The sequence below is a fragment of the Necator americanus genome, chromosome IV, assembly GCF_031761385.1.
Source record: "Necator americanus strain Aroian chromosome IV, whole genome shotgun sequence".
In the NCBI taxonomy this organism is placed as follows: Eukaryota; Metazoa; Nematoda; class Chromadorea; order Rhabditida; family Ancylostomatidae; genus Necator; species Necator americanus.
The window spans coordinates 3782664-3914489 of NC_087374.1; the positions used below are offsets into that span (position 1 = coordinate 3782664).

A 131826-nucleotide genomic window follows, 5' to 3' on the forward strand; every position below is an offset into this window, starting at 1 on the left:
CATTGATTCCATATCTAGTCAGGGGAAAAATCCTGGAATTTTATTGAAATCGCTATGATGCCTATTTGGCGACTGTATCTAGTCGGTGCTTTGTGACAGATCGCCTGGAACAGTTCATGGAGGTCATTTTGTGGTTGTTGCTTCTCTTGATAGCTGCATATTGCATGGCGAATGTTGTGGACCTGTCTTTTCTTAATATTTCCGTAGATTTTCTTAATTATGCTTCTTAACTGTTAAATTCATTGGTGGTGCTAGGGTTATGGATGAGATACTGGTTTGCCCGTGCTCCATTGCTTTTCTCTCAATATCTCCAGAAGAGAAGCTGTACGGACTTCTTCGAGGAGGCGGATTCTCGTTCTTTCCTCTCTCTTGGATGCCTCTGCGCAATAGTAGCAAGACAGAAGTTCGTTTACTTGCAGAGTAGGCAAGTTTTCCTGTTACGTACGAAGATGTACTTCCTTTTTCGTTCCGCCAAAAAGAGTGACAGTGATGTTCCCTGTCAGTAATGCCGGCAAAAAACTAACTGTACTTTAATCACGACTGTAAACCGTCAAACACAATAATACGATCTGATGAATAACACTGTTGGCCTTCATAGCTTCTCTCCGTATTTTCAGTGACACAGGTACACTTCAGTGAGTTGACTACAGACTTGACTAGTAACATTTCTACATGTATGTTACATGGTGGAACACTAAGATTTACATAATTTTTCTTACATTTATTTACAAAAATGCATTCCCTCTCTCTTACCGGACACGCAAGCGTGTTCCCCAATCACTTCTTAGGGACAACAAGCAAATCTAAGTTGTAAACTGTGTAGCAAACTTTTTTTGCACGCTGAAGATGGCCTGATTTTATCACGCTCAAATTCAGTGATAACATCGCTTTTCTCTGAATGTCTTGGGTGTTGTGTTCGCTTAGGAAGAAATCCACAATCGATCCTAGATGTGCAAAGACTCTTTGAAAATTGTGGGACACTCATGAGTCTTGTGTTCTTCATCAGCTCCTGCTCATTGATATGCTTTAGACTACTACGTCGACACATAAGTTAATAGTTCTGTAGAATTTTTATCTTGTGTCTAAGGCAAGAAATGAGAACAAGTGTTGGAGAGGAGTCTGTTCAGATAACAGCTTCAAATTTTTCGTTCAGAGCTCTCCTGGAATTTGAAGTTGAAAGCGGTTCCTCATGGAAGTTTGGAAAAATCGGTACCATAGATGCGATAAGGAGGAGCCGGACCCTCACTTGATTAGTCTAGCTTACGGGGCGCAGTTCAAGTCAGGATCCCTTTGCTAACCGTCTAAAAGTGAAAGAAGTTGGAATATGGGCTCTGACTATCGCATAGTCGGTCCGGATCCGGATTTATCCGTCCAGATTGGGACCATGTGTAGAAATCATTTGGAAATGTGCACTGTGGATCGATGGGTCTCCTTTATAGCAGTTGAAGATTTATCCGTCCGGATTTCTGCTTTACTCTCATAATCTCTTGAGGATAACTCCACATGCGTGCGCTCTGGCCGTTCGCCTTGTTTTTGCGTACAGCAGGATTTCTGTCCTTGCTGTTTGGTTCCTTTTAACGTTGGCTTTTGTGGGGTGCGCTGTTTCCGCTTTGTGCAGTTTTGGTCTTCGAATTGAAACCATTCTTTGAAAAAAAAGTGTAAGATATTTGTGCTGTTATTTTAATCGAAACCTCGGTGCCTCTCTTGCCTTCAGTACTTTCATCAATGTTTTTGAATCACCATTCCTATGGTTTGTCAATTATTATATTATTATACTTCATTATGCAATTATTATACTTGTTTTTTTTTTTCTGAGGAGGAAAAACTAGAAGTGCATAATATGGTGATCTGTTTCAGTATCCATGATCGGTTGTGAGTCTCACCTGTGCCACAATTAACGTCAGACAAATACACTTTCATAATGTTATTTATGAATCCTACGTCTACTTTGGGGAGGGGGCAGTGGGTGACGTTCGAGGTTTGAAGATAACGTCAACAATTGAAGATAAGCGAATCGTAGAGCAGAAGATGTTTGATGCATTTCATGGTTTATCCTAAAACAAAACAGTTTTATCACAGTATCGTTGAAATTGAAATAATAGTTCCCCACATAGGTATTTATTTGAAGTTGTGAGGGAGCAGGTAATGGAGATTACTGTCAAAAAGATCTTTGAGAGGATGTTATGTCATATGTAACATTCGCCCCGTGTGATATTTCATGTAATGTAGCATGCCAACTGTAATATATAATGAAACAATGTGTGCTTATAATAAGTACAGTTGCGTTGAACATCCTCAAGGTCGAGGTGTTGACGTGACAGGTGTTACGTCCTCGATGAGGGACCAAGGCGATCAGTGGTTCCATAGACAGCCTCGGGTCAACGTGCATCTCCATCAAGGGCGCAACCCGTCGCGTCGATATAGCACTTCTGATGCGGTGTATATATCAAAGACAGCGTATCACGAAATTGACGGGATTGGATCTCTCCTCGAATAGATAGGTGCAAGGATGTAGTTCACGAGTAGGAATGTTGGTAACTTTCAATTTTTCTCTCTACTGTTCTTTCTTTTTATTCCCATAGACTTTTGGAGAGATGAAAGGAGTAGTCCTTCTGACTCTAAAGATGACCAAGTAAAAGTGATTTGGGTAAATGGGCAGGAAATTCAATATTGTTTCTCGATTGAAATATTACTGGTGATTTTCGGGGCAAATATAGACAATCGCTGGATTATTCGTCTATTTAAGGAACCTGGGAGTGCTGAATTAGTGTCATCGTCTTTTAGATTCTATGTTTCAACTTAAAAGCACCCTACCTCATTGAAACTGACAATGTTGGAATCTCTAAGAGATTAGATTGGGATAAGAGTGTAGCTAACGAATATGAGCACAATCACGATGAATTCACTCCAGGAGTCCAGAATAAGACGCATGAGACATCCTAGTGTGAATCAATCTTCTCAATTATGTCCATCTATCCGCGGAGACATCGTCAATCCCGTGATAAGCTGCCCTTTGACTTACTTGACTTTATCGACGGGCTGACATTATCGCGCGACGCGATTCCTCTCATTTTCACCGAGGTGTGTCGTCTCTGAGAATAACTCTGCACAACCTTCCCGATCTTCACCAAGAGCTTACACAGGACCGATCCATTTGTTTCTGAGTTGTCTTTAATGTAACGTACACTGGAAGCCCGCAACATATTTCTATAGCCGAATTCGCTCGCCTGTTGTAAAAGAACATAGAAATTTAACCCGAGCTATTTGACAAACCATCGCATTATATCTCTCCATATTCAAAAAAATCGATACAACTAGAAACAATCTTAGAGTGACAATCCAACACCAGCACGTACGAAAAGTATCTACAGGGAACGCACGTACCTGTGTGACAATTTCTTCACCTTCTTGTGCCATAAAACACAAAGAAGGCAAACAAGCAAGTTTTTTATGCTTGTAGATTTTGGAAATAATATATAGCTTTCATAGTTGGTTGTTGGGATCTATGCAGGAAATTAGGCAACAAACACGATTATCAAAGTGTTGGAACTGTCTTTCTGTTCTTTTCTTACAAATAAGATTAAATATAAGTCGAACGTTTTTCATAATCAATCATCATTAAAAATTAATCTCTTTAATAGTACGAAAACGCGGCTGGGATTTGGGAAAATACTGGAGATTCAGTGGAATGTATCTTGGTGCTGTTCAGTTAACAAGGGTTAGTGAAGGCGGCAAACTCTAAGGATACGTTGTGACAGGCGACGGTGACGCGGGTTTCTCATGAAACACATCGATCTTAAATTGAGCGTTTCACTTTAAAATAGTGTAAGACATCTCTGTTACTGTTTCAGTTAAGGTTGTCTATTTTCGATGTTTCAAACAGATGTTTCGCTTTGTCATCGTGCTTCCATTGTTGTAACAATTGATTTTGCACCAATCCTCAAAAATAGTTTACTTTCTTCAAAAAAATCTCCCAAACCGTAATATAGTGGGGTCAGTACGCGAAAAAAAACTCGGCGGCTGCGCTCTCGGGAATGCGATGCAACACTAACTGCACCGAGCTTCGTGTCGCTTTGACCCTACTATATGAGGGTGTGGTTTCGTCTATGTCCTTGATTAGCTGCCACCAACCCATGCTATATTAACAATACAGAAATTTCCTGGGATTTTCTTTCGTCTCAAGTCATTTAAAGAAGCTGATGGACCCAAATCTGAAGAAATGAGTAATTTCTAGACAAAAGACTATCAGTTTTGCTCTACTGCTGAGATTTGTAGCCCAAACTAGTAGGTAAAATTGCATCACCTGAGTATATCGTATGTCAAACTTCGAAATGGATGTCCACTCAATTAATAACGGGAGCACCGAACTGGTTATTTCAAACAAATTAATTGATTTGATTGTTGTTTGAGACATACGACAGGTTCTTTGCTGATGCTACTGTTAATTGCTACTGCTGTTACCAACCGGAAGTGACCGGGATGCTGCTCTTAAAAAGTCTCAGCAAAAAAGTAATGTCGTCTGCACAAGCTTTTCTCGTAATTCGCGATATGGCAGCACAAGTGCGCTGTGAGAATCTGCGTTTGCGTCATAGGTGCGATAGGCAGGAGACAGACCCTCACCAGGTGAAGAGGGTCTAGCTCATGGGATGAAGCTCAAGTGATGATGATCCCTTTGCCAATCGTCCAGAAGTGATGGTAAGGGGTTCTTTTGCCAACCGCCCAAAGGTGAGGAGGTCTCTCCTCCAAGCGTCCAAAAGTGAAGGGGTCCCTCCTCCAACCGTCCAAAAGTGAATGGGGTCCCTTTGCCAACCATCCAAAAGTGGAGAGGGTCGGAGCATCGGGTCCGACTATCGCATTTATGGCTTGCGTAATACTCATTTTTACTCACATCCTGAACCTTTTTTTTTTTTTTTGAACGAATGCCAAGATTCTTTGGTGCATAATAACACCAAGCCATGAAACTCAGTTATTTTTACTCTTTTATTAATAATATAGCAAACAGTGATTACGCAAATGGCTAGTCTCAAGAACTATTTACTTTCGGTGGTATTCGGAGCAGTTTCGCCGGTAATCGTCTACTTACACTTCCTGTTCCTTAGGCGCCAATTGATGTTCTAAATGTACATAAATAAATCTGAGTTTTTATAGTTCCTATGTGTTTGGCGATCGTTCTGTTGTTTCAAGAAAAAAAAAAGAAAAGATTAGAATCACTTAATAATCGCATGAATGGAAATGACAGCAGTTAGCGGATGATTGTTTTTGATTTAGAAATATTGATCGCTCGTTGCCATTTCTTGGTGTCTATCCTTATACTAAGGACTTATACTGTACTGCATAAGAACTTCATCTTATCATTTTTAATTGTTTGATCACCTCCTAGAACATCTCCTACAGAGTGACAAGTAAACATCGGTACGCAGTTGTTCAGTGTACTCCACTCGAAAATATCGATTAGAACGGAATTGTGTTACCTTCGATGCTTTGTTGTGAGCCTCTCTGTGATGCTATCAAACTGGGTATCTTTCGTGCTTTAGATCAACAAATTTTCAATATTGCAATGGTACTGTAACCGCAAGTGGTTGCGTTCACGATTGGGTAATATCCAGTCGTAGCTGTTTTTGCTGGAGCCAATCAGGTTCGGAGTTGTTCGAGGGTCCCATCAAGGGACTTCGAGCGCAACAGCTTACATAACTACACCAGATTCCCGTTACTTCTTCTCTGTTTGTAATAACTATAGGCTTGTTGCATTTTTGTTGTGGAAACTACTAGGGTAAATTCTGGTAATATCCAGTCGTAACTGTTTTTGTCAGCTTTGGACTTCGTCTATGTTCCATTGAGAAAAGAGATACAAAAGCCTATTAATCTCAAAGATCACTTTGGTAGAAAGAGTATAATTAGTGAAGCTATTCAAGTTGAACTCTACGTTGCATTGTATGTAATAAAGGACAAGGACCAGCGGTAGGTATTGACGCAGACGACAGCAACATATCCGCTCACATGTTTTGCATGCTCAAAATTCTGATGCGTCAAAAGCGTCTTATAGGGGACAGCTGATTGCGTACTGTATAGGCTACAGTCTTTTTGATCGAATTGATAGAGCTCAATTGGCTGTGTAAATGCCCCAGTTCTCCTAAATCTTCCTCTTTACTGTATCTGCGTCAAAATTTCTGTTCTGCTTCGACTATCCAACACGTTCCTGCGGCGCAGCCCAGCTACATAGTTTCGATAGGCATGTATAATATAATAGAATATTCGAATTTCTGGGCATTTGAATGATCATCAATGAGCTCGAAGGAAGTTCTGAGGTCGGCTTTGACATTACAATCAAAGTCGGATGTTTTCAAGTTTGTGACCGCGATGCATCTGCCGCAACCCACGCTGTTTGTCTACTTGACAAAATCTCTTTTCAAACTTTTGCACCGATCCAAATGCACATACTGCAATCACCAGGTTGAGGACCTTCGGAGGAGACTGGAACCATTGTCTGGGTGAAAAATCCACGATCTATTTGCTGTGTTTCGTTGTCGTGTGTCGTTTTAGTCTCTTCCTCAACTTCTCTATCTGGCTCGGAGCTTATCAGCGCAACAATAAAAGCCGTTATAAACGACTGCGGCCACGAAAAAATCTCATGTTTCACTAAAAAGCATCTTTACCATTTAACTTGGAACGTAGTTGTTTGTGTCTGTGAAGTCATAAACGGAAACCTTCATAAGAGAAATTTGACTTTTACTTGTTTTAATTTCTTTTTAAAAGAAGTTACAAATGTAATATGAAAACTAAGTAATTCAAGGCTCTGATGCTGGCATGGAAATTTTAATAACTTCCAGATCCCTTATTCTCTATGGGTGTGGCACACGATATGATAATATTGTCTACATGTAAATTGTTTACCTTGTTTAGCTAAGTAAGTTGCAAGGTTAGGACATTATTTTAGGACGACTATCGTTTTCCAGACGTTTCGACTTGTTCGCTTGTCTTCTTTTCAAAACGTTATCTCCATCCAGATAATTCTTGACATTGCCTCATATTCGAGACCTCGAGTGCATTCTAGACGAGAATAAACAAACTCTGTACCCTCTGTTCAAGCGAGAGAGTCCGCAAATGATTGTTGTAGAGGGCAAGAAGATTTTGCTCGAGATCTGTACTTTGTGTATCTCTGTGCGCTACATCTGTATGGATATGTATATGTATACTCCACTCCTGTACGTTAATTCTTTGCTTTCTTAACACAGATATCAAACTTTTCCTGACTTCTTATTGCTCTTTTATAGGAAAAAATGATCTCAGAACACAACAAGAAATCTCACTTCACTTTTTCATTTTTCCTTCGTTTCTATTTGTTTTGTTTCCGGCATATGCAGCGAAAGTTCACTACTTTCGACTCTTTACTTTGTTCATATGCATACAAGGATTCTTTAATGGATTCGCTTTTTTGCAGGTAAAATGGGATTGGTCAGTCAACTAGCCGAGTCCTCCAAGACTAATCCCTTCTCTTGCCCTGTAAGGACAGCTAAATGTAGTAGCGCCGTTGCCGACGATGGTGGGCCTTTCGTTTTATTTTATCATGTACCTAATGTGTGAAATAAATTCGTCGACTTCAATCATTTTATGTGGTTTGTCGGTTTCTTCCATAAGAGGTATTTTTTTGATCAAAGATTTTTTGGAGTGCAATGTACTTATGTTCTCCAGTTTGCACGCGCTGCAACAGCGAAGCGTCATTGTTATTAATGCTTCACGCATTTCAAAACCACTTTAAGTATGACAGCAACTGTTTACTTAAATGGTAATGCCCTAGAGTACTGGCAAATTCACAACGTGCGGTCAAATCAACCTGGTTCATGGTGCAATATAACGTAGGGGGAGGAGGCTGAACCGCAGTTGGTAGGGGGTTCTGCTGCAACTGCACGGTCGACGGTTCCGGTTCGAAATCACCCTGGACTCAACCAAGCCTCTTACCTCTTTGGGGTTGATTGGACTAAGCTTCTTTGGGAGGATGCGAACACTGATCTGATACACCATTAGCCCCCGCAATTCATCATAAACCTCTGGTGATTTCGAACGAACTCTGGGATGCGTAGGCGCATTTTAGGCTGACTAAGGTTCTGTTCTTTTACACTTTATGACGTAAGAAGTTGCGTTTGAAGTGATGCAGTTCTTGAGCGCTCGCACGTGACTTCTAACGCATCATTACAGAGGAGAGTGTTTGGCTTCTAGCACGGTGATGGGGTTGAGCCAGTGTGTCACCGCGCATTAGCTGCAGGTCTGTCCGCAGGATGAGGTGACGCAGCTCAGAGATGGCGAATTTCTGAGCGCAATGTATCACTTCCTGGAAGTATCCCTATATGAAACAGCTTCTAAGTCGATACTAGAGGATTCAGTCTTACTTTGAAATTTGCATATTCAACAAAAAAGGGATTTTTCCAAGTCAGTGTCCTGAAGGAAAAGGGAGGAAATTCGGACAGGTTTTCTTTCTTCTTTCGACTTCGCAAGTATCGATCACTTGTTTTAAATGGTGAAATTTCGTTTAAACGAGTCGTTTATTTTGCACGGATTTTGGTGAACCATGTGTGTTTGATGGTTTATTATTTTAAAAAAACTAAAATATATTTTCCTTCTGTAGTCCGTTCAATTTAATTTGATTGAAATTTGATTTTCGAACTCATTCAATGTATTTCATGATGGGTCACCAAACTGTAGTTACTTTAGTTAGTACAGTTTTCACTAGTCATCTCTAGTTTGAGTGGGATATATACATTTTTTACATCTAGCTATCGAATATCTAGATAAGGTGGTAGTCAAATTGAAAAAGTTGTGATTGAGTTGGCAACTACAAATTGAAACTTCTCAAAAAAAAAATCGCAAGACTATTTGAAGCATAATCGCTACTTTGAGATCCTCGGATCATTTCCAGACAGTCAAAAAAACGGAGAGTTTATGAGTTCTTGAAACTTTATTCCGCGTAGGAATTTCGCGCGAAGTTATATAAATCTAAAACTGCGTTTCCAGCGGAAATGGTCATTACTCGTCTATGACCAAAAGGAGTTTTTTTTTTTTAATAGAATATTTGCACGTGAGCATTCTCCTATGTGTTTAATTGATTGGTAGTAAATTTCGGCAATAGGGTTGCCATTTTCTGACTGCCTTTTATTGAATTTTGCAGTCGAAGCGGCGTATCTGAATAAAATAAAATGCAGAAAAAATCCTCTATTGTAAACTCTTCACTAATTGAAGTATTTTCTGGGCTTTTTTAGGAAAATCACTGGGAAAATTGTACTCTTTCCATTGTTTGAAATTGATTTGTCGTAGCTTCATGTTTTGAATTTTTCATCGATTTTGTAGGTGCACTAAAAGTTGTGCTACTGTAGCTAGTTCGAATTTGAGCTTTGTTCACTTGCTTGTCGCAATCATGCGGATATTTCGGTATCCAGGGGAAATTCGCCTCTCCTACGATGTTGCTGTACCTTTTTTTTGGAATCGCGACTTATCTCACTCCCCCAAACTTTGACCGTGGTTTTCGCAGCTGCTCGTTGTTAACTCGGTCATATACGTGGAGGACGTGGCGGACTTGGTCGGCGCGCAGAGAAACGAGAGTGGCTGAGCAGACGAGAGACAGAAGAGATGCGAGGAACGTGGCGGTCCATTCTCGTGCTTCTATGAGTCCCCTTATCTGAAAACCACCCAGAACCTTTTCAATCATAGTTGAGCGTGTTTAGAATGACATCCGATACACAAGAGAAGTTAATGCCATATTTCGTTCGGGCCCGCGTCCCCTTATATCGTGGTGGTCTGAATGGGTGTATTGTTATCATTGCGACATGGGTTATTCTCTATTTGTGGGGGGTTACTCAGCTAGTAGACGGGATTCTCGACTGGCTTTCTTATGGCAGTTCATCTGCCGTTGTACGAATTGCTGTGGCAGTCGTAACTACGACTGTTTCCACTGCAACAGGTTTGTTTGCTCTGGTTAACAATTTTTTGAAGACAGCTACTAAACCAGATATTTTAGCTGATGCTGTGGAGTTTGGAACGCTAAAGTATTATTCACTCTGCGCCTTTGGTGGAGTACTGTCGTGCGGCATCACCCATACCGCTATTGTCCCACTTGATCTTGTGAAGTGTCGTATACAAGTAAGAGATTACTAATTCTTTTCACACTTCGAATGCACCAATCAGTTCTCTATGGCAACTTTTGTGAATTGAGCAATTATTAGATAGAAGAGGGCTAACAAGAGGCGCATATTTGCGTATCCGAATTACTGCGAAGTTATATTTTAAGTTTTTGACTGATTGCGATACTGGAAAGTAGTATTATCACTTGTTTTGCTTCTAATCGTATTGTTCTTGATGTTGATTTTCGGTATATCTTCACGTTGGAAGAAAAGACATTTAGAATATGTTCTTATCCTTCCCTTATTATGATATCCCAGTTGATTCTGATTGATCCTTTTGTGAAACAGTGGAAAGAGATCTAAATTTAGAAAAAAGAAAATGGGAAATATGTACAGCAGTTTCGGTAAGAGCTACATCATTGTGCGACGTTGTTAGATGATAAATAGAACAGATAGAAGCTGATAGCTAAGTTATTTTTCGGTGATTCACATAGGTCGTTTGCAAAGTTTTGAGCTCCATCACTTTTTCCATGAAATTTATTCAGGCTAGAGAGTTCTTCGAGAAGATAATCCATTTTCGAAACAAGTGTTGCGCATGCAGTGAACATTATCAATTCTGCGCAATGAATCTAAAGAAGACTGAAAATAGACTAAAAAAAGACACTTTGGAGGAACTATCTTTCACACAGCGATAAATGGTGAAGTGCTGTAGGTCTTTTGCCTACGATGGATACTCTCTCCTTCGTTCCCCGACCTTGAACGCTTCCGAAATGATAAGCCAATTTTTTTTTCGATGAATTTAGTAATTGAATTAGTTCAATACTTCTGAGATTATAATGTAACCACAGAGTAGTGTATAGGAGTCCGACCTAACCGTGGATATCCTTCAGCTCGTGCAACTCGTAGTATTCCACGTTTCGCTTTGACTTACTTAGAGTAATTTTATGCTGTACAACGCTGTTATCTTAGTTTTCTGAGATCCCTTCAAATTCGGCACCAACTAAGCCTGAAATCATTTGAGATATTCCCTTAGACGAATCTTCAGTAAAATCCACTTGATTCAATACGACATTTTTGCGACCATAGCGATACATGTATTGCACAGGTGTAAGACCAGGCTTCTGAGGGAACTTACCTCATCTGTGAACTGCGACCGTTCGAAATTCACAGAATGTTAATATTCATACAGAGACTGTATTCATCATAGCCATTCAAAAGTATAGGTGCTGTGGTATTGATTTGTTTGGGTGTTTAGTCCACCATTTTTCCTTCTGTACCTTTCCCAAATCGTCAATTTGTCAGGTCAATCCGGAGAAATACAAGGGAATCGTTACTGGTTTCCGTACTACAATTGCGGAAGAAGGTGGTCGAGCTCTTGCAAAAGGATGGGCTCCCACCGCTATCGGCTATTCCCTGCAAGGACTGGGAAAGTTTGGATTCTACGAAGTTTTCAAGAATATCTACTCAGAAATGCTTGGACCTGTGAGTAGCTTGTCTTTTATTACATGTAATACCGTATTATTTTTTTTTATCTGGTGATTCTTGTTAATTTCCCCGCCGTTAAGTTTAGCAACACATATTATGTTTCAGGAGAATGCGTACATTTACCGCACTTCCCTATACCTTGCAGCATCTGCGTCTGCAGAGTTCTTCGCTGACATTATGTTAGCTCCCATGGAGGCCACAAAAGTGCGAGTACAGACTTCCCCCGGTGCTCCACCAACCCTTCGTGGTTGTGCTCCTATGATTTACAGATCTGAAGGATTGATGGGCTTCTACAAGGTAACTTTTTCACTTCTTTTTTAACCAACTGGAAGCATACTTTCTACGCCATTACAGGGTATCGTGCCTCTATGGTTGCGTCAAATTCCTTACACTATGATGAAGTTCGCTTGCTTCGAACGAACAGTAGAGATGTTGTACAAGTACGTTGTACCGAAACCACGTTCAGAATGTTCAAAACCAGAACAACTTGTGGTCACTTTCGTAGCTGGTTACATAGCTGGTAAATTTTAATCCTTTCATCATTTCATTAATACATAATGAACAAGTTTTTGAGTTAAACTCTCTTCACGTTCAGGTGTGTTCTGTGCAATAGTCTCACATCCCGCTGACACCGTAGTGTCGAAGCTAAATCAAGACGCTGGCTCAGGAATTGGAGGAATCATCAAGAAACTCGGCTTTGCTGGTTTATGGAAGGGATTGTTCCCCCGTATTATTATGATCGGTACACTAACAGCCGCACAATGGTTCATATATGACTCCGTGAAGGTAGCTTTGCACCTTCCCCGCCCACCACCACCAACTATGCCCGAATCTCTTAGATTGAAACTTGAGGCTGCGAAAGCACATTAAGTAGGAAGTTGTTCATGTTGACATTTCATAAAGTTTGAAGTCGTACTGGGCTAGATTTGTGAGTTCGTGTGATAGTTATCTCGTGTCGATATTTGTCAAGGTTTTCATCGTTCGGTTGGATGCAATAGCACGAATTTTCCTTCAGAACATAAATGTTAGCCGACTACCTACGTCCTGTTACTTATCGGTTAGCAATTGGAAGAGCACAGCAGTTCAGGTGATTACACAGCATTCAGATTTTAAATTTAATAACTCAAACCCCGAGAACGATCACTTATTGATTTTTCTTATTGTTTATGACAAGTGCACAGATTTGTTGTGTGACATTATTGGACGATAGCTGTCAAATGATGCCATTTACGAAGCTCATGTAGTCGGGTCGAAACGACCTGCGAGGTTAAAAAGAGGAGCTAGCGGTTGTGATAGAAATGGGACTGATAGTCGCCTCTACAGTACGATTACTGCAAAAGAGGGTCCCGCCTAGCTTGCAACCGTTGACTACACAGCACCGCTTCGAGCGCAACCACCTACAAAATTGCACAATGGTTCAGGTCGTTTTAACTTGACTATACTGCGGTACCAACGGATTCGAAAATTGCAGTTGTTACAAGTGAAGAGCATGCGGATAGGATTGTCCACGATGACTGGGTGAAGTCAGATTATATTAGCTGAATAATAAGACGAGTATGACAAAACAAGTGATAACATCTAATTTATTGTAACGCTATTTACTGTGGAGTAGTCGATAGTTCTCCTTTTCCTTATCACTTAGCGAAAGACGTAAACGGAATGACTGAAGAGAGTGAAGAGTAGCGATTTGTTGAATGTTGGAGACACTGAGCACTTTACGTACAAATACGTCATTACTCAACAGAATTTTCAAGGAAATTGATTTCATGTAATGACTGGTTGTACTGACGTATAGATAATAAGTTCTTAATATTCGAATACGATAAGTCGATAGTCGATAGACAGATAACAACGGTATGACCTATAGCCGTTGCTGCGAGCTTATTTTCCTACTGATTTCTAGGAAGTCAATTTTCGTGGGGGCTGGTGTAGCGCTGTGGGTAAGAGGTTCACTGTGACTTCGCGATCTTACGAAGGTTCGAAACCGCACCGGTGCCATCCGAGCATTTCATCCTTCCAGGATCTGTAAGTTGGAACCACACTCATCTGGGAGGATAAAAAAAAAAAACTCTGATTTGTTACATCGGCTTTACACCACACTACATATAGACTTTCTTAGCTTTACAGTATGTAACGTCCTGTTCTAATCTGTCCCGAAGTCAAAATGATTGTCGCAGTCGTATCTCAAGTATCACAGTGTTCCTGAGAAATTGTGTAGTGGATTGCAGCACTATTTACTGATAAAAAAGTTTAGACAATAGTTTGCTCTTTTCTCATCACTCAGCAAAAGTTTCAAGGAGAAAATCGTGTAATTATTGATTAAAGACTAATTTGCATAACTTTTTGGTTAGACGAACAACCTTCAGCAGCATAGTAGTAGTATTCCTCATAGGTTCCGTCATCCGGCTCAAATTGAGTTCTGCATGTTTGAAAGAAAAACTTGTTAAGATTCATTGTAAACACAAAAATTGTTCGGACTGTGTGCACATTAGGTGGGATTGTCGACAGAAAAAAATCACAAAATGAAACAGCTGTAAAAAAGCGAATAACAAATTTGGACAGATAGATTTGGCTACGACAAAAAGAAAAAAAACGAGAGGGGATGGACTGAAGTAAATGGACAAATCCGAGGTAGTATTGGCAGTATTGAATCTCAATTATGCGGAAAGTCACCGGGATTTCTGAGGGAAGGATCCGAGAGCGCCAAATGAATCGTGGACGACGTTTGTCAATTACCCTGCTCCAGATCAAATGGTGGTGTTTGCCCTTTAAAGTAATGTCGCGAATTTGTAATCAAGCAAATAAATAGGACATTACCTTCAATTAATTAGATGGTCCCGTTCTTTTGGCGTACAACTATAGATTTGGATTTCTATTTCTATTTCGATGTTATGAAGTTTAAGGACGTATCTCACATTTCTAAACGACAGCATCTAATCAATATCGACCCGACCCAAATAGTAATTAACACCACCCTCAATAAGAGTACTCAAGACATCCTCAAGTACAATGAACTCAAAACGACGTGATTTATTACCCAATTTGCATTGGTGGTAATTGCTTAATTGCGTTAATTTTAATTGGCATCGTTTGTCGTCACAGCCAGCCAGCGAAGGTTCCAACTAGAGCGAGCGAAACCAACACGCAAATGCACCGTGGGTCGGGTCGTCTTTGACCCAAGTTCAGGGAATGAACCCGTGTTGCATAGCTTCGAAGTTAGTGACCTGCAAATCTAGATAGGACCAACATTTCATGCCACTTGACTATAGTCGGGTCACAGCGATATGAATGACGGGTAGTTCCGGTCCGGCCTTTGCGTATGCGCTCGAAATGGCGTAATGGAGGCAGCAGTTGGAACCGAGGTGGGACCGTTGCAAACTGCAGCGATGGGCGATGCCAGCAAAAGTTCCACTACAGTCCTAACCGTAACGCTTTATCGCACCGCTTCGAGAGATGCCGCGTACGCAATTGCGTACGTGCTTCATGTCGTTTTAACCCTACTATACCTAGGTACGCTTTTAAATACATCGCTGTGATATAGCAGTGATTTTGTACTTAATTTTAAATCATTTGCTAGCGCTAAGGATGCAAAATCCATCCATTTCCTAGTGGAGACGTTAACAATTTGCGGCGTTTGGTTGTTGGTCACTCGGACTTTACCTGGATCGTTCTCAGTATCTTATTTTATTCCCTCGCATTTTTGGACCAATTCGGAGCGCATCCATACAGAAATACTGGCTTTGAGACGACCTCCTCTTCCCCACTGCATCTTAACAAAATATGATAGATTTAGTCCATACTATTTACACAGTAACTTCAGTCATAATAGAATTGCACATCATAAAGTGTTCAATCACTGATGATCCTAAGACTTTCAGAAATTAAGTAAAGCGATACAAACTCTAACGAATCAATCATTCATTACTTACCAGCAGGTGCGCAGTTCTCAACTGCCTCCAATTGACCCCCAGCGTTCTAATGCAAGGCAGCCAGTGGCCAGCATGAAGTTCAGTGCAGTTGCGTAAGCAGCTGCGCTCGAAGCGGCGCGGTGAAACTAGAGGTTGGAATCGAGGTAGAACCATCGCGAACTGCAGCGACGGATGCTCGCGAACTACAGCGATGGCTGGTCCCAGCAAAGGCTCCAGAGCGTTCCTAACTGCTACGCTCAACCGCGCCGCTTTGAGTGCAGTCGCTTACGCAACTGCACCGGTCTTCATGTCGTTTTGACCCTACCATACGTCAATTTCCTACTTCGATAGAGATCTCGCTGCACTTTTTTTTGGATTTCTTTGAGTGGATTTTTGATCTTTTTGTACATCGTCTTCTACCAATAAACTTATCACACAAAACAGGCGAACAAACTATTATTGTTTCTGCCGAAGCCTAAATAGAAAATAAAATCAATTAATCAGTGATCAATTAAGCAAAGTAATTCGGCTCAAAGCTTAGAATTCTTGGGATTTGCATTATTCCCAACAGTGTCCTTATCCTCCTCATACAACGGGGTTTGCTAAAATAAATGTTAAAAAAAAACTTTACAAGGGGTATTGACGATTTTTTTAGTTTCTTTATATTAACGTTGCGAACATTATATTACGTATCTTCAGAAACAGTCATCAATCATGAACTTTACAACTCCACAAATCCTTATCTATTCTTATTGTCCACTTCATTACAATAAGTTTTTTTTTTTTGAGAATATCAAATGAAGTGTAGATATAGTGAGCTTGGAAGAGTATCTGCGAAGAATTCCATGTTCAGCGCATCCATTTCAATCATGGATACTTGTGCTCATTTTCTCCGCAATCTATTTTTTGTTTGAAACTCTGACTAAAACATTTGTTCCATAACTTACCGTTTTTGTGAAGGGAATTAGATGAATTCACGTACTACAATATCTTTTTAGTTCTGGGTGCGATTATGATGGCACATGCAAAAAATTGTCAAATTGTGAAGAAAAAGGTCCACCAACTGCATCAACGTATTCTCGAAAGTTTTTTTTGACACTTTTTATGCCCATACCATCATTATCGCTGCTAGAACTAAGAAGATATTGTAGTACGTGAGTACGAAAAAGTGACTGTTAAGTGAAAAAGAGTGGAAAAAAAAGTGAAGAAGTGATAGTGACCCCACACTTTTTCCCTACTTTATCGACAGGGTGGGGCATAATGATTTCCCACAGTTCAAAGCACTTTAAAAGGTGAAAAGAATCTAGATAGAAAAAAAGAACTATATCTGAAAAGTATATGAAATGTCATTTCGTTTATTGAGTGTCAAAAATTATAGCTGACAGATGGCGGCCGCAGTTGTCAATACATTGCTGAACACATTCCCGGAAGGTCTTCATCACTTCTCGTTACAGCTCAGGCGGAATGGCGTTGATTTTTTGCCGGAGCCTGTCCTTTAAAGTCCAAATTCAAAGGGGTTAAGGACAATGTTTGAAACATTTTTCCGTAGGTGTTTCTAAGGGAAAAAGTCACATGGGCTTGGATCTGGTGACGGTGCTGCCCAATCTTCCTTTGGAGAGATTTAACGTCCCCCTTAGAGGAATCAAGCGCCCGGGAAATATTTAGCTTAACATTCTTAGCGAACGTTGGCACCGTCTTGTTGAAACCAGACATGTTCGGAATCCAAATCGGCTGGATTGGAGCGCAGAAAGTTCTCCGACATTTCAGCGCAACGGTCACCAGCTAGTTACCGTTTCACCAAGAAACCTTCCTTGAAAAAGTACGGACCGATCACACCAAACTTTCTGAAACTCAATAAGTAAAATGGTATTTCATGTACTTTTCAGTGATTTATTCAGTTTTTTTTTTCTTGTTTGAGTTCTATTCATTTTCTTAAAAGTGCTTTTTAATGTATCAAATCATCATGTGCCCTGTACTGTCTATATGTTTGTCGTGCTGGAATTTCTAAAGAAAGAAAAAGATCTTTTGCCTGCACCACCGAGGTCGATGGGTCGGGTGTAGCGGAGTCGGTAGGAAATTCTGCTGTCCGCACGATCGATCGGTGGTTCGAATCCGCCCTAGTGCTCACCAAGCCTTTCATTCTTGCGGAAAGTCGGTACCAGTCTTGCCTGGGAGGATGAAAACACACGTGACACATTGCCTAGCCCCCGCTATTCATTGTACAGGCCGATCACACGTTTCGTAAACCTGAAGCGATCCTGAATTGAAGTAAATGCGTTGCTGCAACCTTAGTAGATTGATTAACTCCATACAGCTTATCCTTCATCTTTTATGGAGGTCGGTATTCCTTTGTATACATACTGTACCTGGTAGACAAGCGTTACAGCTCCATCTTTGGATTGCGGGAATAAATGAGGAAAATTTTGCGTGCAAACGCAGTTGACATTATAGATCACGATCATGGTGGATCGTCTACCTTGTGGACATCATTGCCGGCTTAGCTCTCTTCTTATATGTTGATTGTGATAAAGCTTATGACGACTTTTGGCGACATGCAGACGAACTTGTCGCCGGACTCGATAGGGTTTGTACTTCGCTTTCGTTTTTATTTATTAATGCGGATTTATTAACCTTTATTATTAAAGTGTGGTTGAAAAGAGGGGAAGGGGGGGGGGGGGGGGGGCACTCAACACTGTTCTTATTTCTCTATCTTCCTTTTTTTTCTTACGTGCTACATGTGGCACATCCTCTAAGACTAATACTTAAGTTCTAGTGCCTCGACTGACTTAGTTATTCACTTCCAGAAATAAGAGCTCTGTTGAATGCCCCTTCCCAACTACATTTTACCTGATTTATTCTTGGATATGGGAGATTTTGAGCCGCTATAGTTTTTTTCTTCTATTTTCTTCAATTACAGCTTATAACATGGCTTACAAATAATCCAGCTGGTCTGAAATTAAATGAACCTGTCAATACAGCACTTGCGAGTTTTTTCCAGTATCACGTACATCTATGGAAAAGTGAGTGATATAGTAATTTTCACAATGGCTACGAATTTTTCTTTCTTTGTTTAAATCTATGCACTATAAGTGGAAACAAAGGGTTGAGCTGGCGAAAACATCTGTCAGGACTTTGTGCGTCGTTCATTTCCGATCTACTTTTACTGTATGCAGTATATTTTTACTGTATATTCTTCATATATGTCGTGACAACATTGTTCTCAAGCTGAACTATAGGTTTTGTATAAAATTCTTCTGTCCTATTGAATACTCTTTTGAAAAATTAGATAGGGGAAACCTTTACGCGAATAAGTGAGAAGAATCCGCTTCGAATTTTTCCATTTATACGGAGCAATCTTGCCGAGTAGTTAGCGATTTATCTAAGGTTCTGCGTACGTGACTACTTTTTGTATTTTCAGCATTTATGCTCTTTTCACGTTACCGTATCATATGGGAAGTGTTTTATGCCTCTTCCTGTATCGGTTTATCAGTTTGCTGTGCGTTGTTCGTGGATTTCATCACGCTCCTGACGATTCATATCGTCTGCTTCGATGTCTATGCTTCACGGTGGGTTGTTTAAGTTTAAATTTTCGATTTCCATTGTGCTATGCTACCTTACTACTCAATCCTCATGCTTTGTTCGCTTATGTACTCTTTTTTTTCTCCTGGTCCCTTGATGATTGTTTCTTTTAACTTCCACATGTGAACCTGTGGATTTTTCTCATTGCAATGTAGTATCACTAGTATGTGTATGTTTACATAACGATGTTGAATGATCGATAAGATTAGATAGTGAGTGTAAGACGTGATGGGATTCTGTCTACTGTGTAGTTCGCGGTCATTCCTATCAATTTTTGAACCTCTGCGGTTGTGTGTTCCTGGCACGAAGTTGCTGTCCACATATTTTCACTTTTACTGTTGTATTTACCCTACTGTCCCAAACTACCTGCACCCGGTCGATTGTTTCTCGTAGCTTCTTATGGACGAGAAAGATGAAACTACGAGTTTACTCTCAGCAACTCAGTCTACTGTTTACGGTACCGCTGCAGCAGCAGCGGATACTGTTCTAGATCCTGTGGAACCAGTAACACTCTCATGGAAAAGTATACGGTGGGTATCTCCAACTTTATTTCATTAAATTTCGTTTGTTTAAAATTAAATAGTTGATCAGGAAAAAATCTATTGTAGATGAGGGTGACGTTCCCTATTTACGTAAATAAACCAGTGGCACCTTGTTTATGTTAAAAAAAAAGTTATTTTCAGCGTTTCTGTTACGAAAGGAGGCAGACAGTTATTACATGGTGTCACCGGATTAGCTCGACCTGGCGAGTTGTTGGCGCTTATGGGAGCGAGGTGAACTCTTGTTTGACCTTTCTTTGATAATCACAGCACACTTTCTGCTCCATTTTCACCTACGGTACTGACATAACTTTTCCCGGATTGTAGTTCATATGACTTTTTGCCAGAACCTTTGTTTTGTCCAGAATAGTCATTACATGCAAAAATTCGCGCTTTCTTTTGTTTTCAATCAAATTCGCTTGCAGAAGTCCCGTTAGTGAAGATGCTAAGTGGGAAGAAAACGTATTTTTATTATTGTTATTATTACCGGTACTATTATTAGCATTTTATTATGCCCATGTTCGTTTTTCCCTTAAAAAAAAAACTAACAAAATGAGTAATCACAAGAAGCACAACTGGAGGTAATTTTGAATTGCAAGTGGAAAAAGGTAGCAAATCGATTTACTCCGGTTTCTGGAATTCACTTAGATGGATATCAAGCAAACAAACGGGTTGTTATTGCATTCATGACTCACCCCAGTAGGCTTTTTCCGGTTACAAAGAATTTCCATATTATGCGCACTTAGTACTATACAGAAATGAAAAGTAGTTTATTGTCTGCATTTGTCTAAAATGTATGTGTGGGTGAAGTTTGGTCCAAAGTGGTTCGATGGGTTCGATTGAAAGAGGATCGAGATATGTGTGATGCTCTCGAGCGTTGACGTACGTAACGTAACGTATCGTAACCTAACGCACATACCGACAATAGCCTTTGTTATATGATATAAGATTGTGCAGCCTGAGGACATATGATATTAGCACCCTGCTCATTAACTAACCTTTGACAGTTAGCGACAGCGTGCAGTTGAGGTTAAAGGCAGTGTATCACGAAAAAGTTGGGGTCTCTTTAGGCAAATATAAAGTTTGGAGTGTAGATTACGAGTACGAGCGTGTCCTCATTCAATTCCCCTCAATCGTCATTAAAAACTGCGTGGGAAACGGCGTTTGTTACTGCGAGGTACGTTAGAACGCGCCTAATTTAACAAGTGCGTGCCCTCAGCGGCTTATTCATTAGTTTTACTTGAATAGGGTACCTGAGGAGGCCTCATTGATTTGATTCACTGATCGCTCGCTCGTGACTGCACCACGTTCACAAGGATGAAGCGTTTTCACGTATTTCGTAGGAATAAACGCTGCTTAGCACGCCGCTTTTCAGGGCGATTAAGGAAAATTGGGAGAGAGGGAAATTCGGTGCTTGTAATCTACAACCTGAGCTCTATATCTGCCCACAGAGACTTCAATATCGTCAGTTTTGTGATGCGCTGCCGTTAAGTCCATCATTCGAAGCCATTTATCTCCGGTAGCAATCCATCTACGTCTACCGCAAGAGCCCAGATGTACTATGAGGACCCCGCGTTAACTCCGCCAGTGATTTTCCCTCAAATTTCCATTTCGAAGCCATTTCGCACATCTTCTTGTTCAAACTCTATGTAACACATTACAAGCATTGTTTAGCTATCTGTTTGAGCAATTCTTACAAATCTCGAACGCAATACCATTGATTTGTGCGGTGGCCAGAGTTTAGAAGGACCTCATTTTTTAATTGTAAAGGTACTGTAGCTAATAGTTTTATACTTTAGTGGAGCTGGCAAAACAACATTGCTTAACACTCTTCTATCACGGAATCTCAGAGGACTAACAATCGATGGTACTGTAGCAGTGAACGGAAATGTGGTAAGTGAAAAATCAGGTTTGGAGCGCTCTTTTCCAAGCAATTTTCCGGATCCAGATTGGACGTGAAATAACAGCGATCTCTGGCTACGCTCAACAGGAGGAGATGTTTGTGGGCACATTAACCGTTCGCGAATACTTGATGATCCAGGTGATGCGCTACACCTCTGTTTCAGATGCTCCACCGCGCTGATCGACTATTTTTAGGCTCGTCTGAGAACGAATCTGGTTGCTGAAAAACGAGAAAAACGTGTGAATGTTGTGCTTTCACAGCTTGGTCTCACAAAATGTCAGAATACCAGAATTGGAGTAGCCGGTGTCCTGAAGGGAATTTCTGGTATCGTGCTCAATGCTCGCATTTGTTTATTATTTCATGACTTATATTATTATTATTATTATTATTATTATTATTTTACTTGCTATTATCACGTCTATTATATTACAAACATTATATTACATTAATTTAATTGTTTATACTGTATTTATTATTTTATTATTATTTATTACAAGTCGAAATCATGCTGAACATCTTTAAAAAAGTTGGTAGTTCCTCAATGTGGTAGTATTACTTCATTTGACATTTGTCGATGACACCTCCCAAAATCTTTCTGCGTATAATACTGCCACTACGCTGCGTCTTGAACATGTTCACAAGAAGATGAACAACATGAAAGTCGAATTTCTAACAATATAGTTGCATATATTAAATGTATTATTTGGAGGGGCAATCAGGTCTAAAAGTGTAGCGAAATTTTGTGAAAATTTTATTATTGTAGCGTTACTCTCACTAAGATTGTTCTCCAGAAATTCTCCGGAATCGTGAAAACGATCATAGTATTGTGAATTAAATGACCTGTAGTGGAATCGCTATGACAGTGTTTGTGTTGCAAAAGTTTTACGATCACGTGATCGTTGTACTTCCAAGCGCAGACGTTCGACGTGACGTGCAGACTTTAATGGATGAAAAGTTGCATTTGTGTAGTTTACTTTACATTTTTTAAAATTATTTTTCTATTCTTATTTTTAGGATTTTCAATGGATTGCAGCAAATGTCGGTAAATTAATGGGTAGATCTTAATTGAAAAAAAAAAGAATTTAAATTAAATTTATGGCTCCCTAGTTCATATACTTACATATTTTGGTGCTCATCACATTTTTTTTTACGTGAAACTTCAGCAGACAGCCGTCGATCACTCTTCCTTAAAATCTCTTTTTTCCTTATTACTCTTTTTATAACTAGAAGAATGGATATGTAGAGTTTTGTAAAAAAATTCTCCCAACTGAATTTTCTTCTTTAAGGAGGAGAGGCACGACGGCTTACCTTTGCATGCGAAATCTTGTCGAATCCAGCATTGTTGTTCTGTGATGAGCCAACTACCGGACTCGATTCGTTTATGGCCGAGAATGTGGTACAAGTGCTCTCAAAATTGGCGAAAAACGGGAGGTTAGTTACGAGTTAAGACTTAAAAGTTAGATTCCAACTGTATTTGATTCGCTGTAGGACGGTTGTCTGTACTATCCATCAACCAGCTTCGCAACTCTATCTAATGTTTGACAAAGTCATGTTTCTTGGTAAGAGCTCCCACTTCTTGTACATCGTTTCGAGAACATCTCAGCGTCGGTTCTGTTCAGCCGGCGGTCGAACCGCATTTCTCGGCACACCGCGAGACTGTATTAAATTCTTCGAAGAATGTGATGCACCATGTCCGCATAACTACAACCCGGCTGATCTAATCATCCATACTCTAGCCGTAGTGCCTCATGAGGAGGAGATTTCCCGACAGCGTATCGCTGAAATTTGTGATACGTATGAAAACGGGTAAGGTTACAATAAGATCTTTATTTTATTTTTGTTTTTTTTTTTGCTTTTTTCTTCAAAAAAAATTCTTTATGGTTACTGCATTTAAGGGAACATGGGTTTGCTGTACGCGAGGCTGTGCTTAGACTGCCCGTTACCGAGGTCCCACATGGTCGTCGTAGGCTCGATTTTTTCACGCAGGTTGCAGCACTTCTTCATAGGTGCGTCCACTCGACCTCTATCAGTGTATTCTTTTACGCAAGAATTCTAATGATGATCTGTTCAGATACTCCCTGGATAATATGAGAAATCCGTCGTTGGCTAGGGCAAAACTGCTACAGAAGTTCGTCATGGGTCTTTTCATAGGATTGCTTTATCTCAGGGTTAGTCATGCTTAGCACATCAATGAAAATATCGATTGATTCTACCCATTTCGAGTGAACAGTAAACAACAGAGTAACTCTATTCGAAATTTTATGGACAAATTTTATGGATATTAGCTCGTCATTTATCGCGGGCCGATGCGGTTCCACTATGTACGCATGAAACCTCAAAACAACCACGTAGGGGTCCAGATTTCACCAATAAAAAAATTCGAACACGTATTTCTCCTGTTAGGACCAGGTGTAGCGCAGTCGGTAGGAGGGCCTGTTGTGATTGCACGATAGATTGATGGTTCGATACCGCCCCGGTGCCAACTAAGTCTTTCATCGCTCCGAGGTCGATAAAATGGTACCAAATGTGACTGCGGGGAGGAAAACACTGATTTGATAAATCGTTTGGTCCCACTCATCCTAAATCATTTTATAGGTCAACATGTATTTATCCTTACAACCTCAACGACACCTAACTGCAGTCAAACGCGTTGGCGCACCCCGAGCGTCTGAGACTTTATCTTTTTATTTTCGCTGTTACTGAAGGATTCACGGGCCTCGTTTCTTCCTAGGCTCCTATCACATTTTTGATAAACAAGAAAAATGTTATTGATACGCTTTAAAAATACGTAGATACTAATAATTACTGTACCCATGACAGGGTACAAGCATGTTTTGAATGAAAAGCAACCCTAGATCCGTCACTTGTTAAAAAACACTAAAATAGGCCGGAATAATCCTTCAATATTTTGCTTTGATGGATTTTTTCTTTGTTTACACTTCTTTGTTTCGATATCGTTTATGTAGAAATGATTGTTATGTTCTTGTTTGTCTTTTTAAATATTGAATTCAAATTTTTAAAGTATATTTTTTAAAAATATTTTCTTTTATAGACCCCTCTAACGTTTGTTGGAATTGGGAACATCAACGGTGCACTTTTCTACATTGTCGCTGAACTAACATACTCGACATTGTTTGGAATCCTTACTTGTTTACCAGGCGATTATCCGCTTGTCGTAAGAGAATACCATGATGGAATTTACTATATATTTAGGTTAACGGTTTCTTTTTTTACGTATGGTTCTAAGATCCCGAAAACTGTGGTAATTTCAGCTACTATTTGGCTAGAATCCTCTCTTACGTACCGCTATTCAGTCTTGACGGATTGTTAATGTTGTACGTTTGCTACTGGATGGTTGGATTCTCCAGTTCGGTCATTCAGGTATAGGATTTAAGTATGTTTTTTAATAGAAGACGTGAAAGTGTTGAAAAATGTCCTTTCGCAGGTGGTTTTCGCCACGGTCATCGCATTCCTCATCGAACAATCTTCATCTGCTTTTGGTGTGATGCTGTCATGCATCTCTCCATCCTATCCAGTATATTATCGTTTTCTTTTCTTCTTTTTCTTTCTTGGACTCCAGATCTACGCTGCTCCGATACTGTCTGCTGGGCTTTCAGGTGGCAGTCTCTCTGGCAGGTCCCCTCCTTACTCTGTTGTCTCTTACTGGTGGTTTCTATGCAAACGTTGGCTCCCTACCTCCATATGTCGCATGGATTCAGTACTTGAGTTGGTTCAGGTATAACTGATGAATTTTGAACCTCTCTACTCCCTAATACCGGTTTCTGTTTTCTGTTCACACTGTTTACAATCTTTCAGATATGGCTTTGAGGCACTCGCAATTAATCAGTGGAACAACGTAAACAATGCGAATTCTACTTTTTGGAACGATCAGGTGTAGTATTTAAGATTTCTACCCATGTAATTATATTAGGACATCGCAGCGAAGTTTTCCTACAAGGTTCAAACTACAAAGAGTTGCGTACACGGCTGCGCTTGAAACTGTGCGGTTAGAAGCGGTTGGAATCGAGACGGGACTCATGCTAGCACTAGCCATCGCTGAAGTTCGCGATGGTCCCACTCTACTCCATCCGCTGTCCCATTCGCACCGTTTTGAGCGCAGCCGCTTACGCAAGTGCGCCGAACTTCATGTTGTTTTGACCCGACTATAGTTTAGTCACTGAGATTGACATTCTTCTAAATCCATTCTGTGGTTGGTTTTGACTAAAGTTTTCCCGAAAACTAAGGTTAAGTTTTTTTTCAGATACGAGACGACGTGCTGTCGAGGTTTTCGTTCAAGGCGGATCGTTTTGCGCTCGATCAGTTGCTTATGGTTGCATTCATCCTCGCATTCTACGCTATCGGTTACTTCGGACTTTGGATTCGCGTCTACCTGTCGCGATAAACCTCAAACCCCCCACAAACCCCTTTTTACATCGAAACATAGTCTCTACTTAGGACATTCTTACAATATATCATCGTTTATTAAATTAGAAAATAATCCAAGAAAGTTTTCTAAAGATCTCGCTCAGATTTTTGCCTACATGTGCTCAAATGAATAAAAATTTTCTCTTCTTACTGTGTATGTGTGTATATGTGTTAAAATATGTTCTTCCTTTCTGCTCCACTCATCTCTCGGCGAGTTAATTAACGAAGCAAGTTGTTTATTCAAGGGAAAACACCAAATGGAAACTGTTTTTTTTTAGCGAAAAAATGAAAAGGAGATCTATCTCTTAATCCAGGAAACTTGACTTCTACGTTAACTCGCTGATGGATGAGGGGAAAAAGAGAGTAGCTATGACGACGACTGAAAACGACTATTACAGGCTGGCGAAAGTATCGTGGTCCAGCTTGATTTCTTTATGGCGTGTTTTTCGTGGTCGAAAATGGAACCCATTGCGATGTCGTACTGATACGGTATGTCGTTACTCTCCCGTAGAATTGCGTATGCGGAGGAATTCCTCCTTTTCATGATAGTGTTATGGTAGGGTAAAGACGTAAGACCATAAGTTCGGTGCAGTCATGTAGGCGGCTGCGCTCGAAGCGATGCGGCGGACGTAGCGGTAAGGGTCGAGAGGGGACCCTCGCTAGCACCACTTATCGTTGCAGTTCGCGATGGGTGCCGCGCCGATTTTAACCGCTTCCAGAGCTGCCACAAACGTCACTGCACCGAGCGTCATGTCGTTGTGACCTGACTATACTTTTCTATATGTGATTTAAATGATTTCTAGGGCCTATTAATTAATTAGGTTGTTTTATTTTTGAATTACTCTCAGATTATTTGTCAGAGAGTGGAAGGAATGCGAGGAGTGTTAGTGTTGTAGAGCAGAGGTCACTGCAATGCTCCTTCAAAATTTCTGACTTCTAACAGGAGGAGGCCACAGGAGGAGGCCACATCACTTAAAGGAAGGAGCTTTCTTGGTGATAATAGAATCAGCGCTAAATGCCTATTTTTACGGTGTTTTCCCCTATTTTGACTGCCTCACTGTTTGTTCGCCCATCGTTTGCTTACGATTAGCACACCTTCCCCTTCCCGTCAACATATTTCTTATTTTATTTATTTAATTTTATTTTCCTTTTGAGACTATTTTGCTGCCCAATTTTAGGCTAAAAGATGCAATATTTTGTGCCGAATTGATGATAGTAATTAAAATTAGTGATCAATACTAGTAGTTAATTAACTTCGTGAAATTAGAAAGTTAGAACCGGAGCGCAGTATGTTGATACGGGAAAATGCGACTTCATTGAAATGTAGGAGCAGGTCTTCCATTTGGAAAGTCCCTATTAATTTTGAGCTATTACCGACAAATCCTTGAACTTCCTTCTAAACGTTTTCCTTTCCTTATATGTTCACTAGAGCAAGAAGGAACAAGTTCATCTGCTCTACCAAATTCCGCAACTAATCCTAAGATCGCTCCATGTGAGCACCGTTTGCTCAGAACCCGTAAACATTCTTCGGAGGGAAATCTCTCATTGTACTAAAAACCACGACAAAAATGACGTCAATTTTTTTAAACCTCACTATCGCTTTAATCCTCTACGAAAGGAACTAGAGAACTGTCATATCGCTGGGCGAAATACACTAAATGCATTGACTTATGTAGTTAATTTAAATATTAATTATTATTTATTATTAACTAATTGATATTATAGGTGTAAGATTACTAATTGAAATGTCTTCCTTGTTAGATAAAGAATAAAATCCATGTGGTAGAAGAAGTGAGTAGAAATTCATGCGAGAACCTAATGTATGAAGAAAAAGAGCAAAAAGTCACTAATACGAGAAAAATACACAGGTGAGACTCGAAAAAAATTCTTAATTTGTGATTTTTGTTACTTATCTGTTGAACAATATGGGAATGAAATCATTCTTTTAAAACTATCTGTGAAGTGATTTTAACATATTTTAGACGCTAAAATATCTCACAAAAAATTTAATAATATATAAAATATAAAGTAATATGTAAAATATGAAACAAGTGTAATGTATAAAATATCTTTATCTTTGTCCTCGTTGATGATTTTCGGTATCCCTTTAGATATCTGCACTTCAGGAGCTAAAGAATAAAATTTGGAATTACGAAGAAAGCAAATCTAGCAAAATCAGCCTTTTCCATAGAAAAATATTGATGAGATGAAATAATTTTGAAATTTCAAAACAAAAATTTTGTCAATGGAAAATTTACGAGGTGCATGAGGAACAACTTTGAAGCTTTTCATGTCAACTTACGATTTTCTTTTACGTTTTCTCTCTTATCCTGTATTATCATTCTCTTTTATTATTCTCTATTATAACCAGGATTCTCTTTCATTACCAGGTTTGCTTGGATACGAGGCAACAGTTTATCGCCACATTACTTTTTACTATATTACTGTTTCTGCTGCCCACGGTCATCGTTTATTTCGTCGTCTTCAAAGCGGTACTTCCATTTTCATTCGTTTATTTATATCTTCATTATTATTGTTATATTCACTTTATTTATTTATTTATTTATTTAGTTCCATATTGATTATTGTTGTGTATTCGCGTGCTTATTTATTTATTTATTTATTTACATCTTTATTATTACTGTTATATTCACATATTTACTTATTCACATCTTGATTATTATTGTATATTCGGATATTTATGTAGTTATTTATTTTTATCTTGATTATTACTGCTATATTAGCGTTATTTATATCTTGATTATTATTGTTGTATTCACATATTTGCTTATTTATTTACTTCTTGATTATTATTTATATATTCGCAAATTTATTTCTCTATTTATTTATATCTTGATTATTACTGTTGTTATTTATTCATTTATAGCTAGATTATTATTGTCATATTCAAATATTTATCTAATTGTTTATTTATTTATTTATTTGTCAGATTCATATTCATTTTATATTCATATTTATCATACTATATTCATGTCTTGATTGATATTCTCTTGATTTACATCGATTTCAGTTGCGACTATCCGTGTTGGCGATCCAGAAGGTGCTCACCGTGCTGGCACTCCACCATCAATACACAATTCCTTGGATGGATCATACGTTCGCGTCAATCCAGTAATAAATTCTTGTACATAGGCGTTTGTGGTGTGTCGAAAGCATGTGAAGTCAGCAAATATAGTGTATAGTGTTGAGGCGTCGAGGTGACGAGACATGGATGGGACAAGGACGAGAATCCTTGTGTTGAGTCAGCTCATCTTGTCGTCCATTCGTTCGTCCGTTCGTTCGTCACATGCACCGTATCGTTGCTCTCAAAACATCTCATACGATCCAAGTGCGAGCGCGAGCTGATGACATCATCACGACACGGATTCATGGATCGGCCCGCACTCCTGCCATCTTTGCGCATCAGCTGTTGTCCTGCGATGTGTCTGTCTGTCTAAACAATTGAACCACCGATGTTTACGCCCACGAAAATAACATATGTGACTACGAAAAAGTACTAAAAGTGCAACAGTAGAAATAGGTCCTTATGTGGCTCCGTTTTTTCGCTGCTACTGCTGCTGCTCCCGGCTACTGCTCCTGTCCTCCGCCGAACGAATAGTTATAAGGTCCGATAGTGTTTGTTTGTTGAAGAAACTCGATTTATCTCCAGCCATGCAGTGTCAGCTGTTCATTCGTTAACGTGTTGCGAGTCTCCCCGTCCTGCTCAGACCGTTCAATCCGTCACAATTCTTATTTTTCGTACACTTTGCTAATCCCACTCCAGTCCATTGACTTTTTCTGTTCGGGAACCTAAACGGAAACATCTTAACTGTTGATTGTCTTTTTTTTTAAATAATTATTGACCCCTGATCTGTCAAACGGGATTTTTTCTGTACCTCGTTGGTGTTCCTGTTCTGTTTTTTTTTTAAATTAAAATTTAATTTAATTAAAATTATCTGCGTCTTCGTGAATAAATTCACAATGAGGAAACTTCGTAATTATATGATGAAAACTTCCTCTCGAAAAATGGACTGGTCTTAAATCAGATTTTACGTCCTCTCTTCGGGATCTGATAGTTAGTGGTTTTACTTTGCTAAGTGGAAGAGATTCGTGAATCCTGGTCCACTTCACCTCTTCCTTCATCCACAATTTCCTACCAAACAACTGTTAGGAACAGCTTATCGATCCTTTCCTCACGCTAATGTGATATCCGATCTCGATCTTTCTCCGATCCCTTTAAATGTGCTTGTATATATTTTTATTTATTTATTTATTTATTTATCTTTCATGCTCATCGATCATGCTAGTATCTTTCCGAAAACATCGTAATTCACTGGCAACAGAATACCACTCAACAATAGGAATGCGCTATTTGCAGTTTTTTTTATTATTACTTATTTCTCTTATTAGTATTATTCATTTGTACGCCTACGAGATTTTTAGATGGAGCCATAATAAAAAAAATTAATGAATTAAACATAAACAGGAATATGCCGAGATTCAAGACACCAGAACGTTTGAACAGTTATTTCCAGGTTTTCTCTTTTTTGAGGAAATCCAAAATACCATTTTTACTATAACTGCATTCAGAAAGCTATTAAGACAAGAGTGACTAGAGTTAGTTGCGGATAAAAAACCCTGCGTAGCTACCAAAGTAAAATAATGGTATAAAAATAATGAAAAATACAAAAATATTCTGAAATATATATCATTGCCATAGAGGCAAGAAAGGATTTGCTGTTTTCGGGGGTAAATCCAAGCACGATGAAGACATCTTGGAGATGAAACATAACGGTTTTATTGATCGAATCCTCGGAGAGGATTGTAAGAACCTTAATTAGCTGCTTTTTCTATCAAAATATCAAATTTTCACCCACTTGACAGAATTTGCTATTACTAATCCGAAAGGAGTATCCATGAAAGTGTCCGTATCGAATTCTTTTTATTAGGTTCCCGTTTTCTTCCCTTACATCCCAGGTACCTTTATTATGTTTCGATGTTATGACGGATTTTATCCTCATATACGTCTCTACTTCTCATTTTAACATCAACTCTCTTTCATATCCAACTTTTTTCCCACTTTTTCTCCTTTTTTTTGTTTTCTCTCCCCACAATCCACAGGCAATGAAGTTGTGAGTAAGCAAGCTCGTGGCGTGAAGCTTTGCGTGGGTGTGGTCAAGAATTCCGACACACATGTTTACAAATGTGGTGACCAATGTCATTGACACAGATTTGAATCACTGCACAAAGAGCGCTGCAGCGTCCAGCCAGCGCTGTTTACGGCGACGATCCAAGCACGCGTGAAAAGCACACGCATAGACGCATCGCTGGTTACTTGATCCTCAGGATGCCTCGGGGTGTGTGTGTGTGACTCTGTGTGGCCTCCGTCGATCTTTATCGTCACTTAACAGAGGCAGATGTTAGGAGTTGGAACGCATCGTAATCAATCATGTGGTGCTGCTTTCACTGAGGAGGCCCACCTGGCCGCTTGGCACCAACAATCCAATATTTTCAGGAAACAAAATGCTTTTTTCACATTATAGCCGGGGATTCGGCACGAAAACGTTTAAAGGCATCACTCCACGAATCTGGAGTGCTACGGATTTCCGGCGGAGTATTCATTTACGGGATCGTAGATTATTGAGAGAAGGGTGATTCTCTTCATTTTTGCCGTAAAAAGACGGCCCGGAAGATACGGCTTCGAGCGTTCCGGCGCGCTATTTTCTACAACGAGTTCGATTGGAGCGCGCCAGCCTTGTGCTGCGCCGCATCTTCCTGGCCGTTTTTTTACGGCAGTTAGGAAGAAATGGACGGAATCACACCCCTCTCCATAATCTACGATCCCGTATACGAATACTCCATCTGAAATCCGTACCACCTCAGATTCGTGGGGTGATGCCTTTAAAACACACAAGATAGGCTCGAAAATAATTTGTCCTGAACCTTTTAAGAATGTACACAGTTCTGATCTTACTTTCGCCATCACTATCGTGATCATCGGGACCCATTATTCAGCTTCTTTCCTTTTTTTCTGCTACTTTCACATTAAAAAAAGGATAAAGGATAAAGTCACTGGCGTATCAATCCACTCGGGATGCGCCAACGCGTTTTACTGGAATTCATAATCGTTGAGGTTTTGGAACGCGTATTGGCCTTTCCAATGAATTGGCGGGTGTGGCGCAGTCGGTTAGAAGTCCGCTGTAGCCACAGGGTCGAGGGTTCGAAACCGCCCTCGCGCAAACCAAGCCTTTCATCTCTCCGGGGTCGATAAATTGGTACCAGACTTGTCTGGGAGGATAAATTTTCACATTATTATCAGGAAAATATGCTGTTCGTCCACCAAACAATGTGTTAAGAAGATAATTCTGCTGTAGAAAACTTGGCGAAATTCCAATGGAATCTGTTCTTTCTGCTTTCTTTTCTATGGGACGTATGGGTGTTTTTAAATGAATAAATAAATAAAAACCATTTCAAATAGATAAATTAACATTTACTGAGTAGGCTAAGAATATGTACTAATAAGTTTTCAAGGATTCCGAACAATCGAACACTGTTGTCTTGTTGTAATCGAATCCAGCAGAGCAGTCGAGAAGTCACAGCTTGTTCTTCGAATTTTTTTTGAAGGGTAAACCTGGAATTTCTGCTTGAAACAAAGGAGCTGAGTGTTATCGAGTTATTCGGAGTTCCTCTCCAGTATTATCCGATAATTCCGATATTTCGTAGACTTAATTTACTGCTATTTTTTTAATTGCTATGAAAAACTTATTATTTTTGCCTCATCATAGGTACAGATAACTCCTAACTGATAACGTAAGCTTCCGTGTCAACTTGTCACCGCTTTGAGAATTCAACTCCCTTAAATCCCTAAAATAAAGGAGTAATAAGAAAATTAAACGGATTGAATAAAACTTTTAGAATGATAAAGAGAATAAATTGCGGTTTCCTCTTTGAAACTCTAGAAGATTTAAGTTTCCTAAGATTCAGAAGTTTGCAATTCCAATTTTTGAATATGTACGTCCATGGGTCTTGGAGGAACCCCTTTAGAGACACCCGTTTGGCACTTTTTTTTATTAATCGAAAGAGAAAGCCCCAAGGGCAACTTCTCGTGTGCGTTGTCGGGGAACTTAAAAGCAGAGGATTTCTAGTTCCTTTTGTGTTGTGACTTTTTACTTTGTTACTGATCTTACTATACTGATCTAGAGTGGAAGAATAAAAGAATAAATATAAGAATAAATATAATAAAAAATAAAATAATAGAATATAAGAAGAATAGAATAGTAGATTTTAGTATAAACCTTGGAGAGAAGAGTACCACTATGTCGTGTACTATACCAGAAACATGGTATTTTGATCTAATGATTGAAAATAGTGAAGTAGATAGAATTTAAAAATAAGTCTATAATATATTCTAGAGTTGAAAAAATTAAGAAATAGTGATCTACACTCTTCTGGTCAAGATTGATCTCGCGTAAAATCAAATCAATCAGTCAAAATGAAAGGTGAAAGCGCGACGAGGACACGAAAGAAGAACATCGCATGTGGCTGCGTCCCCAGAGTCACCTTATTGTTTATACATGTTTGTTTAGCAGCTTGTTCCCTATTTTACTATTTTAAACAAGGATAATTTCATACGTTGCATTACGTCATGCGTTAACAGAGGACAGACGAAAAAAAAAAGATAAGAATATAGAATTACTCCTAGAATGACGTGGAACTACGCCATGCATCGTCATTTCGTTCCATCAAGTATTCCTCATTTACTCTGAATAGAAAAAGACTGAAACCATTATCGCAGTGGACCGCGCTGTCACCGCGTGAGTCGTGGAAATAAGGATAAGGAGAAGTAAAGGATGACTAAAGGATAACTAAGGATAGTTGGTTAAAGGAATCACCCCACGAATCTGAGGTGGTGCAGATTTCAGGTGGAGTACTCCTATACGGGATCGGAGACTATGGAGAGGGGGGCGATTCCGTCCATTTCTTCGCGCCGCACAGGGTTGGCGCTCTCCAGTCGAACTCCCTGTAGAAAATAGTGCGCCAAAACGCCTGAAGCCGTATCTTCCGGGTCGTTTTTTACGGCAATTAGGAAGAAATGGACGGAATTACCCCCCCCCCCCCTTCTCCATAGTCTCCCATCCCGTATACGAATACTTCCCCAGAAATCCGTACCACCTCAGATTCGTGGGGTGCTGCCTTTAAGAAGCAACCTTAATCATGCACAATTACAAAAAATCTAAAATTTCTTGGAAAAAAAGAAAAAAGAAGAAGAAAAAGAGACCCGAGAAGACGAGGAATTAAAAAAAAACACGAAAAACGACTCGAGGAGCTTCGACGGCGCCACCGTCCTATTGACCATCGTCCACCATCGTCCCATCTATCGTAAGTTGCATAAACGTAGAGTATTAGAGCGTCCATCTCTGCCAAAGATGTTCTGTGTCAGGACGGCACAACACATTTGTGGATGACTTTAAATGGAATGGATTGACTCGGCACGGATTGATTGGAGTGTGTCAATTTCTCATTTGTTTGGTCAGCCGGGATTGGCATGATCTATAGTCGTCGTATCAAAACGATCTGAGCCTCGATACAGGGTGTAGACGGCTGCTCGTGATTTCGCTGTTAAGCTCCTGGTTCGAATCCAACTGGGACCACCAGAGATTATTTGGAGTGTAGGAATAAGTGGATGGTCCAACCACTTCTCCAACCGCTTCAAGCGCATCCTCCTACGCAACTGCACCAGGCTTCGGATTTTTTTTTTGACCCGACTGTAGCAAAGTGTAACATTGGGATACGATGACCTCTTCGATTTCGTGTGTCCAGCTTTGTTCTACCACAAATTCCATGCTATGAAAAATATTAAATGCAAAGAAATTTTATTTTGAGTGTTCCCAGATGCAGACAGAAGACATTTCTGGAATAGAATTCTAAAAATCCGCGGCAACGAATCAACGAATCGATAATTATAAGTAATCGGGGCTTCATTTCCTTCAAAACCACGCTTGGTCCTCAATCACTAGAAAGAGAATATCAAACTAGAAGATAGAAAAGGGACGTAGGGGTGTTTAATTCTATTTTATTTTATTTTATCTTGTTTTATTTACTAAATTACTTAATTACTATCATTTATTTACTATTATTATGCTATTAAAATATAAATAATATTCTACCATTAATATATTAATATATAATAATATTTTACTTATATTCATCCTATTTTATTTTACCGTCGCTCGTTTATATGCATCTAGTTGGGTTAATAAAAATTTCAGTTAAAAACATAAATAATTTATAGGAATGAGCATCGCATCCAAGTCTCGATTCATATTTTTGATCTCCTCTTCACTGCTCGCTGTGATTGCGGTAGCAATAATCGCTAGCTGCTTGTTCTCCGTTAGTTTCCGTTACATCACCGATCATGAACACCTCAAGGGTACACGATATTACGGATTGATACGGTATTGTTTCGAGTCTGAATTCGGTTCCTACGGTTCAGGTGAGAGGATTTATTATTATTATTACTATTCTTATTGTTATTATTATTATTATTATTATTATTATTATTATTATTATTATTATTATTATTATTATTATTATTATTATTATTATTATTATTATTATTATTATTATTATTATTATTATTATTATTATTATTACTCCTATTACTCCTATTACTCCTCTTATTATTATTATTATTATTATTATTATTATTATTATTATTATTATTATTATTACTCCTATTACTCCTATTACTCCTATTACTCCTATTACTCCTCTAATTATTATTATTGTTATTATTATTATTATTATTATTATTATTATTATTATTATTATTACTCCTATTACTCCTATTATTATTACTATTACTATTACTATTACTATTACTATTACTATTACTATTACTATTACTATTACTATTACTATTACTACTATTATTACTATTATTATTATTATTATTATTATTATTATTATTATTATTATTATTATTATTATTATTATTATTGCCATTAATAGAGGAAGCAGCTGTTTTATATTCTAGACGACTCCAATGCTGACGTGTGCTACCTGAGGACAGCGGCACCTAAACATGCAACTAAAATAGAGTACAAGACGCAATATGGAGGTAAGCATCCACATTTGAAGCGAATTAAATTTACCTGTTGTATGAAAGGACAAAGTAGTGTATGTCGTCAATCAATCCGCTTGGGATCCACCAACGCGTTCACTTCGATTCAGAATCGTTAGAGATTTACGAATGTGTAACTGGATTATGTAACGCAGAGAATAACTGATGTATCAAAACAGTGTTTTTATCCTCCCAGACAGTTCTGGCACCAATTTATCGATTGAACGGTTTCGAACGCTTGGTCGGCCCTGGGCCGAGTTCGAACCATCGATCAACTGTGCTGATGTAACGGAACCTCTTACAAATTGCGCTACACCTGCCCAATCTGTTGAATTTCTATCGATTTCTAATTAATTTCTATGTTTATTTTTAAAATTCTATCGTGGAGGTGGTAGGTTTCATACAATAACGATTCATTGATGTAGCAGTAGAGAGTTCTAATTACTCCGAGGTACACATGGATTTACTAATACTGAGCGCTCTCCACTGAGCTTACTGTGTTGACTTTGGCTTGACCCGCTTGGCTTCGGCGGAGAATCCCGTTCGTACCTCATCCGTCAGCGTAGAACGACAATCGAAAGGACGATGCCGCCGACAAGCGCAGTCACGGTAAGAGGTTCTGCTGTGACTGCACGATCAATCATTGGTTCGAAATCGCTCCGGTGCCAACCAAGCCTTTCATCTCTACGGCGTCGATAAATTGGTACCAAATTTGTCTAGGAGGATAAAAAACTATAAATTGTAAGGCTCACACACTTTCGTGGATCTCAAACGATTCTGAATTGAAGTCGAACGCATAGGCGTATTCCCATAGGGATTGATCAACGTCGTACACTTCAACGTTTTACTTTTAAAGGCATCACAACACGAATCTGAGGTGGTACGGATCTCAGGTGGAGTATTCGTATACGGGATAGTAGATTATGAAGAGGAGGGTGATTCCGTCCATTTCCTCCTAATTGCCGTAAAAAAAACGGCCCGGAAGATGCGGCGCATGCACAAGGCTGGCGCGCTCCAGTCGAACTCCCTGTAGAAAATAGTGCGTCAGAACGCTTGAAGCCGTATCTTTCGGGCCATTTTTTTACGGCAATTAGGAAGAAATGGACGGAATCACCCTCATCTCCATAATCTGCTATCTCTTATAAGAATACTTCACCTGAAATCCGTACCACCTCAGATTCGTTGAGTGATGCCTTTAACCATGATTCGAACCGCTTCATAGTTGTAGTCCTAGCAAAAATTTTCACGTCACACATTTTTCACATTTTATTATTCATCTCACGTCATTTTACCTCCACCTATTGTGCTTGCATGGAAATTGATGAGATTTTACATATTGTATAGTCGGGTCAAAACGACATTAAACACGGATCGTTGCGCAAGCGGCTGCGCTCAAAGCGGAGCGGTGGAGCGTACCAGTTGGGATCGTATAAGGATCCACGCTACCGCCACACACCTGTGCTGTTCGCCACGGTCCCACCTCGATTCCAACCGCTGTCTCCACCGCACCGCTTCCGAGCGCGGCCGCTTGCGCAACGGTCCGTGTTTCATGTCGTTTTGACCCAACTATATATCAAGGATGTGCCCTTAGTAATAGTATTCAATTATCAGAAAACAAAATGTGCTAAGTTTTATCGTTACTCGTGATTCGAATATTCGAATACGCCATTCTGCTCATTTCAACATTTGAAAAGTGTATCGGAATAATTCGAACGAGTACTACAGACACGTAAAATACGGTACCGCTGGTACTATCGTGATCAGTGGGATCGTGTCATCGAAGGAAATCCCTCCCTCATGCGAGTTATCCACGATCAATTGCATGGAGATTAGGCGTGCCTAATATGAAGCATGTTGCGGACATAGTGAATCCAACTAGTCCGTTTCCAGAAGCACTTCTCACTGCCCTCTCTTGTCCACACACTATTTTTAGGGAAAGGAGGGGAGTTAATCTTTCCTTCTCAACATAATTGCATGTTGTGCCGTAATGTACGTCAAAACAAATTCGTGAGCTTCATCTCCGTATAATTTGCCGCAAGGTGTGAAATGCGGTGTTGAGATGGATCTTAAGATCCGGCAAATATTATACTTTGTTGTGGACACTTCAGAGATTAAAGGCATCATCCCACGAATCTCGGGTGGTGCGGATTTCAGATGGAGTCGTAGAGTGTGGAGAGTGAGAGGGAAGAGTGATTCCGTCCATTTCTTCCCAACTGCCGTAAAAAAACGGCCCGTAAGATGCGGCGCGTGCACAATGTTGACGCGCTCCAATCGAACTCGTTATGTAAAATAGCGCGCCGGAACGCTCGAAGTCATATCTTCCGAACCGTTTTTTACGGCAGTTAGGAAGAAATGGACAGAATCCATAATTCTCTCCATAATCTACGACTCCGTATAGGCATAACCCACCTGAAATCCACACCACACCAGGTTCGTGGAGTGATGCCTTTAAGATCACGATTGCACATGCGAGCTGCTTCGTTTCAACAACTACGGGAAGGTTCTCCTTTGCTGTATCTGGGATTCGCAGGGAATGCGGTGGTGGTGGAAGCTGTTGCACGACACATCCGACGACAACAAGTCTCCAAGGAAAGCGTTTGGTTTTCGCTTCTTCCAATAAAAGTATAATCGTATGCACGAGCGCCACATAGATTTTCATTAATAATACAATTATAACCAATGATGAAATTCTATGACTTCCGACAGAAGGCAGGGTGTCATATCAGAAATGCCGCAGATAAACTGTGAAACGTATGGATACTAGTGTGCAGCGAGTATCGAACCATTAATGAGGAATCGAAGTCGAACCGTAGAATTACATAATTTTTCTTCGCAAAAAGAACTCTGCGCAGTCGCAATTTTTTGAAAATAATAAATGTGATTGTAAATTGAGTTTAATTTACATCCTTGATGGTTCTGTTCGTTCTCAGGCTACTTTTAACAAGACTGATTACACTTCTGCATAGTGTTAATGTCCACCATCATTGTCTAATCGATCAGATAGTTAATTTTCGTGTACCAGTACTGTTCCTATCTTCTCCGAACATAACGATTTACAATGTTTATAGTCGGATCAATACGACATGAATCACGTGTGTAGTTGTGGTGCATTTGCGTACGAGCTCGAAACGGCGCGGTGGAGGCAGCAGTTGGAATCGCGTTGGGACCGTCGCAAACTGCAGCGATAGGTGGTGCCAGCAAAGGTTCCACCACGCTCTTAGCCGCTACGCCCTGGCGAAGCTCCTCGAGAGAGGCCGCGTACGCAATTACGTATGTGCTTCATGTCGTTTTGACCTTACTATATGTTATCATGTGCCTCCCTCCTTGACAAATCATATGGCGTGGCGTCCGCTTGCCTGCAGGGACTTGTTGCTTTTGCATGCATCCCCAATAACCCTGCACATTTTTTGCTTTTCGCCTTATTTTTAATAAATTTAGGGTGTCCCACTATTTACGCAAGATTTGAATTAAATAGAGAACACGGTTTTCTCAACTGCAATTTTTTAAAAATCGAAACACAAAGTACAGAGTAGGGTTGTGTATAGAGTAGCATCCACAACATGCCACTGTTTGGTGCGGATTTTGGGCTGGAGCTGTCATCGGATCATACTTTTTTTTGAAAATGAGGTCTGTCCAGCAGTTACTGTTACTGCTGCTCGATGTCGCGACCTGATAACCCGTTTCCTAACGCCTAAATTGGATGAAATTAATGTAGAGGACATGCGATTTGAACAAGATGGTGCGACATGTCATACAGACCGTAAAACAACCCAATTTCTTCATGAGAGATTTCCTGGTCGTGTACTCTCTCGCTTCGGTGATGGTGAGAATGAGTATGTTCCAGCAAAGCCGCGGAGGTCATTTGCCCGATGTTCTATTTCATACATAACCCTATCTTTATCAAAGGCCTGAAAATGGTTCGAGATATTTGATCCCAATAAACTCCTCCCCTCTCCTTGCGATGCCTCGATATCGTTCTAAGTACGCTACGCAAGAACTCCAAAAAGGAAAACAAACTCCTCGACTAGAGGAGCTGGTGAACCACCAGCTGGTTTTTACAGATTGTCAGCCACGGCGAATGAGATCTACGTACTGTGCAACAACCTTAAGTATAGTTGGGTCAAAACGACATGATGCAGGGACAGTTGCGCAAGCGGGTGCGCTTGAAGCGGTGCGGTGGAGACAGCGGTTGGAATCGAGGTGGGACCATGGCGAACTGCAGAGATGAGTGGCAGTAGCGAAGATCCTTACACGATCCTAACAGCTACGCTCCACCGCGCCACTTCGAGAGCAGCCGCTTGCGTGTCTGTGCTCGAAGCGACGCGGCGGAGCGGTCTGTCCGTGCTTCATGTCGTTTTGACCCAACTATGCTGGTGTCTGGATAATGTTAAGGAACTGCATGTGGGACGATCTTATAGCTTACAGAGTGTTACGAACGGCAAAAGATCATCGGTAATTAATAAGCACTCATTTCTGTTATTCATAGATGGATTCTTGACGGAAATCCAGAATGCTTCCAATGCCTTCCTAGCAGATATTTCTTTCTCGTAGGTTAATATCTGTCACATGTACTTTATGTTTCAGTTCAAAAAATTGAGAAAAACTGTATTTAGTTCAAATCTTGCGTAAATTTTAGAACACCCTATATTATCCACTGAACCACTCATTGCTTTTATTAGGTTCGAAACTTTCTTATCGTGTGCCATCCTCACGTGTACAAGTACAGAGGAACATAATTTTCCAGATGTTCTTCCCGTGTTTGCAGACAAAAAGTTGCAATTTTCAGAATTCGAGTTGGCAACATTAATTCTACTGTCATGTGCGATAGCAGCTAGTCTGTTGGCCGTATGCTTTGCCATTTGTACTATATTCACCCCTTTTGGAGCGCTCGCTCATTGCGTTATGTTATTAGTAGCGAGTAAGTTGACTGCTAGATAAGCCTTTTCCTTTCTTTGCATTTTCCTCCTTTTTTTCCTTTCATTTTTCAACAATACATGACTGAATCACCTCAATGTTCAGCAATATGCTCAGTATCCGCTTTCATTGTCTACACTTATTTCAATGAGCTCAAGGATAACCAGAACGAAACTGTGAACGGAAACATCATTCGGGTGAGCTATTCAGAATTTGAGTGGGTGTTACAGCACAGTGCAGCATACGGATATCTAAACAACAGGAAGATCCGTGATTTTGTCCATGAGATAACGTATTCTTAGGCTCTTAGGAGAAAGGGACAAACCCTCGGGACCTCCATCCACTCACTAATGATGCTCTTATTCACAGTCGAACAGTGTTCTAGCCTATATGTATACCTTTCTTGTTGGGAAAATTGTGCTAATTAAACCTCAATTACACCTAATTCTTCGTTAATGACAACATTTCAGTATCACTTTGGCTGGGCCTACTATTGGAGCGGTGGTGCCGCCGCCTGTCTCTTCGTTTCATTTGTCAGCAGCCTCTTCGCTTCCGCTTGTGTATTGGTGCATAAGCAACAAAAGGACAAAATTGACACCGTAGTCTTATGATTTAAATAAGTGACACTGAAGGTGTTCCTGAACCTTCACTCAGTCCCAGCTCTTTCACTTTGTACACCTCTTTCATATCATAAGAGTAGATCGACCACAAGAAGTTTACACGCTAGCCGCCATCCTTTCACAACCAAACATTCCGAGTGATTATAATACTTTCACAATAATACAATTTCAAACATACTTTGATGTTACTCACTGGCATACCTACTGGAAACAGTACCTTTTATGTACATTATCCAAATTTGGCTGAAGATTTTTCAACGAACATTGTTAGTGACATTATGAAATGAATGATAGTAATTATGGAAAAGATAGTGTAGAGAAACCCGAGACAGTACCGAAAACAAACATGCCCCCAAAACTGCAAGCCTGAAAACAACATCTCCAGAGAAAAAATGACTAGCAGCAGTCACAATTCACAACAAGTTCCTCAATACACAACAACAAGCACTATTTACTCTCTAGTTAGTTTTCTTTGCATCGTCAATCTTCTTCTTTTCTGAGTCCTTCTCAGCCTTATCAGTCAAATGCTCCTCGCTGTAGTTCCACAGCTCCTGGAACACAGTTCTTACAAATGGTATTCGCTGACTTAAGGAAAGTATCTTCTTTTCAGTTAGGACTTAATGTTAAGAAAAAACCAGAACATAGACTTCAGGCGGTGTTATCCTAGAAGGTAGTTTTCATCTAAAAATGCTAACAATAACATGGAGGTCAGAGTTGTGATAATTTTCTGAATTATTACAAGCAAAGAGCGGGCGATTTAAAGGCTAGAAAAATCTTCTATGTATTCTACGTATTTAACTGTTCTCGGATATCAGTCTCTGCTGCGACTGAATACTAAATGCAATTTACTGAATATAAGTACAGTTTAGATAAAGTTTTTATATGTGGAAAGCGCAAACTTGAATAAAACGACTTGCACTGAAAAGTTTAACAAATATGAGGTGTAACTGATTTTGTGATAGAGAGAACCAAGGGAGGAAGGGGAAAAGAAGAAAGAACGAGAGAGAAAGCCAAAAGTAACCCCATCCCTTTCGTGAGGTGACCAGAGTATTTCCTCACTCACAACAGTTGTTGAGACTAACACCTAATGTCACAGAACAACAAAGCAATACGTACTCCGATGAAGAGAGCGTAGCACGTACTAGTTTTTGTAAGTCTCAAGAACAGCTGTAGGTGAGGGAACATTCAGGTCACCTCACAAAAAGCCTCGAGTTACTTCTGTCCTTCTCTCTCGTTCTGGTTTCCTTTTCTCACCTTCTTTCCTTCGTTCTCTCTACCACAAAATCAGTTATACTGGTATTTGTTAGCCTTTTCATCTCTCATTCATTGCACTTTTTAAAAATAAACTCTGTTTAAAATGTCCTCGTATTCAGCCACGTGGTGGGATAACGTGTTATTTGTTAATATTTGCTAAGCTTTCGACCGTCAACCGTATTATTCATAGTAGTTTCTACATGAAAAAAAAATTTCTAAGCTGCACTCGTATTCAGCCACGCGGCGGCATAACGTAGTTCTCGCTACATCGCTTCTCATGAGTGATTACAACTTCTAGAAAATGCACCAACCTTTACCTCTCCAGTGCACGCAGCAAGCAACAATGGCACTATGAGGCAACACGGTACTAGATATAGCAATGCCGGCTGAGCGGCCTAAAAATGTTTTCCGCGTTAGGAAGAATGTTGATAAATATGCACCATGTATAGGAGACTGACCTTAAAATGATGCATGACAAGCATAGTAATAAGAAGACCAATTGCGTATGCAACGATAGTAATCATGAAGAAATACCTGAACGAAAAGAACTAATCAAAAACTTAAGACAAATATTTCACAGATATTCTACATCTTAAATTTTCCAATCTTGATTGATTTGATTTACTCACCGCCCCTTTTGTTGTTTCTTAGTATCCTTCTCTGTTATCCTTAGATCGAATCTTCTTAGTAGTGCAATAAATACTCCTGGTATCACTATATCACCGAGACCTGGAATGAGATAAGTGCTACTAATGCAGGAAAAGATTTAAGATGAATAAGGACTCCAAACGTGTTCAACCGGGTGACAACAATGAATGCACCGCAACACACAACCTCTCCCTTCTCCCCTTCCCAATGAAAGGCGCATCGCTCCCCTTCTGTTGAACATATTCGGTGACAGTTATCTCTTCTGAGAGACATTAGTAGCTTACCTAACATGCTGTGCTTGCTAGCTGCTTGCCATCCGTGCCTTAGAAGATCTTGAGGAAACTGTAGAAGAATGGGCGCATCGATACCCTTAGCGACCGAAGTCATCACGTCCGTTGCAAACACCCAGAAAATATCATAGATGAACAGACCTGCGAGAAGAAGAGATCCGGCCTGAAATATTCTTTTTTGATGAAATTGAAATGCTCTCGAAGCTTCAATACTACAAAAAGACATCAACAAATAAAGAAAGAAAAGTGCAATGAACCTTAAAGCTACTTAAATGAAGATTTTCTATGCCATAAATAGAAAAAGCGATTCCAATAATGTTATTAGTAATCCAATGGCGTCTATAAATATGCGCAGCTCCAACTAGTAAACAGAATGAAATTGCCACTATATCGTGAGTATCCACTTCAATCTTGAATGTATAGTCCTGAAACAAAAAGTACAAAAATAAATGCCCAGAACTGAGACGTATGAAAAGAAGAAAACCATCCACTTTATTTCGTATATTTTCTACAAAAATAACTTATAGACGGTGTCCACACTATAGAGGGCTATTTTGTTCTTAGATACGCTATTTTCCGAATTGTTTCTCTAGAGTCGCTGCAAAAAAAAGGAGATAATGTACTTGGTTTAACTATAGTCGGGTCAAAACGACATAAATCACGAGTGTGGTTGCGGTGTATTTTCGTACGTCCTCGAAACGGCGCGGTGGATGGAGCAGTTGGAACCGAGGGAAGACCGTCGCCAACAACAGGGATGGATGGTGCCAGCAAGGGCTTCACCACGCTCGAAGCCTAAGCTCACAATGCCTCGAGAGAAGCTGCGTACGCAATTGCGTATGTGTTTCATGCCGTTTTGACCCTATATGCTCAATTACAAAAACAGTGCATCTCGGCAACATTACTTATCAGACTCGACAAATACTTCAAACATCAGCTTTTTTGATACGCAGAAGCCCCAACAAGAGAGGTTGGTAACACTCAAAGGTTGCTGCGGCTTTATAGTGAACTAAGCCAGAACTAGCAACGGGAACAGGATTCACGTGGGAAATTTCAAAGTTATTTTCGCTGATTGAAAAGAATTGGCTAGAGAAAATCATGCGGAAAATGAATGAGCATACATAGTCGCTCTTCTTCGCATCTTCGATGTCTCCTTGATCCATCTCTTTCTTTCCCTGCTTAAGAGACAATAGATAAGGTAGGTTGAGACGAGGCCTGCGATTTCCAATTGGAAGCCGTGAAAGAACAAATGAGAATAGTGGTTTAAGAATAGCAGCAAGCGCAACACAACCTGAATGTTTATTATTACAAATAACTGGGAAATATTATAAAAGGATAATAAAAATACCTTCATAGCAAAGTAGCACTAGTATAAACTTCATAGCGTGGTCTTTAGTTAGTGTGGGTACATATTCCAAATACGGTCTTACGTTCTCAGGTACTCGTTGTTCTATTCTGAAATACTTTTTCTTACCATCAGGTAGTATCTAAGAATTGGACATCCACTGAAATAAGCATGAAATATCCAAGCATTTTTCGCAGACAAGAGAAGGAAAAGCAGTTTGAAAGCGGTGTTCGGAAGAATTTTCGAGGTTGGGCAGAAATGTCACGGGTGAAAATGCGCAAAGTATCCTCCGTCATAAACTCAAGAAATTCAAGAGATTAGAAGAACTCGGATGAAAATACGTTCAATAATAGTAAAATTGCCTTTTGCAGCTCTACAGGATGGGAATATCTGTCGTGGAGCAATAGAATCTCTTGATAACCTGTCCGCAAATGCTCAAGGGTAACGGGAAATTTCGAATTTCTTGAGAGCACCTGAGTCATTTTATCCGAGGTGTTTTCGTCGTCGTGCGGATCGATCACTCTGAGTGCTCCTGATGTTGCAAACTGCTTTCCTGTGGTGAAAAAAAAAACGCGCGTTTCCACCGTGACATTTGTACAATAGGTTCAGGCCTCTACGCAAAAGTAAAGTGATCCCACCTCGAAAACTTCCCCCACCATTCTCTTCACCGAAAAAAAAAGACATAAAAGGGTGAACAAAGAGGGACACTAACAAATTTGATAGTACCTCGAAAAAAGAGATGGACCTTCAGTCTTTGCAAGTGTTTTGTTGACCATTGCAGAGTAAGCGTCAGGCAGGTAGGTAGCTCCTACTCCCATTAGCCACTCCCGACCATTTGGCCTGCAGGATTAATACCGTATTGAAAGGGAACGAAAAATAGTAAGAAGTAGTACAATGAAAGTAGAAAATTATTACTTGAAGAACAGATAGAGTGAGAAAAGAACCAGAGACGCCATGAAAGGGAATTTTTTTGCCTCAGAGAGAGAAATTGAAGCCTAAATCTAAGTAATTTAATTACTGCTATAAGGTAAGGCGAAAAAACTGACAATTATCACTAGTGTCAAAACAAACCTCTAGGAGTCTTTTTTTGCTCATTTGCCATTTGACGAAATTAGCTGATCGAATGCCACCAACAATTATGCAAAGCAGAGACATCGCATACAGCGAACACGAAGACATTGCCTGAAGAAACGCTAGTTACAACCTTACAAGAAATACACTTTTTGTTCCAATTTTTTTAATTTCTAAAAGTAAAATCTGTTGCTAGGCTTTCCTGAAGCTCTAGGTCAAATTTAGACTACCATCGGAATACTTTTGAGCTTCGATACATCGACCTGGCTAATTCCGTGTTACACTATTTAAAAGACAAATCTTCCTCTGACACTGCACATCTTTCTACTATTCAACAGAAAAAAAACTTGTGTGAACCTCTAGTATAAACCTACAAGTACCATTTTCTGCAAATTTTCAGAGTTTTACCATTAGCACTGAAACAACCGACATGAACTTCTGGAATAAGCTCCACATTTTCAAAAAAAATGCACTGAAGGGATATTCCGCGACAATAAAACTCGTATGAGAATCGCAACTGGCCATATAAAGAATACGTCAATTCCAATTTCCATTATTCCACACATAGACTTCTGCTACAGAACACCCTAACAATACACTTTCAATGTTTTCGTACACTTGGCTGAGACTAAAGTGGAAACAAAAGCAGGGAATCTCAACAGAACAACCAGAAGTGGGGCAGATTGGACAAGGGAAAGAACAAGGTAATATAAATACCATGGCTACGGAAAGGAGGCGGACATTGACCAGGTTTTTCAGTCGACAGGACCATTAATCAAAAAGACGATGGTGTCGATGTCCTCAAACGCTCCTTTTTTTTCTTTTTAATAATGCTAATTATTTTTCGTTGTTGTAACAGTGCTGTTTTTCACCGTTTTCTTCTCTGTGTACCAGCTATCAAATAAATCTTTGTTAGATTTGTATACCTATTTTTCTTATTTTTTTACTGTTTTGTTGTTGTTCCAATTTGTATGGATTCGATCTTTTATGTAATTTTGAATAGACATTCTTTGTAGTAATAGTCGCAGGAAAAGTATTTAATTTGTAAGAAAGAAAAGGAAAAGTAGGAAAAGTATGTGATTTGTAAGTTCAGTATGTAATTATTAGATTCCAATGGTTGTTTACTCTGATCCTGCTCAATCGTTTGCTTACGATCTCACTATGAGAAACTGAAAGAAGACAACGTCCTGGCAGCAAGCAAACTATTAAAGCAACGAAGGAACTTGCAACGACTACGACGAACCCTGTACAAGCAGTTTATACGAGAAAAAAGTAGAACTACAACTCTCTTATGAGCTAATATCTTTGGGAATACGCCTTGAGCAAAAGGAAAAATTAAACGGATTAGAAAGATTTTCTTGACACTTGATCTTATTAATGGATTATTGCACAAAAAAAAAAGAACGAAGAACTATCAATAACAAAAAAAAAGGCTCCCAGGATCTTGTTTTCTTCAAGAGCACCAATCGAGTTCCCGCTCGATCGTTTCGAACGCAATGACTTCCTTGAAAGCACCACAAGTCAGGTCACTTTTTTTCGACGTTAGATTAATCGTTCCATCGACGAGAGGAGGGTTTTCTCGAGCAAAATTTTCACATTTTCTTTTCGCACATTTCCTGGTGACACAGTACGTTCGTTGGCTACTGTACACCAAAAACCTAGCCTAGCCATACTTCTAAAACCCCGAGGGGGTCCGTAATGGATCCCGGATTATCGACAAGAAACAGTCCAAAATAGAAAGTGTTGTGGGATTCAACAAATAGAAAAATGTGGATGATTTGATTTTCTAAAATCCTCATAGTTTACTCAGTTAATATCGTCGGGAGTAGTTAGTTCTCTCAAGTTAACACTCCCACATTCCATCCATTTACCTCAACTTTTACGCGGCCTCCCTTTTGTAACATAATAAGTGTGACAAAAAACCCAAATGCATAATACGTACGTAAAGTAAATATTTAGCGTAAAAACTATATCTCGACCAACATCTTCCAACTAACTGCACAATTTCAATTTCAAGGACCAACACATCTACAAGTCCCAATTCAAAACGTTGTCACCTCGTTATAGATTTTCAAAAATAGCTGCGGCAATCACAGATGAAGAACATTGAAAGAGTTTCGAAAGATTTCAAATAATACGGCATCATAACTTCCGGGAATACACCGAGCTTTACATACCTGTTCCTCAAACGTAAACGTTATGTTAGCGGTCGTGTTCGGAACACCACCTGCCTGATCCGCCATTGTAACCCCAAATTTGGTCGATAACTATCTGGAACGTTCTAGATAAGCATAGATGAAGACCTTGGAAGTGCAAATACGAACAACATTAGTAGCGTAGCTGACCAGGCGCGGACACGTGTAAAACCTGTGAACTTGAGCTCCGCCCCTGCACTATGATTGGCTTTTATTGCCACGGATCTTGTCTCAATTGGCCACCTCGAAGAGGGCTCGTCAAAACGCGTTGAAGAACTGTGCACCTTTTGCAGTCGTTAAAGTGAGCGTGAAAATCGAGGAGACGCAGACATGGCGGGCGAGCTGCCAGGCGAATGGGCGGGGCGGGGCGTGTCACTAATCTACGTCGCCCAGCGCGCGTACGTTAATTCTTGTATCCGAGCGGGCTCTTGGTCGGTCGAGCTATGCGGAGTCGTCTGGTTCTTATTGCACTTCTGGTGCTTTTCACCACTGTTGGTACGTTAATTCATAGAGATTCAGTGACAGTTCTCTCGTTTCAGCAGTACTTCCATCACAAACAACACGCTAATGCATCCATTGAATTGTAACATGATGTTCGTTGTGCAAGCTGTTTTCTTTCCCGCATATTCCACCACTCTGATTTCAGCATTCTACCCATCTCATGTAAGCGCTGAAGATGATGTTGAAACTCCTGAAAAAGACAGCAAAAAATCGTCAGATGACTCCGATGCTCAGCGGTAATATATTTGTTTTATTTTACCAAAATTTCTAGAGAAGATTCATGTTTTGTTCCTACATGTCCATCTAAGAAACGAGCTGATGTTTTGTCACTGTTATCGTATTTTGGGGACATTCTGGTTGGGGTTGGGATCTGTTGGTATACCTATATAAGGTAAAGTGCTAGTAGGGCTAGAGGTATTGATTAGTCGTCTCGTCTCAGCATTTCTTCCTATCAAATTACTTGTTTACATAATAGAAAAAATAACTAAGGTAGAAGAATCTTCGTTTCTAGTACCTGGTGAGAATGACCATATTTTTAGTTAGTTTATTACAATAGTTTAATAACACATTGAGTACATACTAAGCAATATAAGGACTTCCCAAAATTCTACTACTTCTAGGGGCTTTTACCTGTTTACTCTCTGTCAAACTCTCCCTGTTTGTGTTATTTGCCTCTCTTTCTTATCTCAAAACCTGTACTTGTACACTGGTTCTGTTTTCGGTCTACGTACTTTATTTATACAGATAATGTTGCCAACCTCTTTTTCAACGAAATCCATCGAACAGAAATGGCATGCAATTATGTTGGGATAAATTGGTCGTGAAAAACGCAGAGAGTAAATTTAGCGTAGAAAATTCATCATTTTAACTCCAGACACGCGATTTTTGGAAGTACAAGAGCACGTTGCAGTTCAGAGAGAGTTCACACACACTATTTACATTGGTTTGGAATTTGTTGACAGCTAACAAAGAATTTAATCTCTTTTGTGGCATAGCAAAATTTCTATACCGTCACACATAAGGTGCAATCAAAATTTGGATATAGTTCAAATAAAGTGGTTATCTAGGGCAGTGATCACGAATACATCACTTTTTCACACAACGGTAGCTTTTGCGTTTAGTGTTTTAACTGTAGAAGCCGTCCCTTTCTAGAATGAACCCATTCCGTTTTGAAAGTCTTAATTTCATATGAATTGATGCTATTCTCACTTTTTTTTATGATTTTGAAAGGAACAAATTGACTTCATACACCATCCACTAACGTTAAGTAGAAAAAGTTGAGTGGGGTCAAGGTCAACTTCCTTTGCGAGAGAACCTTATAAGAACTACAACCCAGCATGTGAACGGATACGATAATGACCAGTGGAATTCTTTTTTTCTTTATGGCCAAAAAAGATTCTGTATAGCAGTTTATGCTAGAGCGGGCTATGGTATTTCGGGATTTATAATTGATCAGACTTACATACATGAATAGCTTCACTATCATTATTACTGGTAATACGATGAGTCAATTCTAAATAATGAATAGTACAGTTGTTAGATGCGTGTAGTTCAGTTGCTTTCATAATGAATCTCGTGATCTTTCCATTACAAAGTCCAACTAGAGATCTGCGTTTGAAGCTGCGGCACTAAATAGGTTGAGTCAATTTCCGTCGACTTGTGAGTGTGCTTATTTGCTGTGCCAGGTCGTATGAGGTCGTTTGGTCAACGTTCACTGTTTGGTTAGTACAACCCATCAGAGTCCCCTCCCACCTCGCTTAGGTTTGTAAGCAGTGATGCCGAATTGAAATAAAAGAACTCATTGGAAATGAATAAGATATTAAAGTTACACGTTATTATAAAAGATGATATGGGGTATTTTCGGCCATTCTAGCATGACCAATTTGAAGAAATTTAATATGGAGTAATCACTGGCTTTATTATATTATGTGGATTCAAAGGAACTATATTGCATATGAAGCCATCATTTACATTTTAAAAAAGCATGACATTTTCTAGCTTGTGCTTTCTAGACGATGCACGATTTTTTCCATGACTATACGCATATAAAATGGTTTTTATCGGCGGTGTAAAACATACTGTATCGGAATGAGCCGCTGTAGACTTCGTGAAAGCATGCATTACTCCTCTGTAAAGAGCAGAACAGGCTCTTTTCCTTTTATTTTCATAGTCTTCATTCTGTTTTCATGCAATATTTGAGCCAGTAGGATTAAAGAGCCTATAAGATTTTGGTTTGTAAGGATTGAATTCCTGTTCCTGCAAATGCACTTGTTCAATTGTCGCAAGTCCAATTTCTACAAACTGAAATCCGAAGGAGCTATTGAATTTAAGAAAAAAGTTTTTTTTCTCAGTATTACGACAATGAAGGATTCTAATCGTGCACAAGTTCTTGAAAAAGGTCAGAAATTAAATTCCTAAAAAAAATATTTCAGAGAAGCCCTAAAAGCAATAGAAACCACAATACTAATGGAAAAGAACATTTACAAAGCTATTAGATCCTACCTGAGCAACATTTTATGAAAATAAAAAATGAGGAAAAAGCAATAGGAAAAACGTTTTACACCGAGTGTACATGTATTTTTGTGCTTCATAGATACTGTACTCAACTACAAGTGGACGGCCGAAAATATGTTGCGTCGTGACTTTCCGCACGGTCCAAGCCAAATTCTTTTGGAAACATTGAGAAGAGTTTCTTAAATGATATTTTACGAAGTTCTCCGGCACATTCAAAGTTTAGCAAAACTAGTTTATTACTTAGAAACTTAGAAAGTCCGAAGAGACAGAGACAGGTGTTATCGTCTGGTGTATAATTAAATGTAGGTTTATGCCCAAAAACGCTGTTCTAACATTATTACTTTTAGTGATGGTGATACAATCAAGATTGATGGTCTTTCTCCTGCACAAGTAAAGGAAATGCGAGCGAAAGCAGAGAAACACGAATTCCAGGCTGAAGTTGGTTTGCACTCAAAACAATTCATTTCTTCTTACAGCATTTGAAGAACATTTTCTAGCCCATGGTTTTTGAAGGCGCAGAAGAAATAACTAATCATGACATGGGATTTGAGCATTACCATGCTTGCCAATAACTCTGTTCTCAGGTCAATCGAATGATGAAGCTGATAATCAATTCATTGTATCGTAACAAAGAAATTTTCCTTCGTGAATTGATCTCCAATGCTGCTGACGCCCTAGACAAGATTCGACTGGTCTCTCTAACTGATCCTAGTGCACTTCAAGCCAACGAGGACCTAAGCGTGAGAATCAAGGTAACGTTCATTCATTAGTTGTCGGACATTCAAAAATCATTCGAAATGACCGCTTAATCAGGCTGATCGCGAGAACAAACTACTTCATATAACAGACTCTGGAATAGGAATGACAAAAGATGAGCTTTTGAATAATCTTGGTACAATTGCTCGTTCTGGTACCGCAGAATTCCTATCGAAGCTAATGGACACCTCAACCTCCGCTGAGGTTCAGCAGGTGACGATCTTATGATCACTTCATTTTTCTCTTTCTTCTCAAATGAACAACTTCTATCTCAGGATCTGATTGGACAATTTGGAGTTGGTTTTTACTCCGCATTCCTTGTTGCTGATCGAGTGGTCGTCACTTCAAAAAGCAATGATGGCGAACAGTACATTTGGGAATCGGACTCCGGCAGTTTCTCCATTATAAAGGATCCTCGTGGACCGACCCTAAAACGTGGAACTCAGATAACATTGCACATGAAAGAAGAAGCTTTGGATTTCTTGGAGCCCGATACCCTGAAAAACCTTGTTCACAAGTACTCTCAATTCATCAATTTCAATATCTACCTTTGGCAGTCGAAGACTGAGATGGTTGATGAGCCAGTCGAAGAACAACCCAAAGAAGCTAAAGAGGATGGTACCGTAGAGGAGGAGAAAGAAGAGCAAAAGACTAAAAAGGTGGAGAAAACCACATGGGATTGGGAGCGTGTCAACAACGTGAAACCGATATGGATGAGGAAACCGAGCCAGGTTGAGCCTGAGGAGTACGATGAATTCTACAAGAGCATCACGAAAGATTCCGAGAAGCCACTCACGCATGTCCACTTTACCGCTGAGGGAGAAGTATCATTCCGTTCCATCCTGTATGTGCCAAAGAAGTCGCCGAGTGATTTGTTCCAGAATTACGGCAAAGTTGTAGAGAACATCAAGTTGTACGTGCGACGAGTTTTCATCACTGACGATTTCGCCGATATGCTCCCCAAGTACCTCGCATTTATCCGTGGTATCGTGGACTCTGATGATCTTCCTCTAAACGTTTCTCGTGAAAATCTTCAGCAGCATAAGCTTTTGAAAGTTATCAAGAAGAAACTTGTACGAAAAGTCTTGGATATGCTTAAAAAGCTTGAAGGACAGGAATTCGATGACTTCTGGAAAGAATTTAGCACCAATATCAAACTTGGTATCATGGAAGATCCCAGCAACCGTATTCGTCTCGCCAAACTATTGAGGTTTGTCATTGAGTTGAGCAATGCTAGATTTGCTGAGGATCATCTCACACTTCTTTTAGGTTCTCTTCTTCTGCTGACAAAGAGAAGCTTACTTCCCTCGCAGACTATGTGGAGCGGATGAAAGATAAACAAGATAAGATCTATTATATGGCTGGAATGTCTCGCAAAGAGGTGGAAACCTCTCCATTCGTGGAACGTCTCATTGCTAAAGGATATGAGGTAAGATTTTTGAGTAGATTTATTCGGTAGGTTTATGTTGGACTGTTCAGTTTGCGGATTTTTGATCCATATCGCTGCAACAGCAAAATGTTGAAAGCAATCAATTTCAAGTCTGAAAGCAAAAAAAAAAGAAATCATAAACGCATAAGAGACAGCAGTCAGCTAAAATTTAAGGTCTAGAGTTAATTAGGTATAATTCCAGGTCCTTTACTTGACTGAGGCTGTCGACGAGTATTGTATCCAGGCAATGCCAGAATTCGACGGAAAGAAGTTCCAGAATGTGGCAAAGGTACGTTTTTCTTTTGCCAAGAAACCAGTTTGTGAGGTGTCATAACTTGATTGCCACTCCGATTTCTTTGTGAGTAGAGTACGATTTTAGGAGGGTGTTAGCATCGACGATTCCGACAAAGCAAAAGAGGCATACAAGGAGTTGGAGAAGGAGTTCGAACCCTTGACATCTTGGTTGAAAGAAACAGCACTCAAGGTATGCATAATGACTTTTCTTTTCAAACGAAGTTCTAAACGAAGATTTGGCCCTTTTTTAGGATAAAATTGAAAAAGCTGTTGTGTCGCAACGACTTGTGAAATCGCCATCTGCTCTAGTCGCATCCAGCTACGGTTGGTCTGGTAACATGGAACGAATCATGAAGAGTCAAGCGTACACTAAGGCAAAGGATCCCACGCAAGAGTTTTACGCAAATCAGAAGAAAACGTTCGAAGTGAATCCCCGTCATCCCGTGGTCAAAGAGTTGCTGAGACGTGTTGTGGCCGATAGAGATGACCAAAAAGCAAAGGACACGGCTACCCTTCTTTTCGAGACTGCCACTCTGCGATCTGGATTCGCTCTCCAAGACCAGGTCTGTACTTTCATTGACGGGGAAAATTCATTTCATTATGTTTCAATAGTTACATTTATAGGTTGGATTTGCCGAACGTATTGAGTCGGTACTTCGACAGTCTCTTGACGTTGCAATGGACGCCACTGTTGAAGCTGAGCCGACAATCGAGGAGGATGAAGAGGAGCAACCAGCAGAAGAAGAAAAAACGACTGAAGAGACGAAAGTGGAAGAAGAACATTCCGAACTGTAACTGTAACTAGCTCATCGTAGTGATTTTTGAAACCATCAGTATAGTCTTTGTTGCATTTGCTGGTGGTTTGTTGTGATTAGGAGACAATGTCTCCGCTTATTTATCTTCTCAGTGATACGGTTTCCGTTGTTCTACGTTTTTTTTGTGTTATGAGGGTAATAAATATTTATTGTTTACTGTATTATTTATTGTACTTAAGCTCTCATTAATGCAGCAAAGACTTGTTGTGCTCTTGTAATGAGTATTCTCGCCGTGATTTTCTACAACAGTTCAGTAAGATAAATCAGCGAAACCAAGTACATTTCTGCTGCTATTTACAGTAGCAACAGAAAGTATTACTAACTAGATGGAAACACTTTCTTTAGCAGAGCTAATTTAAAAAAACAAAAGTGAGAAAGAAGATAGAATATTAAAGTGAAATTACGGAATCTATAGATTATCCTAGAAGGTTCAGGAGTTTTTTCATCGTCATGCAGTTCTACCTACTTAATTCAGACATTTGAAATCATCGCTTGAAGCCTAGGTGTTTTCCCATTAGTTTCAACCGACTATGAAAGTGTGCTAAACTAATTCATTTTCGCATGACATTTTACCAGTAAATTCTATTTCTATGTCTGCTCCGGCCGTGGACTATGTGCTTCGATGTCGTTCCACCGTTTGTTTATCGCATACATGCAAATTCTCTTTATTTTCTGTTAATTCATCTTTCATTCTTTCTCTGAATTATGGCGAAGTTCCAAGTTTCTTGAGATCATCGTAGCTATTCCAAGAAACTCATTTTCTTTTTCCTTTTTTTTCATTTTCAAATACGAGAAGTATATTCGGCAGTTCCTTTGACGATTTAGACTACTCGTACCTACCGACAGTAAAGCAGCACAAAAACTGCTCCACGGCCTTTTAGTTTTAATTTTAATAAGAAGGAGGGAATTCGGACAAATTTCCCCTACTCAGTATAATATAACAATCAAAAAATCACTATCATTAGGTGAGCTTCTGATAGCTAAATTAATCAGAATAATAGAGAAGTCCATGCTGCGGTTCATCCATTCGGTTCGATTTCTCTGTACAGAGTTAGGTGCCGCAAATAAAGCGAACACGTTCGACAAGGATTTCAAATTTCCCCAGTCAAATACAATCAACACAAAGTTAATTTTCATACATTTCAGATGTAATAATGAATTCCAGGAATGAAAAAGGTCGTTTTGTTTTTTTAAGAGTTTTTTTTTTCAAACCGAACATTGAAAAAAAGGACAAATGTAATGAGTTTAAATTAGAATTAAATAAAGCACACTTCAGGTGAACCGGTAATCAGAAAACACAAATCTCCACCGTAAACATGAAAATAACATACATAATAGATACAGAGTGAGTTCAAATACTGCAACAATTACTTGAACATTTTGTTTACAATTTTAGTAAACACCGCGGGATTCTCTTGAGATAGTGTTTCCAGGAATTGCGGCACCTGAATGATGAACTATTTCAAATTGTCTATAATGAAAGCTAAAGACCGAGCATTAAATTTGAGAAGAATCAGGTAATACTCAAATAACCTAATTGGGTAACCTCAGGAAAGCCAAACACTCAGATTGTTCGAGCAATCGAATACTGAATCAAAGCCAAACATTCGTCCTCTTTTTAGGTATTCGATGTCAAATATACTCGAAACTCGGGGTAAAATATCGGATATTTTAATATCAAGTCGAAAATTGTGATGTTTACAGTTCTTACCCGTTCTTTACTAGGTCCAACGGATTTGACAAGAAATCGACACCTCAAGATCATTTTCTTGTTTCTACTAATCGATAACGTTATCGAGACATTGTACGTAGCTATAGTCGGGTGAAAACGACATGAAACACGACGTAGTTGCGTAAGCCCCTGCGCTCGAAACAGCGCGGTAGAGAAAGCGGTTGAAACAAAGATGGGACCATCGCGATCTACAGGGCTGGATGGTGCTAGCAGAGGTTCTCACTCGATCCTAACCGCTACGCTCCTCCGCATCGCTTCGAGTGCACCCATCTACGCTACTGGACCGTGCTTCAAGTCGTTTTGACTCCACTATAATTTCATTTATGCTTGGAATGATAGTCACCTTAACTACTGACCTGGTTTGCTTCTGGTTTCATCGCAAATATTACTCAAGTATTTACGAGATTCACGTAACTTGTTTTTCCAAACATTCGAACATTCAGTTCTCGGGGATCCCGTACATCCTCACGGCTGCAGTGCTTCAGTTCCTTATTCTTAGAGCTATTAATGTAGATGAATGTTTGGTCCATGCAAAATATTCGCAATGTTCGATATTTTTGGGGAGCTGCTTCTTTCGAGTATTCGAAGAAGACGTTTAAATAAAACACTAGGTGAAATATTACCGTTTCGATCGTCAACATAATCATCTCCATTATTGGGCATCCAGGTACACAGTCCTCATCAGTGCACTCAACATCATGTGGTTTTCTCTAAAAACAAAGGTTACAATTAATTTCTCCATAATGCATTTTTAGTATACACAAAAAACCGCATGTAAGCTGTAAATGTCAAGGTATGGGAACAAATTTACTTCAGTCAATACTCCCATTCGTTCCATGGCTGCTGTCAGTGCATCCTCGGCGTTAATAACGCTAATTTTTTCGAGGGTACTCTGATCTCCCGCCTGCTCTACATCAGGTTGTATTTCCTAAAAACGAAATATTTTTAATTCTGAAAAAAGTGGCTTATAACTCAACAGTAAAAAGGGATTTAGTTCTGCATCGTCCACTCAAAGTAAATTGTTGCAATCGATATCGAGAGAGAAACTGCTAAACATTTCCGACTAGAGATTACTCAACTGGTACAATATTTGAAAAAAAATCCCTTAATCGAACAGATGTGCATTTTTCTTAATTAAATTCTCACAGCCTAAATTTTGACGAAAAAAATTGTAGAAGACCAAAATATGAGAGTCAGCCTAGATACTGTCGGATAGTTCCTTTCACTACTTTAAGACTATATGAAGATAAGGAAAATTTATGATCGACCAGCATATGTTCCTTGAAAAAAAAACTAACAAAAAAGAAAAAGGTGGATAAAAACACATCCGATTACATTATCTGAAAATAAGGAAGGGAAAATTCGCGTTTGCGTTAATTTGTTAGTGATTTTCGTTCTGTTTTTGATTCATATCAGAAACCATTTTTTACTCTTTAGAAGAGGGTTGGGATAAAGATGGGTGAAGATAAAAACGACCTATCTCCTCTTCTATCCCTTACTTCTGCGCCATGAATATATAACAAATTCCATAGTCGCAATGTAAATACCTCGCCAACTGCATCACTTCCGAAAGCGCTCTTCCATTATATAGAAGTGGTGCATGTCGGCTGAAGCCAATCGTACCTCAGTGTTCTTACACGGCGGCTCATGGTCTCCAACCCAAACGACAACAAACGGAGTACGAGAAGGACGGAATGTCTCGTCTACATCCGGTATAGACCTCATCACCCATACCGTTCTTAAATGAAAGGTTGAGGAGATACTAATTATGTATACCTACCTATAAGACTAAATTTTCATGACAAACCTCTGTGAATTGTTCTTGGTTAGATAGGTGTGTCTGCCCACGTCGAGAAGCCCAAATTCTTCGTTTTCAAGAAGACAGTCTAGTTCTTTTCTCCTACATTTCTTTGCAGAAACCCTGAAGAGTCTCTGAAAACAAACTCTAAGATCAAGTACTGTTGTGACTCGATAATGTCGCGTAGCTTCTTGACAGTAACTAAGGAAAGCTTGTAATGGAGAAAATAAACCCAAAGAAATTTCAGTGCACAACGAAATTCTTAAGGAATTTGAAATGTGCGTGAGGTACCAAATATACACGTTGTTTTGCAATGTTACCAGTTTTTGAATCGTTAAAAAAAATTACAGAAGAGAAGACATCACCTGTTGTTCGTAAGGTAGACGAAGTAGTTGCCTTTCAACAGAAGGCACTTCATGGGCCCGAGCAAAGACGTGTGTAACGACGAATTTCTGGAAATTTTATTTGAAAACATAGTGGTTATCACAATTCCGGAACATTCGCCAATACTACTGATGTTCAACTTTGCCACAAATATCAGTCATTTGAGTAACCCAAGTAAGAGAGAGGAAATCTGGTGCCTTTACAATCAGTGGGTAGGAGGAGCAAAGCTTGATCTAAAAACGACCTTCTGCCTGTAATGAAACGCAAGGCAATTAGGAGTATTGTCCCTTTGTCTCTAATGGATTGACTCATAAAATAAGTATCCAGCCTAATGTACCCTTACAAAGCTATCAGTATGTCGAAACGTATCCATGTTCCAAAACCTTTCTAAATCTAATTAACATAACGCGACTTTTGGTTCAGTTGACAGCACGTCAATTGACTCCGCTGCATTAGAAGAGTAAAGCAAAATAAGTTGACCAAGGAGAACGACGAGAACTATTGCAAAAGAGCACATAGCAACTTGGCGATTGCTCCACGAGACTGAAAATGCAATAACCGGCCAAATAAGAAGAGAGATATGCCGATACTTTGAAAGAGTGGTAAAGTAATCCAACACAGTTGAAATCTGTAAATTGGAACCTCGTCTTGACGCTGATATCGAGCCGAAAATTTGACCGCTTTGCCAGGTGAAAGAGCAGTGCGAAGATTATCAGGAACGCTGAAAATGCAACTTTTTAAGATAGCAACCACGGAACGATGATGTTTGAACAGATAAATAAGGTAGAGTATTCAATAATATAATATAATATTTGGTAGGGATTTGCGTTTCTCATTCCGACCGCCGCCACGAATCTTCCCATCCAAGTATCAATCTTCCATCTTCCATCTTCCCATCCCCAACTTGCACCTTCAAGCCATTTTACTATTTTTCTTGCTATGCCGTGCAGACCTGCCACCGGGATGCGACAGGCTATGACATGGACGAGGCATGTCCGGAGAGTAATTAGCAACTGCAGTAGATCTGGCAACATTTTCGCACGTCGCACTTCATCCGAAACCTGTTCATGACAGCTGCAGGGGTGAGAAACGCAAACCGCCATTCTGAAGCTGTTTGAATGAACTGAATATTCTTAATGCAAAAACGTGTAATTTAAAACCCCTAGTGTAAAACGTTCATAGAGAACTACAAATTCCTCAAAGGTCCTAATTTGTAGCTAGAGAACGAACTCACTAGAAAAACACGCTTCCGTGATCTTTTGAATAAATTGTAAACGCGTCTATCACTATTCCTTCCCCGTCATCAACACGAATCTGAAAAGAGAAAAATTGAACAGATCGCCAAACTCTACATCTAACAAATAAGGAATTATTCGAGAATAATTACTTCATTGAATTCAGCTACTTCCTTTCTTGAATTTATGATATAATATAACAATTTTTTTTTGACCAGGTGTAGAGCAGTCGCTGATATTCCGAAATAAAGTTTGTAAGGTAAGCACGTTCAAGGCCTTTGCATAAGTTCGGTTTCAGCAACAAAACAGTTGCTGAAAACGAACTTATGCACAGACTTTGAGAGGTTGGCAATGTCTTTAGAGCTTGTTCACAACTTTGTTCTGAGCGAACCCTTGGGGGAAAAAACTCGTTCTCGGTTTTCTTAGTTCTGACGTGTGTTCAAAGCTTATCGGTTGAGAGCTACCTATTATCGATCGAAGGAGTACACAATGCAGTTAGTTTTTTCTTTTTTGTAGATGAGCGATTTACTCGCGAAGAATGTCAGTCTTTTCAATGATGTGCTTATTGTTCAACGGGTTTGAGAAATCAAACCCAAATTTGGAATGAAGATAAGATTAAAAAAATCTTGTGATAATAGAGTATAGAAAAGATCAAGTCGAGTCGATACAAACCTCGTTTTCCTCAACAAATTTTTTGAGTTTCGGTGCTTTATCTGGCTGAACGTCAACAATGCGAAAGCGGAAGCGGGTTGTCAAAGAGGGACTGTCATGTAACGTTACCTAAAACTACAGATGATGGCCTATGTTAACATCAAAAGAAATACTTAAGGATGCGAACATTACCACAACCGAGCTGTGTCGATATGGCGAGAAGTGAAGAAGGGAAAGAATACCACTCGGATCATCTATCAATCCAAGATCATCACTGTTAAATACAGATGGGTAGTCCTCAATTGCTTTCACAGATGTTTTCACCTTAGAAATGAATAGCAGTGTTAGGAAATGTGATGAAGAAAGAATGTGAACCAAAACATAGCAACTCGCCAAGCCGTTCGCGCCAAGACGAAGGACCCGTCCCTTTGTTTTGTAGTGCTGGACTATGAACCTTTTCTCGTACTCGTTCCAGACAGCACTGAATTCGCAACTAACACCTGAAAGCCTGCAATGATACTGAACAATCGTGAAAATTTTTCACAAACGGATTTTCACGTTTCGGTTTGTGGATATATGTTCCACGCCATTTCTTTCTCTTGATAAAGTCGTCAGGAAATTGAAAAAAAAGTATCGTAAAATGCCATTTCATGCTGTCTTTTCTATCTTCACTATTGATTAAAATCGCTCATACTTTACAACTAAAAATGCATTTGATTTCTTATTACTACCTCACCTTACTTGGATCATTCATCTCTGACTTTTATCTCAGAAAAGATTATCATTAAAATGGGCGGTTGCCGCTAGGATGCTACACTTTGAACCACTTAAGCGTCATTTCGCCCATCCATCATTCACTTTGACTTTCAAAATGCGTGTGATGTCATATATATCCTATCATATCCCATACACGCTCACTGTTGTCATCTATTTAACTGAGATCCAGGAAAAGAAAAGTGAACATGAATCAAAAAATGAAAATGGAACAATCTGTCACACTTTCAAATAACATTTTACTGCCACAGACCTTTTGAGGGTATGACGTCACAATTTTTAACAAACAAAGTAAGGGGGGTGTATTACCTGTTTCTAGAGGAACACAATCCTTTCTATTCTTGATCAGTGCAACAACAATTTCGTACGACGGTAGTTTTCTGCAGTATATCAGCCTTTCTCCAGTACAAATTCCTTCATAATTATGGAGTTCCTGCAGAAACCAAGTATACTTAGCTATTTGCGTTGCGTTGCGAACTGTATGAAGCAGCTACAATTAACCAGTGTCCAAAAGAAATAATGATATTAGCACCACGTATAAGTCGAGAAATTCGTCTCCTGTATGGACTCAAAAAGGGCATATAAGCTTGGCGAGGTAAGTTGACGACAACGAACAAAAAAATGTTTGTGCCGACGAGAGAAAGATAGCATCAGGATGTAGAGACACAAAATGAGAAATTGCAATTCGCGATTGCAACAGCGCTCTTTTAGAGAGAACTAACAGTGTAAGTAGCCAGGGCCAAGCTATGTAAGAAGCTTTCGTGTTTGCTATGATATAAATACCTGCTTCCATCCTCCTTTGCGATTGATGGTCTCTGGTTCAACTATTTGGTTCTCTACCCCATCATCACTATCAAGAATAGGTACGGTCAAGTATTTAGATTGAGTGCGATTCCACGGCTGAACAATATTCCAATACTAATGACACTAACAATAACAACAGCTACCTGAATATTTGCATTTAATGCTAATTTTCTTTACTTTTTCATTTTCCTAAATACTAAACAGTTGACCTCACGTGGCTGTGACATTTTCGTGAAACCATTATTCATTGAACAAACCTCAAGCGAGAATAAAAACAAGGAAAAAACATTAATGCTAAAAAAAAGCACTGTTAGCTCCCTTATAAGTTCGTCAAAGTTGAAATTAAAGAAGCGCAACGAAAAACTCATCAGCACCTCCACTTTCACTACTCGTCCTACTCGAAAAATGTCCTACTCGCATTAACCTCTATAATATAATGGACCGCTGGTTTTTTTTTTAATTGCGTTCCTGTTTGAATTAAATATGAAGCGATTGCGAATATCGCTGTGCAACGGCAAACTTATCAGCACCTCCAGGACTTTCACTGACGTAAAATTAAGCAACTACTCACTGCATTCGCGACAATATTTGTCTCACACTCGACTTGTTCAAATGAGTCAAATTCTATACACAGCTTTCTGTCAGCATCAATAGCAATATTCAACCATGCAGACACAGGCACATTGGGAAGAACTTCGCTCGCTGACACACTATCTAAAAACTATGCACAACTTAAAAATGTCACGCCTTTTTTTAGTCTTCTGCAGAAAAACAAACAACAACAAACAACAACAACAAGAAAAACAAAAACAAGAAAAAAAATCGATATGTGCCGTGAACAAATGAAAAAGTGTACCTATCTGTATGTTGGGGAAATACGGCGACCAGAAATGAAATCTGTTGCTTGGAGAGACGACGCCAACCACAAGCACCTGAAACGGCGACCTTGAATATTAGATCTAAATGTTACGTTTGTACCAAAATAATGAGGAATATCATTTAGGTAACAAAGAATGAACACAAGAAACTGATAGAGCAACTGTTTAGGTTGAGGAATAAATAATCGTCTTTTCTTAAATTTAAAATGCACACGAAGATGAAGTGTTGACTAAGAGCTATGGATCACTTGACAGAAAATTCCCCTCTCTGCACGAAATAATGCCCCATATTTTTATTTTGCTGATTCTTTTTTCCGGACCATTAAAGTGTTATGCCCACTAATAACATAACGAAGCATAACGGAAAATTTTCGACACCACTTGTTTTGTATTTAACTGAGGCTATAAGACTAATGAGGCCGAGATTGACACTGCGTATAGAGAAGGAGCAATGCTTCAATGTACCGAACGTTGTTAGTCTTCTCGCTCGGGAACGGAGGATTTTCAAATCTCAAAGATGGATCCTGTCGAACAATTGTCGTGGGTTGAAAAAAGTTCATTTCTACCCTTTTTTTCAAAACAAAGAACCGACAACAAATTAACACGCTCTGAATTGTTGTACCTCCCGTCGTTCCCAACAACATCCTCCCACCGTTCAATAAGGAGTTTGATGTCTTGTATTGGATTTCTCTATGTTTTCGTCGTGTTTTTCTTATTTCTTATCTTTTTTCTAGAATTTTTTCGAGACTCATGCTGGCAGCGCACTACGAAATTGACGGCGTTGGAATCAGCACTAATTGACAGAGTTATGGGTGTAGTTCACGACTATAAATGTGAACACGTTCAATTCCGATTAATAGTACAGAAAAAAAAGGCGTGAGAAACAATCTTCTTTGCATCCTTACCCACTAAGATGTAACTCGTTACGCAATAGAATTTGGGCAACTCCGTCGTTGTCCAATCGCAATCCAGCAAATATAGCTAAAATAATCGTCCGAAATTTACCAACTTGCATAATCGCAGATGCGTTGCGTAGTACTGTTGTTCTACTACTCGCAACAAGTTGGTAAAGATAAAAAGCATAGTACTTGGCGTTCATGCTTCTGTTTAGGATGTGGTAATGCGTTCGAAAGTTTGAGGTCAATGAATGCACTCTATACAACGTACGGGTCAGTAATTATATTAGGTCAACACTTTTTCCCTCGAGACAAGTGTGGTGCCAATTTATCGAACCGATAGGGTCTGGTTGGTTTTTCACCCCGGGTACGATCATCTGGTATACTCGGGTCAAAACGACGTGAAGTTTGGTGCAATTACGTAATTGTTTGTGTTCGAAGCGGTGCAACTGAGTAGAGCGGATGGGATCGAGGTGGGACTATCAGGAACTGCCACGATGAGTGGTGCTAGCAATGGTCTCACCTCGACTTCAACCACGACGCAGCGCCGCACCGATTCGAGTGCAACTGGTTACACAACTGTAAAGAGCTTCATGTCGTTTTGACCCGACTATAGTAATTTTGATCAGAGAAAAAGGAATGGAGGAAAAAAAAACAAAGAGGAAAAGGAATGGAGGAAAATAACAAAGAGGAAATCGTTATTACTGCTCAAACAAAAACTTGCCTGTGATCTTCCATCGTATATGCGATTCGTGAATAATGGTGGAGCTCTATGGAATCTAGAAATCATCCTGTTTGCTATATCTAAGTCGTACCACTCGATTGTATCACCGAATGATAGAGGACGCTCACATCTCCGTCTGAAACCTTGTTTTTTATTCAAGTATGATAGAATCAGTAGAGAATAGAAGACAATGGACCCACGGTCGGTGATTAGCTCGCCGCTTATAGCTGTTAAAGTAAAAAAAAAAATATAGCAGCATTTTTCTCGACAGTCAGATTTGAACCTGGAACCCACCTCTGATTTTTAATGTACGCTTCATCGAATGCACCACTCCCTTCGAATCGAAAAGCGGCTTCTCCAACTTGTGTAAGCGCATGACAACATTCGCCCTCTATCTTATATGAGAACAACAGAAAAGATATTTCTTCACAAATGAAAATTTTGCAGCGCTTACCTCCCTACTGGATATAAATTCTAGCACATAATTGCGAATAACAACTTCATCAAGTTGTGTGTCAGTCACCACTAAACCTGTGTGCTTCATTGTTTGTTGACATCGAAACTTCCTAAAGCAGAGGAACAGCAATGGGTATGGATTAGGCATTAGTACAAAGGATTAACAAGTTAACATTGCATTAATTAGCTAACGAAACAAGAACAGTCTTCGTACTGGGTACAAATAAACTTGGAATGTTTAAACCATCGAATTCTGTAAATAAATAAATCGTCCTAGAAACGAAAACTTTGGAAATTTTGAATTTTGGGATAGACTGCAATTCTGCCTGAAACCCAAAAACTTTTAGGTACTCTCTCCCTTCCACCTAATCACTCATTTATTTTACAGTTCTAAGGGTCCATCTCGCCTCTGCTTTCTGTACCTGCTAATTCCAATGTGAAATCAGAAGGCAGTCCGCAAAAAAAGTTTTGACTTACGGTACAGCGTGCAAGAGAACTATAAATGTTAGCCACTGGGACCTTACAAGACACTAAAACACAATAGGAGAGCTGACTTTGTTTCGGCGGTTGCGTCGCAGCGCGAAATCTCGTCACGGCTGGCAAGACTTGTCGAGGCATGAACAATCTGAGGATGTTGTGCATTATGTCTTTTATCCTTTTTAATCAACTATTTCGTAATGTGCAGGTTCTACGCACCGTACTGGTTTGTTGACTGCTCACAAAACAGCGGTATTTTATTTGTTTTATAGCTTTTTACCAGGGGATATTCGTAGGTACCGCTCCTCATGTTCTCATGTCCTTTCTGAAGAATTTTTTGAAATTTTGTTCGTTGGTCTCTTCTTTATGAATGGATTAGGTACTACATCGGCGGACGCTACTACTGTATCCTTCGTCACTACATTTTTTTTTTTCAAATTCATTTGCCACTGTTTTGTTATCTTCAACGTGCAACAGTTTTTTGTAAGGTTCTACCTATCACAAGTTCATTATCTATGTAATGAACTATTACTAACAATAAGAGTGTCACGAGGAATTGTCTGTTTCTATATAAAAGAGGGAACAAGCGAAACCAAATATTTTTCTTTAATTCATTTGGGGTCATCGACGCTTTTAGATGAATTTCTTTCACTGGAAAAAAGTAACAAGAGATCAGATATTCTAAAAGTCTCGCCTTTGGATTATGTTTCAACTATATGATGAAGTAATGCGAGAAATCTAAGCATTGTTTTTCGAGAAATAAAAACTCGAGAAATAGCCGGGTCAAAACTACATGAAGCACGGTGCAATTGCGTAAGCGGCTACGTTGAAACGGTCCGATGGGACGTAGCTGTTACGGTCATAGTGCAAACCTTGCTAGCACCACTCATCACTGTAATTCGCGATGGTCCCACCTCGATCACAGCCGCTACGCTCCACCGCACCGCTTCGAGAACAGCCACCTAGGCAACTGCACCGAGCTTCATTTATGGAATTATAAGTATATATTGAATTATTTGTTTTCATTACATAATCGTAACTATGTGAGAATACGTTTCCTTGCAGCTAACATCCACTTCAAAGTCGTTGTAGGAACTTATTAGTTCGTCAACTAAAACAAATCCAACTTATAGGGGTACTCCCACCCCCTTTAATACTTGTTTCCAAAAGCATTCAAATGTTTCGAGTAGGTTACTGACACTAAACACATCGTTAACTTTCTTCAAATACGGTGCTTTTTCATTAGTCTCTTCACCATTTTTGCTTAGCATAGATCACCATAATTTGGAGAAAGTTCTATTATTTTATATCACTATTTTATATTTCAAAAACACCAAGACATGCTCAGTCATTACATCTCTCCTTCTGTAACGCAAAAAACGTTTCGCAAACTATCAAAATAAGACACTATCAATGGTAGGAAATGAAATGTACTCATAAATCTGAATTACGAGATATTGCTGCGCATGATCGATTACTTCGATATCAATTGAAGAAGCACACCACTTACATTTAACAAAGCATTCCACTGGACCATGCACCCTATTTGTACGGTTTGTACATAAAAAGTAGGAGTAAAATGTGATTCTGTTTGTTTACCCATTATATTTCGACTGCTTTAAATTCATAAATGCAATGTAGAAACATAAAAGAAGATCAATTCATGAGAACTTTAGATACAAAACGTTTTTGTACTTCATGAAAGTACTCCAAACGATTCACTGAATAGCCGTTCACTTTGAATTTCCACCCGCTTGAATATCCATGCTCAAGAATTGAAGTTTTAAGCAAGTTTATCTTCAGGACAATTAGGATAATGTAGGTAGTCACATTCGCTGCACTTGTACATTTTGTATTGTAATGGATTACGACTACAACTCTAACGTAGGTGCGGCGATGTGAAAAGCAAAGACATGAGGTGAAATGACATGACGGTCTCATAACGGTGAATAGAAAATAAGCTTTGGGCTACGTCGCTGCACTCTAATGTTTAGCGCTGCGACGCAGCCGCTGAAACAGAATCCACGCTTTGTTGTGTTTAGAGGCAACATTTGCGATAAAATTCGTAATCTGTTTTCTTCTATAAATCTTGCCTAAGGGTGCATTAGTGATCGATTATGGAAAGGAAACAGTTCACAGATATTGAGAACATAACAATCGTAGTTAGTGCGAGAGATGTTCCCTAACTTGTATAGTGAACACCTTCCAGTCGATACAAGCAGGCTTTATTTTTCGGTTGAACAAACAAATACTTAGTCATAAAGCTTGATCACTAAGCACACTAGTTCAACTTATCAGCGCTGAGCTGTTCAGACACTCTGCGCGTGTAAATGGTAATTCACGTCGAATACACGGAGACATTGTAACTATGAGACCCAACAGTAAACTCTGAACTTTCTTTGTTGGGCGGGTAGGGCGTTCGATTTCATTCTTTCAGACTCTGAAGAAGGAGATATCGCTGAAATGTTAGCCACGAATGAAGGATTATAACAACCTCGTGACTGGCTCAATTAAAGAAAGCAATTATTGAAACATCAACATGGCGAGGTTTATTGAAAGTCGCACATAGAGACATTGTTTTATACAGTAGGATATCTTTAACTACTTGTCCAGCGAGGTATGGGACGTGCACGCCATAATAAGCAAGAAGCGGTGTATTAAAAAAACAAACACCTCCCGAGTAATTTCCAGCCACGCTTTCATTTCTTTCTACCACGTGGAAGCTCTGACGTAGAAAAAGAAAAAACTTTCCCAACATAATTGTCTCGTGCCATCATGCAACACTACTGCACTCAAACTCATGCAAAGATTTAAAAACAACGAAGCGCTTTTTCCTGCCTTCGCACAGTTTTGGTCGCTTTACTGTTCATAATATCGCAGCGGAAACATCATTTGTATTTTCAAGCTACGTATATCTTCAGAGTGTAAAAATGTGATGTATGAATACCGAGGAGAATGACGAAATGAAAAAAATACAAATTTTTCCTAGTAACATTTGAAAGAACTGTTTTGAAATGGTTGTCTACGCTAATTCCAGGCGTAGTCCTGCAATGGTTGCGCAACAATTGTGTTAAAAATTGTGTATGAAAATGAATTCAAATTTAAATTCATTTAAATTCTTTGATGTCACGGAACTAGGAATGCGACAACACACTAGATGTTAGAAATAAATTAATGTTACTCAGCTAAAACAACCTGAAGAGTACATCTTCATTCGAATTAACTCAAGAAATAAGCGAATAACGATACCGAGAGAGTGAGAAAAAGAAAGAGAAGAAAAGAGAGGAAGAAAGAAAGAAGAGAAAGAGAAAGAAAGAGAAGAAAAAAGAATAGAAAGAGAGAAAGAGAGGTGAACAGAAAAACCAGTCAAAGTGGAAACAACGCATCGCTGACAAACCAAACGATCGAAGGAGTCTAATTCATGTAATATTAATGAGTTACACAATTACTTTTTCACATGTCATGGATACCTTCATTTTGTGGAAGATGACACTTCAACGATTTGCCAAAGAAGTTTTCCACCTTCTGGAGCGAAACGCTTCCTCCTCGCAGTAATCGATACGCGTGTTTCGCATTCAGTTGTTTTCAGGAGATTGGAAGTGTCCAACTTGAATAAGAGTTTATTAGCTGAGTTAATAAGAAGTGAAGAGTGGAAATGAAATAGATTTAGGATTTTTTGAACCACTGTACTAGCTTCCCTATTGTTAACATTAACAAAATGTCCCAATCACGACTCATCCTCACGTTCCTATGTATATGAGAAGAGAGGCATCGAACTCGAAAACTATCTAAGATCTATATTCGCCTAAAATCGGTCTGAGGAATCGATACTAACAAAAAAAAAACGGAAAATGAAGTGGAAATTCACTGAGGGGTAAGGGAACACTTCATAGGTGATCAACCGATTGGACTTCCCGAGTTCGCCTCGATCCACCATCTCTGTCCGGGTAGCCGACCTTTCGCTTCACCCTTACTGCTATCCACGTCAAAATACCTTTTTTAATTTTTTTAAAATTTTCTTTGTTACATTTAATAGCTACTTGAGCGCTTATGTTAATGGGAAAGCTCATGTCAGTGTTAGTGAGAAGTATGTGAGAAAAGAATTGAAAAAAGGGTATGGCCTGGATCTTGTAGTGTCAGGAGATATTCGATTTGATAGAGAGAAAAAGTTTTTTTTTCAATACAAAGCGTGCTATCTCCTAAAATATCTGTTCAAAGATAGCATATCATGAATTTGAACATTTTTTTTGAATCTGGGATCTCTAAGCGAGTAGATAGGATAGGGAAGCAGCTCAAGAATATGAGCGGAAGCACTCTCAGTTTGCCTTAGTAGTTCAGAAAACGGGGTGTGAAACAGCTTCCGTTGTAGGGTTGCTAACAAGACTGTTTTTCCTTTCTTCTAAATTACTAAGAGAGATTTGGAGCGTGGAAACGTTCATATTCGTGAACTGCATCTCTACCCTTATCTAATCGTAGACAGACCCTAAGGCATCATTTTCCTGGCCGCTGTTTTTAATTCGATTTTTAACAACATAATTACGCACCACATAACCAAGGCAATTGTGATATACTTCGTAGTGACCTCCACGTTTCCTGTTGGTGTGCAAAGCGGTAACGTAGAGCTGAAATAAAAAAATGATGACAAAGTCCCAAAGATTGGCGCGTAGTTCTGCAAAGTTCTCCAAAAACTGCACATGTAAAGTCAATGAGAGCAGCAACCAAAGGTGCTCGAGTAGCAAGTGAGGAAATTCCGAATACTTTATAACTCTGTTCTGCAAAAAAATCAAAAAGTACCATTATTGGGTCGAAGAATAAGTTAAGAGGATTTTCTTCTCAAAATTTGAAAAGCACTTAGAAATAAGATCTGATAAAATAGTACAAATTATTCGATAAAGAATTTCTCGCGATACATAATAGTAGTGTTCTGGTTCTTTAATTTTTTTGATGCCAATTTTTTCTTTGGAATGCTTAAGGTGTCAAATGTCAAGCGGACAAAACGAAACATTTTCAACATCTGCTTTTTAAGCTTAATCAAGGTCACTAAAGGTACCTTTTTCATGAGATTTTTTATGAGCTATACACGCGGTTGTTGATTGATCTTATTGGCTTTACCACCCTGCTTTTCAGGACAATTAGAGAAAATGGAGCGTGACCGCGCTCGTTGTCCGCACCCCTAACTTTTCTTTCTATCATTTCGTGGAGAGACCTCAGCGCCGTCAATTATGTGGACGTGCCGTGTTTAAGAAGGGTCTTATCAAGAATTCTGAAATTGCTGCTAACCTCAACCTCATTTGTTTCGGGACAGAAATGGCCATCGTGCAGTTTTTGCATCTGTCTAATGTAGTCGTGACATTTACCCTAGAAGGAGTTCTGCTTCCGCTTTAGCGTTATAGAAGTATGTAAAAGTATGCCAATGAACCTTGTGTCCTCCTCCGATGCGGAACCGCCCTTGAAAGAAGTGACCAGGTTCAAGTGTTCGAGAAGTGCAGAAATCAGCATCTTGATGGTAATCTAGTAACCATACACGATATCGTCCTTTTTCCATTTGCATCTCAACCATAGCCGTCTGGAAAGCTACCGACTTCAAGGATATAAAGCGGTCAATGTTCCAAGATGAAACATCAACAACGTATAATTCAATTACGTCTGAGTATATGTGAGGTATAAAGAATTCTAAAATAACAGTGAGCAGACAATGTAGGGATGAATGATAGAGGATGTGGACGTATTTATATTTAAACATATCTGTAGAAGACTCACGAATCTGAGTCTATATATTTAGCAAATCGATGGAGGGACCAGCCTTACCCAAACCAAACTACGATAAATGTGCCTAGTAGTAGTGACGGTACCAAGTTCCCAAAGATTTCAGGCATAGTTTAGAACTAATGAATAATTCTTTTGGTTCTGAAGGTTGTCGCGGTGGTCTTACGGCAGCCCTACTCATACATTTTTCAAAAATTATACTCTTCAGAGTAAAGATAAATTGGCAATTGCGACAGTCACTACTCTTGGAACGTCCATTGGACAGTACTAGCAAACTCTTCTCTGCAATTTTTGTAGATCTCTGTGACCGATATGAAATCTGAGAAAGATGAAAAGTAATGACTTCAAGTGATTGCTGCTTAACGATTTTTCAACACGCACAGGCGATTCTCCATCCAATGGTTCTAGATACTCTTGCTTAATTTTTCAACAAACAAGAAAATTATGGTTCAAAGTTGGCAGAGTTGGAAAATTCTACAGTGTTTACAGGACTGTTCCCGAATATCACAACGGCGCTTCAAAAAGCTTAACAATGATAATTCATTTCCCAAAGACGGAATTGAGAGTCTGGAGAGTAAAACAATTAGTAGATTGTAAAGAGAATTACCGCTGTCACAGAATGCCGCTCATTGCTGTCAAGATGTTTTGGTTCGATGTAGCAACATTCACAATCAAGAACTGGATTATCTGCGTCATCTTTCCTTTCATGTACACTTGCTGACTGTCCAACAAAAGTCATGGCGTTTGCACTCCGTTGAAGAGGTTGTGATCGAGCTTTGCCTGGCAAATGCCTCTTCACTTTGCTTACTTTCCGTGAAAAATGAGGAGCCCAACTCTGAAAAATTTTGAAATGACATGTGTGAGTCAAATCATGACCATGAATTACTGAGTGATCATGAGTGGGGATTTTAGCGAATTTGTAAGCAGAATCAGAAAAAAAAAAGAATGATGCGACTTCCGTTTCTTTTCCTTCTTTACAATAAACTTAATTAATAAAAGATAGAAATTAAAGCTCTTAGGATTGACCAAAGTTTCCTGGGGATGATCCAGCACTTTCAACTTCAACTTACATTCTAGAAGTTAAAGAGAATGGTAGATGGAGTGAATTACAAGAGCTAGTTGTTGCTTCAAATCAGATTACTGCAATGGAGATTGGCAAGATCTGTCAACTTCGAAGAGGGAAAGCTAGAAGGTTAAAGATCCACCTACGGAGGTGGAAGTCTGCATTTAACAGTTTCTTTAGACCCTACGGCTATAAAAAAAAGATGCTACATGACTTTCTAGACGTGCTCACATAGTTATATGGAGACAAATTTGCTTAGGCTAAAGATTTTTGGCCGAGAAAGAAAATCCCATTTCTTAGAACGACACTTGGGAACTCACTCGGAAGACCGATTAACCTCTATAAGAATGTTAATTATCACTGCTCAAATTCTTGGTTCAGTTTTTTTTTTTCAAAAACTAGATTAGAAATAGAAACGGCAAACAAGTGTGAATTCAGCCGAAGTTCTCATCTGTTTGCAGCTTAGCTTCCAAAAAAGACATCTAAAAAACAGGAAACTAACTACATAGCAAAAACTACTCTTCTTCCTTACTCTTTCTTTCTCTTAGATTTCTCTCTTTTGTTCATTAGAAGTGCTGGTGAAAGTAGTGGCATATCCCAAATACTCTCACTGAATCCTTTTCTGTGATAATCTGCCTTCATCGGTCCCCCGCACGTTGAATTAATGCGCTCAATGATATCACCTTGATCATCTTGACTCCCGTTGTTCGTCGATTTGCTCGAACGGGCACCAGTAATAGTTCCGTTCGTCCCAATCGTGTGCCAGAGTTGCTTAGTGGTTTCTCCTTTTGCAGGAGACGCGAAGAACGTCAAATTTTGCTTTGATGAACTTTATGAAGAAGTCTGACCATCGGGTCGGCGGTCTTCCTGTAGTGCGCTTAAAAGCATCACCCCACGAATCTGGGGTGGTACGGATTCCCGGCTTATTTCCTTTATTGATTTCCTTTATTTACGGCTTCGAGCGTTCCGGCGCACCATTTTCTACAAGGAGTTAGATTGGAGCGCGCCAGCCCTGTGCGGCGCCGTATCTTCCGGGCCGTTTCTTACGGCAATTAGGAAGACATGAACGGAATCACCCTTCTCTCAATAATCTACTATCCCGTATACGAATACTTCACCTGAAATCTGTACCACCTCAGATTCGTGGGGTGATGCCTTTAATATCGTATGGAACCCACGGGTCTGGCCCAACGATTGTCCTTGAAACGCATCACATGTCCGGCCCACCTTATTTTGCTCTCCTTGGAAAACGCGGTGGCGCCTCTAATCTTCGATCGCTGACGTAGGACATAACTTCGAATCTTGTCCCTCACTTGTGTGAACCGAGATACTGCTAGCATCACTATTTCGATCAAGCGTTCAGTGACATTTACCGCATTTTCTTCCTGTTTGCGAAGTGCCCAGGTTTCTAAAGCAAAGGTCAAAACAGGAAGTACGGTAGTGTTGAAGAAGTGACCATGGCGCCGGTTAAAATAACACGCAAGTAATTCATTAATACAAGAAAGAAATATTAATATAACATGATATGAGAAATGTGATGTGATATGAGAAAGTAAAATGGGAGTATATGCATGGAGCAGGGTTAAAATTATACGCATGTAATTCAATAATATAAGAAAATAATATGTGGTCAAATAAAACGTTTAGAAATCACAGAGTTGGATCACAGAAGTCGATTAATCCTTTCAAAAATGCTCAAGGATTCGAAAGCTTTTCGCGTTATACCTAAAATTTCATCCTATACTACAATAGCAACTTTGCTATCTAGAGATTCGAAATTTATAGAAGCCGGCATTAGTCGCATAGGTACTCAAATGATGACCTTGGCGCCCCTGCGCGCTTCGCTATAAGTACCCAAGTTTGAGATGAACGTCGCAGATTTACTTGCATCCTACTACCTCGATGTTTCGCAGTTTCACTATGTGAGGCAATATCCCTCCAATTTCCACGTACGAAGAGATGCTTGGTTCGAATACGGATAGATTACAATTTTGCATAATACCATGAGTTAGTCTGAACTTGTGTCACTGATGTATTTGCCTTCCGGGGAAGTACTTCGAGGTTATTGCTTGGAAGCAAAAATTATGAAGAAATTCTCTAACCTCACCGATGGGAACAGCGCTAAGCACCTTCCACATCGCCATCTCATTTTCCACAGTTGATGGCCTTGGCCGAATTCGCACAACCGTTGCTTCGTAATCTTGACCACTTTGAAGAAGCCTCCTTTCGTCACGAATAGCTCCTAGTTCTTCGTGGTAAAAGTCGTCCCCTTGTCGATGAGCCAATGTTACTGACAAGGGTACATTCAGCTGCAATGACAGAACTTATTGATTATACACGGAGTAAAAGGATAAAGGATACTATAGGCGTTGGTCAACCCCTATAGAGATGCGAATGTGCGTTCGACTTCAGTTCAGAATCTTTTGAGAAACGCAGGTATAATCTTATAATGACATCCGGAGGCTAGCCGACGTGTCAGGCGAGTGTTTTTATCCTCTCAGAAATATTTGGCACTAATTCATTGACCTTGGAAAATTCATCGAGTCAATCACAGCGGAACCTTTTACCGACTGCGTTGCACCCACTCATGATTGGTGTTACCTGGGGTAAATGCAGAGTATCACGAAATATCGTGGTACGGAAACCCCTATGGAAAACATACAGATCGGACCGTAGGTATTAGGAAAGAGCGTGGTTCCGCTCACTTGCCCTCAATCGTCGCAAAAAAAAAACCCGACAGGCGCCACTTTCGTTTTCATAATCTACAACTTGAACTCTAAGTTTTCTCTAGGGTTCCGTACCACGTCAGTTTCTTGATCCCGCTACCTTTAAAGTTAGAATTGCAAATATGCTTCAAAACAAAAGGAACATCTTGCAATGCAAGATTATTATTTATGTAGTTGTTTGCTTGTCGCGTGGATAAAGCTCAGACGGCTACATGAATAAGAAAATACACAGAGTTTATGCGCACTAGTCGTCTGCAGTTCTTACACTCACCATAAACCAAACGAAGTAGTGAGATAATAAACAATTGTTACAGAAAGATTCCTTACCTCGACAGAATTTCCTCTAAGACGTGTCAGGTATGGTCCATTGATTGGTTTACATTGCAATGTGCAAATATCGATTGTTCGTGTTCCACGATCAAAAATGCTCTGGACATAATCCGGGCTAAATATTAAAAATAATATAATTATTTGATATGGTTTGACAGGGCAAAACACAAAAACAAAAATCCGTCAGTGCTAGTTAGTGGATTCCGTCCTACAAGATTCACAAAAAACTATAGTATGGGGAATATATAGGAATATATCTCGAAAACCTATCACTTTTAGGATGAAATCTTTAGTAAGGTTATTGTGAACAGATGAACCTTGAGATCCAAATGTACGCTGATGACGTTAAGATTTACGGCATTCATAATGATGAAAACCTATACCTATTTATAATGACTCGAAAGTACGAACAACAGTAAAAAATCAGTGGCCAAAATATCTGACTGGGCTCTAGTTATACACATATGCAAAGGAAATGTAGCTCTGTAGCATGAGTGGTGTTACTCTTAAAACTCGTAAATCTGCAAAAGACCTAAGAATTCCTGTTGGCGTTAGTCTCAACTTTTCAGACCATATGGAGTAGATTGTAAGGAAAGCGTACTCTTTCCTTTTTTGACTCCGACCACCATTCAGATCTTCACATCCTGGCGGTAGGGAAGGGAGCGAAATGAAGCCGGAAGGTAACAGGGAGAAAAATAAATTCAAATGATTGTAAGTAAATATCTATCAAGAAATATTGGTAAAAAAGTGAGGAAATGAGGATAAGCTGAAATACATATGTGGCATAAATCAGCATAATGTTTCAAAAAATTCTAATGTGCTTTCATTGACGAAAGAGATCACCTCCTTCGGTGTCATTACTATAAGGCACTACGTGAATGACTACTTCTGCGTCCTTTTAGGATCCACCAGAATGTAGGAAGCAATATGCGGTAGATGACGTCCGAGTCTATGCGAAAGATTTCCCACTTTAATGGTATCATTGTGCTATTGAGATGTGAAAAAAATGAATGCGGAAACACATACTCTAGCCAGAAATCAATCCATTGTCCCACATTGAAATCTGATAACTCTCGTGGATCAGAACTATAGTGGAGCAGGCCTTCTAGACCATTACGTCCTAGTCGACTCCAGATGTATGCTGTTGGATTATCACCATATTGACTGACGGGAGAACTAGTGATGAGACCTTGCAAATGAATGTTTTCCTCGTGATCCGTCTTCTAAATATCTGTATTTCTTGCACAAGAACTCTGTCATCTAGTGAGAGGAAAAATTAGATACACAAAGAATGGGTGTACCAGTATTTGTATAAGGTGCTGGTCGTGATTTGCGCGACCAAGAAAAAAAACTAATCAACAAAAGCAATCAACAATTAAACCACAGAAGTAGTCCATTAAAAGAAACCTATCCTAACAGTATTTCGCAGTATTTCTTGGAGTGGTGTAATACTGACCCCGTCAATATCTCGATCGTCACAGTAGACCTGTGGTTCCGAAGGAATCTAAAAATATTCATAAAAAGTGGACGTGAAAAACAATTACTCCGGAAACCTCTAAGTGCACTCTAGAATCCAAATCAATCCATAATGCGGTTCAAGCAAAAGATCAGAGTGGTACAAATCTGTAAAAGAAAGAACAGCCTACTTCAACATTATCGTTGTGGGGTGGTGCATCATCGACGAATTGAGACACTCCCCATTTATGACCACCAAAACATTCACATTCTTCTTCGTTCAATCTGTAATGAAATTAGATACTTGCATTGAAACTGCCCTGATTTTGTTTCGAAACGACGGCAAACATCAAGATTTTCGTTGCATTACCGTAAACAAACATGAAAATATTATCAACCTACTCCTTTATAATTTAAAACAAAACCATGAGTTCTATTGCTGTCAAAACTCTGGTTCAAGGCTTCATTCAATAAGTTTACGGAAAAGTGATACCTGTTCTTTCCCCTAACTGCATTTTCGAATAGTATAACAAAGTAGCAAAACATATATTCACTGAACCCTCACTAAACCAGAATCAAATCTTCAACATATTCATGTTCAAAAAGCAAAGTAATTAACAGAACTAGTAGATCTTGCACAAGCAGTGGAAACTCTCTTTTGATCAAGTCTCTATACTTTTCAAAATTCTAGAGTTCTGCAGCCGGGGAGATGGCCAAGTTCACTCCTAGCAGTTTGAATATTTGAGGCATACCTTGCAACATTCGTAAACTACAATGTCCAAAGCTGGAAAGAGATATAGCAAATGCAACCTTACGTAAAAAGGGTAAAAAACAGAATTTCCGCCAAGACAAGTAAATATGTGTGATCAACAAGCTGTTTTTAATTACTCCTTTAAAAAAACCATGCATTGTACACTAACCTACGAGCCCAAATCTGAAATTTCTGGTTTTGGTATGACCTCTCAGCATTGTTCGGTAACTGATCCAGAATTGGAATAGCGCCAAAATCAGGAGTGTCACATAAAGAAATTTTGCGGTTGCTCCAAGAAATAATTGTTCCGACCGTCAGGACCTAAAAGTGTGGTAAAACTTTAACGAGAAAAATAACATTAACCACATTTTTAACAAATACCAACAGCATGAAACTAAACATAGAAATAAAAGGCGACCTAAGAAATGCAAAAAAAGAATGGAATATCGGAAAATTGGGGTGATAATCTTATGGTGAAACCTAAAACTACTGCATACCTCTACCATTCCGTTTCGAACCCGTACTGGAGGAAGGTCGGGCAAGAAGGCGATGCCATGATCCAGAACCTCACCGTCCCGAAGTGCTAGTCCTATCCATTTACCAATCTCATAGTCTGCGTCACACTCAGATATTTTCAAATCAAAATCGCCATGCGAGCTAAAAGAAGAAAAAAAGAAAATCCCACCAACATTACGAATATTGTGCAGTATTTGGTAATGAGAAAGACACCTACCAATACACACGAAAGGAAGTATCGGTGCGTCCAACGATAAGGCCTAGCAACATCGACAACCAAAACCTAAGCAAAAAGAATGGTAGTAAAAAGAGGCAGGAACAAAAAAAAAATAAAAGGTTGGTGCATGTCCAAGTAATTACCTCACCGCTACTCGGGTACGTTTAAGCCGTCTTCATAGTTTTGCGACGTCGCGCAGCGCAAAAATTATGTAGAATACGGAAATAATAGCGTATAAGAGCAGCTACGGTCTCTCTACCGTAAGCGACGCGAAAAAGCTGCATGATTGTACATGACTTGCCGCGCGCGAGTTCATCACGTCGTTTGGCGAACTCGAGCTGGCAATCGATACCGACGAGTTGTCTCTTTGGGGGTTTCTTATCGCGCCATGCACCGTTTATGGGCACAAAATTTGTAGGGTGTGAAGACTCTTGGGATTTCGTGCTTCCTGCGTTGACCTATGCTTCGGAAACCTGGGGATTTCGCAAGCAGGAAGAAAACGCGGTGAGCGCAATTGAGAGACTGATGCTAGGATCATCCCGTTTCACGCAAGTGAGGGACGGGATTCGAAGTTCTCTCCTATGTCAGCGATCTAAGATTAGAAACGCGTTTGCCAAGGAAAGTAAAATAAGGTGGGCCGGACACGTGATGCGCTTTAACGACAACCGTTGGACCAGAACCGTGAGCGACTGGGTCCCTGCGATATTAAACGCATTACAGGAAGACCACCGACCTGATGGTCAGATTTCTTCACGAAGTCCTTCAAAGGAAATTATGATGCTCTTCGTGTCCCACGCGAAAGGAGGAACCACTGGGCTACTCTGGCACGCGATATGGACAAATGGAAGAATTACTGGCCCCGCTCGACCATTTCGAAGATGTGATCAACGGGAGTCAAGGTGATCAAGGTGAAGGTGATCGTTCCGAAAGAATAGATAGGTAGATCAGTGAATCTTTATTGCCACAGCCGACCGCACAGTGCCAACGAAGGCGAGGATATCCTAACACATCAAGCAAGAGCTACTACAAGCGGCTCATAACTACCTGAGTTGCAATGAAGTCACGATAAATGATCATCATCGGTATGATGATTGCCTATCACGAAACTGACTATGTCGGGGTCTCTGGAAAAACAGAGCTCGGGGCGTAGATGACGGGTACGAGCGTGACCCCTTATCCACTAACCGTTCTGGGAAATTCCCTGGGGACCTCCTTGGTTCCTACGACTTACGTCAGAACGCGGCACCCTTCTGCACGTTCCGGTTTCCTTCAGTTGTACATTTATTGGTCTTACTTCAGTTGGCCGTTGAGGAGACTTCATTGATTTTCTACCGCTCGAATACGGCAGTGTACGAGGAGGTGATGCGGTATACGGGAGACTAATCTCATGAACGTATGAACTAGAGCCGTTTCCTATGCCTTTTTTCAGGATGATTCAATGCCACGCTCATACTCTAGTCTAAGAGAACTATAGCGACGGCTTTAGCGGGCGCCGACAACCTCGTCACACATCGTGTGTGAGTTTGCGACGCCCTCTGGCGTTTCTGGAATCGAGAGACGGTTTTGGTGATTATCAAACGCACGTCAGATACACCAGAAATTTAGTCGCGGACAAGCGCATCACCCAGCCACTCGCTTGAGAATTGGGAAGATTTCCGCAACAAAAAGCTAGGCCTCTCAGCGAAGTGCTGTTGCACCGAGCTTGGGTCAGCGAACTGACCGAATACAATATCATAGAGCGCGGTTGGAAAAAGGAGTCACTGATAGCTTCATTCTCGTTTCCATCGTATTTATAATTTAAAAAAATAGGTGCACTGGATGCTTGCTTAGATGGTGCCGTTGCTGTATATGTCAGAATGATCAAAAAGCACCTCCAATACGGGGGCGCTATTGACAGCCGCACCGAGCGCAGTCAGAAACACCGAAACAGAAACAGTAGGCACTGTCGCCACATCTCTGCAGTTCGCCATGGTCCCACCTCGATTCCAATCGCTATCTAAATGACACCGCTTCGAGCGCAGCCGCTTTTGTCTGTCCGTGCTTTATATCTTAGTAGAACAAAACAGCCATGTACAGTGAAGAAAATAATTGTGAGATGCGTTACTTGGGGAAAGCGCTCGAAATGTTATCACGTCGATCAGGTCGCGTTGTGTGATTGCAAAAAGATTTTAATGGTTTTATCAAAGCTCATATCACCGCGGAACATTCTGACTTCTCAAAGGGAATGGGTTGGTTTCATTCTGCTAAGTGGTATGCTAAAGCGAGTAACTATTATGTTGTCTTCCAGGTCTTCTTCAAATTACTCACATTCCAGATGGTCACTACGGCACATTCAGAAAATTCAGTAGGAAACATAGGGAGAGAGTTGACTCAAACACAAGGTACGTTGGGTTAAAGGCAGATTTCCAGACGGATATTCACGAATTAAGGAATCAAGGAAAAAGTTGTTCAGAGACCTAGATTACGATGATGAACGTATTCAAGGGCAATTGACTCTTACCCTTCTAAAAAAAAGTTGTGGAAAATGGTCTTCCTGTACGATTTCCGTACGAGGCACCTTACAACGCGCCACCTCTGCACGCGCGCCTAGTTTGCGAATGGATGAACGATAATCATTGAGAATTTCCCAATAGCCTATTCAAGTAAGGCTAATGGGTATGTCTTTGAGGGAACCGAAAGTGTACAAAGATGGCGTTATGAGCTACCTCGCAGGAAGATTCGTCCATGGTGGCCGTTTCCCACGCCTTTTCAGAGAATCGAGCATAGAGCGCTCATACTCGTAATCGGAACCTTTAACTCTGTCGTCTGACCTTGCACATTACTGTTCCAGTTCTCGCTTATGCGAATGCCCTCCTCGAATATGGCTTGTACGTCGTGTATCAATCATCTCCATTAGTGTTGGGTTCTACTATTGTTCCATCACCAGACCAGGTTGTACAAGGTTATTATACGTTCCCTTTTGTTTTTCTGTTTTCTGCTTGCTTTGCTAGTTCTAACAAAGATTTATGTCGACCTATTTATTTATATATAATATATAATATAATATATTTTATTGTATATTGTGAATTACTATATATTCATATATAATATATTTTCCTTCCACATAAATCACTTTAGAAAGCTGTGCTAAATACTATAGACTGCTATGTTGGCGGTCCACTTCTCAAATGATCTGCAAACTGACGTGAAAGGGTATTAAATTCATTCGTGAGAGCATCCATCTTTGGGCTCCTATGAAGTTCCAGTGCTCGATACAACTCGGGAGTACCCAATGTAGAACAGTTTTGATGAGTATAAGTGTTTAGACAAAAAAAGTTTGCAGAAGCCAACCAAATAAATAAAAATAATAATGCTGGGATATCGGAAAAGTCAGAGACGAAATATGTGGTTCTGGTGCTGCGGATGCATTACGCTTCCTAGAACCCGCATTCGATGCAGGACCTTTACGGATAGACATCAATATAGTATGAAACACGGTGCAGTTGCGTAAGTGGTTGCACTCGAAACGGTGCGGTTAGAATCTAGTGAGGACCCTTGATGACACCATTCCTCGCTTTAGTTCGCGATGGTCCCACCTCGATTCCAACCGCGCTACTTCGAGCGAAGCCGCATACATACTGTGCTTTATAGTCGAGTCAAAACGACATGAAGGTGTGGTTGCGGTGCATTTGCGCTCGAAACGGTGCGTTGGAGGCAGCAGTTGGAACCGAATTGGGACCGTCGCAAACTGTAGCAATGGGTGGTGTCAGCAAAGGTTTCACCACGCTCCTAGCCGCTCCGCTCCACCGAAGCGCCTCGAGAGAAGCCGAGTACGCAATTGCGTACGTGTTTCATGTCGTTTTGACTCAACCAGTGCTGTGAAGCTAAAGGCAGGTAATCAGCTACGATTCTTTCGTTCTGGGTTCATTTTGTCCATGTCTGACGCCCTTAGTAATAGCAGTTTTATATTTTCACTTCTTACAAATTTCCAGTAAGGTATAACAGAAGGTCTTCTCGTCGAAAACAAAACAAACCACTCAAACAATTTCTTTTTACAGAATTTTCCAACCTCTTCGACGAGCAACATATGTGTTAGTCCACTTCAAATGATCAGAGCATGGGCACTTCTCTCTCTTGTTGCAGTTGGAAAGACAAAAAAAGCTGCTGATAAATTCCTTCGCTGCAGTACGTCTATACAAATCTACATGATGTATACTTTAATGAAAAACTCTACCTTTTAGTTACTTCCAATCTGGTTACTAAAAATGAGTCAATCCATGAAGTTCTCTATACACTTCAAAGGCCATTCGTTGATTGTCCCCAGTGCATTCGGCTTTTTAGCGAACATCAACCTGTTAGTATTTCTTAACGTTTCTGTTTCCATTCTCACACAATAAATATAATAATACAACAAATAGATACGACGTATCTACAGGCTGTCCCCATCAATCGAGATATTCTAAAGGTAGCTGAAAAATACTACGGCACAGACGTAAGCTTTTTTTTGTTGTAAAATACCAGAAGCAGTACACACCTTGAAAAACAGTAGAAAAAAATGTGAACAAAAATAAAGTAAGATAATTGGTAAGGTGTCTGGCGTCAATCAATCCGCTCGGGACCAGCACCACTGCATTCACTTCAATTCAGAATAGTTTGAGGTTTACGAACGAGTAACTGGACTATACAATGACTTCCCGGGGCTAGCCGATGTGTCAAGTCAGTGTTTTTATCCTCCCAGGCAAGTGTGGTACCAATTTATCGAAGGGCTTGGTTGGCAAGCCGGTTTCGAACCTCCGATCGATCGTGCAGTCATACCCATTTATAGTAAATAAAATAGGTGATATCGTCAGCGCTCGTGTGATTTTCAAGGACAGCATTTTTCACTTCTAAAATATCTCTTCTTAAGTGTAGTCATTTAATTTAAATTTAGCTTCGTGATCTTTCTCGTGGGAATACACGCATTTCATTCACCTAAATTTTAGAAATCGCCTCCTTTTACTGAACTGAGTTTCGCTGGAGATGATGACGGTATGGCTTCAACTGCCAGAATAAATTTAGAAGCAGAGGTAGGTTTGTTATCTCGCTGTTACTTTGTGCAAAATAGCCAAAACTGAGTTTGAGAACACAAATCGGTCTGCTAATTTAATAACATCGAAAATGGAATAATTAAAATGTTTCGCAAGTAACTCAAAATGTTCACGAACTTTGCGTTAGTCTACTTCAATTTATAAATATTATTACTTTTAATACGTCCTGCAGCATGCTTAATTTCATATTCTTCGCTGTCCTTTCTTTTTAATCAACCGAAAGATCACCGTGTGTTTCGGAGGGAATGAGTCCTTTTTCTCGATTCCGCCAAATAACCTGGAATTAGGCCGTTTGAGACAGGCCTATGTGATTCTATCTTCCCAACGATGCAACTTCATACGAATAATAGAACGAAAACAATCCGCAAGCGTCTCGCAATTGTATGGGTGATGCAGCTTCTGCTGCTTATTTGAATTATTTTAGCTGGATTGCAGGCATTTTGTGACGAAGATTGCCTGCGTTCTAATGCGTAATAAGTTGCATTGTTGGAGAGATTGGATCACACATCGCTGTTTCAACATGAGAGATCTCAGCATTGTCGTTCATGGTAACGAGATATCATCAAGCGCGCTGTGCTTGAGGCATAAGACTAAAAATGATGCAAAAATGAAAGCGCATCATTTGTGATGACTAATATTCTTTTAAGAATAATAATATAGTGATATATATATAAGTAACATTGATATATTAACATCAGTTCATATTAAATTTGATATTTTCGTACTTTTTATGATTATTCAAAACAATTCTGTTGTGATGAGATGTTTCGAGATTTTATTCAAGTGAGCTGAAAAGTCTTTCCTCAACAGTCAGATGGTCCTTTACGTCCTCCGTATTGATTAAGTCCACCTATGTGATCGATTTGTTGATTTTTTTCTCCCATTTTCTTATTAGACTCAATAGTAATTCACACTGACTACGAAAATGGAAATCAATTTGCTCTTGAATATGTATTTTAGAGATTTGTTGACATTTATAACCGGACTTTCGCAAACAACGACTTTTGCATAAGTAGTAGGGATTTCTCATAGTTGATCTTAAGTATAGTAATCGTTTCCCACAGAAGAATCTATTTTGTAGATTCATCGATTCTTTTTCGTCCAGGTACTGTAGAAGATTATGCGTATTCAGGTGTTTCGGCGTACGTTGACCAGCAAAAATATCCGCATTTGTTGATTTTTCTAGGATTGTTTTCGGTTTCCGCTTTTCGGGCGCCGATTACAGTGATATAAATATTACTGGCATTCTAAAGAAATATTCTTTCATTGTCTCAGAGATGGAATATCGTCTTGATTTTAAATATCATGAAGTTTGCAATCCTTTAAATAGTTCCGAAATGAATCATTCTGTAAGCGGCATGGATATTTTCTACTTGAAATTTTTAAGAAAAGCAGTGGAAGGCACCTTAATTTTGTGGTTCGCGAAGAGAACGGACCAAACAGGTGGTTTTTTTTTTAGATTTTATTTTTACTTTCCCTACTTGCACTATCTTTTCTACTAATACAGATCTCCGACATTAAAAAGTTACTGAAAAAAGTGTCAGAGGACTGAAAAAATGATTTATTTAAGATTTAATTTGATTATAAAGAAAAGAGAAGTGTCAAGGGAGTAGACACACTAGACCCACGCAGCGTTTTTGAAAAAGTAGGATGTAACATTCATACGGCGATCTGGAATCTCTGATATCAATACTCTTACAGCATTCTATTTTAAATCGTCATTACATCGTTTTGGCGAATAACATATGAAAACTATCTAAAAATATTGTAGTGTATTAGATGGTGCGTAGGTTGAGCAAACCATAACCAAGACCTTCTCGATCAATGTAATGTAAATTTGAATAGGAAAATCGGAGAGGTGGGATAGAATGTGCATGAACGACTTTATCAAATTATTTGGAATCCATATTAAAGCCACAGACTTTAATGTCCATTTCTTCCTAATTTCCGTAAAAAACGACCCGGAAGATACGGCTTCGAGCGTTCCGGGGCGCTACTTTCTACAACGAGTTCGATTTGAGCACGACAGCCTTGTGCACGCGCCGCATCTTCCGGACCGTTTTTTACGGCAATTAGGAAGAAATGGATGGAATCACCCACCTCTCCATAATCTACTATGTCACATACGAATACTCCACATGAAATTCGTACCACCTCAGATTTGTGGGGTGATGCCTTTAAGTTTTCCTGCTCAAAATGTCGCGAAGTATATTTCTAGCTTTTTCTACAGCCTTCAAATCCGTATTAAACTGTTTATTTTTCACTTCTTCTCAAAATGTCTTTTTATTTTGTAGAAGAGCACAAATGGTTCTTGTATCTGCAATTGACTGCACATTTTATTGGAAGTTCGATGGGAAACAAGGACCACTTACAAGATGCCCATTTTACTTGTCTTCTTCTAAAGATGCTGAAGGTGTAAGCTATGTACGTGATACACCGACTCTATTTGTAAATAGGCTATCATTGAAAAGCAAGGTAAACAAATTGCGAGCGAGTGGCGCCTAGAACTACACCACTCGGAATGGAGCAGACTGTTCGAATTTAATGTACTTTATTTCCACGTTGCTTCTCTGCTGGACAAATGTAGGGCCACCTCCTATTATTCGTTAATTTCACCGTAAACTTCACCTATGAATAGAACAGTCGAGATCTGAAATGAAATGATGAAATTTGAAAGATAGGATATCACGAAATTAACGATGTTGGGATCTCTGTGGGAAAATATAGAATTGAGATTGTACATTACGAGTATAAACAAGAGCCCACTTAATTCCCTCTAATAGTCCTGAGAAACGGCGTGGGAATTGCATTAGTTCCCACGAGACACGTTAGAACGCGCACCGTCTGCGAGCGAGCGATCGAGAATCAATGTCTTCTTAGCAGCCTATTCAAGTAAAAGCAATGAATAAACTGCTGAGAGTACAGGAAGGTGTGCAAAAGTGACGCGTTTTAGCATGCCTCGTAGGTTCTAAAGCGGTTCTCACACCGTTTTTCAGGATGATTAGGGGGAATTCAGCGTGGTCACGGTCATACCTTTAATCTACAACCCGAACTTTATGTTTTCCACCACAAACAAGAATATAGTTAATTTCGTGATAGACTGCTTTTAAAAGTAATTTTACTCTCCTCGGCAAGTGCCAAATGGCCTTTTATGTTTAATCATAGAGGTAACGTAGAAAACCTTCCCTTTACTTACGCTACGCTCGAAGCGTAGCGGCTGAGACAGCGGTTGAAACCGAGGTGAGACCATAGGGAACTGCAAAGATGGGTGGCGGTAGCGAGGGTCCCAACCGCTACGCTCCACCGAGCCGTTTCGAGCGCACCCGCTTACGCAACTGTCCGTCCAATTCCAACTGCTTCATGTCGCTTTGACCCAACTATAGATAATGGAAGAGGAATGCACTGTTTGAACATCACCTTCTCGTGCAGTTTTTACTCCTAAGATTGACAGAACCATTAATTAATTTCAGGGTAAACAATGATCTACTTGGATCAAAACGACGTGAAGCGCGATCTTGTGGCGTAAGCGATTGTGTTCGATGAGATGCAATGCAGCGTAGCGGTTGGGATTGAGATGGGACCATCGGGAATTACAGTGATGAGTGGTGCTAGCGAAGGTCCCCTCTTGATTCTAACCGCTACGCTCCACCGCACCGCTTCGAGCGCAGCTGCCTATGCAAGCTTATGCAACGAGCTTCATGTTGTCTTCACCCGACTATATCTGCGGGAACTGTTCCCACGTATTAGGAATTTGATTTAGGTGGATGTTTGGCCGTGTGAAGGACAGTTCCGATTTTCGAACAATGGAGACGAACCGTTGCTGGAGTTGGAGTCTCATGTTGACGGTTTCAAGCTGTACTTGTACAGGTGCGCTTCTGCAAAAGACTTTACGTTTATGGTGCTAGGATAAATTAACAACTTTAAAATGAAGTTTTTTTGCTGTGTTCAAACTCTAGTCATTCAGTTCTTTTATTTATTTACTTAGTTAGTTTTTTACTTTAGTTTTTTGAAGTTTTTTTTTCAAATTATCTATGTTGTTCTTACCTTATGTTGAAGTAAACAGGTAATGCACAGGTGTAACCTAAAAGAACTCACAGCCATATCGTTCTTCCAAGCTATTGATTCATTGCCAAGCACCAAATCGAACATGAAGGTTGTTCAATAGCTTGCCAGAAATTGATTTTTGACAATAAACAATTTTTTTTTAAGATTTGTGTGCCGAGATTATTCGTGATGTTTCCTCTGAGATTGTCCGAATGCACCAACACTAAGCACAAGTTTGGTCTTCCTCGAATTTTCGATCGCGAAAAGGTAGGAAATAATGGCTGGTAATGTGACGGTCAAAGAAATTTGTCATTATTTGAAATGTTCAGTCTGATCTTTCTGGAATATTCTATCGTAGTCACTCGTTTTATCCATATTTCGTCACCTTATGGGAACATTATCACAAAGCAAAATTCAAGGTATGGTTCTATTATATTATTTTCTTTATTGTTTTCATTTTCACTTTTCTTTATTTCCCTTTTTGTGTTTTAACATTTGCACAAATTTTAGTGCTGAAATACAGTCCTTTTCCTTGATTTTTCCCTCCAGTTTAAATCGATCAAATAGCTTAGAGAAGAATTTTTTTAATCGTTTTTTTCCGAATAGTCGCACTTTTCTGTTCGTTTTATGAAATTGAATATTTGGCTGAGCTAACAATGAGGGCATGTGTGTTTGTTCAGCCCATAAATAATGCAGTTCTTCACAGCGAAGGACTAGTGCTTTTAGTAACGAAATGGAGATGAATTTCAATTTTTTAATTACTTTTCATTAATACAGTCAAGGTGCACAACGTTATTGGATAAAATATCTAAGAAATTCGTTAAACAGAACAAAACTGCAAGAAAATGTACGAATATTTTGGACAGAAATTTGAACAGTAGGAAGAAGTAACCCTTGTATTCTGGCAGAGGGGAGTTGAAATCCTGTTAGAAAAGTGGTATAGGAAATGGAGAGCAGGACATTTTAGACGAAAAAGTAAATATCGCGTTATCTATGGGATGACCTAGTACGATATAGTCCAAATATATAGGTCCAAACGATGTGAAGCTCGGTGCAGTAGCGGAAGCGGCTGCGCTCGAAACGGTGCGTTGGAGCGGTTAGGATCGAAGTGGCACCCTAGCTGGCATCACTTATCGCTGCAGTTCGCAGTGGTCCCACCTCGATATCAGCCGCTAGTTTCACGCGCGCGGAGGCGAGCGCAGCTGCTTACGTAATTGCATCGAACTTCATGTAGTGTTGTAGTTGTAAACTATATCACATCTGCACTCTGATCCCACAACATCATTTGTAAAATCGTCTTGTTAAGGACTGAAAAATCTTCCAGGTGTATCCTGGGAAGCCGAAGCCTGTTGACAATAATGTTAAGCAGAAGGGATTCGGTATGTGTTTTTCATCACGCTAGCTTTTTAGATTCTTTATGATTCAGACGACTTTTTCTTGTTTTAGCGAAGATAGGCGTTGCTGTTGAAGAACGATTAATCAGAAGAAAACGTCATCACTTCATTGGCGAGAGTAGTTCTGACAATGCACGTTTTCACAAATACTTTGAATATGAAGAGGAGAAAGAACTACTCAATGATAATAAAACTAAACAGAATACTCGTGAGTTCAAAGTTCTTATCAAATTTAACAATGAAAGCATGCACCTAAAACATTCTGTGCAATACAATACCACAAACGTTTTTTTTTTTCTTCATGGTAGACAAGTGAACCCATTTTACTCATTATTTGCGTGGAGCTATAAGCGTATGACATGAGCTCATGAGGGAAATTGTCTGTTTTTCTTCACTTTTACCCTCGTAGAGGCCGGAAGAATTGATTTGTCGATCGAGAAGTTGAGCATCGGGTTCTCCAAGTTTCTGCCTTTCGATTAGTTAAACTACCCTTTTTACTATTCATTGGAGGAGACATGTGCATTTAATTGCCATTCTCAAACCAATATGAAGTGAAGGATGTGTTTCTAGTCGTAAAGAGAATCTTTAGAATGTAAAAAGTATTGGAACTTTTCATCGAACTCAAATTCAACTCATATTGTTATTGGAAAGGGTGTTATTCATCAACGGTGTGGGTGACGAGAAGAAATTCGGAGATTCGGAGGAAGATTTTCGGCTACTGAGTGATATAAATTAGAAGAATTCCACCTATGAGTAGAAGACTGTTGATTTCCGACTGATTTGAAAATTCCAATCACTTCGGCTTTCATCTTAGCCAATAATCTACTATTTTTCTCTTTTCCTCATTTAGTAGATTGGGACCGATATAGGAACCGAACTATTTGTGTGCTGTTGTCTGGTTTGGTGCGCTTTACATAATTTGCGTAAATAAGCGATTCTAATGAGGTTATGTGGCGGGTTTTTTTCCGCACTTCGACATTTTTTCACATTTCTTTTATACCTTCACATTTACACAAACATTCCGTTGATACCATTCCTTCGTTAATGTTTCCTTTTTTTGTGCCAGCTAAGAAAAATTATCAAAATTCAGCTCCGGACGACTCGTATATGAAGTTTGATACGCCATTCTTCTTCATGGTTGTTAAAGAAGGAACGTTCGGTAGAATGGTTCATTGCGTCGGTCGATTTGTGAGTGAATTTGTATTTATTCTAAATCCAGTATACGAGAGGTTGCACTAAGTGCTTGTACAATCACAAAAAAAAGTCACATCTTTCAACCAAACACAATACACTCGCATAAAGAACCTCTGAAGATTGCATTACACTGGTGTAGATGTTTCTTTACTTGGTGGAACTGATCGACTACGTTGAAGTAATGCGTAAGCTAGTTTAGAGGCAGCATACCGCGAATTTGAGGGTGTCAGGATCTCTCCACGAGTTGAGAGGGCTGGTAGTGTAAGTTCACGAGTAAGCGCCCGTTCATTCTTAATTCCTCCTATATTTATTCAGGAAAATTGTGTAGAAAATGGCCTTGTCGCGCCGGAAACCGCTACGATGCACCTAGTAACGAGTCGCGCCTGCGATAGAAGGCGACCGCAACGCAGACGTGACACGTCATTAGGCGCATCATAGGGGTATCTGGAGCGATAGGAACGTTTTTCACGCCGTTTTTTCCGAGTAATTAGGGGAATCGAATGTGATCGCGTTCTTACTCACGAACTACGCCACTTCGAAGACAGCATACCACGAAACTGAGTGTACTCGTGGAGAGGTTCCAACACTCAGTTTCGTGGTGTGCTGTCTTTGAATGTGGTTCTTTTTCGTGGTATCTTCAGAAGACCTGATAATCTCTTTTGCATTCACACAAGAGACTTTGTGGGAATGACAGAAGTAGATTGTGAGGTAAGGAAAACACCAGAATTTTAAGTACATTCTGCTGCACTTTATGAAAAGCCACCTTTATCGATCATTTTCTGTTTTTCTCTCTAATGTAACTTTGGTGAGCATCAGTTTGAGGCGCCTGGAATTGTATTAAAACAACCCACAACAACAAAAAATCAGTCTTAGCCAAAATAATTTCGTAAGATGCCGCTTAAGATGTTCGATTTAAGATGAATTAGCGTTTCATTCTTTCAATCCTCGATAGTGACTTAAGATTTTCTAGCAAATCATCTTTTGATGGTTTGGCAAAGTAGTACTTAGGGCATTAACAGACCTCCAGCTAATATTTTATCTCTTTTTTTGCAGAACAATGTAACTGCAACAGATCCCTTTGGTGTCTCGATTGTTTGAATACAGTTGAAAAGTCTATAAAATCAGAAAACTGAACGAGAATTTCACTTTTACCTGCTCTGAACTATAATTAAGAATCAATAAATAGTTAAATTTTGGTGTTGTTGTTTTGAGAAATTTTTCGATGAACGGTAATGTTGATATTCTGTCGCCCATCATCATCGTGACTATAGAGGAGCCATTGAAAAAATTTTGAATGTGAATATTTCACGCCCAAAATGGTAAGGTGTCATTTTACAATGGAATGAATAATTCGAGCGAAATTCTAAATTAACTGAGTTCCGATGGATTTTTTGAAATGTTCTGCATCATACAAAGTATGTTTTTTTCCCTTTTTCTGCTTTCCTGGCGCACTTTTTGGTGAATAAATAAATAAATATGAAGAAGAGGATTATTTGGAGTTTTCCGTTCTTTTTTTTTATTCGTGACCAACTATTGTGAAAAGCAACGGTTTCGCCTCAATGTTCCGTAACCCTTCACCTGAAGGGAACGCAACGTTTCTAGCAATATTTACAATCGAAAGAACCGAGTTGCCATTGTGCGTTTTTTTTTCTTCCCCATCGGAGGACACTTCAGGGGAACTCAGCAAAAGATTTCCTCGTCCGGGATTCGTTTACCTCACTGAGAACACTGCCGATGTACGATGGTAGTGGCTCGTGTGCTCTTTGTGACTCAATCGATTCCGTTCTCAAATAACGCCATGAACTCGCGGTTGGGAGCTGTTTGCTTTCTGTTCGAGTTTACATTCCCTCATCGCGATGGGGAATGGCTGGCTCGTCTTCCGGTTCAACTCCGCCCCTCCATACGTCGAATTAACGCGTCGGCGCACTTGTACTTTCACCTGATATGTCCTGATCTATGATATTAATTTGAAATGTTTTAAAGAGATGGTTATTTTTACTTTACTATTAACCCTCTCATGTTTCACTAGTAAACAGAAGATATTGTGAAGGTGTCAAGTGGAGGTTCTTTGTCGTAGCCACTTTTTTTTTCGTTCTTTTTCCCTTGGAGGTAGAAAAACATCTATATCTGACGTCACATTTCTTGGCACTTTCGGGTATTTATGTTTTTCCTATCAGAACTCTCATAACAATTTCGACACGTAAATTTTGAATTCTTCATTGATCCTAAGTTTTCTTCGAATGATTTCTTTCATCTTTAAATGATTTCTTTGATTTTGGTTCGACTCAGAAAAGTAGTTCACGATCCCTTCTTGATCACTAATCAATTGAACGTTTTTTTTGGACATATGAGTTGTTGTCTTCTGTGCAATTAGGCTGTGCAATTAGGATTTAAAAGTCTTATTTATCTGTCTTTTTTATACTTATTTATTTATTTGAAAACACCCATAAATGTGCCATAAATGGAAAATAGAATGAAAACAAAACCAAGTTCACTAGAATTTTGTCCAAATTCTTAACGACAAAGCTGATTCTCCTCAACACATTTTTTGATGGGTTGACAGGTCATTTTCCTGTAATGGAAGGTGAGAAATTTTTTAAAATAAGCCTTTGAAAGTTATTTTCCAAAATGAATTATTAGTTTTATGTTTGGTTCAGTGTCCTAATTCTTTTATCCTCCATCCTTTAATGCCAATTTATTATGTTCGAATACTTTGTCATTAGAAATTAACGGAATGGTTGGAGTTATGGAACCTTTGAAGAAAAATTTTGAGGGACTGCCAGAGAAATTTTGTGAGGAAGGGGGTCATAACGGAGGTTATTCAGTTCTCTCGCTAATTTTTTTAAAATATAATCCTCCCCTTACGTCGTTGAATATAAATCTGTCGTAACCGGGTACTGTTATCAGTTTTGTTTATGTTTATATTTGCTTTAGTTGATGTAACACATCTAATTACGATCGCGTTTATGGTAGTCGTGGCAGTAATTGCGCCGATCCTAACTGATGGTGATTTGGAAACTTTTCAATGAACTAAGCTCTGGCACCTGTTATCTTGAACATTTCTTTCTGCCCCGAACCTTTTTTTTTGGAAAATCATGCGCCAAAAGAGTGAATAGGAAAAAAATTTGAGCGATGAGAATCTACTTTCCCTCTATTTGTTTAGAAGTGAAGAAAGAATATGAAGACTGAGAAATATTTATCAAGATTTCCCCATTTTCAGAATTATACTAGTTAAATTAGTTCTTATATCAATTTTTAGTTTTTTACTCATTTTTTCTTCAAGCTGAGCAAGACTTGACACATTTGATTTTCGACGATGTTCTGATCACCTTTGTTTTTCTTCTTGGATGGATCAGCAGTGGATTTCCATGTGAAATGTCCTTGAGCCAAAGGAAGAATTTGAAGAGATTCTCAAAGTGAATACCTATGAAGGGGTCCTTGCCGATCTGATCTTTTCAGTAAATTAGAATTCATTACAGTAATCGAACGTACGATCAGGGAAAGCTAGGATTTTTATTTTTTTTTGGAAATTAAAACTACTTATTACTTTTAAATTCAATTATTACTTATTACTTTTAAATTTTAAAAAACTAATTATTACTTTTAAATTTCTGTTCGAGTTTTCCTTAGTAGAGTTTGTAGTTGATTTGTCGATGGCATCAATGGCTGAAGGAATTTTTTCTTCTTTTTCTTCTCACCTCCTCCTACTCCGTATTCCTTTTCAAACAATGAACTGACTTGTGAAAACGTCATCAAAGCTACGCCAACGCTTTCAAACATTTGAGGGGTCGAGCGGCAAACATTATCGTGGCAGTATTTTTTTTTTCGGAGCTTGTTGGTTCTATGACGCATAACTTCGGCCGTCAAAATGATCTGGATTAATTTTCCGTCCTTCCAAACTTCGTCACTGCACAAACTTTTCTGAAAAAAAAACTCATATATAATCTGTGTATCCCTAAAAGTGTGTGCTCTTTCAGAAGTGAGGTCAGCTTGGCTTTTGTATTAGGGATTTTTTAAGGTGTTGTCCAGTAGGTATGGAAGTAGTAAGTGTTGTCCATAATTTGCAATTAATGATTTGCTAACTTGACCTCGTGGAAATCCAGGAGTTTAGTCAGTAACATTCAAATAGCACATGTACAGATGTATTCATAGATGTATTCAGATGTATTTAATGTATGTGGGCTGGTGTAGCGCAGCCGGTTAGACTACCGCTGTAGTCGATGGTTCGAAACCGCCCTGATGCCAACCAGTCCTTCATCCCTCTGCGGTCGATAAATTGGTACCAGACTTGTCTGGGAAGATAAAAACACTGACTTGATCATCGGCTGTCTCCCGCAAGTCACTGTATAGGCCTATACGCGTTCCAAACCCTGAACGATTACGATTTTCAGTAAAACGCATTGGCGCATCCCGAGTGGATTGATACGGCAGAGACTTTTTTCACTGTGGATATAGGGTTTGGGGTTTTCTGAGGGGAAATTGCACGGCTATTTTTGTCCTTTTTTTTAAAATGTAGACCATTGTTCAGTTGTGATACAACTGTTTGATGCTATAGATTTCTCCTTTTTTGTTCTTCAAAATGAACATAGTATAAAAAAAAAACAAAGCATGGAGATAATAAAAAAAATCTCTGGCGTACCAATCCGCTCCGGATGCGACGCAACGCGTTCACTTCAATTCACAGTCGCGTGTGAGGTTTATAAACGCGTGTAAGCCTATGCAATGACTTGCGGGGGCCAACCAACGCATCAGCTTAGTGTTTTTATCCTCACAAACAAGTCTAGTACCAATTTATCGACCCCGAAGCAATGAAAGTCTTGGTTGGCTCCGGGGCGGTTTCGAGCCATCGACCGACCGTGCAATAATAGTTGGATCTTTTACCGACTAGGCTACACCAGCCCATCATAGCATAGTATGTAGAGAAAGAAAAATTAGTCCAACAGCTGTCAGGCATGTTAGTTTTGTACAAAAAGTTGCGATAAATTTCATACTCCAGGATGTATTAGGTGGATGGATGAAGCAATGTAACGAAAAGAAAGTGGGCTGGATAATAATTTGAGAAGTCTAAAAATAAAGAAAAGTTTTATCTCCCAAGTGATTCTCAAATATTGCATTTCTAAGGGTTTTTTTTTTTGAACTCTCATTTTTTTTGCCTTCCTGCCTTCTACATCTTCGTTTTTTTAAACCTCAGTTTTTTGCTTTTCGTAAAAGATATTCGCAAATAACGGTAAGAAGATTTAGAAACAATTGTTTTTATATTAATTAATTTTTTTTCTAAATTCTAATTAAGAGGTGGTGTACCATAGCTGCGATCCTGAAATGAAATGTCATAAAATAAAATTCTGCTGTTTAAAATAAAACTTTCATTGTTAAATTGTCAAGAAATTTTCAATAATAAATCGGGTAAAAGCCACGAAAGCCACATTTGCACCATTTAGATGTAATCAAAAAAGAAGCATTACGTCCTTGCGCAGAAATTAGAAAACGGATGTTTTCTACACTTTCTGAGTATGTCAAATCGTCTTCTATCTGCCCAACTCTGGTCAACTTCAACAATCTGTTACCGTATCAGCACAGTGTCGGCGACAAAGGGTAACTGCAGCTGTTCATATCTGTCCTATGAAATGGAGGAGATGATCAGTGCTGTCGAGTAAGACGAGGTTAAATTGTAGTTCTTTTGTAAAAATGTAGAGAAAAATCAACGAAAATCCCTAGGAGATTGTGAGCTGAGTTCCCTGAGCAGTTGAGCATGTCGTGCTTGACATGCTCGTCAAAATAATCCTATCACAATGTCAATAATTCTAGTTCCAGACGACTCTTTACTTTTTATGTTATCGCTTAAAAAAGCTCGTGTAAGTACAGTCAGTCATGGAATGTCGCTTGTATTTACACAAACTTTGTTAGAGAGTTGACAGAAAGAAAAACAATGCTTAATAAAGTGCTACGGAATTTCTTTAACTTTGCGCTATCGTTTTTTTTTTCTTTGGAACGTTTTCGAAGACACATTGTATGGATCTATATAAGTTATAAATTGATTCGCTCATTCCAAATATACAGTAACCTTGAAGCTAACGACGTGGTAACTTCAGCAGCCTTAGGTATTCTTTTTTTATTATCTCTATCGTTCATTATCATTATTGTTCCATAATTCTTTTCATTATTATTTTTTAAAGCATTTTATTCTGGTACTGAAAGATATGAAGTGGAGCTTTTTGGAATTCCCCTGCAAATCATGCCAACGGCAACAATGCGGAGATGAGGAAGTAATTTGTTAATTATTTTGCTGATTAGTTTTTAATTTAATTTTGATTTTTTATTCTACTTATTTTTAATTTTATTAATTTTTAATTTAATTAATTTTTAATTTAAATAATTTTAATTTTTTATCAATAAAGCTGAGCTACTTCGTGTCAGGAAACCCCGTACATTGAATTCGGTACATTAAAACTTTAGGAATACTTAGGGTGAAGAAATGTCATATTTCAAATTTTAATTATTTTCATAGTTTTTATTTTTATTCATTTTATTTAAAAAAAAATTTCACATATGTATGTAACCACACAGTTTTCGAAACTGTGGTTTTTTTCTCGAGGTGATTTTATTCTGAAATGAGACTTTTAATGCATAAATGTGAAATCAGATGAAGAAGAGCATTCAAGTAGTGCGTTTTGGAATTTTTTTACTCTGAATATTTCTAAAAATTTAATGTACCGAATTCAATGTACAGTGTTTTCTGATACGAAGCAGTTGAGATTTATTGATAAAAGAAAACAATTAACAATATATACTAATTGATAAATAATAATTAATTGATGATTAATGGTTTGATATACGGTATACAGGTTACATAATAGTAATAGTTCAGTAATATTACATTTAATAATACAGCGTATAAGTCTCGGTGCTCCGCTACTGTTTGTTTCTGAAAAAACCAGGTATAGGAATCGTAATTCCAGCCAGGATTTGTGAAGCGATCTGCAATGGGATCAAAACGAAGACGTCAACGATATCCTGGCTGTTGGAATCATTCCATCAGCAGTTCTTGAACGTAGTTCGTGTGTATCGCACTAAAAACGCACCACTCCGCTCATAAATCCAAGAAGTTGAAACATCAAAAGCAATCGGAGACATCATTCCGCGCATGACTTCAGGATGAACACGTCAAACCACTTACGCCTCCACGAAATGAAAAGATTTTCTCCTAAAGCGATGACTTTAAACACCCTTCAGTTACATATATTATATATTAGTAATATTTCAGTGGATTTTTGTCTCTATTTTAGACTTTACATAATTATTTTAGATTTAGAACTTTTATTCTTCTAGTTCTAAAATTCTAGTAATTATATTATTATTGTAACCACATTATTATTTATGTTATTATAATAATTATTAATATTTTGCACCAGCAATGCTCTACTTTTTCATTTATTTATACACATTAATGGTTCACCAGAAAAAGAAACAGGAAACACTAAATAATTAAAACACTAAATAATAACACTAAATAATAACTAATTCAGAACAAAAAGAAAAGAGAAAATAAAAAAAAATATTTTTATTTCCCAATTTATTCTCAAGTATTGCATTTCTAGGGTTTTTTTTTTCTGAAGTCTCATTTTTTGCCTTCCTTCTACAGCTTCGTTTTTTTTTAACCTCAAATTTTTGCTTTTCATAAAAGATATTCGCAAATAGTAAAAAAAAATTTAGAAACGATAGTTTTATATTAATTAAATAATTTTTAAAATTTCTATCACTAATTTTCTACTTTAATTTTTTAAAATTACTAATATATTAAAAATTTTTTTCTAGCCATTTATTTATTTTTTAATTGGTACGTCAGGCTAACCGGATATATTACATCAATAACGCATTGATCAGAGATGACCTCAACAATTGAGTTATGGTGCGAGAGCGTCGTTAGCGATTCACTTCAACATGTTACTTTTTATTCCACGAAACACGAAACACTATACATTTGCAGACACGACGCAGTTCTCGTTGCAAACGACCAGAGATGGAGCGAAAGATAGAACAGACTTGTCATTAAAAGTACTTTTCAGGGATTACCTTGGAATCGTGTAGGTGCACGGTTCCAAGTTAAGTTCCTGGTTTAAAAAAGTAGACATAAAAGATGGAAAAACATAACCAATTTGCAAATTAAAACGTTTTTTATTGTATTATTATTATTATTATTATTATTATTATTGTTATTATATATTATATATTATTATTATTACTATTATTATTATTATTATTATTATTATTATTCGTGAAAAAGGCAATATTCGACCACTTTTTATCCTATATTTCGATTCAGCTTCTCATTTCTAGTAAAGATATGTGGATTAGAGGATTATTGAAGAATTCTTCCCGATTCCATCAAATGTTCATTTATTTATCATATTATATTTATTTATTATTTGTTTGTTATAAAAGTATTTCATTTATTATCAAAAATATTTATTTAAAAGATTGAGTCTTACTGATCGACAGCAAGCATTAGCTTAATTACTTTTTTTTTCTCGAATTCCTCCTCTAAATTTTATTTATTCCCTTATTTGATCTACATTTTAATATTTTTTTTAAAGCAGTAGTCGAGACTGGTGAAACGAGTTTATTCTAATGCGTAATGAAAGTGTGTGGATGTGTGAAATGACTCTTGGCGGGAACATTAGAAGATTTGATTATTTTTTTCCTAACGTCTGTGATTTTTTCATCGTCATGTCCCATGTCTTGTCCATGGCTTGTCCCATGGCATAGTAAGAAATTGTCCCAAAGGTGGCAGTAAACTGTAGTGTTGGGAAGGGAAGGTTGATCATATCCCTGGACATATTCGCTCAATACGTTGCTGTAATCAGCACTTTTGGAATTTTGAATATTTTGCGACTATCAATAACTAAGGGACGGGTGTAGTGTAGCGGTTAGAGGTTCCGCTGCCTGCACGGAGGTCGGAGGTTCGAATCCGCCCTAGTGCTCACCAAGCCTTTCATCCCTGCGGGGTCGATAAATTTGTACCGGACTTGTCTGGGAGGATAAAAGCACAGACTTGACACATCGGCTAGCCCCCGCAAGTCATTGTATGGGCCAGTTACACGTTCGTAAACCTCAAACGATTCCGGATTGAAGTGAACGTGGTGGCGCAGGTCCCAAGCGGACTGATTGACGCCAGACACTTTATCCTTTATCAATGACGTGATTTCGTCGGAAACCGTCTGTGTAGGTCAATAGCTTTCCATCCGAAAACGTAAAGCTGAGTCAAGAGGAGAAGGCGATAGAATTATGCAAGCAGTGATGATGTTTATAACATCATTTACGGGACCATCTGAGTCATATTTAATTTGTTTTAAAATTCCACCCCGAAAGAAAGTAAGCATAAGCTTTGTCAGAGTTTTTTTTTGTTTCTCGAATTTCTCATCTCGTCCAGATTTTATTAGTTCTTGGAATGTTCGACTTGATCTGAACATCCGCATAATGAGGGGTTGTGTTGATTTTCAATGAGCTGCACTTGATTTGTTGTAATTGATTGATTTGTTGGTTAACGTCTTCTTCCTTCTTCACAAATCTTTCCAAAAATATACAGACAAATCCTAAGATCACTTGTTTTTAAACCACTAACGTAACGACTACTCTAAATGCTCACTTTGGATTGGAGGAGGCTAGTAGTAACCGCTGACTGCACGATCCCGTGACCGAATGATTCAAATGTCTCAATCAAATCAGAAAAACCGTCCAAGATATGGCGCACTCGTGTAATCGAGGATATTTTTCCTCTCGATTCGTCGGCCCCTTGGGTTTTTGGCTTTTCTGCTGGGTTTTCTAATTTTATATTTTCCTTAAATTTTTAAATTTTTCTTAAATTTTTAAAATTTTTATTAATTTTTAAGGATTCGATTTCAAGTCTCATTTTTTTTAGATCTTTATTATTTTTTTTACTTTTTTAAACTCTCGATAGTTCTTTTAAGGTGTAGTCGATAGTCCAGAAACTCGCTAATTCCAATGATTAATGCAGTTAGTGTGTGAAATATCGCTTCCTAGTCACATTTCTTCAAAATTCTCTTGGACAATTTTCCATAATAATTCCTTCTTCTGGAAAATTATGTGGTAATTGTTTATGCGTTTCGAAGCACACAGAACGAGGTCCTAAATGCCGCGAAACATTGTTTGGAAAATATTTTTGAACAATTGCAGTAACGTAGATATGGTCTCAGAACAATTTTCATAAACGCTTGATTGATTGATTCTGATTCCTGATTCTGAATCACTTGATACTATTTTTTGTTCCTGTTGCTTTTAGTTGTCGTCTTCAACATAAGCGTTTTTTCGCTCTTTTATTATATTATTACTTTATTATTTATTATTATTACTGATTATTTTATTTATTTTTTATTGATGCTCTATTTTTCGCTATTATTTCGCACACTTCCAATCCACACTGATAGCTTTGATTGTGCTTGTTTACTCGTAGCACATGTAGAATACGAATAAAACTAACTAGTTTGAGGTAAATCCTTGATTAACACCCGTTTCACTCATTTTCTCGTTATAGTACTGTAGCATTTATCGTTTTGATCAGGTTTCCGGAGAGCATATTTGTGACGAGTGAAAGCTTTAGGTTCTCTTTGTGTGATGACGGCGATGAATTTTTCTTTTTCTTGAATTCTTCTAAAACAAATATCTTCTTCTTAGCATGCTCTTCCGAACTAATCATAAACCATTTTTAAGTAATCAGAGAATAATTCCCTATTTTTTCTATTCTTTTTTCTCTATTTTTTTCTATTCCTTTTATTTTGCTAGATAAATTAACTAGAAATGTTTCCCCATCACATTTCCCGGCAAAAAAAAGCATATCAACGTTATATGTGGAAATTCAATTTCAAATGGTGGATTTAGCGAATTGTGGACCTCTCTTCTCCACAATATTTATTTATTTATTTATTTGAAAACACCTATAGGTGTACCATAAAACAAAAAAAAAAAGAGAGAACAGAGCCCAGTAGATATTAGGCCAGGTTTTATTCAACAAAGTTGACCTTACAATATTACTCGGTTAGAAAATGGCTCGTCGAAGGAATTTCTCGGAAATGTTGACCTTCCTTACAACAATGCTATTTGTGTTAAACAATATCACTCGGGTAGAAAAAACATTTCTATTTTCAACACATATTTTTAATATAACACTATATATTTATATTTTCATTTTTATTTTTTATTTTTATTTTACTTAGAAAACATTTATTTACTCTTTTTTTCCTTTTGAAAGGGTTTTTTTTCTGGAAAACAAGGACCATTGTTAATTTTCTTCTGCATCTGCATGCGATGTTTTTCCACTGATTCATTCCTGTGGCGGCCAACCATGCCGAATAAGGCCTGACGTACACACCACGTCGTCGTTCGTCATCTCAGTGCTGTAGATGTGCTGAGGGGGACCCATGTCCTGACAATGTCGTGGCTGATCCGAACCGGCAGGTGTTCAGCATCGACGACGACGTCTACGAACGAACAAGGGTGGTGCGACGGCGGCGACGGCGACGGCGACAGCAGCAGCGATCCGTCGCCTCTGTTAATAAAGCACACTCGGAACAAAGCCCCGCCTGCCGGCCTGGCTGGCTGCTATCGATCCACTAACAACTATTCTTTACCTGGACAGCGCACTTTTACGCTCATTGAAATTCCGTCGTCGAGGGCACGAATTTACGAAGTTGAGCCTGCACGACAATGATCTACAACCATGCCATCCTCTTTTCTTCGAACGACGCCATTCGCACCAAATTTGCTGACCATTTGTCCAGTATATCTGTCCTTGAGAGAATAAATACAGTGGAAGCGGAACCATCGTCGACTTCTTTTCCCAATCGTCCTATTCAATACTTTTCTGTTGGTCCGATTTTTTTTAATATTTTTTAGAGAGCATTTTTACCTACGTTCCGCTTCCTATTTTTTTTTTCCAAAATCTTACTTTTTTCTAAAAACCTTTCTGTAAAGTGTAGCTGGAGGCACTTAGTCGCGCTCTTATCTCTGGAAGTAAATAACTAAATCATTCGGGACCCTAAGACCTAAGCATTAGGGTCTTAGACGTTCTATGACCTACGAAAGTTATGAATGAAATCTTTGAAATCTATGAAGACAAAGTTATTTAAGTTATAAAAGTTAATAAGAGAAACACCTATCAATCTATGAAGAGTAATCTAGTAATCTATGAAGGCTACTACGAGAAAAAAAAATAGAGTTTCCAGAAATAAAAACGCGGTTGAATGGTCCCCAAACCATATTTTCCCCAAACATTCTTCATTGTTTTGTTCTTAAAGATTTGTTTTGAAAATTATTTTCACATTCGTCATATTGTGCCCTAAAACTTTGCAAAATGATTGAAAGGAACATTTCGTTGCTTTACTGACGCAAACTCGATAGAACTCGGCATTTCGGGGCTGCGGGACCTTGTACGGCTTCTTGTGTCCAAAAACACTTCCTGAAGAAAAACGAGTGCGGATGCATTTCCGCTGCGCGATGCGTTTGTTCGCGTGGAAAATTTCTGTGTTGGATAGAAATTAATCCTTTCAAGAGACATTTTCCCGACATTTCGTTTATCCATTTGGAAAAATTTCGTTGAATACGGGCTCTGATCTCACTTATGCTCCTTTTTAATATCTTTAATACTTCCATGTCCTCTTTCATTCAGGATTAGCGGTGTTTTAAGGATATCCTTAGAGTGCTTCATGGACTCATGCTGACTATCATGACTGCCTCATAATGTTTTTTTCTCATGTCACTTCCAACACGATTTCGGGATAATACTTTAATTATTCCATTTAATCCTCGTTTTAATGAAGTAAAAATAAAATAAATAATGATAAATGGACGAAAATTAATGCTTCATTAAGAGAAAAACTAAGAAAGTACCGATGTAACTACGTAAAATCGCTACCTCTCACCTCTTTTCTCTTTTCCTCAATCATCTGCACATTTTCCTCGAATCGAAAGTGCATAAATTTGGCTGCGCCCTCACCTGTGCAAAAAAAAAGGAACCGAAAGTGATAAAGTATTTATGTGCGTTCCATACAATCGAAAACATTCGTGTTCTGGAAAAAAAGAATCACTGCTAAATCCTGAAAAATTTCTCCTCTTCTTCCCGTTTTTTTTTCAACCATTTGAGTCACACTAACATTTCCGTTGCTTTTCCAGTTTCCCGTTCTTGTTTCTGTTCTTCATTACGGATTTTTCTGTGTTCTATTCACTCAAGCAACAAGTGCACAACAATTCGAGCGAGTTTCTATCAACTACAGCTTCGTACGCTCACTCAGTACAAGAATTAGCTCCAGAACAAAAACTGCATTGCTTACGTTTTCCTTGTAATCCATTCAAATTACATAAAACATTTTTTTTTTAATTTTTCCAGAAACTCATTCTTATTAATTCGTAGTTACATATTAATTACTTCTTACATATTTTTTCACTTTAAGGTGGATAAGGCCGGGCACCTTAAGCTACCTCGTGCTTTCGTTTATGTTTTATTTATTTTTTTCTCCTCGGATATTCCATGAAACTTACCTTTTTTGGTTATTGATAGTACTTTTTCTGTGGTTTACTGTCTTTTTCTAATTTTTTTTCGCTTGTCATCTCATTTATTTTTTGAAATACTTGGAGCGAACAAGGCTCAAAACTTCCAAAACTGGAGATTCTTACTAATTCAGCAGCAGACTCGTAGACTTCACAGAAAAACTGTGTCCTAACAGTATTGTAAAATGTAGAGTGTAAAATCTAAAAGCCTAATATTTATTCAAACCAGACATTTGATCCATATCTGTGTTTTGTGAGCAAATCTAGGCTTAAAAATGAAGTGAGGTGAACTTGCTACCGAAGAGACGTACTAGTTGGACAATGGACAATTAAAGGGAGCATATCATGATTTCAACATGGTGCGGAAAAAACAACGAAAGCCTACAGTTAGGGTTGTAGATGACAATGTAGCTCCGCTCATCTCCTAATCGTCGTAAAAAAATGTAAAAAGTGAACTAAACGTGGTGTGGAAGACCCCGTTTTTCCCTACGAAATCAGTTGCAACGCGCCACCCTTGTGCACGCGCCGCATTCACGAGCGAGCTGTCGAAGATCAATGAGGCCTCCTTTCCTGCCTATTCAACTCAATAAACAACTCAACAAACCAGTAAGAAGGCTATTGAGGAGACTGTTGCTCGGATGAGCGTTCTAACGTATCTCGAAAGAAATAACCCGGTTCCCACGATGTTTTTTACGACGACCAGGGGAGGATGAGCGGTGTCACGCTGGTTTCCGTTATCTATAAGCCAAACTCTACGGTTTCCTTGGAGTTTACGTGGCACGTGAATTTTCGTGCGCTGTCTTTAAGGGGAAACCATGAGTGCAGTCAAAGTCGTTAAGAATACGGGATCTCGGATGTGAAAAGCGAAAAGATGGGATCACATACGGGATTAGAAGATTAAAGGAAACTGACTGAAATGTAATCCGCCGCAAAAAAAAGAAAGCGCCAGTCTTCTCTGACAATAAATTGGGTTCCGGTTTTAGTAAAGTTTGTAGTTTCTTTTTGTTCGCAATATTCTCTGACTCAAACAAAGTGTTCCATTCTTTTATCTTTCTTTTCTGGTGCACCATTGTTAAATAAATGTGTTGAGTTTATATAAGAGTATCAAGGGGAAATTTCTTCGAGTTTTTTCTAAGACTCCTGAGGGATGCCTGAGGGATTTAAGGAAGAAATCCTCAGCGACTTTTTGGTACCTGAGGGCTCCATCCCTGTGTAAAATCGTCGCTGTACGCGGCCGCAAATTTTTCCCATCATCAATGTTTTCGATGCAGTTTGAATGCTCCTCTATTCATGCCCATATTCATATTGGTAGATTGAAAAAATTTTACATTTTGTCTGGCTTTGATTATCGTTATCGAGTGGGATTTCATTCGATTACTTTTTTTCGTAAATTTTACATCTGTCCTTCTTTATCGGAACTATAGAGACACTTGAAAAAAAAAAAACGTTCGCTGTTGTCTTCCCGTCTATCAGCACATTTTTATACAGAAACATTATCAGTGTTGTTGCACCGGGGTCTGGAATGTTCTCATGGTTTTGCCCTTAGCTTGTACACTTTTCGCACGCTTTCGTGACTTTCCAAAAATCCGGATTTTTTGTTTTTATTTTTCTTTTTTTCCTCCATTTCCTCTTCTTTTTACTAGTCTCTGTGATCACCGAGTGGGTACGGAATGTATGCGAATTTTTAGGTATCCTTAACTTTCAAATATTCTCAAAATCTTATATCTTAAATTTCTTAAACTTATATTCTTGAAATCTTATATCTTAAATTTCTTAAAACGTATACTCGTAAAATCTTATACTTTCAAGTATTTTTATCTTATAATCTCAAAAAATTTAATTCTTGAAATCCTAAAATATTTTTTAAATCCCATACTTGAATATAATATATACTTAAATATATATTATATTCAAGTATGGGATTAATATTTATTTATTTTATTATATAATATATTAAATATATATATACGCCTCTTAAATTTCAATTTTTAATTTTCTTTTCTTTGTTCTTAAATTTTCTTAAATTTTCAACTTGAACAATTTGAATTTGTTCGAATTTTTTTCTCCGATCACGTTTTTTCATCGATTACGTGATGGCGCCGGCAGTGCTTCACTCAATTTTCAGAACGACTCCGCTGCTGCCCATTGTGTCATGGCGCTATTGACAAAGCTTTATTAGCCCGAACATAAACGACTGTACAAACATCGTCCACAATGGGTGAGTTTCGCATTTTTTCCATTTTAGTTTGCTGAGAAGCTTTATCTAAGAACTATGTGTGTATGTGTGTGTGTACGTGTTTGTGTTCAACGGCAGCAGCAGTGGTGGCGGTGGTGACGAGCACCTGGTCGCCTTGGCAACAGTTATGATCGCCATTCTCCTCCTATTCATACTGTAGACGTCAGATGCAGACCTCAGAAACTCATAAAATCAAAGTAGTCGCTGGTCACGTTGTTTAAAGGCATCACTCCGAGAATCTGAAGTGGCACGGATTTCAGGTGAAGTATTCGTATACGGGATAGTAGATTATAGAGAGGGGGGTGATTCCGTCCACTTCTTCCCGATTGCCGCAAAAAACGGCCCGGAAGATGCGGCGCGTGCACAAGGCTGGCGCGCTCCAATCGAACTCCTTGTGAAAAATAGCGCGCCGGAGCGCTCGAAGCCGTATCTTCCGGGCCGTTTGCTACGGAAATTAGGAAGAAATGGACGGAATCACCTTTCTTTCAATAATCTGCAATCCCGTATACGAATACTTCACCTGGAATCCGTACCACCTCAGATTCGTGGGCGTATGCCTTTAAATTCCATAATTAAAGGGAATGTCAATGAAATTAAATAAGCGATAAATAACTAAGATGCCTCTTAGCTGTCCTATTTATACGTTTTTTGAAAAAAAAATAAATCCACAAGCTTCTGGAAAATTCTAGCAAAATCTTGAAAAAAATTCTTCTCGAAAGTTTACAATCTAATGGTAGTTGATGATGATAGTACTAGGCTGGCGAATAAGTTTGCAGAGTTTTTTTTAAACATTTTATTATTATTTTATTATTATTATTTTAAATTAATTTGAGACCGAGAATTATTTTAAACCAATTTGTTTTCTCCTCGTTAAAATGAATAACAACGTGAATTTATATTACTTGAAAGAGCTTTTTCTGCTCCAGAAAACCATGACAGTTGTTTTTTTTTGAATAATTCTCAGTTATTTTTCAAAAGTTATTTTTCAACCTCAGAAATGGAATCCAATCCAGGAGACAAAGATCACCGCGCTCGACAACTAGTTTTCTTCGCGATTTGCTCGGCGAAGTCAAAAGGCTGCGCCGCAGCCGCTCGGGACATTTGCAACACGTACAGCAAAGGTGTCATAGGCGTAGGTCTGCTACTGTGGACAGAAATGGTGGAGCGAAATTCAAAAAAACGGTGACTTTGACCTCGACGACTTGTCTCACACTGGAAGACCTGATCTGAATTCGACGAACAAGAGTTTTTCCGATTTTATTGATCGAGAACGACAATTTTAATATCAATTTAGTCAGTTATTACTTTACATTTTTGTTTTACGACCTGTTCCCATCGCTTAACTAATTTGCTGATGCTGTTTCGTCAGAAATCGCAGAGAAAACTGGGTGTTAAAAGTGGTGATTTTTCCCAACTGAATATTTTTTTTCAAAAGCTGAAAAATCATGAAAAATTAGACTGCTTAGGTAAAAATTATCGCATTATCGGTTATTATCGGTTTGTAGACCAGAAAGAGCTCTTTCAAGCCATGCAAATATTTTAGCGATAACAAGTAATTAAAAAATCATACCATATAATAACGGGCTTATTTTATCACGTATGTGTGTTAGTCATGAAATTCCGATAAGAGAGGGAGACGGGTCCCATATAATTCGAAAAGGGAGGGGAACGGGTCCCATATAATCCAAAAACAGAGGTAGACGGATCCCATATAATCCAAAAACAGAGGGAGACGGATCCCATATAATTCCGAAAAGGGAGGGGAACGAGTCCCATATAATCCAAAAACAGAAGGAGACGGGTCCCATATAATTCAGAAAGAAAGAGGAAAGGGTCCCATATAATAACGGGCTTATTCTGTCAAGTATGTGTCAAATTGGTGCGCACACGGCAGAAAACGATGAAATTGGGTGCGACGGGTCCCATAGAATTGAATTGGCACGCTGGTGCAGCAAACCTCTCAAATTTGTCGGCTTGGCTCCAACAGTGTGGAATTATTGTTTGCCTGTATCCACTAATTTTGTGTGCATGTTGTCGCAAAAGGTAAAAGGGACGTTGGAACTGTTTTCCTGGCCGTGATTCCTCCGCCGCCTATCAATTTCTCTGCAGGTTTGCATCAAGTTGGCAGCATTCCTTTTCAGAAAGTGGAAAAATGTATGCAAAGGGCTGTTTAGAGCTTAGTAGCGAAAAATTTGCCACGTTTAAAACGAAAGGGGAATGAAATCTTTTGCCTAAAGTTGCAAAAAAGACGTTAGTTTAAAAAAAAACACAGTTCTACTTTTACCTAAAACACCACTACTATTAATTTTCATTGATAAGTGAGAGGCTAGCGAAGCAGGCCCCACAGAAAGCCTAAAATCCGGCTTCAGCCGGACCCTCAGATCATTAAAATATAATACAAAACCCTACGAACTTATTCGCCAATCTAATAGTACGGGGAGATCATCACCGCCACCGGTCACCACAACGCTTTCCAGCATTTTCCACTTCGTTCCAGTTCAAATGCAGTGTATCGGCGCGGGCGGAAGTGTGAATGAACAGTTCTCTGAGGTTCGATTCGTGTATGAGTCAGTTGCACAAATATTAGCACGAGTTTGTTTGCGTTGACAAATTTTTTGATTCATGACGCTTCACACAAGTGAATCGAAGAAACGATTTCGCAAAAAAATATTCTCAAGTTTTTTTTCCGTACGGTCTTCAGCCTAATCAAAGTGCTATATTTAGATCCAGAAAAAAATTCAGCTAAAAAGGGAAAGATTTGATATTAATATAATAGTACTACCATAATATAATATATATAATAATACATAATAATGTAATGTATTTTATTTTTTTATTCATTGTTTTTTTATTATTTTTAAAATCTTTTATTTATTTATTATTTAATTTAAATTATCATTATTATTTAATGATTACACATATATTTATATTATTTATATTACATATATTACTCATACATTATTATTATTTAATTTAGAAATTTTAAAAATAATAACAATGTAATGGTTTAATAATAATTATAATAGTAATAATAATAATAATGATAATAATAATAATAATAATCTTAAAAGAAATATTTTTATGCCCGAATGGGGTGTAAAAATTAGGATTTCTGTGCAGAATTATAAGTTCACGTCCGTGAGAACATAAAGCCTCAGAGCAAAAGCCAACTCCTTAACAATCATTAATTATCAATTATAATTGTTAATTTTTATTATCAATAATTAAAATCACACAGTTTAGGGCATTGCAGGAACTTCATTGCACTCGAGAAATCGTTGAATACTTTGTTTGGAATCGTATGTAAATAAGAATGATTTTCTTTGAATGATACACCGTTTATTTTAGTAAAGCGCCAGGAAAAGAATGATCGGAATAGAAGAAATCATTTCGTCGTCGATTTTTTCCAGCAATAATTTTGTATTTGCTCTGTTTCCCCGTCCCGCCCCATCCTATCCGCACTTCTTTTTTTTTGCTGGCATAGTTCTCCTTCAATCAGTGCCTCACACTCTGCTTCCTTCCTAATTTTTGGATTGTGAGATCATCCTGGAACAATGTAGGGGATCGTTGACTCGTCTCGTCTTTGTTGCGAATCAAATTTCCTGTGAAATGCTGCTACGGCGATGGTGTGTAGTGGATGTCATTGATCAATTCTCTTTTGTGAAAAAATGAATTTAAAATTAAATTAATCAAAAACTCTCAAAAAATTAAAATTAATCAAAGTTTGCGTTAAAATTGAAGTGAATAAAAATAAATCTTTTTGGAAGGTACGTATGAAATATTCTGCATAGAAACCGATAACCTAGCAACTCGTTCAGCGGTTCTTGAAGATAAAATGTGGAGATAATTCTTTCCTTCTCTCCCTACCACCTAATTCCCTAATTCCCTTAATTCTACTCCTTAATTTCATGTTATTATTTTTTAAAATTTTTTTCTATCCTTATAACCTAGTGGTGTACAGACTCAAATATAGTGCAACACAGGCGAGGTTTCTTTTTTTTTTGATAAAATGAAAATATAGTTTTAAAAAAATTATAGAATATGCTCTGCACTTAGAGAGGCGTAGACTTAGTCGCTAAGCTTGAAATCAAAGGTAGATCAACGTTTCTATATTTGAAAGAGATGAGAGGGAAGGGTTCGAGGTAGTGGTAATAGAATTTGCAGCGTCAATGGTTTAAAATCGCCTCCGCCACCTGACCTGTACTGTATTTATTTTCTGTCCACACTTTGAGCCTACTCTACTCCCTAGACGTGTAATTTACAGTCAATCCCCTTATCGATCTATTTAATCTAGTAATTTCAACAACTCCCTCACTATTTATTTTTCTTTCTATATTTTCTTGTAAATACGTAGTTCTCGACGTCTCCTAAAGACCAAAGGAGCCGTGCCTGTGCCTGTGCCCTCCGTCTGTGCCTCCGTAAATGACTGAAGCGCAGTTTCGTCGAAACGTGTTGGTGTCTCCCCGGAAAACTCGAACAATTCTGAATAGAAGTGGTCGTAGTGGCGCATCTGTCCACTATATACGTAATGCCTCGTAGACGTTGGTGGAAAACGTTGCAGGAGCCTCTTTACCATCCTTCTGGTAGATCCTGGAGGTGAAATGAAATGGTTTTCCGTGCGCACAGTCTTAGAGGCATCACCCCACGAATCTGAGGTGGTGCAGATTTCAGGTGGAGTATTCGTATACGGGATGGGAGATTACGGAGAGGGAGGTGATTCCGTCCATTTCTTCTTAATTCCCGTAAAAAACGGCCCGGAAGATATGGCTTCGAGCGTTCCGGCGCGCTATTTTCTACAACAAGTTCGATTGGAGCGCGCCAGCCTTCTGCACATGCCGCATCTTCTGGACCGTTTTTACGGCAATTGGGAAGAAATGGACGGAATCACCTCCCTCTCCATAGTCTCCCATCCTGTATACGAACACTCCACCTGAAATCTGCACCACTTCAGATTCGTGGAATGATGCTTTTAATTCTGACATTAACTCTGGATGTAGAGAGCAGGAATGGATCTGGCCAGCCCCGCTTGCCTTGCCGTGTTTTGGAAGGAACACTTTTTTTCTGAGCTTAGCACTGACACGTACATAATGTACTTTGCTCTGTGTGTGTTCATAAATCTCATAATTTTTCAGTTACGTAGTGTTTTCCAACAAAATTTCATCCGTTGCTTAGAGAGCTTTGAATACGAATGTAATAAATTTTATAGACCTGCTACCACGTGCCAAATTCATCAAAGAAGAAATATTGAAAAGAAAAATTCAAAGTAATTTGATATTTGCTTTGAGAACCCATATTTCGCGTTATTTTCTGGCTCTTATGGATGAAATCTGCTGGATCGAAGGACATATTCCGTGTTTCAGTGATACTAAATTAGATGCCGGTTTTTTGATTTTTTTTTTTTAGTTTTTTTCTGACTACGACAAAGTGTGTTTTCCTTTTTTCTCCTCGTTCACCATTAGTGCATGTGAATAAATAAATAAATAAAATTAAATTCCTGAAAATAAGAAATCATAATATAATGAGGACAAAAAAAAATGTAACGTAATATAAGAAAGTATATTGCAGGAAGTATTTACATATACGTATATATGTAAATACTTCCTGCAATAAAAATTCCTGAAAATGAAAATTAGGCATTTTTGCGAAAAGCCGCATGTTTTTTGTTATCCCCGCCTTTTTTTCCTGCTTAGCAATGGTTTTCTAACGGTTTTTTTTAATTTTAAACAACAGAACACGATAAAAACAACTAAACAATTTACAATATATATAATTAAATATTATTAATATAATTTGAACAATTTACGGATAGCGCTAACTTTGTCAAGCAGACTTATCCATAGGATTTTAGGGTAATTCCAGTAAGTCTCATTGCGTTGCTGAAAGCAGTTCTTCTGTGGGTATAAATTCGGGAAAAGTGATTCCCTTTCTAGTTTTTGCGTTTCCCTCCGAGCGCTACCATGGGAAGACATTTCGGATACGATTTCCACGATAATTCGGTCAAACCTTCTTTTATTACATATCCTAATTGCAAGCAAAAAGTTTCACGTTCGTCTTTTACCGGATCGCAGAACTGTATCCAGGAGTTGATTCGACCACGTCTTAAAGCAATAAATTCAAATGGAATGAAATTCAACAGAAATATTAAAACAAATGACAGTAAATAATAGGAAATGGGATTGAATAGAATAAAAATTCATCTATTTTTCTTTCAAAAAATTCCTGAGCTTATTTAAAGAACAGCTGTAGAATTGTGCTAAGTTGGAGCAACTTTATAAATTTAGAAAATTTCTACTAATTTCTCAAATTTTCCCCCTAATTTTTTATTTTCTTGATCTTAAGGTTTTTCTGCGAAGAACCTGTAGGATAATTTTGGAATTTTGATTGTTTCCCAGATGATTCGAGAGAATTTTCTATTTTTGGAATTGAAGTGAGGGCTGGAGACGCTACGTGATCAAACTTTGATTTTGATTAGTGTCGTAAAACTGGAAATTTCCCATCATCGGCATATTTTCTCACAGTTTCGGTTCGTGCAGGAGAGAATGGGACCTTTTTATCCTAACCATGTGGGACCTGTTATTCTTTTTGTCTCGCCGCCATCCAATCCAATGTGTGCGTGTGTGATGTGAAATTAAGCTGTACCTTGGCGCTATTTCCTTTTTTTTCTTCTTTTTTTATGTTCGGGTTTCTTTTCCTTCTTTTCTTATGGGATTCACTGGAAATTTCCTCTTTTGTAACTTTAATAATCTTTTCTTTCACCATCCATTCAGCAGTTTTTTCCTCCCTCATAAGGGATTAAGAGGAAACAACCTGTAGCAGTGCCGTTTGAACTAAAACCAAAAAAAAAACCCCCTAAGACTTGTCCGCTTAGATCGCATGTTAAAGAGGTTTGGCGGCGATAATTACGGTCTTAAGCGGGCTGGCGGGCGGACTGGCGGGCGGAGGAGGAGGAGGAGGTCTCGTGGTGCCTGCGAAAAAAAAGAGTTGCTTTGCCAGACCAGATAAGTCAGTCTTCTGACGACGGTGACGGACGTACAGACGTACGGACGTGTACGAACGAATCGATTACGACCATTTTTCACATAATCGATTCATTCTTATCGTGATCACACGCACACACGTACACACTGCACACTGGTTGGTTACTGATTACGTTAGTGTTTACTCTTAAATACATAGTAAATACGTATTTTATCTAAACACCGCCGTGGGAACGAGGCCAAAGAATCATTTTCGGATCTTTGCTTCTCTTCGATTTTGAGGATTTTTTTTTTGTTTCTACTCATTGCCACCATTCGATTTGACGCCGTGTCTGCAACAATTCACTAGCGATTATAATCCGATTTTTGTGAACGTTGTGTGAAACGTACGATATTCTCATTCTCATGCAAATTTCACTCTGATTCACTTCACATTTGCACTAATTCGTCGACTTTTCCCCGGATTTTATGCTGGGATCAGTTTCGATCATAGAAATTAGAAGGTGTTCACAGAAATTGGAGGGGTTAGACCATCCAGTTCCAATTATTTCACGGAAAAGCACTTCCAGGATCAAAATTTTGGGTGTGTGTGCGGAAAAATGAGAGGTGGGACCCTGGGTTTTTTTCTGTTTTTTGTTGTTTATTCATACAAATTCTCAACTAGAATGTTAGATTTATTAACGAATTCTTGGCCATCTGGTTGTAAATGGACTCTGGAGAAGAAAATGATAGGATTCGGAAGAAATTTAGCACAAGAAATTTTTCATATTTTTTGTTAATTTTTGGTTTTTCTTAATTATCACGTATTTTGTAAATTTTTTAATTTCTTTTCCGGCCAAAAAATATCTGAATCAATCTTGTGTTGTTGGAAAAAGCTACCGACTCGTATTTCTCTCGTAATTGATTATTTGCTTATTTATTATTTATTTTCCTTATTTATTTATTTATTTATTTATATGATTGATTGCAAGATTTATTAGCCTCGAAAACTACCGGACGTGATCGGAGAGATATAATCCAAAGAAGCTTCTTTTATGTTTTTTTGTATTTTGTTTTTTTTTTCTATTTTTCACCCAGGATACTGTTGTCAACGCAAGATCAGTAAATGTCGAATGAAATTTCTTGGATTTTCTCCGTTCCAGAAAACTACGATAGCTGTTGCTTGATGTTTGATTTGTTTGATCAGAACCTCAGTGTTTTTTCTTTAATCCTCTGTGGCACCGACGAGGGCACAAAGTTTCTGGATTTCTCCTCTTTTTTCTTTTTCGTTGTTCATACAAACATTTTTCATCAGTGTTTTCGAATTCCGAAGAGATTTTTTTTCCTAATTCCACGCAATTTTACGGATCAAAACCGCAGTTTTTTTCACCTGTTCACGTCGCTTCCAATTTATCCACGGAAATCCTTACATTTTGTGCCTTAGCGACTGCTGAAGGCATAAAACTTTTCCCAGGAAACACTAGACATCAATTCTTGTTCCACGGCAATGACTCAGTGGTTCTTTGATGGAACGAGAAGAAAAAGCCTGGAAATGTTTGAGGAGACATACCGACATCGTACCTTTTTCGTTCAATCGTTCTTCCCATGATTCTCGTTTAATTACAGCTGCAATAGCACCAGCAACCAGCGCCGATAATCCGGTATATGTGGGAGATCCGGAGAAGAAACGTATGTGTGTCTGTCGTCGTTCGTGTGTGATGACGGTCATTCCATAACACATTTAAAACATAATTATTGATCCGATTTTACAGCGATCGTCTCATCATCAAAATCGCCGTCGATGTTCGATCGTTTATGCGGATGTTGTCGTCATGAAGCCTCGGCCAGCGACGACGTTATAGTCGGCGAAGAAGAACGACGACTTCGAGCCAACGATCGTGCCTATAACTCTCGGTTCAAATATGCGGTATTAACTCTACTTAAATCTACTTCCGAAACAGCTACCGTATACCGATCGCTTTAGGACAACTATATAAAAACTTCTAAATATAATATCATCACTTTCATCCCTCATAATCTATTCGAACAGTTTCAACGGATAGCTAACTTCTATTTTTTGGTATTAATGATATTACAGGTGAGCGGGTTCATATTTCAATAATATTTTTTCATTTATTTAATATTTGTTATTTATCTATTGTTTATTTGTTTTATTCGATTGAATTTTTGACAATTGTTGCGTTATCAATGCCTAAAACCATTGTCATTGTCATTGTCATTGTTCAGTTTATTCCACAAATCTCTTCTATATCATGGTATTCGACAGCAATTCCACTTGTAATCGTACTAGCATTCAGTGCGATTAAAGACGGGTACGATGATGTGGTGAGTTGTTTATTGTTGTTGTTGTTGTTGTCAAATACGGAGTCTAAAATGTTAAATAATATTTTCGAAGGAAGAAAATTCAATTTCTTCTTCAAAAAAAATTCCCTCTTCCGTGAAATAATTGGAAGTGTCCTAACAAAAGTTTTGTGGAAGTTTCCGAAAAAATATAAACATAAATAATATAAACAAATGATATAAATAATGAATATAAATAACATAACCTATGTCATTGATGGGGCGAGTGAAGGGTAGCGATTAGAGGCTTTCCGCTTCTTGCACGATCGATCAGAGGTTCGAGTCCGCCCTAATGCTCACTAAGTCTTTCATCACTCCGGAGTCGATAAATTGGTGCCAGACCTGTCCGGGAGGATAAAAACACTGGCTTGGCACATCGGCTAACCCCCGCAAGTCATTGTAATGATAAGTATAAAAATAAACAATAAATAATAATAAATAAATATTAATTCGGGACCAGTTACACGCAGCGTAAACCTCAAACGATTCTGAATTGAAGTGAACGTGGTGGCGCATCCCAAGCGGATTGATTAACGCCAGGAACTTTATCCTTTATCCATTAATAACTAACTAAAAAAAGACTTCACATCGAAGTAGTAAGTGCCATCAATGCCTTGAGCACGTATCTTCCCTGCAAAATAAAATTATTCAAGGTGTTTGATGTTGGATAGGGTCGATGAGTCAAGCCTTATTGAACTTCGGTTAACGACTATTCCCAATTCCCATTTTTGAGACTTGTGCCGGTGAAATGACTCACGAGTGATAAGTGAAAACGTTATCAACGCCTGTAACTCCGCGTCTTTTCAGCAACGGCATATCTCCGATCGAAATGTGAACGGTCGAAAGTCATACGTTGTACGTAACGGACATTTGAACGAAGAAGAATGGAGTAATGTTCGTGTGGGGGATGTTATACGAATGATGAGCAATCAATTTGTGGCGGTAAGAATCCGGACTACCTCCTCACGGCTAAACTATGGATGATGTTCATGGATTCTTCAGGCCGACCTACTATTACTGTCCACTTCTGAGCCACATGGGATTTGTTACATTGAAACGATGGAATTAGACGGTGAGACGAATCTGAAGACGAGAGGAGCGTTGCCAGACACTGCAGAAATGGGCGATGATCTGGTTGCTATCAGTAAATTCAATGGTGAGTTTTTTTGATCAGTAGTAACCTTTCAAAAACTTCCTTATGATCCATTAATTCTTCTTTTCCTGAAATCATTGCAAGGTGAACTTGATCAATGTTTTCTTCTTTTCCCAACGATGCCTTGGTGAAACTTTTCTTTTTCAAAGTTCCTTGACATTTTCCAGGCGAGATTGTATGCGAGGCACCGAACAACAAGTTGGACAAGTTCCAGGGAAAGCTCATATGGCAAGAAAGAGAGATGCCAATCACCAACGACAACATTCTTCTCAGGGGATGTATCCTGAAAAATACACGATGGTAAATTTTTTCTATTCTTCATTTTCCCCTTTCATTTCTCGGATTTTTTTGTTTCTATCGATCCGTCTCCTTGTTTTTCCTACCATTTTTTCCTAACATTATTGTGAGCATTCGAGGTTATCGCTTTCGTATAAAAAACAATCCATAGTCACCTTTTTGGCTACCTATCAGAATTTACTAACGTGTTGAAAAAAAATCTTTTGCTGTTCAGTTTTTTTCTTCTCCTGACCAGATAAATTTTGTTCATATCGATCCTCTCTTACATTATTTGTCCAGTTTTCGTTTCGTCAATACGTATAGCCATATAGCCACGCTGAATTCCTCCTAATTGTCCTGAAAAACGGCGTGGGAACCACATTAATTTCTGCGATTTACGTTAGAACACGTCTCACCTTTACATACGCTCCGGTTCCCTCTGTGGCCTATTCATTGGTTTTACTTGGACAGGTTGCTGAGGGGACCTAATTGATTTTCGACCGCTCGCTCGTTGACGCGGCGCGTGGACAGAGCGATGCGTTCTAACGCACCTCGCAGGAATTAATGCCGTTTCCCCCGCCGTTTTTCTGGATAATTAAGAGGAATTTAGCGTGATGACGCTCATATTCGTAATCTAGAATCCGATCTCTATATTGTCCCGCAAAAACCCCAGCATCGTCATTTTCCTGATATGCTGTCTTTAAGTGAATTTGCAATCAAACGGGTTCAAGCCCATCTGTTGAGCTCATCTTGGACTTGTGTAGCGATAGCACAATGATGCTTTTCCAAACTTTAAAGACGTCCCAGCTATTTTAAGGTGCTATGGATTGGTAATATTTGCTGGAAAGGACACGAAGTTAATGATGAATTCTGGGAAATCAAAATTCAAACGCACCAGTCTGGATCGTTTTCTCAACATCCTTATTATGGGGGTGAGTGAAATTTACACAAAGTATGCCGGAATTTGGAAAATGTCATACATAAGTGCTTCGAAATAATCTTTATAGATGTGCTTTTTGAGTGAGTCCTCCACAATGTCATTTCCACTTAATCAAAAACAATTTCAAGAGGGCGATCTCAGTTTTTTTTTCTTTTTTTTTTTTTGAAAAAGCTTTACCATATCTCTTTAGTGATTTCTCGATTCTTTGCAAGTATTTTCCACATTACATTCACAACATTTTTTTTTACCATGTCTTTGAAGAAACTGTGATCTGGTCAACTTCATCACAGTGGAGTTTTCCAACGACACTTTTAAATGTTTTTCTTCGGGAATTTTCCGAACATTTTGCAGGATGTAGGGATTTCTCGTGATCCTAGCATTTTCATTTTCAACTTAGCTAGGATGCAACAGAAATTTTTCAGCTAGAAATAGCCGCAGATACAAATTGGAAGCATTTTCACAAAAAAAAACGAAAAAAAGGTTTAAAAAAAAGAAAATAAAGTAAATATGATTATTTTTTTTGCTCACCTTTTTTTATTGCTCTACAGTCATCTATATTTTCCATTATTCTTTTTTTTTTCGAAGCGTTTGGAATTGGCTTCGGACCTGCCCCGACCTTCAAAGGTATTTTCAGGTGACATTGGCGACCCGCGTCGAGCATGCCAATTTTCTTAAAAGTGGCCTTTGCCTAGCCAATTTATTACTGGATCATTTTGCTTGTATTAAAATAAAACAAAATGATAAATAAAATAAAATAATGGTAAATATTAGTAATAATACAACCATAAATAAGTAGAATAATAAAAAAAATTTCTGCTACTAATAAAATCCAAATCTTCGGAGATTTTTGCCATGGACAAAAGGATTGAAGAAAGAGAGCCCGTGCTATTCAGATTGTGCTCTTTCTGATTGCAATGTGCTTGATCTGTACCGTACTGTGCGGTGTTTGGGAATGGACTACCGGTCGTTGGTTCACTATTTATCTTCCTTGGGATGATATTGTTCCGAATAGACATCAACACGGTACGTGAACTAAACGTTAAAAGCATCACCCCACGAATCCGAGGTGGTTGCGGATTTCAGGTGGAAAATTCTTATGCGGGATCGTAGGTTATGGAGAGGTGGGTGATTCCATTCATTTTTTCCTAATTACCTTAAAAACTGTCCGGAAGATGCGGCGCGTGCACAAGGCTGGCGCGCTCCAGTCGAACTCGTTGTAGAAAGTAGCGCGCCGGAACGCTCGAAGCCGTATCTTCCGGGCCGTTTTTTTTACGGCAATTAGGAAAAAATGGACGGAATCACCCCCTCTAATCCGTACCACCTCAAATTCGTGGGGTGATGCTTTTAAGTGAACCTACTCTCTCTCACACACACACACCGTCTCCTGCACATCTTACCGTATTCAGGTTCACAACAAATCGCTATCATTTCTTTCTTGATGTTTTTCTCCTATGTGATCCTTCTCAACACAGTAGTCCCAATTTCTTTGTATGTAAGGTGAGTTTAAAAATCCTTTTTTTTTTTAGTTTCAATTTTTGATCTTTTTTTCTGATCAATTTTTTATTTTTATTTTTTCTCTGAATTTACTTTATTTTCTTATTTATTTTCGGGTTTGTCTCTTATCGAGTTCAAAAGTTAGTTGTAAAATCCAACTTCCATCATTAAGATAGCAACTAGCAATATTTATTTCTGCCCATTTTCATTATAAGTAATGAATTATGATAGAATTAATGAGAAAAAACATCTCACTAAAATTAGTAAAAGTACGAAAATCCGTTCTATTTTCATTGGAGAGCGTAATGAACTTGATTAGTGGCAATTAAGTCATTATTTACCTATTATTCTGTTATTTTATTTATTATACTGTAATATCTTTATTCATTTATACTTTATATTTATATACTTATTGTTCTTATTTATCATTGTTATTTATTATTTACTATTATATCACTACTCTTTCATCATTATCCTCCTTTCTCCTTTATTTTTCGCATTTATTCCTTCTTTCAACATGTATTTTGACGATTCGTATCCGCAAATTCTGAAACCGTACTCGAACCTTCTATCCCCTTCCAGAGCAGGATTTATTTTAAATTTATTTAATATTATTTTATTTATTTATTGAGGCTTTATTTATAGGGGTTGGCAAAAATAAAAATTACCACAAAAACAACAGAAAAACCGATAAGTTTGTAATAAACGTACAGTACATGTAAGGGTTTGATTTGTAAAGTGAAATAATTTGTGAAGTAAAATAATAAATATTTTTACAGATTTACCAAAAACAAATAGTTCTTATTTATAGCGTGGAAATTATTCGTTTCATTCATTCGATGTGGATCAACTCCGATCAACAGATGTATTTCGTTAACGGCGAGAAAAGCGTGCCGGCACGTGCGCATACGACCACTCTGAACGAGGAGCTGGGACAGGTATGAGCGCGTGCCTGAGGTCCCCTTTAACTGACTACAGTAATCACCTTTGCAGGTACAGTACGTGTTCAGCGACAAAACGGGAACACTCACTAGAAATATTATGACTTTTAATAAATGCACCATCAACGGAGTTTGCTATGGGGATGTGATCAGCCCGAGCGGAGAAATCATGGAAATCACCAGTGTGAGTTAGCAGAGTGTGCAGGACACGTGCACAATCCTATTTATTGATCTAAAAATCAATTTTGAAAAATCAGCATAAGAAGTGAGAAGAAGTATCCCATGAGAAAAAAATACTTTTTCAAATAGCATATTATATAACGCTGAACTTTTTTTTTCCTGTGCGCGAATACAAATCCATAACAAAAATCCATAAAAAATCAAAATCAAATCAAAATCAAACAAAATTATCAAATAAATCAAAAAGTCCATATTTTCTGCGTCAACCTAATCAATAAATCACGTTCTGTTCATTCTGTCATTTCTTCTATTGGTTTAAGGAATAAGTTACAGACTTTTTTCTTTCGAAACTTAAATGTACATATTAAAATTAAAAATAATGGCCAATAAAATTATATGTTTACATATTTGCCGTTCACGATCTTCACATTCTAGTTATTTATTGTTGACTGGCAGAACATTAATTAAAATTGATCATAAAGTAAAGAATTTTCTAAGAAAAACATATGTAGTGATTTCACTAACGTTCCTCACGTGTGAACATGTGTGAACACCGCATGAGAGCATTTTTCAGGAAAAAATAAAATAAATGTAAAATATAGATAAATGTACAAACAACACTTACACATAAAATACATAAAAATATGAATGTAAACATAAATATAGATAAATAGAACAAGAAATCTTCTTTTCCTTTTTTTCTCCTTCTTTTCCTTTTCCTCTTCTTTTTTTTGGATCGCACATTGCTAATTTCATAAATTTGTTGTGACCCAGAGTCAAATCAAATTAAACACATATTTTTCTCTAGAATAACCATGTATTCTCGTCATCTGGAAGGAAATAATTTTTAGCATACAAAGCCGATCGATTTTTCGTGGAATTCTCATTACGAAGAATCGTTCACGTTCTATGACAAAAGATTGTTGGATGACACTAAGAAAGGTGTACCGGAGGTGAAGTTTTTCTCTTTTTTCCTTCTTTTTTTTTTCTTTGATCCTATATGATTTTCCTGAAATGGATCCTTGAATTCGTTGAAGGTGACGGAATTCTGGCGACTATTGGCGTTATGCCATACAGTGATGCCGGAACGAGACAAAGGACAACTCGTCTACCAGGCTCAATCGCCGGACGAAGCCGCGCTCACCTCCGCCGCTCGGAATTTCGGCTTCGTATTTCGTGCTCGAACTCCGCAATCAATAACCATAGAAGTGCTGGGGAAGGAAGAGGTCAGAGACGCTAGTTTGCACTTTAAAAAACAAAAAAAAGAGATTCATTTTTATTCATTTGCTTGAGCTGTTTTGAAAAGAAAAGGAAATTTTTTAAAATGTTGTTTTTTGCTGCTTTTTAACTCGTTAACAACAGCTCGCGTTTTCTTTCATTCCTGGCTCCAATCGACCTTTGCGAGCTCTATTTGAACAAGGAAATAATAATAAATGATAATAAACCTACTAAGTAGAGATTTTTTTTGAAAAAATTAAGAAATCGTCAAAAATAACCGCTGAAAGTTGTGCGGCTTACCGCTGAGCCGCGACATCGTCAAAGGGTTAAAAATTCCCTAAATTGACTGTTTGGACTATATTTTTTCCTTTTTCCTGCATTTTTCTTCTTTTTTTTTCTAAGACGAATTTTTTTTCCCCTGCATTTTTCTTAAATTATTCTCTTAGAAAATTGGTTTGAATTTTTGCCTAGTCCTTTCATTTGGTCTTTTTTTTCCTCTTCTTTTACTTTAGGTAATTTAGCTTTTATGTGGAAGAAATTTAAAAAATTTGAAGAAATAAGAAATCTGCAGCTTTTGGAGAGTTCTTAAAGAGCAGTAAATTATACAATTATCTTTTTTTCTGCACAAAACTTGTTAAGCACCTTCACATGATAGGTTTGAGTTCTCGCTGCAGGCAAAAAATACAGTAACAATAAATTGGTCTGGTTTTATTTTTCCGAAAAATTAAAAAAAAAAAGAAAAAGCAGTGTTCTGACGTCTATGAACAGACATTTCCAAAGGATTTTTAAATCAGAGCAGTTCTTAGAAGATTTCTCTGAGAAATCCTCAAACTGATCTTGCGCCGCTCAGGTGTACGAGCTGCTCTGCATCCTCGACTTCAACAATGATCGAAAGCGTATGTCTGTAATAACGAGGAACTCAAAAGGTAAAATCCGTCTCTATTGCAAAGGTGCGGACATGATGATCATGGAAAGGTATGGTTTTCCGGTCGTTCAGCCGTTATTTTTACGAATCACCTCCTTTCCAGGCTGCGATCGGACACTTCCTCACTGCTTGTCAGTTCCACCAACACCCATCTGGCAGAGTTCGCCAATATTGGTCTACGTACACTTTGTTTAGCGTACAAGGATATAGAGCCAGATTATTTTGAAGATTGGATTGTGAGTTACTTCCACAAGTCCCGGATGGAAGGTTTGGTTGGCTCTAGCGCGGTTTCGAACCGACGATCGATCATGTAGCTACAGCGGAGCCTCTTAACCGGGTGACATATAGTCGGGTCACAAAACGACGTGAAGCACGGACAGTTGCGTAAGCGACTGCGCTCGAAGCGCTGCGGTGAAGACAGCGGTTGAAATCGAGATGGGACCGTGGCGAACTGCAGGGATGGGTGGCGGTTGCGAGGGTCCTTACACGATCCCAATCGCTACGCTCCACCGCGCCGCTTCGAGCGCAGCCGCTCGCGCAACTGTCCGTGCTTCATCTCGTTTTGACCCTACTGTAATTATATTACTAATTAAATCATAATAGTATAATAAAATAAAATATAGTACAATACTATAATACAATTAATACAATGCTATAGCGTAATAATAAAATAAAAAATAAATAAATAATAAATAATAAAATAAATGAATAAAATGGTAATAATAATAAAATAAATAAATAAAATGTAAAATATTCTGCAGAGACGACAACAAGAGGCGGCTGTCGACATGTACAACCGAGAAAAGAAGCTCGAAGCGGTTTACGAAGAAATGGAGAAAGGTAACCTCCTCCTGAATAAGGAGTTACATCGAAGCACTTCTGTAGACGTACAAATTCAGGTATGACCTTAATTGGAGGCACAGCTATAGAAGATAAACTTCAAGACGGAGTACCGGAAGCAATCGCTCGTTTAGCAGAGGCTAACATCAAGATATGGGTCCTAACTGGAGACAAAACGGTAAGTTCCCTTTTAGTCCTTAAATATAGTACATCATTACAATTAACTTATGTTTATATTGAAAAACTAAACAGTTTTAAAAAATTAGTGAAGTAAAGAAGCTAGAAATGAAAAAGCTACGATTTACGTTTTAGTATTTTCGTTCTCTCTCTCTCCCGCCCTCCTTTTCAATTCATTTCGACATCGGCGACATGTATTTTTAACTTCGTTCTTTCATATTTCATAGATCGACTAGTTCCATGCGTACTGTCTTTTCTAGCTTGTTTTTTTTTTGATTTATTTTATTTTATTTTTTTCTAACTTTATTTCCACTTTGTTGATTCTTAGTGTTATAGTAGGACGAGACGACATGACGCTTCCACTTCAGTTGCGTAAGCGGCTGCCAGAAAGCGGTTGGAATCGAGGCGGGACCATCGCGAACTGCGGTGGTCCCGCCTCGATTGAGCAGTGCCTGTGCAAGAGGTCCCTCCACGACCCCAACTGCCACGCTCCACCGGGTCGCTTCGAGCGCAGCCGATTACGGAACGAGCTTTATGTCGTTTTAACCCTGCCATATCAACAGTCTGATTATGATTACTGGAACGCAGTGTGGTTATACCACAAGTTTTTCAAATTTATTTAATTGGTAATTAGTAATTAGTTGTATTCAGTAGTGAAATTTCAGAAGAATCAGGGAAGTTAATTAGATTTACTATTATTTTCTTTACTATATCACTACGTTCGGGAGAACAACGCTTTTTTGCGAAAATTTACTCTCTGAAGATCGGAAAGATTTGCTTTGCTTCTGATCGAAGGCTAAATTTTTAAAAATCCGGCTGAGAAACCAATATTTTCCCAATTAGTTAATGAAGAGTTGTGTTTTGAACAACGAATCGTGCATAAAACTGTACCGGAACATTCCAGGAAACAGCTATAAACATCGCGTACTCGTGCCGTCTCCTAACCGATGACATGAAAGAAATCGTGGTGATCGACGGTCAGACTCATTCCGAAGTCGAAGTCCAGCTGAAGGACACAAAGACAACTTTTGATCGTATAATGAACAACAACAACTCGGTGAGTAAAGAGAATTTTTGCTAAGGTTGGAACTGGGACGTTCGCTGTAATTTTATATTCTCTCCATCTTTCTTTACGTTAAATTTCGGCCTTTTTCGGTTAGCGACGACCTCGTGTGTTCGTTAGAGACAGGACTGTAGATGAATACATTCGAAGTGTTATAGCAAGTCTAGAGGAATGTGATACGGTACCGTAGATCAATAATTTTCCTGATTATGTACGTGTACGGCTAACAGCATTATGTGCTGCTTGCAAATCACCGCTTGCATACGCGGATAACACAGCTCTAAGCCTTAGTTGCTTCCCGATTACGGTTAACCTTGCGGGGTACACTTTGACTTGTTTACAGCATTTTGATCCGCTAATAATTGCGCTCAGTTTCAAAATAATTTTTTAGCAATCACCTATCATGGACAAGCCTCGTTTTGAAATCGAAACCATACATGGAAACGGACAAAACTCTACAATGACTTATGGAGGTAAACAGCGAGTTGGGCGAGTTCAAAAAAAAAATTCGTTACCGGTTCTACATCATTTGACTATAAAATCCTTTATGTACTAGTAATAATTAGGAGCAAAATGAGGTAGATATCAGGATGTAGGCGAAAGTTATGGGACTGTCCAACAATTATCCTGCGCTTGTCAAAGCTCCACACCATCTCGCTTCGGAGCGGTCTCGCTTTTACTTCAAGCACAACGTAACACGAAATCGACTTGGTGTGGAAACCTGATGGAAAACGTAAAACTCGGTGTGTAGACTACGAGTACGAGCGTTATGCTACCCAATTCCTCCTTATCGTTTTGAAAAATGGCGTGGGAACGACTTTTCCTCCTACAAGGTACGTTAGAACGCGTCACCTTTGAGCATGCCCCGGCTCCACGAGCGAGCGGTTGAAAATCGAAGAGATCTTTACTGCTTCTTCTTCAAGTAAAACCAATGAATAGGCTGCTAAAGGAACTGAAATATGTACAAGAGTGGCGCGTTCTGACGTACGTCGTAGGAACTAGACCGGTCCCCACGCCGTTTTTTAGGACGATTAAAGGGAACCACGTGTAGCCACGATCGTACACGTAACCTGCACCGCGAACTTTACATTTGCCCACGGATACCTCTACATCGTCACTTCTAAAGTATCCAACCGTCAAAGCAAGCAGAGACTATAGTCGGGTCAAAACGACATGAATCACTGTGCAGTTGTTAAAGCGGAAGCACTCGAAGCGGTGCGGTGGAGATAGCGGTTGGAATCGAGATTGGACCATCGTGAACTGCAGTATTGTACGGTGGTAGCAAGGGTCCTCACTCGATCTTAACCCGTACGCTCCACCGCAGCGCTTCAAGCGCAACTGCACCGTGTTTCACGTCGTTTTTACTCAATTGAACCCGTGTCGGAGGTGCTCGGGCTGCTTAAGCGATATTAGAGCAAACAATGTAAATAAAAGTGAAAACGAAAAATAATGAGGGCGGGAAAGCTGACATTTTCTGGAACTGAGTGACACAGACGGGGAATTCTATTATGGCTGGCTGTTGTGAGAACAGTCCTTAAAGGCATCACTCCACGAATCTGAGGTGGTGCAGATTTCAGGTGGAGTATTCGTATACGGGATGGGAGACTATGGAGAGGGGGGTGATTCCGTCCATTTCTTCCTAATTGCCGTAAAAAACGGCCCGGAAGATACAGCTTCAGGCGTACTGGCGCACTATTTTCTACAGGGAGTTCGACTGGAGCGCGCCAGCCTTGTGCGGCGCCGCATCTTCCGGCCGTTTTTTACGGCAATTAGGAAGAAATGGACGGAATCACCCCCCTCTCCATAGTCTTCCATCCCGTATACGACTACTCCACCTGAAATCTGCACCACCTCAGATTCGTGGGGTGATGCCTTTAATAGACTTCGTAGACTTCTATATTTACGTTCTTCAGATTTATTGAACTCTACATAGTTTTATTGTCCACGCGGACCAAATCTGTAATTAGCTACACATTTCAGTTGCGAATTCCAAACAATCACCATCGGAACATCAACGAGACGGCGGTGTCGCGCTTGTAATTAATGGAGACTCACTCGGATTCGCACTCGATCAACGTCTTGAACGATTATTCCTCGAAATTGCTACGATGTGTATGGTTAGTTTAAATCAAGGATAACTCTTCCGGATATATTTGTTTTCCAGATGTTTTTATTCAGATATTTTTCAATATTACCTTCTTTTGCTGATTGTTTATACTTTTAATAAGAACAGCCTCTCACAGGCTGTGATCTGTTGTCGCGTAACGCCACTTCAGAAGGCGCAGGTGGTGGATCTTGTGAAACGGAACAAAAAAGCCGTGACATTGTCTATCGGAGATGGAGCTAACGATGTATCGATGATTAAAACAGCACATATTGGAGTTGGAATATCAGGTTAGGCTTGGAGATTTTACCTTCACAAGGCCTTTTTATCATTATTTTTTAAATTTTACTCAGAGTTGAAATATCAGGCTAAGCCTGGAGATTTTACCTTGACCTGCTTTTTTATTTTTTTTTCTCAAATCTTACCTTGTTCTGTTAGTTTATTCTTTCAAAAATAAGCTATTCTAGGCCAAGAAGGCATGCAAGCTGTGCTTGCGTCCGACTATTCGATCGGGCAGTTTCGATATTTGGAACGTCTTTTACTTGTTCATGGAAGGTATGTACGGAACTCTTATGAATATATTTTTGCAATTTTTGTTGTTTTTTGTTGCTTTTCATCGTATCATTCCTACATGATTCCAAAGAAAATTTTAAAGGTGGTCATACATTCGAATGGCAAAGTTCCTGCGGTACTTCTTCTATAAGAATTTTGCTTTTACATTGACACATTTTTGGTATTCATTCTTCTGTGGATATTCCGCTCAGGTAACAGTGAATGCGATAGTCTTTTTGAGACATTTTTCTGAATTTTATTACAGAAGCAGGAGAAATGTTCGAGTTTTAGACCGTTTTCGATGCTGTTTTCATCGCATGTTACAATCTTTTCTTCACAGCTCTTCCTGTTTTGGCAATGGGATCTCTTGATCAGGACGTGGACGACAACTACAGCTTACAGTAAGAAAACTTTTTACCATCAAAAACAACGCTGTTAATTTACAATTGAATCAGATACCCGAAACTGTACCTCCCTGGTCAGTTCAATCTGTTTTTTAATATGAGGATATTCATCTATTCCGTTCTTCACGGCATGTTCAGGTGGGTCCCTTTTCCAGAAGTATGGTAGAGTCAAAACGACGTGAAGCACGTTGCAGTTGCGTAAGTGGTTGCGCTCGAAGCGGTGCGGTAAAGCGCAGCGGTAAGAATCGAATGGGCACCAATGCTACCACTGCTCATTGTTGCAGTTCGCGATGGTCCCTCCACGATTTCCAACCGCTATCTTGACCGCGTCGCTTCAAGCGCAACCGCTTACGCAACTGCACCTTGCTTCATGTCGTGCTGACCCAACTTTAAGGACCGTGCCGTTGAATATTTGTGTTCAGTTCACTTGTAATCTTCTTTATACCCTACGGGGCACTTCTGAATGGAGCCGCATACGATGGGAAGGACTTAGATGACTATTCCACGTTAGCGTTTACCACATTTACGGCGCTGATTGTGGTGGTCACTGGTCAAATCGCCTTTGACACCGCGTATTGGACAGCGATCAATCATTTCGTCATTTGGGGATCGCTTATTTTCTATCTTTTATTGGCATTCCTTATTTATGAAGGTAACCAGTCATCAACATCTTCAGATCAGATGTGAACATTTCCGATTTTATGTTGTTTCAATACTCTTTTTAAGCACTACCTGTTTCTCTGGTCGCAAAAACCTCATCGACAATCTCTTACGGGGTTGCGTTCAAAACTATGGCAACCCCACAATTCTGGTTCTCCATACTTATGGTGTGTTACAGTTTTTCTTATGAAAAACTCTTCTTTTCTTGTTTTTCGAATCTGTTTGGTTTCATTGTTCACGTTGTTTGAAGCGCCCTTTTTCGCTTCAGGTGACAGTGATACTGCTCCTTCCGGTAATGTTGAACCGGTTCTTCTGGCTTGATACGCATCCATCGTTCGCGGATCGCCTTAGAGTTAGGAGAAGTTTGGGGAAAAGAGCGGTTAGCGTCAAAGAAAAAGAAGATAAAAAGTAATTTTACTACAATTTCGGAGAATTTCAACTATTCCCTGTAAAGATTTTCTTATTGAGCAATTTGGAGTGAATTTTTTATTCTAGACCTGCCTTCACTCGATCTGCAGCGACACGTCGTAGCGTTCGCGGTTCTCTGCGTTCCGGATACGCGTTCTCTCATACGCAAGGATTTGGAGACCTCATTCTCAAAGGGAAACTCTTCAAAAATGTCGAACAAATTCGAGCAAAGAACGGGTGTTGTGACATTTTCTCAATTCTTTCTATTCTTTTCCTCCAAATAACAGATTATTTACAGTTTGCGGTCCCCTCGTAATGGTCTTACTCCTGTGCTCGAGACTCCTCCTATGATTACTCCTGTTCCTGATACTGTGGAGGTAAGTGACATTATCCTAAAAAAGCACACCTACCCTTTACATTGGCGCGATTTTTCAACCGAGGATTTTTCATACGGTAGAGGTTCATTATCTGCAGGTATTACGAGCCCAATTTACTTAATTTGTGGTTGTTCTCCTTATTGATTTATTTGATTCAGATTCGACAACTCTCATAATGTATTGTTCTTTTCATACTCCTTTCTGATTGTGTATAATAAGGTCAAAACGAAATGCAGCTCGGTGCAGTTACGCAAGCAGCAGCTCTCGAAGTGGTGCGAGGGGCATAACGGTTAGGTTCGTGGTGGGACCTTTGCTAGCACCATTCTTCGTTGCACAGTTCGCTATGGTCCCACCTCGATTCCTATCTCCACCGCGCCGCTTCGAGCGTGGCCGCTTACGCCACCGAACATCATGTCGTTTTGAATATTTCTGAAGTTTTTAAATATTTCTGAAATTGTGAAAAAAAAGAAATATCTGAAAATGTAAGATTTCTCAATGCTGTGTTTCATAAATAAGTTCATGTTCATGTTTCATAAATAAATAATTTTTCATAAATGTGTTTCTGAAGACTCAAATCGTTTCAGATGAGTCCAAGTTCAGCAGGAATGCCCGTAATGACTCTACCATACGAGCCGGTCGTACGACAAACGCATCGTCTCACTGTCAACGACGACGAATGGTGGGTAATTTCGCTTACTGTCAGCATGTGATGCAAATCCTAGCATTAGTAGTGAACGACATCAGTGCTTCTGCACTTCTTCTCTTTTATTTCCTTTATGAATGATTCAACTGCATGCGTTTCTATTCTGCTTGTGAATGTCGTGATCGTGATTGTCGTATAGGTCTGTCGGTGGAGATGTGTCAGGTTTACGAGGAACTGTTATTCGTGGAGATGGTTATCCAGCAGCACCCATTTCTTCCGGGTTGCCACCGTCTTTCACGGACAGCTCATCAACTTCATCAACATCCTTATGGCATAGTAGAAGTCATCGCACGACACCTAGACGAGAAACTGAGGTATAAATGAATGTGTGTGCACCCTTGGTTTAGTGACGTGTAGTGAATAATGTTGTGCGTGTGCGTTTGCGTGTGCCTTTCTACCTGGTGCAACTCAGTTACGTATAGTTGGGTCAAAACGACATGAAGCACGGACCGTTACGTAAGTGACCGCGCTCGGAAGCGGTGCGGTCGAGACAGCGGTTAGAATCGAGTTGGGACCATGGCACGCATGCAGAGGTGAGTGGCGGCAGTGAGGATCCTTACGCGATCCAAACCGCTATGCTTCACCGCTCCGCTTCGAGCGCAGCCGCTTGCGCAACTGTCCGTGCTTCATGTCGTATTGACCCGACTATACGTGTGCTCAAACTATTTTGCGTTGCGCTTCCGCTTATTTCCGCGTTTCCGCGTGCAATGTCCGTAGAGCACGTATAGTCTTTGGCGATCGCCGGTACCTAATTTGATCTGATTGATCTGGTAACACAGGTCGAAGATGACGACGTAATTATTGAGCGTTTCTGAGTCTGCGAATCTCAATGCGAGAGGAAAGCTGTTTGACTGCCTTCTGCCTCAATCTCTCTCTCACACACACACACATTCCATTTCTTTAGATTTTCATTTATATGTTTGGGTGTGTGTGTGTCTTTAAAGACGAGTCATTGCATTTGCTGTTGTTGTTTTTTTTTTACTTCTTTTTTTGATTTTTTTCTACGTTAGTTTTATGCTCATTTTTGTACCATAACAAACTCTAATCATTGTTGTTCCCCATGTGCAATGATTGTTGTATTTGCCCTCACTTTGCCGACCTCATTCCATCGTTTCACCACTTTCTAATTTTTTGAATTGTTCTTTCGAAGTCGTACAACTATAGGATGCGACTAAAAGTACACTCGTACAATTGTTTGATTTTGATAATGGAGTACATATCTCATATTTACAAAATACGCCAAATTTTGTTGACTGTGATAGGTTTGGGTCCATGAGTGCCGTATTGCTACATATTTGTCAAATTTTCAAAGAATCTAAATAAAATGAATATGTTTTCTAGTTTTATACCGTAACATTCATAGTAAAGGCTGTTTCAGAACAAGTAAGGGTGATATATGCGAATTTGATCATGTACTCAACGCCATACCTAGTAAAAGCATAAAAAGTAAAAGCATTTTCGAGTAAAAAAAGTTTTTTTTCTCGGAGATGATCGAACCCTTTTGAATTCGTCCAGAGTCCGAGTTTGTTTTTTCGGGAAGTCCGAAACCCAACATTTGAGATTAATTTGTACTTGACTTTTTTCATAGTTCAAGTGCTCGGATGAACTCAAACATACATCTGAATGTCTTTGAAGTTGCAGGTTGTAGGTCTGGGCACATTTAAAGTATAGCAACCCTCAAGTGCACTTAGTTCATATTTTAAAATATTAGAATTAACTGAAATCTTAATAAATCGACCAAAAGCATCTTACAAAGAGAAGGCGAGAAAGTGATTTCACATATTTGGTGTCACACTCAATTCTCCCTAGTATTCCAGAAAAGGCAGCCTTGGTGAAATACCTACTGCACCGGTGTCCCCGACGATGCAACTTATTACGGGTGGGGAGATAAAGCGATGAAAATCAGAACACATCTGCGATTGTGCAGCTTCTGTTGCTTATTTGAGTTGTAATAGTTTGAATACAGACATTGAACACGAGGCATTCACAACGGACAAAAGTGAAGAAAGAGCCAAAAAAACAACCATGAACATGACCACGCTCAATTCCCCCTAATCGTGCTGAAAAATGGCGTGGGAAACAGATTCAGTCCCTACGAAGTACGTGAAAACGCACCACCCTTGCGTGCGCGCCGCATCGGCGCGCGAGCGGTCGAAGATCGATAGGGTTCTCTCACCAGTTTATGCACTTGAAACTAATGAATAAGCTGCTGAGAAAACCCGAGCGCATACAAGGATTTCGCGTTCTAACGTGCCT

General features: G+C 38.9%; 10 protein-coding genes across 20 annotated transcripts; 7 read left to right on the forward strand and 3 right to left on the reverse strand.

Moving 5' to 3' along the window:
• Positions 1-259: 259 nt before the first annotated feature.
• RB195_000322 (uncharacterized protein) lies at positions 260-12464 on the forward strand (the record flags this gene model as incomplete). 2 transcript variants are annotated; one of them, XM_064196587.1, is made up of 8 exons in its annotated part: positions 260-354; positions 420-424; positions 7439-7540; positions 10007-10128; positions 11412-11591; positions 11700-11891; positions 11949-12114; positions 12190-12464. In XM_064196587.1, the coding sequence occupies 8 exons, from the start codon at positions 260-262 to the stop codon at positions 12462-12464; spliced, it is 1137 nt and encodes a 378-aa protein (XP_064052468.1). The 2 variants fall into 2 exon arrangements, with proteins under 2 accessions (XP_064052468.1, XP_013299360.2); XM_013443906.2 differs by lacking the exons at positions 260-354; positions 420-424 and having other exon boundaries at positions 7444-7540.
• Positions 12465-12616: 152 nt separating this feature from the next.
• Positions 12617-25925, forward strand: RB195_000323 (uncharacterized protein; the record flags this gene model as incomplete). 3 transcript variants are annotated; one of them, XM_064196588.1, is made up of 18 exons in its annotated part: positions 12617-12681; positions 17954-18086; positions 19475-19611; positions 19765-19854; positions 21420-21513; positions 21569-21661; positions 21718-21847; positions 22810-22954; positions 23012-23082; positions 23143-23329; positions 23419-23529; positions 23595-23691; positions 24576-24736; positions 24796-24904; positions 24969-25058; positions 25141-25259; positions 25340-25415; positions 25785-25925. In XM_064196588.1, 18 exons carry the CDS (start codon positions 12617-12619, stop codon positions 25923-25925), a joined length of 2049 nt encoding a protein of 682 aa, XP_064052469.1. The 3 variants fall into 3 exon arrangements, with proteins under 3 accessions (XP_064052469.1, XP_064052470.1, XP_064052471.1); XM_064196590.1 differs by lacking the exons at positions 12617-12681; positions 17954-18086 and having other exon boundaries at positions 19481-19611; XM_064196589.1 differs by lacking the exons at positions 19475-19611; positions 19765-19854; positions 21420-21513; ... (11 more) ...; positions 25340-25415; positions 25785-25925 and adding exons at positions 18420-18522; positions 18921-19081.
• A 365-nt stretch (positions 25926-26290) lies between these two features.
• RB195_000324 (uncharacterized protein) lies at positions 26291-29210 on the forward strand (the record flags this gene model as incomplete). The annotated part of the gene is made up of 4 exons (XM_064196591.1): positions 26291-26437; positions 28339-28440; positions 28980-29080; positions 29159-29210. 4 exons carry the CDS (start codon positions 26291-26293, stop codon positions 29208-29210), a joined length of 402 nt encoding a protein of 133 aa, XP_064052472.1.
• A 6032-nt stretch (positions 29211-35242) lies between these two features.
• RB195_000325 (uncharacterized protein) lies at positions 35243-41596 on the forward strand (the record flags this gene model as incomplete). Its single annotated transcript, XM_064196592.1, has 5 exons — positions 35243-35441; positions 35985-36068; positions 40858-40989; positions 41091-41182; positions 41456-41596. The coding sequence occupies 5 exons, from the start codon at positions 35243-35245 to the stop codon at positions 41594-41596; spliced, it is 648 nt and encodes a 215-aa protein (XP_064052473.1).
• Positions 41597-42063: 467 nt separating this feature from the next.
• On the reverse strand, positions 42064-48453 carry RB195_000326 (uncharacterized protein; the record flags this gene model as incomplete). The annotated part of the gene is made up of 12 exons (XM_013443903.2): positions 42064-42156; positions 43171-43254; positions 43318-43393; positions 43489-43588; positions 43792-43960; positions 44055-44222; positions 44916-45085; positions 45143-45249; positions 45866-45979; positions 46055-46134; positions 46211-46321; positions 48388-48453. 12 exons carry the CDS (start codon positions 48451-48453, stop codon positions 42064-42066), a joined length of 1338 nt encoding a protein of 445 aa, XP_013299357.2.
• A 395-nt stretch (positions 48454-48848) lies between these two features.
• Positions 48849-54694, forward strand: RB195_000327 (uncharacterized protein; the record flags this gene model as incomplete). The annotated part of the gene is made up of 11 exons (XM_064196593.1): positions 48849-48900; positions 49052-49142; positions 51768-51858; positions 52005-52172; positions 52234-52389; positions 52452-53386; positions 53446-53605; positions 53808-53894; positions 53985-54089; positions 54151-54462; positions 54524-54694. 11 exons carry the CDS (start codon positions 48849-48851, stop codon positions 54692-54694), a joined length of 2328 nt encoding a protein of 775 aa, XP_064052474.1.
• Positions 54695-56081: 1387 nt separating this feature from the next.
• Positions 56082-65688, reverse strand: RB195_000328 (uncharacterized protein; the record flags this gene model as incomplete). 2 transcript variants are annotated; one of them, XM_064196594.1, is made up of 20 exons in its annotated part: positions 56082-56159; positions 57070-57156; positions 57258-57374; positions 58070-58184; positions 58254-58378; positions 58610-58696; positions 59271-59349; positions 59863-59942; positions 60536-60643; positions 60707-60838; positions 60908-61014; positions 61598-61721; positions 62072-62188; positions 62664-62806; positions 62949-63024; positions 64591-64726; positions 64885-64985; positions 65045-65156; positions 65524-65542; positions 65601-65688. In XM_064196594.1, 20 exons carry the CDS (start codon positions 65686-65688, stop codon positions 56082-56084), a joined length of 2031 nt encoding a protein of 676 aa, XP_064052475.1. The 2 variants fall into 2 exon arrangements, with proteins under 2 accessions (XP_064052475.1, XP_013299355.2); XM_013443901.2 differs by lacking the exons at positions 65524-65542; positions 65601-65688 and adding an exon at positions 64791-64817 and having other exon boundaries at positions 65045-65194.
• A 3307-nt stretch (positions 65689-68995) lies between these two features.
• Positions 68996-78641, reverse strand: RB195_000329 (uncharacterized protein; the record flags this gene model as incomplete). Of its 4 annotated transcripts, XM_064196598.1 has the most annotated exons (17): positions 68996-69130; positions 70068-70145; positions 70804-70881; positions 70943-71089; positions 71897-72124; positions 73036-73137; positions 73531-73760; positions 74460-74661; positions 75406-75523; positions 76435-76631; positions 76865-76912; positions 77055-77148; positions 77784-77935; positions 78112-78271; positions 78348-78413; positions 78491-78520; positions 78607-78641. In XM_064196598.1, the coding sequence occupies 17 exons, from the start codon at positions 78639-78641 to the stop codon at positions 68996-68998; spliced, it is 2100 nt and encodes a 699-aa protein (XP_064052476.1). The 4 variants fall into 4 exon arrangements, with proteins under 4 accessions (XP_064052476.1, XP_064052477.1, XP_064052478.1 ...); XM_064196597.1 differs by lacking the exons at positions 73036-73137; positions 73531-73760 and having other exon boundaries at positions 74455-74661; XM_064196596.1 differs by lacking the exons at positions 68996-69130; positions 70068-70145; positions 70804-70881; ... (3 more) ...; positions 78491-78520; positions 78607-78641 and having other exon boundaries at positions 73722-73760; positions 74455-74661; positions 78348-78400.
• Positions 78642-78746: 105 nt separating this feature from the next.
• RB195_000330 (uncharacterized protein) lies at positions 78747-91143 on the forward strand (the record flags this gene model as incomplete). 3 transcript variants are annotated; one of them, XM_064196601.1, is made up of 18 exons in its annotated part: positions 80519-80575; positions 80635-80728; positions 81178-81288; positions 82385-82417; positions 82470-82511; positions 82568-82680; positions 82762-82818; positions 83309-83392; positions 84801-84856; positions 85708-85837; positions 87174-87280; positions 87488-87566; positions 87623-87724; positions 87787-87876; positions 88782-88836; positions 88904-89059; positions 89942-90039; positions 91099-91143. In XM_064196601.1, 18 exons carry the CDS (start codon positions 80519-80521, stop codon positions 91141-91143), a joined length of 1509 nt encoding a protein of 502 aa, XP_064052481.1. The 3 variants fall into 3 exon arrangements, with proteins under 3 accessions (XP_064052480.1, XP_064052481.1, XP_064052482.1); XM_064196599.1 differs by lacking the exon at positions 80519-80575 and adding an exon at positions 78747-78851 and having other exon boundaries at positions 81178-81278; positions 82385-82511; XM_064196600.1 differs by having other exon boundaries at positions 81178-81278; positions 82385-82511.
• Positions 91144-105816: 14673 nt separating this feature from the next.
• RB195_000331 (uncharacterized protein) lies at positions 105817-130385 on the forward strand (the record flags this gene model as incomplete). Of its 2 annotated transcripts, none has more annotated exons than XM_064196603.1 (35): positions 105817-105820; positions 114421-114483; positions 114567-114721; positions 114779-114892; positions 115042-115140; positions 115963-116097; positions 116158-116311; positions 116476-116608; positions 117402-117516; positions 118418-118547; positions 118931-119021; positions 119830-119956; positions 120012-120143; positions 120991-121092; positions 121177-121365; positions 122208-122332; positions 122386-122518; positions 123044-123122; positions 123182-123300; positions 124204-124356; positions 124754-124835; positions 126343-126479; positions 126606-126756; positions 126934-127021; positions 127122-127230; positions 127310-127419; positions 127474-127560; positions 127845-128074; positions 128149-128249; positions 128351-128490; positions 128578-128727; positions 128789-128867; positions 129452-129546; positions 129710-129884; positions 130350-130385. In XM_064196603.1, 35 exons carry the CDS (start codon positions 105817-105819, stop codon positions 130383-130385), a joined length of 4122 nt encoding a protein of 1373 aa, XP_064052483.1. The 2 variants fall into 2 exon arrangements, with proteins under 2 accessions (XP_064052483.1, XP_064052484.1); XM_064196602.1 differs by lacking the exon at positions 105817-105820 and adding an exon at positions 106836-106974.
• Positions 130386-131826: the final 1441 nt, after the last annotated feature.